At 45.7% G+C, this 144179-nt stretch overlaps 1 protein-coding gene, 1 long non-coding RNA gene and 3 pseudogenes across 8 annotated transcripts; 2 read left to right on the top strand and 3 right to left on the bottom strand.

The window, feature by feature from the left end:
- Positions 1-2442: 2442 nt before the first annotated feature.
- LOC144121966 (uncharacterized) lies at positions 2443-119962 on the top strand. 5 transcript variants are annotated; one of them, XR_013312762.1, is made up of 3 exons: positions 2443-2521; positions 2935-3066; positions 118235-119962. It is a non-coding gene; the product is annotated as an uncharacterized LOC144121966 (long non-coding RNA). The 5 variants fall into 5 exon arrangements; XR_013312764.1 differs by lacking the exon at positions 118235-119962 and adding an exon at positions 63576-64290; XR_013312763.1 differs by lacking the exon at positions 118235-119962 and adding an exon at positions 61193-63240.
- On the bottom strand, positions 22585-23800 carry LOC144119176 (uncharacterized; annotated as a pseudogene).
- On the bottom strand, positions 25988-37001 carry LOC144119184 (uncharacterized; annotated as a pseudogene). The gene has a single exon (XR_013312286.1). The product of XR_013312286.1 is annotated as an uncharacterized LOC144119184 (transcript).
- On the bottom strand, positions 72149-81656 carry LOC144119190 (uncharacterized). The gene is made up of 6 exons (XM_077651877.1): positions 81545-81656; positions 81359-81465; positions 80758-80962; positions 80216-80538; positions 72903-73113; positions 72149-72636 (listed from the first exon to the last, which is right to left on the bottom strand). Exons 1-6 carry the CDS (start codon positions 81654-81656, stop codon positions 72509-72511), a joined length of 1086 nt encoding a protein of 361 aa, XP_077508003.1. The 3' UTR covers positions 72149-72508.
- Positions 81539-85028, top strand: LOC144121965 (uncharacterized; annotated as a pseudogene). Its single transcript, XR_013312759.1, has 2 exons — positions 81539-83504; positions 84071-85028. The product of XR_013312759.1 is annotated as an uncharacterized LOC144121965 (transcript).
- Positions 119963-144179: the final 24217 nt, after the last annotated feature.

Here is a 144179-nt window from a genome sequence, read left to right on the forward strand (position 1 = left end):
TTTAGCCACCAATCAGATAACCTTCGCTTGGTTACTTCTAACCTCTTAAAATCCACTTTCCCTTCACTATCCCTAAACCCCAATGCCTTGGGTAAGTCAGCCCCGCTGCCTTCCACTGTAGGGTGAAGCCCTTTACAGAAAAGTATCAAGTGTTCAGCCGTTTGCTCCTCCTCTCCGCACGCAATGCACAAAGTGTCTATCTCCTGGTACCTGACTCTATACGTCTTAGTCCGCAAAACTCCAGTCCTGGCCGCAAACAACAAAGAACTTCCCCTACAATTATCATAGATATTTTCTTTGACAATTTCCTGTTTAAAGGTCCGGTATGTTTCCAGTGCCGATTTCGTCAACATCCCTGTTTTCCACAAAGCTCTCTCTGTTTCTTTAACCTTTTTCTTAACCGATAGTTGCTGATTTGCCCCCTTACTGCTGTCAAGATATTTGCTTGTCAATTTTCTAGTTCGCTTTCTCCATTTCGTGTCAACATTCTTTATATACAGGTATCTGAAAACTTTCCTAGCCCACCGCTTTTCCTCCATCTTTCTCAATCGTTCCTCAAATGTTATCTTACTGCTAGCCTCTCTGCTCTCGAAAGACGCCCATCCCATATCACCCTGTACCCCCTGATTTGGTGTATTGCCATGTGCTCCCAAAGCTAACCTCCCTACTCCCCGTTGCCTAATTTCTAACCTTGCTTGAACATCTGGTCTCATGCACGGGACCGCATTACCGAAAGTCAGGCTAGGGACTATCACCCCTTTCCAGATCCCTCTTCATTACCACTTCATACCTATTGTAATTCCACACTGCCCTATTTTTCATGACAGCTGCATTCCTACTAGCTTTATTAATTACATATTTTTCATGCTCTGTCAGATACTCAACACTTATTTATCCACACCCAAAGATACCTGTACTCATTCACTACTTTTAGCACGAACTCCTGTATTCTATGCTCGCCGCCCTCTTCATTAAATATCATGACTGCAGATTTTTCCTTATTATACTTGAAGCCTAATCTATCTCCCTCTGTACTGCATATGTCTAACAACTTCTGCAGGTCTTCCTTGTTGTCAGCCATTATCACTATATCGTCCGCGTATATTAGTCCGGCGGTAATGTCTGTTTAATCAATTCCCCTTGCTTGAAAAAAGATAGGCTGAAGCCTAGTCCGCTCCCCTCTAGCTTGGTGTCCAACCCTTGCAGGTACAACATGAACAACAAAGGGGACAGAGGACATCCTTGTCTAAGCCCCCGCTGTATCTCTACAGGCCCTGATACATTTTTTCCCCATTTTATGAGCACTCTGTTACCTCTATATATACAGTATTGTGCGTTTTTATCGCTGACACTTTCAAAAATTTCCCCGCCTCAACCGCTGGCTCGTTTGCGGTGAAACTGCACACAGAGCTTGCGTATTATGGTAACTTTTGTATCGTAGCAAGTTTGACAATGATATTTACTTAGTTCAGGGGCACATGATGCGAAAACGTACGCGTCTACGAGAGATCGGCGAGCCAAAACCCGCAAACGACGCTTTTTCGCCGAGAACCGGCAGTGGCGCCATCTGTTTTCGGCAGCGGAAAGCGTCAACTAGGCCGCCGAGGCGAGCATTGCAAACAATATTCTTTAAAAGGTAAAGCCTCGTTAAATCATTTGTTCTGATATTTTCCCGCTTAATTAGTCGAAAATGTTGTAAGTGCTTCAGTAGAAGCAGACGAAACGACAGGAACGGCATATTCAAACGGCCCGCGCTCCTTGCAACGCTTTCCTCGACGGCCTTGTCGGGACGCTTTGCGCTACCGCAAACAGATGACGCCACTGCCGCCCTTCAGCGAAAAAGCGTCGTTTGCGGGATTTAGTTGACGATCTCTACGTAGACGATTATGTTTTCGCATCATGCACGGCTCAACTAAGTAAGTACCGTTGTCAAACTTCTTACGATACAAAAGTTACCATAATACGCAAGCTCTGTGTGCAGTTTCACCGCAAACGAGCCAGCGGTTGAGGCGGGGAAATTTTTGAAAGTGTCAGCGATAAAAACGCACAATACTGTATATCTTTTAAAGGATTAATTACTCCATTTTCCACATCCAATGTGCCCAGTATGTCCCACAAATGCTCCTGAGTAACGTTGTCATAGGCTCCCCTAATACCCAGAAATGCTAGCCATAAGGGCCTATGTTCCTTTTCCGCAATTTCTATACACTGTGTCAATGAAAATAGATTGTCCTCCAAACTCCTTCGTTTCCGGAACCCATTCTGTAGTTCCCATTCTGACAGCGCCGCCATACGGCGGACGCGCGCTCTAGGGCGGGCAGAAAAACCCCTGACGCTTCAGGAATGTTCTTCATCAACATCACGTTATTTGCAGATGGCGCTGCAAAGCATTTTGTTTCTAAAAAATTTGTAGGTAGGGGAACGCTCTCTATGGCCTTAATACAGCGCCAGCCATAGCCATTGTGGAAAGAAAAATATGAAACAAACAACGCGCTTTGTTGATTTTAAAATGGTGAGTCCGGTAAGTAGTCGCACGTGCGCTTGCGGGAAACGTCGCGCCACAGTGAACAGAAATGACTTTGGTGGTGCTCCTTGTGTAAGTTCTTCTAGAAGTACGGAAATCTGAGCAAGTTGGTTACTACTACCCATGGTAAAACAGCGCGGATAAATACGAGTCTTAGTGAAAAACAGCGCACAAGCAAACACAGACAGAAAGAAGGACAGCGCTTGTCCTTCTTTCTGTCTGTGTTTGCTTGTGCGCTGTTTTTTTTTCACTAAGATGCAAAACCAACTAGCCCATTCAGCTGCTTTACTGATAAATACGAGGACGGAACAAACACGACGACACGAGCGCTGTGTAAGTTCATTTGTTCTCCCCCAATTACGACCCTATCGTACCAAGCTAACCAAGCCTCGTCGACTTCTGATATGCAGATTTTTATGACTGACGCAAGCAACGTGGATACCATGTGCGGGCAGTTCTCAATGGATGTGTAACTGCTTTCCCTGTGGAGACCTCGCCGGAGGAGAGCTCTGCTGGAGTGACCTTGCGCCTGACATACACAGGTTCGATCATCATCATTGTTTTTTTGCCTCCCCTTTGTTTTCCCACTGCTGGATGCAAGCTGTGTGTCGCAGCTGCAGCAACGGTGGTCGAAGTGGTGTCAGCTTTCTTAGCGTTTGTGTGCCATTGTTCGGTGCTGTAATCAAGTAATTGTAGCGCCGTATTGTGCATAGGCAGAACTGCAGTGCTGGTGCTGCATCTTTTGTGCGGCGTCGGCAGCTGTGAAGCGGTATCCTTGGCGATCCGCTCGAACGGAACTCCAGCTCAGCAGCGTGTGTTCGGTACCTATTTGTGCAACAGTTACGGTCTTTCTGTATATCGGCTGAGGCGGCCCTACTCTGTAGCCGTACGAAGAGACAAGACTCAACATAAACTAAGACCAAAGACGCAATTAATTGGACGCGCGCAAGTATTTATAAACAAGCACGTGACACCAGCTGCCGATGAAGTAAGCATAATTGGTTTTTTTGGGGCGAAAGGAAATAGCGCAGTATCTGTCTCATATATCGTTGGACACCTGAACCGCGCTGTAAGGGAAGGGATAAAGGAGGGAGTGAAAGAAGAAAGGAAGAAGAGGTGCCGTAGCGGAGGGCTCCGGAAGAATTTCGACCACCTGGGGATCTTTAACGTGCACTGACATCGCACTGCACACGGGTGCCTTAGCGTTTTTCCTCCATGAAGTAAGCATAAACACAAACAAGTAGATAGCCAAATCATCAATTCGAAACCAAAATCAACTGAAGCATTACTTCCTTCCATTGGGAAATTCAATTTTTGTGAACTATAAATGCAGATAAGTAAGTTCTGGAAAATGTTCAAGCAGTCGCAAAAATTTCACATTCCAAAATACAAGAAGTACACAAATTCATACATGCAGAATATGTACATTCTTTTTGAAGAAAAACATACGACACAAGACATTATATGTGCGCGCCAATAACACGATACAGTGACAAACTTTGCCGAAGGTGCGTTTTTTTGGGGGGGAAAACTACAGCATAGCTGCATATACATCTTCACATTCGGAGGAGCGACATTTAGGATACACATTTAGTGTACGATAGCATAGTTTATTTTTCGCTCATTAATAGTTATTTAATACATTCAGATATTAATATTAAGTACTTCATACAAAGAACTACAGTAAAACTGTAGCTAAAGTCTTCACAAATGAATAATGAAGAAACTACATATAAAGCGTCTCAACACAAAAAAACATTGCATATTATTCAGTTACTTTCCTTTCTGTTAGGAAATGTATGCAGCCGAGGTGCGATAAACATTGTATCTGCCTACGCCAGTAAATTCACAAAGTGCTTTTTAATGGTGCATACTTTCAAGAAAAAAAAAAATTCGTGGTGTTGCCTATCGTATGACAAATGAATACAATAATATGAGGCCAATATTTAGTGTAATGCTGCATTAAAAAAATATGTTAAAACGCCTTTAAGTGCTTAGAACAAGAGTAGTTAGTAATTGGCTGCTTATTAGAAAGCATTGCAGAACAAAAATAACTGTTAGCTAGTGTATCTTTCTATATGAGGAGGAGGAAAGGCAGGGAGGTTAACCAGAAGAATAGCCGGTTTGCTACCCTGCACAGGGGAAAGGGGTAAGGGGAGGAAAAGATGAAGGAGAAAAGACAGTTGCAGGAAATTGCAAAGTCACAGCGTTCAGCACTATGCAAAGTCACAGCGTTCAGTAAACTCACAGCGTATCTTTCAGTAAGGTTCTGTGCATGTGCATGGATCAGGGAATAAAAAAAAATCGCAACCCATTGGCTTCTAGTACTTGAAACAAAGCTGTTCGGACATTATTCATTCGTGAATAAAGCGATGTACAGGGTCAATCACACTCGGAGGGAACACGGCTCTGCATGGCCTCGTATCTGCTGCTTGCCATTGCATCTAACCTGTTAATGAATGAATGCAGAGTGGCACAAGAGAAGAGTGACCTTGACATGGTGCTTGTGTCATCTGCCCCCGTGCACGGGTTTGCTACCGGCTTGGTCGCAGTAGTGCTCCGCATATGCGTAGCTACGCGGAGCCATATTCTCTTGAAGTGGGATTGACCGTGTTCTTGACATTGATAGCACATAAATCATGTCTGAAACTGTCTTCATGATGCACCTCGAGTGAGAGGTGATTATTTTTCTAGATGCTATAGTTATGAGGACTAAAAAGGACGTTAAAGCTAAATTCACTGTTTAGAGTGAAATCCTCATTATTAAAGACATCTTGAGATAACACACGGATCCTCCTCTACATTATGTACGCAGGATATGAATGTTCTCAATCATCTCAGTCAACAAGCAAAAAAATATATATAGGAGGATTATTTAGGCACAGTCTTTCAACCAGATAGACATACGAATCTCCCTTTTAGGCCTAGGAGGTCGTTGGGTGGGGCTGACTGAGAGGATGATGGTGGTTGAGATCCTGGAACTGACTGGGGGCTCTGTAGGGGAGTGTGGATTCTTGAGGCAGATGCTGCTGACAGAGGACTGTAGTCCCTTGTAGTTAAACTTTGCACACCCCCACTCTGATGGGATGGCCGGATTGGGCTTCTATACCCCTGCCACACGGCAAATCTAATGTCATTCCCATCGAATGACATTTGTTCGACTTAATGTCATTTATTCTGCGTGCTGCTACACGGCCAAAAGTAATACCATTTGCAAATGATGGCGATTGCGATGGAGAAAAAGTGCAGCATAAAAACATTTCGATCTATGCTTCAATATGTTTCGAAAAGTATTGTTTTGCGAATGGAAACCGATTTCAAAATTTTAATCCTCGTTTCAATAACGCGTTGATCACTGCTATCCACCAGGAGTCCAAGCCAAGCCAAGCCAAAGTTCAGCCAGCGGCGACAGACAAATGGCGGACGTCACTACGTCGCTTTGTGCAATGGATTCGCTGCAGCGGAATGCTATCGCTGCGAGTCTATGCTTGCGAGCACAAAGACGCAGCAGGCTGGCCCTGTACAAAGGCAGATTAGCGGATCCAGCAAGAATAAATAACAAACAACTCCGAGTGCACAACTCCCGCAGCAATTGACACAGCCAGCACTCCGGACTCCGGCAACACAACGCACGCGCCTGCCGCTGGCTCATGGGCTGGCTACGGCTGGCTTTGGGCCACGCTACACAAAAAAGCCAAAAAACGTGCCTGCTCGTCCATTCCGGTTGGCTGGTAGCGAGAGTGACAGTTTTATTTTTTCTGGTGCTATTCGGTATTATTATATAAATAAATGAACGACCACAGATTTATACGGGCGTTGAAATATTATAATGCTTGTGTCGCATTTGAAATTTATGTTCGGTGCATATTCTCACCAAGTCTCTGGTGTCGAGGGAACACATTAGCTCGGAGTTTGCTGGCGAATGAGTTCCCCAAACTCATTCGATACCTAATGTCATTTTCATCGAATGTCATTATATTTTCTCGTGTGGCAGCAAACTAATGTCGTTTTGAACGAATGTCATTCGATGGAAATGACATTAAATTTGCCGTGTGGCAGGGGTACTAGTTGGATGCTCGTAGTTGGATGCTCGTCGCGAGCGATGAATGATGATGTCACGCTGGCCAGTAATCGTATGCACGGTGGTTAGCAGTGCGAAGAGGACTTCAGGTCTTCGTCCGCTTGTCTGGCAACACGTTGCTGGTTGGGGCAGCAACTTCACCTTCTTAGCAAACAAAACTGATTATTGAGGTCTGGATCGAAATACAAGGCAGGTGAGAATAAGGCAGTTTAAAAGAAGTTGTTTAAAAGCGGCCAGACTCGGCGCGCTCCTCCAAATTCTTTGTTTGCATCAGGTTTTAAACCCTTCAGTAATTGGGCAGAGCTTTGCTATTCCAGTTCTTGCCAATATTGGCCAATAGCAGTACAACGGCACAGCACATATAAATGGGCAGAGCCCAGGGCTCTGGAGAGCCCGACCCTGTGGAGCCTCAAACCTTCTCGAACGTGCAGGGCACACGGTTACGCATACACAGCTCAATACCTGTGTGCAACCTATTGCGGCGCCATCGAGGCGCCCACGCATCGGCTTTGCAGTCTCCGCCGACAGTAAAAGGAACCTCCTCAGTGGGAAAAGGTCGCCAGCCCCTTGTGACTCTGACAAGGTCGTTCGCAGTCTCACTCCCCATTTCCGGCGGCCTTGGTTGGCGTCCAAAGCGCGCGACACGCTGTCATTGTTCTAACACCTCGTGCACGACTGGTCAGCAGGAGATGAGACGGTGAGACGCGCCGCAGCGAGTGGGGGCAGTGATAAGCCATCTGAATGTGGTGACGGCAAGTGAACTGCAGGCCACTTGTCGTCCGGGGCACGCAGTAGTGCTCAACTGCGCAATCATGCAAATAGAATCACGCGCTATTTTATGGCGAAAGCCTTTAATGGCTCATACTCGCGGTGACCGGACGTCCAGTCATGTGACCTCGCGGTGCCCGTTCGTTACATCCTAGGTCACGTGACTGGTCCATCCGTTACATCCTAGGTCACGTGACCGGTCCATCCGTTACAGCCTAGGTCACATGACCTGGTCCGTTCGTTACATGACCTTTTCATGTGATCACAATCTGCCAACTGGACTGTGAGCAAACTGCCCGCTGTGGCAGGTGGTGTGATCCGCCGGCAAGCAACAACTGTGCGACGTCACCGCTAAAATTCAAATCAGTGCAATGAGTCGCAAACGGCTTTCGCCTTCCCACAAATAAGAGATATCTAAGTGCCTCCAACGAATTTTTTCTTTCGCAACAAATGCAATAATTTCTCTTTCAATGAGAAGTGAAAACATTTTCTGTCGTCGCTTTGAGAAAACCTTGATCACACTATCATATTTGCTGTTTGCTTCTGTTGCTACCATATGTGATGCATTTATGGTAGACGTCAATATTCTTCAAAGCCATGCACAAAAATCTCATTAAAACAGCTCCTGTCACTTGTCTTTAATTTCACCATCAAAATGTGATGGCATTAAAGTTGAGGAGATAAAACTCGCAACTTCATCATCCGCCGAGCACTCCACGACCAGCGACTTCCTCGGGAGCGGCCTGGGCACTATGAAACGACATAGAAAAGCTAAAATCGGCACTGCAGGAAAAATTTCACTAACTACTAGTGGCCAAACATGCCAGCTTATTTCAAACTATGGGATTAGCTGATTTCACTTTGGACAATTGATTTTGTCCGATTACATTCAAGGCTCAAAGTGTGCTTGATCGATCCCACTCTCGTCGCCAATGTAGTATTGGGTGAGGCGGCCGTACGAAGAGAGAAGACTCAATGTAAGCTGGGACCAACGATGCAATTTATTGGACACACACAAGTATTTTGGACAACAAGCACGTGATGCCAAACAGCCGGTCAACAAATACACATAAACACAAACAAGCAAATAGGCAATCCAAACCAAAACCAAATTAATGTATACAACAGGAACTATCATTGCTGCAGCCAAAATCAACTAGAAATACTGTAATGTGCACACTGACTCCACTTTTGTGATGAACGCCAAAGCCACTGAACCATCGCGGCAGAAACTAGGCAATTTAATCTCAAGAACGTATGTTATATATATAGAAAACAAGATGGTGGCGAGCACAATGGCGTTTGTAGGCTTGACAAATACCAGATACCTCTGCCCTGCCCTGCCAGGTGTTTGTCAGTCCGATGTGCATTTACTGAATGGAATACCGATCGGCTTACATTACGAGTGCTAATCACTTTAAAGAACCCCAGGTGGTCAAAATTTCCGGAGCCCTTTATTGCGAGGTACGGGCTGTGGACTCCGTGAAGGTTAGGAATTGGGTCTTTATTTAGAGATTTTGACCCAAAAGAAGAAAACAGGGCCCCAGGCCTTTGGAAGATACAGACTGGCTCCCCGAGCAGCTGCTCTCTTCCGCTGCCGGAGGAAGACTCTCTTTGTCCGTTGACGGTCGCGTTTTCGAACGGCGTGGTCACGTGACCAAACTGCGGGTTCCAGGAAGCAAGCGTCCTTGGCGGCCGAATCCAAACCAACCTGAGTTCCGACGCTAGAGGAGTGGGGAACAGCCGCGCTTCGCGACCCTCATAAACATGTAAAGTCCGAGAGGGGCGCGTCTTCGGCCGAACATGAGCTCCGCGTCTGCGACGAGGCCGGCACCCTGCAGCGCCGAGGGCAGGCCGGAGCGTTCGCGGCACAAACAGTTTCCGGAGCTCGCGGGTCCACAGGTCAGCAGTGTCTTGCAAAGCAACACCTTGTAAGGCCCACTCGTGGGCCGCCCACTCCCCCTGCGAGTACCCTTGACCACCGTTCCTCTCCCAAGTGGGGCAGGGGGAATTGGACTACGCGGAGGGGGACTATTTAAGGGAGGCCCAATCGTCGGCGCTCTTTCTTGCTTCCTGCCATGAACACCGCCGACCTCCTGCCTCGACGACACCTGGTCCCCCACCAAAACGACAATGTGAGAATAAACCTTTGTCCTTACTAGCTGGCCCGAGTCTCCGTGTCTGTGCGTCTTTGCGCAGAGGGATCACCCACAAATAATGGCACCTAACGTGTGGCTTTGATTAGCACCCTTGTGGGCGATTTCTCTGCCAATTTTGAAGCAGGCAGCCAGACTCGTGGCAGGCGCTCCTTGTTTTGGACCACGCCGTACCTGTAGGGTTAGCGTGTATAGGTCAGCCGTGATGTTCGCGGGGTAGATACTTGTACAACGTTTTAAATTTTGTTAGGCGTTTTGTGTAGTTTCTGTAGTTTTGGGGCGTTTTCTGACGTGTATTTCACGTGTTTGTAGACAGACTTTTTTTTATATGGGAATGCCTTTGTGTGTTTGGTTGTCGCCGTGGGTTAGCCTGTGCGACTGGGCAGCTGACGCGGGCTTTAAACAGTCTCTCGTAGGGCAGACTTTCACCTTTTCCCCTCAGTTTGATCGAGTTATGCCTCCTGAGAAGGATATCTCAGTTAATACCGCGACTTTGGATGCTAGTGCACCCGGGAGTGTGGTGAGGAACGCGGGAGAACCCATGCAAATTCCCCGACACGGCGGATGTAATGGGGCAGGTAATGGAGGTGTTTGCCGCATTGACTCGTCAGCTCGGTTTGGGTGGCTCCAACCAAGCCGCAGCATCGGCGACATCGCGTCTGCGGATAAATATTTAGGTCCCCTCCTTTTCCGGGTACACGGACGCAAAATCAGTCCACGAGTTTTTACAACTCGAGGACTACCAGACGGCTCTGGGCGCCCCAGATGACGTGATGCTAGCGCAGGTCCTGCCTGTAGCACTTGTCGAGATTGTGGTGCGATGGAGGTGTTGCCAGCCGACCGTGCAGTCGATGGCAGACTTTAAAGGCTGCTTCTGTGCCTAGTTCCTGCCGCCTGACTATGAACTCCGGATGCTGGAGGAGGCTTGTGTTGCGCACCCAACACCCAGACGAAAGCCTCCTCCAGTGCATACGCGCAATGCAGGAGCTCTACAAGAGGGCAGATTTGACGACATCCGGCCAAGACCAAGTCGCACGTGTGAGGCAGTGCCATCCACGCTTCAAGCCGTATTTGCGCGGCCGTAGTTGTGTTTGGCGGCAGGTATGCAAGCCGAATGGCTTTCAGGTTCTCAATGGGGCCGTGAGCCGTGCAGTTATCAACAAAAATATTAACCTGTCACCCCTGCAGCTCGAAACTTTGGTCCAGTCGACGCACAGATCTTCAAACAATGCCTGATTTATCCATGCCTTGGAGTTGGTGCAATACCACACGGGAATGTTCTTCGCGCCCTTAGCCCTTTATTGACGAGACAATAAAATACTTGAAAAAATCATTTATTTCTTTCATATCTGCACTTATTAGAGCATGACAAGGCATACTTTCTAAACACAAAAAATTGCTATACATATCAGCTGAAATATAGCTTTGTTGCCTGTGGGCAACAGTAGGCATGAGTCCTTAAGTAGGCGTCATTGCACAATTCTTACGGGGTAGTGTGGAACTTGTATATGCACTCTTTTTCTGGAGTGAAACAAAGGTGTACGTTACACTTTCTGCACATTACACGTGTAATGCCTGTGCAGTTGGGGTATTTGCATCGACCTTTTTTGGGAGAAAACATCGGGAGGTGATCAATAGTGTCCAGCCTAATCTCCTTGCAGGGTACAAGAGCTGCTGGCCCACGGCGCTTCTTCGCTTGTAGTTCATTTTCAATTTTTGAAGGGGCCAACGGTCGTCTTCTGGAAGGTGTTGCAACCTTTCCCTGCTGTTTCAAAACGCACGCTATCTCTGCTTTGAAAAGCAGTAGGGTCATTTGCTGGTTGCGTGGCACCTTAGCCGCGGTTGCATCTCGGCGGTACAGGAGCCAGCAGTTGACGATTACGACATCCAATAAATGGAAGAATAGCCGCCTGTACCACTTTTTGGATCTCAAGTTGATGCTGTACAGCGCCACAAGCATGTCCATTAGATCCACACCGCCCATGCACTCATTGTAGACACCTATAATAGAAGGACGAGTTATGCTCACCGACGTTCGGGTCTTCTTGTCAAAGCGCTTCACAGTATTCTCTGGTGATGCCGATGCAAATGTGGACAGCAGCGTGACGGGACGATTGTCAAACCACTTCACAGCCCTCAGACTCACCCCTTCAAATGTCGTCTCCATCTCCACGTGAGAGCCACGCCCTTTCTTTTTTAGCTCTTTGTCGGATGTAAGTTTGCATCCTTTCAGGCGAGCTTCGCGTACTGTGCCTACGGAACTGATACCAGCCTTTTTGAGGACCACCTGTAAGTCCACACTGCAAAACCAGTTGTCAAAATACAGGATGTAGTCTAGACCGCGAGGCACGACACTCGCCATTCTGAGAACGATGTTGCCGCTGGCACCGATGTCTGGAAAACCCGGCTGCGGAAAAATTTTGCCTGTGTACACTTCAAAGTTGTACATTATGCCGCACTCATCGCAGAGAAGGAATAGTTTATAACCCCATTTCTTCGGCTTGTTTGGCAAGTACTGCTTCAATGAGCTGCGGCCTTTGAAAGGCACCAGGTGCTCATCAACGCATAGTTTCTGAGATTTTGGTATTTCACGGCATTTGGAGACCACGTGGTCCAGTAGGGGCCGCACTTCGTACAACCTGTCGCGTTCGGCGTTATTGAGGTCCGGTGCCTCCTGGTTGTCATTGAAGTGCAGTGACTGTTTGATTTCTTCCCATCTGTCTCTCGTCATGGTGTCGGCAACTTGACTGATGCGGAACCTTTCCGACCAGTACATGCACGTTTGAGGCAGCTTCATAATTGACATAGTGAGCACTGCACCGATAAACTGCTCCAAATCGTTGACAGTCATTGTAGTAACTTTGTTGGGATTCCTCTGAGCGCTATACAGGGAAGACTGCTCACAGATTAGAGACAAAAAATCCATGTAAAAAAATTCTCTAAAATAACTGATTGGAGACTCAACCGGGGATGGACAGGGCGGTACGTCCTTCCACTTTGGCATGGTATTACCAGTGGAGCCTTGGACAACACTCCATGCAGGACCATTTTTCGAAGGCTTGGGAATTTCTTCAATATTGTCTGTGCTTGGAGTTCTAGAGATGCCTTCATCTTGACAGTCACCTGAAAGAGCTGTGCAAATTAAACAGAAAGCAGATGCGATATAAACATGCTGAAAAACAAAAGGCAAACGTAATAAAAAATTATTACAAGAAGTACCCGTGTGAATAAGGCAGTCCTAATAACACAAACTGAAGAATTACGGTTTTGATAGATGTGTAAGTAAAGATGGTGTTGCAAATGCACAAAGAAACTCCTACTGCGCAGCATAAACAGAGCGCCATGCGCTACCAGGCGTCTCATATATATAGGCAGGGAAATGGGGAACGCATGGTATTGTCTGTCGTGACAGGAGTCGGCGGCTACACGCGGGAGCACCGAGCCAAATGCGCCCTTATGGTCGAGTACCCCCCCCCCCCCCACTCTACATCGCACCTCTTCCTTCGGCAACGGATGCTACTTCATTTGTGCCTCGAATTGAATGTTTGCATAATTCCGGCTGTGGCAACAAAAATGAATGCTTACATGCCCGGGCTGAAGGAGCATTCTCTGGTTCTTCGTCGCTTGACAACTCCAGATCAGAGTTATCACTGTGTTCTGGGGGCGCCTTTGCGGCTATTTTTCCATAAAATATGTTGGGATCCATCCGTGTGTCCTGCATGAGGCCGTGCAGCACGTACGTTATCCGCCTAGGCAGTTTAGCAGACAAACACAAAAAAGGCACACTGTGAACTCAACGGGACGAAAAACACAGCATAGTTCCGGGTGTTACCTATGGGCAATAATCACGAGACTCGCCCTTACGGGCGCAAATTAGCAGAGCCATAGACGTAATTCGAAAAATAGCAAACTGAGGCATTCTTCTAAGCAAGTGCGAAAAGCCACGGAGAAAAAAACGAGCGCTTACCAGGAAATTGAGGGTCAGAGTCTGAAGTCGTGTAGGCGACTGCTGTGCAGAGATTTCTTCTTCTTCTTCTTCTTCTCCTCAAGTAATATGGCACATACCCACGTGGGGGGGATTGGCCAAGGTATAGGGTAGAATGCCAATGAAGCATTTGCGCGGGGAAGGAAACGTCAGAAGACTGAATCAAGATAAAAAAAAATTGGGAAAAATAAAATGAATTCAAGAGGTATGAGTCATCCGGAATAGAATCAATCTAGCCTTTTCTGGACATGCGAAAGAATTTTGTGTATAGCTAACAAGATAATCGATTAGTTGCACTTATGTAATCGTGAAGGTAGCCGCATACACTGCTTAACGGGAATCCCTTGGCACTCGCACTGAACGATAGAAGAACTGTAAGAGACAGAGGCAGTCCTAGTCTCGAAAGAGGAACCTCCAGATATTGCTTTCTCTGAACCGCGAACCGCCGGCAAGAGAGGAGAAAATGATCGATTGATTCAACTTGCCCACATGATACACAAAGGTTTGTCGCAGCGAACCCGCACCTGCATAAGTACAAGTTTAAGTAAGGGATTCTACATCGCAGGAGCGTCATGGACACTTCACAAAGCCTTGACTTATACCACCGGATATTCCATGGGTACTTTAGGTGTTGAAAGTCCACGGTATTCAGCAACGGATCACTCAAAGTGGCTGAAATATGTTGGAACCGCTGGAAACGTGAAGCTGCTAACAGAATGAGGTGAGGGACGGGATATGTTACAGGTGCGCTGAGAGCTGACCTTGCCAATAAATCAGCCACCTCGTTAAAATAGACGCCTGAATGCCCAGGTACCCAGACCAAACGGATCTCGCGCACTGTGCTCGGAACAAAAAACCTAAGTGAACGAGTCAAGAAAGATTTTTCCGAATTTTGGAGAGAGACAATAACTGAAAGGCAGTCTGTGAGAATAAGAACCCGTGCGACATGTCTGGGAATTTTGAGAAGAGCCAAACCAATGGCCAAAAACTCTGCGAAGAATATAGGAGTATAATCAGGGATACGAACGGAGTAGCTCCAATCTAGATCCTGCGAATATATGCCAATCGCCGCCTTCTCACAGCTGCCGGAGGCATCAGTGGAGAGAACAGTATGATGTGGAAAATTCTGTAGGTGTTCAGAAAGAAGATTATTTAGGGTATGTGCGGGCATATGCTTCGCATGGGACGGGAAAATAAAGTCGTAATAGAAGACGGGATCAGCCTGCGTGTCAGCAACTCGTTGCAAGGAGATCAGATCAACCTGAAGCGGAGCTAACAGATTCTGCGTGAACCTAACTTGCGGAAGCTGATAACGTGGCCAGTGATTAGTCAAAAAAAGGTGTGGTTGGGATACAAAAATTGGAATACTAACGCCTGGGGCCGGGTCAAAAGACTTGAGGAAAGTACGCACTGTTAGAAGTTGGAAGCGGGAATAGAGGTTGGGGATACGCGCTTCCAGATAAAGGACAGCGTTGGAAGCTGATTTTGGGAGCCCGAGGCATAGCCGTAGGGCACGTCTTTCCAGTAAGGCTAATGGCTGCAGCTTGTAGTTCGCGCTACCAGAGAACAAGGGGCAACCAAATTCCAGAATCGGTCTCATATAAGCCTTATAGAGCAACAGTAGCGTGTCACGACGCATGCCAAACTTTTTATTGCCAACTCGGGTCAAACGGCCCAGTGCACGTTCCCCTTTAATAACATTATTCTTAATATGGTGTCGCCAGTCCAAATTTTGGTCATAAGTAACACCTAGGTATTTAACCGACTTCACCTGCGGAATTGGAGTGGAGCGGTAGGCTAGCGAGATGTACATAGGAGCGTCGGGTGGAAATACCAGCACGCCGCATTTGCTGACATTAAGTGATAAATTGATTTGGTCCAACCAGACTTCAAGAGCATTCAGATATGCCTGCAAATACCCGTAGAGCACATGAATATCATTTGCTGATGCGAAAAAAGCTATATCATCTGCGTATACATAAACTGTAACGTTAGGATGAATGGGGATGTCCCGAACTAATATGTTGAAAAGCAGCGGAGAAAGAACAGAGCCTTGCGGCACACCTCTTGATTGACCATAGGTATTAGAACAAAAAGATCCGTCTGTACAGAAGAAAAATTTATCTTTTAGAAATTCACAAATCCAGGCGTAGAGGTAATGCGGTGGTTGTAGTTGAGCAAGCTTGTTAATGAGGACTGTGTGCTCCACGCTGTCATAGGCCTTCGCAACGTCAAGCGTCACCAAGGCCGAAACTTCTCTCTGGCGCATTGAGAGTCGTATTCGGCTCTCGAGATCCACATGCGCCGAATACGACTCTCAATGCCCATCTGCCTGGCTCCGCCCCTTGGCTCGTGCTCTCCCCCGCCCGGGCCTTTCACCGCTGCTGATGTCTCGGGGCTGAGGGCCTCCGCTTTTTTGCGCTTTTCCGCATTTTGCGGCGGAGGGCCCAAATTGGCTCACGGCCGGTGAGGAGGAGGACGAAGTTTCTCCTCCTGCCCCGCCCGTTCCTGCTGCGGCCCCGGGCTCCTTTTTGGGGCTTTCGGGGCGCCTTTTGCGGTCCCGGTTCGCGGACCTTGGCCTGACTGCGGGAATCGCCACCTGCCCGCGGTCCTGGGACGCGGCGGTCTTCGCCGTCTCGGCGGTTTTTTGGCCGCTTCTGCCTGCGGCCTCCTGCGGCTGCTCGAGGCTGCCTCATTGCCGTTTCTGGCGTCTCAGGCTCTTTCTGAGCCTCGGGGCCGCCACTTCCGGCTGCGGATCCTGGTCCCGCCCTTGCCTGCGGTCCCCGCCATTGCGGTCCGGACAATTTGTCGTCGCCCGACCCCCAGCGGTTGCGTCCCCTACGCTGGTAGGGGCGCTCTTCACCGGTCGCGGTCCTACCTACAACCATCTTCAGGTGGGCCGCATACTTCATTTTCTCCGCCCTTTCACGACCGCTGGCCGCTACTTCGGGCGGCTGGTTTTTTCTCCCACTTGAACGGGCTTGCGGACTTGGGCCCTCGCCCTGGGGTTTTTCCCTAGCGGGGCCTGAGCCCGGTTCCCGCCCTGTCCCGTTGGTGGTCGGCTATCTTTACGCCCTCCGGCCCTACCATGAGCGCTTCGCGCTCTCCCTCCCCTGCGTCGCCCACACGGGCGAATTTCCCAATCGTGACTTTACACCGCATTTCACCGACTGCGACTTCGGGCTCGAGCGCTTCGCGGGTGCCGTCGGACCCCTCCGATTCGCCCTTCTCGGAGGCTGGCGACGCCATCATCGCCCAGGTCCCGGACGCGGTTCCGACCGCGCAGCCCTCCGCTGCGCCTCGGCCCGTGCCGCCCGACGTGGCGGCGGACTTTGCGGGACCTTCGGGTCCTGCCACCGGGTCCTCTTCGTCGCTGGTCCCGGAGTCGACGGCGGCCGCTCCGAGCCCGTCCGTGGTTCCGGTTCCTGCGGGTGCGACCGCGGAGGCGGCCCGTGACTTATCAAACACCCCCGTCGCAGGTCCCGCGGACTCCGGCGCCAGGCTAGACCTGGCGTTTGCTGCCATGCCGGATTTCGCGGAAGTCACGCAGTTGCAGGAGCGCCTCACGGCGTTCCTCAACCACGACAAGAACAAGATCCCGGTCCAGGCCCGTACACAAATCTCGCACATGTTCGGCGGGATGGTGTACCGCTGCGCGGAATATCGCGCACTGGCCTCCGACGCCCGCGTTCGCGCCGAGGTCCTCCGAGCCATGTGGTCGACGGAGCGCCGGGAGGCTTCGGCTGCCCGGACCAGGGCCTCTACCGCGGAGGCGCGACTGGAGGCGGCGTCAACAACCTTCCAGCAGCGTCCTCTCCCGGCGGAGCCTGTGCGACCTCCCACTTTCGCGGAGGTCGTCCGCGGTTCGACCCCGCGGGAGGCCCCTTCCATTCCGACGCGGCCGCCTCAAACAGCAATGCGGCAAGTCAACAATCACGTCGCTTTTTTGACTTCTGCGCCCGCGGCGCACGTGTCGCCGCGGGAATTGATCACTACCTTAAAATCAAACATAACCCCCGAGGACGAAGGGATCGGTCCCGTAGTGCTGCGTGCCACGCCCGCTGGCGTAACGGTTCTTGCGCGTGATCGAAATACGATAGATAACCTCAGATCGGCGGTCCAGCGAGATTTCCGCGCCAAACTTCTTTTTCCTCTTCTTCAATTTTTTATTATACGTCAGATGGCGCCACATGCCCATGTGGTAGTAAGATGGACGGAGTTTGGAGTAAAACAAAAGCGTCCAAAACCAAAACTGAACCAGAAAAAGAATATTTTCTGGTGTGTTGCCTGTGGGCAACAGTCGTCAATAAAGGGTTAAAACATCTAGGATTTTTGGACTTTCCTATTGCAAGGAGTGGCAGCTTCTCTGCGCCAGTGGCATTTGCACCTACCATTGCTGTGATTCTTTTCTTACTATGGCGGCCCCCTAAATAGGAGTCGTCTGGAAAAGAGAGGGTGTGGTCAGGTAGCATCTTGAAAAGGAGGCCTGTCTAATCACAATTGAAGGTGTCCTGGGGGCTGTACTGGCTCAACAAAGGCTTCAACTTATTTTGACAGTAGCAGACTGGGTTGGCGGCTCTGTTCTCCCCACACATCTTCTTAAAAGATACACCTTGTCTCTTCTTGAACCCACGGAGCCATCCGTCCGTGAACTTGAATTTTTCAATGTTCAGGGTCTCTGCCTTTTCCTGCAACATATTGCCCGACAGTGGAAGATTCTTCGCTAAAGCAGCTTTAAGCCAGAGTAGCAAGGCCTTTTTCAATTCTGGGTGGTCGCCTTTCCTATTGTTTTTCTGGCTGGTGCTGTGGGACGCCTCGAAGGCGGAAAAAATCTCTCCTTGTGAAGACATAGTTTGAATCATTTGCTTAGGCACAGTGAACTCCTTGGCCACGTCAGCTTGTGTTCACCCACGCACCACTAGCTTAATGATGGCCGCCTTTTTCTCAAGGGTCATAGTGGAATACTTCCCACACTTTGTCACAACTACCGCTCGTCGACCGGCTGCCTAGCGCAAGCCGTCGAGGCACAGGGGCCGCTTTACGCTTGCCTGTGGCCTAAAGGCGGGTGTTGGACAACATTTATTTGTAAAGGTTGGTCAGCCCGTGCGTGGTGCACGTGTGTCGATGCGTCGGGGATCGAGAAGGAACTCAATGGGTTGAGAGGTTCTAAATCAAACCCTTTACTTGGCGGCAGGGAACAACACAAAAAGGTAAAAACGAACACGGGGAGTGACAGGAAGAACAATACAAAACACGGAACGCGACAAGCAGGAGGCACTCATTACAAAACTTAATTCGTCCAGTTAGGACACGAACAGAGGCATACAATGTATTAGATGTCGAAAATACAACATTACATAGAAAAGAAAAGGAGAAGTCCGGCGGACAGTTCACATACGGGGGCCAAGGTGACGACTCCAGTTCGGGTGGCTGTCGATGCGGCAATGGCTCGAAGGCGGCGGGCCTGGTGCGATGGAACGCGTGCCTCGGCGCGGAAATTCGGCCCTCAACGCCGCGGACACACCACCCAACCTCTTTCGTTGCCTGTCTTCCCTCCACTCTGTTCTCCTCAGCTCGCCGCAACCCGCACAGGGCCGGCGGCCAGCCAGCGCACAGTTTCCCTCCCATCATCGGGACGCTTAATCTTTGTTTTTCCACGTGGGGACGACGGGGAAGAGGGGACGCCGTAACCGGCAAAGCACCCCCGGAGCGCGCCGGAGAGCCACGCCCTTGGGAGGGCAGAAGAAAGCGCACAAGACTTATGCCTTCTGTGACAGCCGTCGCCGAGTCGGCCGGGCCTGCACGCTCGAGTTTCGGCAACCAGCGCATATGTGCCACCGTCCTTGAAAACGCCATGCTTCTTCAGAACTCCAATGTTCGTTTGGTTTGCCGATGGCCGAGCTCCGAGAGAGACCTCGACGGGTCCCCCGCAAGCAGCCGTGCTGCGACCCTGTCACTGCTCTATGTGAGCCCTCTCCTCTGCTCTCTCCTAATGGGCCACGTCCCGCTGGTCTGTGCCCAATTATTGTCACAACTACCGCTCGAAGTTACTGAGTCGAGTCACAAACTGGGAGCACGTTTCCCCATTCATGGGCGATGCCTCCTTAAACTTCTCTCTGAATCCTTCCTCCGTCAACCGAAATCACAGCATTAGAGCTTGCTTTAACTTGTCGTAGCTTGTACAATCAGGCGCGGACATTCGACTAAAAACGCTCAGCGCCTCGCCACTCAAACACAGACTCAAAAAAGTGGACCATTGGCCCCGTGGCCAGCCTTGGCTCTGTGCCACGCGCTCAAAACGCCTCAAATAAGCATCGAGGTCATCGCGCTGTTCACTGAAAACAGGCATGACTTTGTGCGGGCTCACTTTGTTTCCTTGGACCGCTCCCCTCTCTTCCGACCCGGACCTGGAGTCCATTTCAGAGGTACCTGCGGGTTCCCGCCTCAACAGCAACACCTCCTTTTCCCTTTCAAGCAAAGCCATTGTTATTTTGGATTCTTCTGTTTGCCTCTCTAACTCCTCATCCCTCATACGACTTTCGCGTTCGGATTCTTCCTTGCGCCAAGTGCTTTCTTCATTTCTCTCTTCTCGGTGCTTAGCCCGCTCCTGTTCAATCCACGAGAATAGTTCTTTACCTTCCAAGCCGAAGCTTCTTCCCTGCTCTACCAGTTTGTCAAACTCGGCCTCCGCCATCGTGCTCAGCAAACAGTGGGAATAAAACCACTAGCACGCACCTCTTTTGACCCTCTCGTTGAGTCCCTTCGGAGCCTCAGCCCTGACACGCGGCTGACCAGTCCTGTCGCGGACGCCAATTATTGTCACAACTACCGCTCGTCGACCGGCTGCCTAGCGCAAGCCGTCGAGACACAGGGGCCGCTTTACACTTCCCTGTGGCCTAAAGGTGCGTGTTGGACAACATTTATTTGTAAAGGTTGGTCAGCCCGTGCGTGGTGCACGTGTGTCGATGCGTCGGGGATCGAGAAGGAACTCAATGGGTTGAGAGGTTTCTAAAACAAACACTTTACTTGGCGGCAGGGAACAGCACAAAAAGGTAAAAACGAATACGGGGAGTGACAGGAAGAACAATACAAAACACGGAATGCGACAAGCAGGAGGCACACATTACAAAAGTTAATTCGTCCAGTTAGGACACGGACAACAGAGGCATACAATGCATTAGATGTCGAAAATACAACATTACATAGAAAAGAAAAGGAGAAGTCCGGCGGACGGTTCACATACGGAGGCCAAGGTGACAACTTCGGTTCGGGTGGCTGTCGATGCGGCGACGGCTCGAAGGCGGCGGGCCTGGTGCGATGGAACGCGTGCCTCGGCGCGGAAATTCGGCCCTCAACGCCGCGGACACACCACCCAACCTCTTTCGTTGCCTGTCTTCCCTCCACTCTGTTCTCCTCAGCTCGCCGCAACCTGTACGGGGCTGGCGGCCAGCGCACAATTTCCCTCCCATCATCGGGACGCTTAATCTTTGTTTTTCCACGTGGGGATGACGGGGAAGAGGGGACGCCGTAACCGGCAAAGCACCCCCGGAGCGCGCCGGAGAGCCACGCTCTCGGGAGGGCAGAAGAAAGCGCACAAGACTTATGCCTTCTGCGACAGCCATCGCCGAGTTGGCCGGGCCTGCACGCTCGAGTTTTGGCAACCAGCGCATATGCGCCACCGTCCTTGAAAACGCCACGCTCTCTCAGAACTCCAATGTTCGTTTGGTTTGCCGATGGCTGAGCTCCGAGAGAGACCTCGACGGGTCCCCCGCAAGCAGCCGTGCTGCGACCCTGTTACTGCTCTTCGTGAGCCCTCTCCTCTGCTCTCTCCTAATGGGCCACATCCCGCTGGTCGGTGACTCGCTTCTTTGATGGACCCGGCAGCACCGGCAGGGCCATGTTGTCCACAACCCGAGTGTGCACCACACTGCTCGTCAAACAGACGCTAAGACAAGGCACTTTTCGTTCAGAGTGGTTGTACCGCCAGACTTATTCACAAAAACGGCGAATGGATGTAACTTCGTGAAGACGAAGCGCCACTCTATCAACGCGGTCAGAGAAACCCTAGGGACGAAACGGCAAATGGCGAGCGTATGAGACAAGCGTACAGACAAGCAATAACTGCCCGCGACAACGTTGGCGATATAGTGAACTAGAAATATCTTCTAGTGGCACGAACGGCAACATGGAGGCATGCCGGTTCACATAGACAGCGCGAGGTGGCGCTACTGCAACCTTTTCTAGTGCTGCTGCAGCTTCGTTGGCTGGGTGCCAGCGGCATTGCGAAGCTAATTTTTCAAGATGTAGCGTTTAGGTTGTCACAGACGTTAATATGTGGCCGCTTAGTGATCTGTAATGTTTGTACTATGGTTTTACCGATCATCCGCTTAAACAAATGCTTGCACGCTTCAATGGCTCTGGTATTGCACCTGCTGCTCGCATATCGTTTACTCGTTTTGCATACTGGAATTTTCTGTACAAGTAGGACATGTTGGTGCATAGCTTGGATGTAAAAAGTGATAGCACAGCCCAAGCGTGCAATATTACATGAGCCCTCATCCAGTCTTCACTCACTGCGTATCTATATTAAAGATTGCCTTTTTGTTTTCTAATCAGAGTGTTGAAGTACACAATTTAAAAAAAAAATTTTGATTGTCGAAAAATGTACTAATAATGCATCCCACGCCAGCAGTCATAACTCATATATACCCCACCACAAGGAAAATTCCTCTTGCAGTTATGTACATAAAGCCATCAGCTGTGCAATGAGCTAAACCATTATATCGTCAATTCTAGTTTTTTTATTTACAATATTACCAGAAACAATGGTTTTCAGTGAGGAATGTTTTTAAAACAATTCCAGCAATAACAAATCTTATCACAGTTTTATTTTCTGTAGTTGGTTGCACAGCCTGATATACCAAGAATAAGTGTTCAAAATTTCGTTAAAAATCTTTTCGAGGAAAAAAGTTACGAATGTTCGCGCAAGATGAAACGGCAGAAAAGTAAGTTTCGAGAGAAACGACAAAAAGATTTGATATAGCCACACATACAGCAATATCCAGGAGGGTTAAAATCCACCGCATTTGTAGCTCAGGTCCTTAGTTTTGTCTTTACTTCCTTTCGCTCGTGCGTCTGCTCGCTTTTTTTTCCCTTGTTTTTCTTGCGGCATCGGTGGACTGACGGTAGGATTTCTTGATGCGTTGTTGTTCACCTGTCAAGCAAGCTTTCATTGTGTGGCGTTCAGGCTCGATCCCAATGTGTTTCAAGACATCCAGCGTCCCTCTGTTGCCATTGTTAAAATGGCACACAGCATAATACAAGCCAAACTTCAGTGTTGGCAGGCTAACAAAAACATTTTTAGGCACCCTTTGCTCCTCAGGGCATGCCATTGAAACATTCATTGGCATTCTATCTGGCTATGCAAACATTTCTTGAGGAGCTCGTCTGAACAAAGGTCTTTGTACGCAACCTTTACTTTGTTCAGAAAGTCATTTGAAAGTCCTCCCTTGTGCTTGTAGTTACATTGGCCAGCAGCTTTAGCTCAGTCGAAAGCACACAACAGCTTGCTCCTACACGGCACGCCCCATGTCTTGGATAGTCGTCCGTGGAACTGCAGTGGAACAAACTAGCTAGCGTTGCCTGTTTCATTCCTGCAAGATTTCCGACGCTGGCTCTGATTCAATGCCATAGTAATTTTGAAGGCAATCAATGAGCCCATCAGTCAATTTTCCTTTGCCACTTAATCCACGCACTGTCTTCAGCTTTCTTAGCTGGTAGCCAACCCGTTTTTGGACATGGCCAATGCATTCAAATTCTTTCACGCTCATCATCATCATCAGCCTTACTACACCCACTGCAGGGCAAAGGCCTCTCCCATGTCTCGCCAATTAACCCTATCCTTTGCCAGCTGCATCCACCCTTTGCCTGCAAACTTCTTAATCTCATCCGCCCACCTAACCTTCTGCTGCCTCCTGCTCCGCTTACTTTCTCTTGGAATCCACTCCGTTACCCTTAAGGACCAGCGGTTATCTTGCCTTCGCATTACATGCCCTGCCCAAGCCCATTTCTTTCTCTTGATTTCGACTAGGATGTCATTAACCCGTGTTTGTTCCCTCACCCACTCTGCCCGCTTCCGATCTCTTAACGTTACACCTATCATTTTTCTTTCCATGGCTCGCTGCGTTGTCCTTAACTTAAGCTGAACTCTTTTCGTTAGCCTCCACGTTTCTGCCCCGTAGGTGAGTACCGGCAAGATACAGCTGTTGTAGACTTTTCTCTTGAGGGATATTGGTAAACTGCCACTCATGATCTGCGAGAATTTGCCATATGCGCTCCACCCCATTCTTATCCTTCTAGTTATCTCCCTCTCATGATCCGGATCAGCTGTCACTACCTGCCCTAAGTAGACGTATTCCGTCACAATTTCTAGGCTCTCGCTGCCGATTGTGAACTGTTGTTCCCTTGCTAGGCTGTTGAACATTACCTTGGTTTTCTGCATGTTAATTTTTAGACCCATCAATCTGCTCTGCCTGTCTAACTCATTGATCATGATTTGCAGTTCACCTCCTGAGTGACTCAGCAAGGCAATGTCATCAGCAAATCGCAGATTATTTAGGTATTCTCCATTTATTCTTATTCCCAACTGTTCCCAATTCAGGCCTCGAAATACCTCCTGTAAACATGCGGTGAACAGCATTGGCGAGATCGTGTCTCCTTGCCTGATGCCCTTCCTTATTGGAATTTTATTGCTGACTTTATGGAGGACTATAGTAGCTGTGCAGTTGCTATATATATCTTCCAGTATTTTGACATAAGACTCTTCTACCCCCTGATTACGCAATGCCTGTATGACTGCTGAGGTTTCCACATAGTCGAATGCTTTCTCGTAATCAATGAAAGCTATATATAGAGGTTGATTATATTCTGCGCATTTCTCTATCACCTGATTGATAGTGTGAATATGATCTATTGTGGAATATCCTTTACGAAAGCCTGCCTGATCATTTGGTTGATTAAAGTCTAACGTGGCCCTCACTCTATTAGCGATTACCTTAGTAAATACTTTGTAGGCAACAGATAGTAAGCTGATCGGCCTGTAATTTTTCAAGTCCTTGGCGTCTCCCTTCTTATGAATTAAGATAATGTTTGCATTCTTCCAAGCTTCTGGTACAGTCGAGGTCATAAGGCATTGCGTATACAGGGTGGCTAGTTTTTCTAGCACGACGTCCCCTCCATCCTTCAACAGATCTGCTGTTACCTGATCCTCCCCAGCTGCTTTTCCCCTTTTCATTGCTTCTAAGGCTTTCTTTACTTCATCTTTCGTTACTGGCGGGATGACACATTGCTGTGCACTGCTGTCTTTCTCATTAACGCTCTGATTACATTGGCTACTGTGCAGGTCTGTGTAGAACTCTTCGGCTACGTTAACTATCTTATCCATATTGCTAATGACATTGCCCTGCTTGTCTCTTAATGCATACATCTGGTTTTTACCTATGCCTAGTTTCCTCATCACTGTTTTTAGGCTACCTCCGTTCTTTATAGCATGCTCGATTTTCTCCATATTAAACTTCCTTATGTCTGCTACCTTGCGCTTATTTATTAACTTTGATAGCTCCGTTAGTTCTATTCTATCGGTAGGGTTAGATGCCCTCATGTTTTGGCGCTTCTTAATCAGATCTTTCGTCACCTGAGATAGCTTCCCGGTATCCTTTCGAACTGTCCTACCGCCTACTTCTACTGCGCACTCCATAATTATTGATGTCAGATTATCGTGCATTGAATGAACATCAAGATCATCTTCCTCAGTTAAAGCCGAATATCTGTTTTGCAGCGCTATCCTAAACTCCTGTGCTTTCCCCCTTACGGCTAACTCGTTAATGGTCTTCTTCTTCACTAGCTTCTTCCGATCCCTCTTCAAGTCTAAGCTAATTCTAGACCTTACCATTCTGTGGTCGCTACAACGCACCTTTCCGGACAGGCCGCCATTGGAATCTGAACCTGGCAACGTTTAACGCTAGAACTTTAGCTAGTGAGGCTAGCCTAGCAGTGCTGTTTGAGGAACTAGCGGGAATTAAATGGGATGTGATAGGGCTTAGCGAAGTTAGGAGGACAGGTGAGGCGTATACAGTACTAAAGGACGGACACATACTGTGCTATCGCGGGTTAGAGGATAGACGAGAACTTGGTGTGGGATTCCTTATTAATAAGGATATAGCTGGCAACGTAGAGGAGTTCTACAGTATTACCGAGAGGGTAGCAGCTATAGTAATTAGGCTGAATAGGAGGTACAAGCTGAAAGTGGTGCAGGCCTACGCACCCACATCCAGCCATGATGACCAGACCGTTAAAAGTTTCTATGAGGACGTAGAATCGGCAATGAATAAAGTAAAATCGCAGTACACTGTACTGATGGGCGACTTAAATGCGAAGGTGGGCAAGAAGCAGGCTGACGACCACGCGGTAGGTGACTATGGGATAGGCTCTAGAAATAGCAGGGGAGAGTTATTAGTCGAATTCATGCTATTTGGTCCATAAATATCCTTCCCTGTCGACTAGCTCTTTGGGTCTCCATCTCCGTAATAGTGCACATATTTCAAACCGCACGTCGTTTCTGACCTCCCACACATGCGGTAAAGTCCAACTGGCTCCATACCATCGGCAGTGCCTGTGTGGTTGGCATGACAAGTTGTGTGGTTCGCCTTCCATTCCAGGAATTTGCTGCATGTGGGACTCAGTTTGCTCTTGATCTTGCATGACTTGCATGCGCTGGACAAAGCTTTCACATCAGTTATTTTTTCCTTATCCACAGATATCAAAGAAACACAGCCGTTCAATGAAGAGCGGCCACGTTTTTCCATGCGCCATCCCTTGACACTTCGCACTGATTACTGTTGACAGCCTTCTGCACTTCAGCTGCTGCATCAGTCATTGACTTAGATGCAACCTCCTTTGCCGCGTCCGACACCAGCAAAGACATTTTATCGTAAGCGGAATGCCACGGCGGTGGCGGCATATTCATAACTTTGCAAAATGTTTTCGCACCTGCATGCCCACTTCCTTGCGGTCGCATTGGATATACAAGTCGGACATTGTTCTCCACTGAATGCCCTGACTTTTTTGATGAGGAGAAATGGTTCTCATAGCCACATGAAATGCACAGAGTAGCCAACACACAAGACACACCTGCATAGGAGCGCTCTTCAAGTTTCAGGGATGTTGCCAAGCAGTGCGGGCACGCCAGTGATGAAAAAACATTTGACAGAATGTCAAGGTCAATTATCCTATTTCCTTCCAGCGTAGAATCCAATTTACAGTCATTGTAGTCCTCCACATCGCCGAGTTTTAAGGCACTTGCGAGTTTCAAGGCACTTGCTGAAGTACTCACGTTGGCGGGATTGGGTTCGTCGTCCACTTCACCTGTCGTGTGTCTATTTCCGGCAAACTGTCGCTTTCGTCTCCTCTGCACTCTAGACTTCCCCATGTGGGTAAAGCACGTAAACAACGAAGTGAAATCGTTGAAGCACACGAGGCACCGAGCAAGCAGTCTGCAGGTTCAATTTGTGCAGGAACGCTCCAGGGTGCACAACTCAGAAGTTTAAGCGCTCAGAGGTTTACACGTTGCAGACCTGGATGATTCAGCGGCAGCAATGTCTCTTGGCAAGACCTGGAAAGTATCCTGGCTTTTGGAGCACATCTATCGAACATTAGCAGATTTTTTCTAGCCAACACATGACCTCGCCGTTGATGAATGAATGGGGAAATTTAAGGGGAGATCAGGAATTAGGCAGTACATACGTGACAAAGTGACGAAGTGGGGATACAAACTCTGGGTATTAGCTGACTTCGAAACAGGGTATACGCTTCAAGTTTTTGTGTACACAGGTGAACACGAGATCCCAGGACCACATGGTCTAGCTTTTGATGTTGTCAACAAGCTCTGCTCGGAATACCAGGACCAGGGGTACATAATTTACATGAACAACTTCTGTACGTCCACCAAACTTTTTGAGCACCTCATCGAGCGCAAAACGCTTGCGCTTGGGACCACCCGGAAAGATCGCCGCGGCTTTCCACCTGAATTGAAGGATGTCACATGGGAGAAAAGACCAGAGTGCAGAGACGTCTGGTGGGTTCGGGATGGAAACATCTTGTACAGTGCAGTCCACTTATAACGACATCAAAAAATCCGGGAAAAATGATCGTTATAACCGATCAGCGCTATATATGGACTGCCATAAAAATGGCTGCCAAACACACCTTTTGTAGCTCCTCACTCAAGTTTTACACTTGCGCTGAAGAACAGTAATTGCAGAACGTACGATTTGAGAAACAACGCATTTATTTGTCACGTCTAACAAGCACCTCAAGCGTTAGGTGCGCTAAAGTAATTTGACATGGCCACTTACTTCTGTGGCAATTGCAATTTCACTACTGCAGTTTACATTGAATCTAGCTGCTGTGCGTACACTGGCGGCAACCCTTTTGCGTGCATAAAGTTCGATCTTACAAGGCGTACTTTGTGTAGTCATCGATGTCGAAGGTGGGCCAGTGTCAATTTCGTCGTCACTGTCGTTGCTGCTGTCGCACAACGCCGCACTCTGCCGTGACGACACATTCTCGGCGATCGCCTCGTCGGTGGCCTCCTCACAGAAAATAGCAGCACAATCTGCGCTTAAGAACTCGTCCATGGACGTGTCATTTGTTTCGTCCACATTTGCGGCGTGCTTCCAGAGCTCAGCAATATCCGCAGCTTCCACCGTATCTGTTCCCACGTCAGGGGGGTTTCGTCCTGGTGCACAAAGCCCGCCTTCTTGAAGCAGTTTCTTATGGTGGAGGCCTTAACCTCGTACCACGCGCCATAAATGAAGCGCACAGCCTTCAGCAGGTTGATCTTCAAGTCCGCGGCCTGCCCTGACATGCCGATTGCTAAAATTAGCCACTCCAGCATGCGCAGCCGATACAAAGCTTTGAAATTGGCGATCACGCCGGCATCCAACTGCTGCAGGCCTGCTATGTATTGGGCGTCAGGAACATCAGCTCAATTGATGTTAGCTTCGGGCTGGCAGTATGAGCACTGCAGTTGTCCAGCAGCACTACCACTTTCCGTCCTTGCCCCTGGTTGATTTCGTTAAACTCGTGCAACCATTCCGCAGAAAATGTCATGAGTCATCCAGGCCTTCATATTGCTGCGATAGCGAACCGGGATGTACTCGTTCTTGAAGCATGTTGGCTTCTTTGATCGTCCTATCATGAAGGGCTCGAGGCGATGACTCCCATCCATGTTTGCGCACACCAACACAGTAACCCTCAGTTTGGAACGCTTCCCACGGGGGCATGGATCACCTTTTAGTGCGTGGATCTTGGACAGAAGCATTTGAAAAAAAGTGCTGTTTCATTGCAGTTATAGATGTCTCTTTCCATGTAGCACTTCAACACTGTGGGCAGCTTCGTTTGCAGCCACTCTTCCTTTGCCTCCGCATCCGACGACGCCGCTTCCCTCGCCATGTTTTGTAGACGATGCCATGCCGGTCTTTAAATCGCTGAATCCAGCCTCCACCGGGTTCAAAGTTCTCTTTCCCCAGAAGACAAGCGAACTGCATTGCCTTTGCGGTTTCCCCAGAAGCCAAGCGAACTGCTTCGCCTTTGTGGCCAGTATTGGCCCACTGATGGGTGCATTCTGCGCATGGGTAGAAAGGAACCACTGGTTCAATGCCTCTTCAATTATAGCATACAAGGGGTCCCTAACTTTTTTCCGGTTGTCGGCATGGCTACTGGCTGCAGCCTTCGTGATCGCCCCGCTACCCATTTTCAAAATCGCCGATATCGTCGACTGCGCGAACCCATGCTTCTTGACGAGCGCACTCACTTTGAAGCCACTGCGAGAGTCCTCCAAAATTCGTTGCTTAGTCTCCAGCGTCACAGCTTTGCGCTTGGCTGGCGCCATCTTCGACAGGTGGACAGCACTGGTCTGACTGCCTCAGCCCCTCTGCTTCCACGCTTGTTCTCGTACAGGCGCGCGAGGGGCGCCACCGCTTCGTTTTTTCCCCCTCTCTCTTTCCCATCGTGCTCCTTCTGTAGCGTAGGCGAGGCGGCCGACACGCGGAGTAACTGGCGGCGTCTTAAGGTGCTTATGCCAACTCGCGATACTCGCTCTCCGTGGCTTTCATAATTGGCGCGCACGGGAAAAATGGTGGCAGGCACGGTGAACTCGCGTGTCCGAAGTTTTCTCCCTATCTCGACATTGTTCAAGGGAACTTTGCACCTCGAATGTCACGCTCAGCATGGAAAACGATGTCCAGAAGGCAAAATTCTGATCGTTATATTTGACATTTGGTCATGAGCATGTGTGCTTTTTTTTCCATTGCCTCAATGCATAAGTTGATACTCTTAAGTCAACTTCTCGTTATAACCGATGTATCATTATATGTTGTATCGTTATAAGTGGACCGCACTGTATATGCAGTGGAAAGATTGGCGTGCTGTGAACTTAATGAGTACAATCCACACAGCCAACCAGCACGTTCCGGCCAAACGAAGGCAGAAAACAGGAGGCACGTGGAGTGTGCCGACGATCACGAAGCCGCTCCTGGTGCACAAATATAACGCAGGCATGTTGGGCGTGGATAAGTCCGACCAGATAATTGGAACCTACAACGTCCTGCGAAAATGCGTGCATTGGTGGAAAGGAGGAGGAGGAGGAAAACCTTTATTGAGCTCTAAGATTGGTGAGATTCGCGGAATCAGATGGTGTCTTCCATCTTCTTAGCAGTGGCAGTCTGCCCCTAGTCCAGAGCTCCGCTGGATGCTGCTGCCAGCTGAGCCCGTCGGATCAGCCCAAGTTGGACGTCCTGACGGTCGCTGGAGAGCATTCCTTCCAACTGCTCCGCACTCGTGTTTGATATTATTGGTACCGCATCTATCTCCTGGCACGCCCACGTTATGTGGTATAGCGTGGGTGTTTCTTGGCACCATGGGCATTTGTCGGTATTGTGTGGGTTGTATCTTACTGAGTGTGTTCAAGTTCGGGTATACGCCCGTTTGTAGCAGCCTCCAAGCTACGGAATCTTCTCTGGTGAGAGATTTGTGCGGTGGGGGATACCGCTTCGTGCTGCCCCTGTAGTGGTTGAGTATAGCCGAGTACTTTCTAGGGACTGGCTCGGCATCCTCGAGACCGATATCGTAGGGGGCTCGGTATGTAGTGTATCCTCGAGCTACCTTGTCGACCTCTCGGTTGCCTTCCACGTCTTGGCGTCCACACTATCGTGTGTTTAACTGGGTTTTCTTGTATGCTTCTTGTGTGGTGACTTCCAGAGCGGAGTATGCGGAGCACTCTGTGTCCCATTCTGCCTAACGTGTAGTTTCGGCATGCCTCTTGAGAGTCGGTGAGAAGGGTTAGGGACCACTTAGTCCGGTAGCCCTCCGCTGCCGCTAGAGCGACGGCCGCTTCTTCAGCCTCGGTTGCCGTGCAGTCTCATAGCGATGCGCTAACAATTTCTCGTGTGTTCGAGTTTATCACCACCGCTACCACATTTTGGTTGGCTTGCCCTGTTTTCCTAGGGTATGTGGCTGCGTCCACGTATACCGTTGTGTCCTGAGGGGCTAGTGATTTTTTTTTGTAGTCGGCTCTCGCCTTTCCGCGTTCTTCATGTAGATGGGGGTCCATGTTTTTAGGAATCGGGGCCACCCTGATGTCGCGTCGTATTTCGTCCGGGATATTCGCAGTTCTTTGTATTTCGTTAATTTGTTCGCTGCATCCTAGCCTGTGCAGTAGCTCCCTGCCAGTCGGGGTCTGTTGTAGTCTTTGCAGTTGGGTGATATTTTGCGCTTCTCTGAGCTCTTCAAAAGTGTTATGAAGTCCTAGTGCTAGGAGCTTCTCTGTAGATGTGCATTGGGGTAGGTGCAGTGCGGTCTTGTATGCTCTTTGGATTATCGCGTCGATTTGCTGGACCTCACTCTAACACGTAATCTCGAATCTATACAGAACCGTGCTGCACGCTTCATCGCTCGTGATTATAACCGGCATTCCAGCGTCACTAAGATCAAGTTATCGCTATCACTTGAGTCTTTAGAATCACGTCGTACCGTAGCCCTTCTTTGCTTATTTCATAAAATGATTTTCAGTCTTCACAGTCACACATTACCTTTGTCACGGCCATGTCGCACATCTCATCGCCTCCATAATCATAGCAGCTTTACGCGTATTTTTGGTCATACAAAAGCATTCAACATGTCTGCTCTCCCACGTGCCATAAACTATTGGAACAGCCTTCCTGACGATGCTACTAATACCAGAAATCCTGCTACATTTCGTGATAAAATAACCGCAATCTTCGCCTAGTTGTCTCAGTTCTGTGTATTCTTGCGAAAAATGTTTTATTGCTGCTTAGTGTGAACTAACTTGTGCACTTTTTAGCCTCTCTGTCAAATCGTGTTCCATTTCCATGTTGCCACATTTTGAAACATGTAATTATTGTGTGTTGTATTACTTTATTTGTATTCTTCTGAGTGCCTCTTGCTAACTATTGTATAAAGTTTTTCTTCTGTCCTTTTGTCCTTCTGTCCTTCTGTCCTTTGTTATTTTGTGTTTTTTTTTTGCGCTGTTCTCTAACTTCTATGTACTGCCCCACTCACACAATGCTCCAATGTAAAGGAGCCTGTGAGTAACTTGAATAAATAAATAAATGAATAAAAACGGGAGGCTATATGCTACCCGGCTGATCACTAGGCTCCTGATCAGCTTTAGAGTGTCTTCTTCCCGCATGCCCGATCGTCTGTGCTCTGAAAACTGATTTGTGCATAAACAAGCCGCCATGCCCTTTGTAACCTTCGAGGTTTGTTGAGGTTTCTTTACTTGTGAAGGGGAGAGTTTTGTTTCTTTGGAAATGTTTATAGAGGTTTGGGCTTTTCATCTTCATCATTATGCAGTCAAGTATTGAACTCGTACTGTATCACAAGCTATTAGGCTTTTACTTCAGATGGTCACAAGCACTGCATGACAGTTTCATGCTCTCTTGGAAGAAGGTCTGGAATTTGTTTGAGAAATTCTGCTTTCATCACAGCATTCACCTTTTCAAGCTTCAAAATCTGCTCGCTGGCATGACCTAGACAAGTCAGGAGACTCAGTTTTTCTGTACTACGGCTATAAGTTTCAGTAAAGCTGTGTGGGTGGTACATATGCTATTGCACCGAACCTTTGATTTACGCATTGGCAATGCCCGTCTCAAAATTGACATGAGGCACACTGTGCAGCTGGAAAAAAAATGAAAAAACTTACTAGGTTGAATTGCACTGAGTCGCTTGAAATCCTGTTGCATGGTCGAGCTATGATGCATAATACACATCATATTTGTGAGAGGGATCTACATATGAAAGGACATGGATAACAAGTACCTTGTTTGGAAACTGCGTCATGCCAGGTGCTGCTAAAACTTTTTTGTTAATAGCATATTTTTGTTAGCGATTCTTGGTGGTCTGAGTGCTTCATTGGGCCTGTGCACAGATGCGGGGAGTTGGTTTTCTCAACCACTGCATCAACACTTGCCATTCCTTCAACAGAACACCTCGAGCAAACACCTTGGAGTCGGTGCCAGATGATAGGTGGAAAAAACATGTCCTTTTCTGATTTCACTTCTTTTGATGTCAACAGTGACATACAGTATACGACACCATTGCAATTCAATATTCTAATGCGGTTTGCAGACAGCTCGAAGACTTTATGCTGACTTTTGTCTTCCATACCGTCCTGTGCACATGAATTTTTTTGAAAATGTAGCTCTAGACTGCCATTGTCGATCAGTGGCTAGCTGTGTCATGTGCATGCATATGCACTTTTAGATCACATTGTGAATGATAAACGCAGTGGCAAAGGTTAGCACTGGTGACATTATATTTAAATGAGGCTATGTGATCGTGAAGTTTGCTGTTTTACTTATTTGTTGGTGGTGTTGCCCATGCCTGGCTGCCAGTAACAGCGCATGTTTGAATGCGCCAGCTGCAGCACTTTCGGGTCAAGGACAGGTCCTCAGAGTCCGGGTGCACCGTTACGTAGCTCAGACCCGGCTGCTTCTGCACAGCAGCCGGGTATTCCCGGCAGCAAATGCACTCCGTGGTGGTTGGCATGACGGTGCAGCCGCCGCGCTGGCCCTTCACAGAGAACGGATGTTAGCAATGAATGCTGGTGGCATAATAGGGCTCATATCTCTCATCAACCCACATTGCCCAGTCGTTGCTGGTCGTCTATCGGCATCATGGAGGACATTTCGTCATCGCTGCTCTTATTCTCGCAGCTGGACGGGTTGCCATAGAAACAACTGCTCTCATTACCTTTGGCCGCGTCACACAAAGTCGTGGTGTCGTGGAAAATTGATCGGAGGTTGGCTGTCCACCGAAGAATTTTCAGGTCTATAGCACTGATGTTTTCGAGGTCTATCTCAACAAGACAAAGAAGTAATGGCGGAGCGCATTGAGACGAACAACCTGCACATTTTCAAAGCTCACTCTGCGTATTACGACATATTACTCTGCCGACGGCAGAGTGGCAAGCCGCCATGCGACTGGCTGAAAGGCACTTCACGCGTTAGTGGACTCCTACTTTCTGTGGTAAAAAAAAAGCAGGAGCCGAGATATATAATCCAATTTATCAGGGAAATCAGCCGCACAGGACAATAATTCAGTTTCTGTGAATGCTGAGAGTGTGTAGATCGAGTTCCCTTGGTAGAAAGACGATTTCAGAATGCTGTTTAGTGCACCTTGAAGTCAGCTAAAACTAATGCATGTAATGTGTGCGTGCGCGCGCACGCACATGTGTGTGTGCAGCCCTGTTTGCATACAAGTTCATTGGGTTATTTGCAGTTGAAGTATTTGCTTTACGACAGATAGCACCAAGTCATTACAACAGTGCTATTCTTTTCCTACAAATAAGCATTAGGGTAATATCTTTGTAGTCGTAATTAAAGACTTAAACAACTAATGTGCAACTTTAGCTAAAATGGTAAAGTAACCATACAAGACCTGACGAAAACAAGCTGCTGGGGTCCTCAGTTTGGACACTCTCACAAGTGCTATCAGATGAAACACTGTGCACAGTTGCATTATCAGACTGCAAAATTCTCTGACTTCATGGGAGTGAAAACGATGCTCCATATGTCCATTATAGGACTGGATTTTCCAGAGCCTTGTTTCCAGCCCATGCGAGAACTTCACGCATTCTTGCTCGCATTTTAATTGGTGAAAGTAGAATTATTAGCTCCTTATTGACTGTTGAAGTTCTCCAGTTTTTCTATGTTTAGTTCTCGCAGAGAACTTGTTCAGGCATCTGTACCCAAGTAACTTGCGCTGGACTCGTTAGTCGGTTACAGAGCAAGTTTGCAGATTTGAGTTTACTTTTGGTGCATCTGTCCTCCTCTGCTTGTTTTCATGCTGACATGGTAGGAATAGACTGTCAGTGCCAGAACATAGGGTGGTGGAAAGGGTCAGGCAAAGCTGCCAATGCAGTTTTGGTCCCTCTCTCATAGCCTCCAAGAAGATGGTCCCTCTCTCATAGCCTCTAAGAAGACGAGCTCTGCTGGGCTAGTGTGGGTTGGGATAGTGTGGGCCCTCATTCCATCAACCACAATACACTAGGAGGATGCATACATAGTCAATGCATGTTAAAGAATCTGAGGTGCTTGAACAATGGCATCTCCCATAGCTATTTCCAGCTTTGGACAAATCCAAAATAACAACCAATGAATAACTGAGAATGAATAAATCAGGCGAAATAACTGCCAGAGGTCAAAAAGATGTACAGTGAAGCTTTCAAGAACAAATCAGCTTTTACCTGTACTTGTTCCCCATGTTCTGGATTCTTTTTCTTGACTTCTTTAATGAATGGCACGAAGCCGTTCCGATATAGTCTTGTAGACCTTAAAGTTTTTTTTGTTTCACAAAGGTCTGGCAAGAGGTCCTCCCAAATCTTGATCATTGACTGTGCGTCCTTATTAGCCCAAGTTGCTCATTCTTTGCTTTGGCAGCTTTCTTGTTCTCCACTGCCAGGTCTGTGATGCGCACGGCACTTGCATTCACTGCACAGGCCATCTTGACCTATCGATCACTTGAAGCTGGTGTAAACCACGATGTTTAAACAAAGAAATAAAAAATAAGCTCGGCAGAAACGGGTCTGTGGTTAGTGTGCCAATTCCGAAATGAAAGTGTTTGTTTATCCACGGCTTTCAGTTCTGACAGAAGTGCTACTGCACTGTCCTGGTCAACATAACTGCATTGCTCTTCTAGCAAGATCGCTTAGATATGGTTGGCAATATCTGATCTTGTGGAATGAACAGCTTGACATTTTGCTCTGCACACCTTCAACAAAATAGTAGAGGGATTTTTCAGTGTCTTTCATGGATATATTGTTTGGACAGGTTGGCAAATTTGATAAAAATCATATTTGATTTGATAAAAATCATATTTTATTACTGCTTGTGCAAAGCAGACCAAGTTGTTGAATGCATGCTCATAGTGTCCTGACAATTTCATAATGCGTAGACAGACTGGTACTTAAAATGAAGACTAGAGTCCTGATGACACCTCGCTGCTTAACTCTTTCCTTACCATCGGAAAATTAGTCGCATTTTGACTGTTTTAGTAACAATTTTTTCAAATTAACAGTATCATGGTTACAATATTATCCCATATGTCAATTGAAAGTTAAATGGCTATACTTTGCAACGATTGTAAATTTAAAAACAGATATTGAGGCTTAATATCTGAAATATTTTGTGAAAAACAACATTTATTGAAAATTGGATAGAACGTTTTCATTTTCATGCTAATAATACGCATAGGAAAAAGAAAACAAAATTTTGAAATGTACATAATGTGTTTACATCAATCGCCTATGAGATATGAAAGTTGGAATGTTCTAGCTTACAAAGAACATGAGTTACAGAAGGATGTTTTCTGCCTAGTGGAAACTGCCTTTTTCCTCCAGGTTTCAAAAGCATATTTTTTCTTCAACAAATATTCATTGCATAGCTCTACAGTAAATATCAGTAAAAAGATGAATAAATAAGCTATTGAACGATGTTTATTTATGTAAATAGCGGTAGAGTTGAAAAATCTCAATTGAAACAAAATGCTTAGTGCTGTTCAGCAAGCCTTCGCAACATATGCGTTTGCCAAAAAAAAAAGATTAAACTATATGCTGTAAGGCATAAGGAACAATTCACATTACAATGGCTAATGGTAGGAAAAAAAATAAAGCCTTATCTCAAAGCTGTTACTTCCAAAGAAAGATAATTCCTTATGCTTGCGTGCCACTGTGCAAAACAGTTTCTGGTTGAGGTGAAACACAGACATACATTGCAGGTTTTGCGGATGACGTTTGTCTTGATGCCGAGTTTCTTGTTCTCGTAGCATTTTTTGCGCCTTCTCCGCTTATTCAGTCTTTATGGCTTGTGGTCAGTGTACTTCGCCTGGGGAGGCGTGTAGAATTGTGCCCTCTCTCTCCTCTAGGTCCAGAGGCTGCTGGATGAGTTCCATTCGGAAAGTCAGCTGGTCGTAGCGCAAGACTTTGCAGTTCAGCTGTTCCTGCATGCCATTTGCGCTGCTCTTGGAAAAGGATGAAGCTGTTCATACAAGTAATATCAATGCAATGGAAAAAGAGCGTCTTCCACCAGCGGATGCACTTCTTGAGGACAATGTATGGCGCGATCATTTGGTCGCACTTATCAACTTCTAGCATGCCAGCATTGTAATCATTGACGAGCTTCGGCTTTTTCACAGACATTTCCCGCCGCCTCCCACACTGCTTCACTCGTTGCTTTGGAAGAACGTGGTTGTTCGCAGTGTGAATTGTACTCATCATGCTCACCACTCGCCGATCCTTCCATTGCAAGTAGAGAACTTTGCTTTCATGCAACTAACGAATGTTTTCTCTTTCGGCCCTCTTCTTCCATCTTGTATCTTTCATTTCTTTCGGAAAACCACGGCGGTCTTTCCTTGTGCCACATGCCACAGTACACCTCTCCAACAAGTGCAGAAACAACTGTAGATGTATAAAAATTGTCCATAAAAGTATTGTATCCCTGGTCCAGACATGACTCGCAAGGCTTGGTTACTACATCAGATGCTAAGCCATTGGCGCTGGGCCTCTCGCGTTTTCCTGCGTATACAAAAAATCACCTTGGACACCTTGTCCAACTTTTGTCCGGTTTCTTCATCAGGGTCTGCAACGTGTAGCATGCTTAAAGAGCACGAAAATGTTTTCTCGGCATTTTTCTAGAAGGAATGAAACCAGGAAACAAGGTACCTCTGCTCCAATAGAGGTGCAGCCGCTGCAGCTCGACGACGCCCATTTATATCAGCAGGCCGATGAACTTCGTCATCTCTGCGGCTGTGACCTCTTTCCACGATCCATCGGGCTCGGCATAGGACTGCTTCTTCAGGTTTTAAATCCATGCATACTTGTTTGTGTTCACACAAATCTTATTCATAACTTCCGCTGTGAAAAACATCACAAAATTGTCGCTCACTCTTGTGAGCCTCTTAGCTTCACTGCGCAGCGCTATACCAAAGTGAAGGCTGGGTTCTCGTTTGGGGCTAAACGCCACTCTCTGCTGTGCTGGCGGCAGCAAATCACCGCTATATGCTGTAGAGACACAGTAAATAAGAGAAGAATATTGCCAACATCCCTACTGCATCTCAACCAGCACAAAAAACCATCATGTGTCACTAAGTGGAAAACGGAACTTGCTGTCGAACAGCTGGTGACGGCCCGGGCAGGTTCTCAGTGTCTTCATTGTTGGAACTAAAATCTGGTGAACTCCAGTCATCCTCGCAGTCACTGCTACTAGGAGCATCCTGGATTTCAGTTGACGCAGCAGAATCTTGAGAATGACGCCAATCGTGCGAGGGTCCAGCGACAGGGGCATCAGCCACCTTCGCTATCAGACGATACGAACCACGCTGTTTGAACCGCCGCTAAAATTTGCCCCCACTTGGATAAAAAACGAACTACTCAGGAAACGAAACTTTATTACCCAGACAGTAAGCTAAATAGCGCAGCAAGTCCACAAATGCGCTGTGAACGAAGAAATAGTGTGCGGCATCCATGGGTCACCCGTGACCCATGGGTAATGGGCTTGGCAAGGAAAGAGTTAACTGTTCAAGCGCTGCAGACTCCACCATTCTCAGCCTGTTGTTGTGCAGCCATCTAGGACATCAGTCCGAAGTAATATCGGACTGTTGTTCTTGTATCTGTGGCACTAAGTGCCATTGAATATTCTAAGTAGAAATAGTGCGCGGCATCCATGGGTCGCCCGTGACCCATGGATAATGGGCGTGGCAAGGAAAGAGTTAACTGCTCAAGCGCTGCAGACTCCGTCATTCTCAGCCTGTTGTTGTGCAGCCATCTAGGACATCAGTCCGAAGTAATATCGGACTGTTGTTCTTGTATCTGTGGCACTAAGTGCCATTGAATATTCACAAAGTTCATAATTTCATTCGTATCAAAAAATACAAGGGCAAGAGGCCAGGGTATCCATAGATGACCATATAGATGAGGCAGTGACTAAAGGCTACAGGGTCATTCCACGCCAAACGTCCCAGACGTTGCGCTCGACCATCTCCAATTCGTTCAAGAAAATTCACGGACACTTATCCCAATGTACGTAATGAAAGCCTGGCACATTTTTGCCGAAAAAAATTTATTCGCATGGTGAGCGTAATTTGAACATTTAGAAAGCACGAGAAACTAGGCACTGCTCAATAATTAATAAAAAATCGAATATTTGAGAAAACACTCCACAATTTTTTCAATGATATCTACACAGATTCCGGCTTTCGATAAAGATCTGAGTATTCAGCTTTATTTTGCACAAATATTTTAAAAAAACTGAGTTTGTGAAAATGTTTCATTTTTGTCGTTGTTTTTCTTAAATATGAAAAATATGAACTTCCTCTCAGAAATTCTGAAATAGCCTTTTTGCTTCTCTAGATGTCTAGTAGCTATAAAAAAATGTTACAGGCAACGAAACTTTGAACATAGAAGTTAACAAAATACTAAAGTTGCAAAAAAGTGCACTTTGAGCCAAAAACGCTCACCAATTTCACCCTGAGGTGGTCCTAGTAAAAATACAAAAATAGCGGGTTACATAGAAGGGTTTATTGCCTTCCCTTTCTGAAAATTTAATCGAAGTAATTTTTGTTTTAAGTAAGAAAATAATTTTTGAATTTCAGCTCTTGCGCTGCAAGCTTCGTCGTGTCTTAGCGCCTCTTCTCCACAGAGCACGACACTGTGGCCAGACGAAATGCAGAGTTCTTGTTCTCAAGTGAGGTTTTCACTGCAGGCAAGCATGGGAACGTTAAGTAGTCTTAACAGGTATGCGAGAGATATTTTTTTAATGCTGCCGGGGCGGGACATACTCCAATCAGCTAGTTGTTAGGTGTGGTCCTCTCGCAGTCAGTCATTTTTGTCAGCACCATGACAGACGTAAGCACCTGCATAAGACCTTCTGAGACGCCGATCTGGATATGACCAGAACCATCCGCTGTTGAAGCAATCCGCGATGTAGCAGCACCACGTGGTACCTTACCCTTGCGGCCGTCAGGGGCTCATGCCGGATTGTTTTCGATGTGATGTCTGGGTTTTATTTGGTTTAATTGTTGCGATTTCTGCCTTACTCCAGCGCAGAAATGGGCTTTATAACTACAAATTCTCTTGTACATGAGTAGGATGTAAGGCCAGCTTGCAGCCTGAAAGGTGATGTTGGCTTGAAGTAATGAAAACTCCGTGTTCCTTTGACAGGGACTGCTGAACAGAATCTGTATTTATTTATTTATTCAAAATACCTTACAGGGCCCAGAAGGGCATTGAGTAAGGGGGGCAAAACAATAGATTAAGCAAATAGGAAGAATAAATTAAAAACAACGCGTGATACAAGGCAAAAATTAAACACAATTATAAATATACAGGGCAAAACGTAACTAAAGGACATACATCACCGCGAGCAACAAAAATTAAATTAGTAGCAAGAATGCATCGCAAGTGCCCAATAGGCATCAAAAGGAAAAAGCAGTAGTCATAAAAAACATACAGATGGCTGAAATTGCACAAGAAACCAAAACTTTGTAAAATACCAACGAGAAGAAAAGGGGGCCAAGGACACAGAACAACCTGAAACAAGACACAATGTCGTTAAAGAAAATGTTTGTGCAGTTGGTCTTGAAATGATTGGTGGTTGCCGATAGATGCGATACAGTTGGGAAGATCATTCCAAAGAATAATGGCACGTGGAAGTGCAGATGAATTGAATGCTAAGGTTCTTCCGTAAATGCGTGTAATGCTATACTGATTATGTAGGCGGCGTGAAATGCGTGAAGGCTCTTCGAGGGGCAAGGGAGATGGCCTGGTGCTATGACGATATTTATGAAGTAAGCATAAAAGAGCGATGGAGCGACGAATATGTAATGGTTCGAGGGAGATATCAAGTTTAATCTTAGTGATACTGGACTGGGGGTGGTACTTTTGTGTGATGAAACGAGCGGCTCTATTTTGTACGGATTCAAGCATGTTGATCAGGTAATTTTGATAAGGGGACCACATAGGTGAAGCAAATTCTAGCTGAGGACGCACGATTGTTAAGTAAGCGACTTTTCTCACGTTATTAGGTGCGTTTCGCAAGTTCCGGCGCAGGTACCCAAGTGATCTTGAAGCTTTGGCACAGATGGATTGAATGTGTGTGGCCCATGAAAGATTATCTGTGAGGTGAATACCTAAATACTTATAAGATGATGCCCGAGACACTGCGGTACCTTCAATGGAGTACGAGAAATTAGAATTAGTACGCTTGCGGGTGAAAGAGATGACCTTGCATTTAGATGAGTTGAGCATCATTTGCCATTTACTGCACCAATTTGAAATTAAGTTCAGGTCAGTTTGGAGGGCAAGGTGATCATGCATAGAATTAATGGGCCGGTAAATGATGCAGTCGTCAGCAAAGAGGCGTATAGAAGAAGATATGTCTGTTGGCAAGTTGTTAATGTATATTAGAAACAATAAGGGGCCAAGAACACTACCTTGGGGTACGCCAGACTCTACATCACTGAGTGGGGAGGTGAAATTGTTAACTGTAGTGAACTGCTGGCGAAATGAAAGAAAGTTACGTAGCCATGACAGTGTTAAAGAATCTAGGCACAGAGCAGACAATTTTGAGAACAAGCGGGAATGTGCAACACGGTCGAAGGCTTTAGCAAAGTCTAAAAAGATACAGTCAGTTTGAAGGTTAGCATCCATGTTGAAATGCAAGTCAGTCGTAAATTCTAGCAGTTGGGTGTCACAAGAAAAACCTTTTCGGAAGCCGTGCTGATTAGGAAAAAAGAAAGAGTTAAGTTCCAGATGGCAGTAAATGTGAGAAGCGATAACATGCTCGAGTAATTTACAGCAAATGCAGGTTAGCGAAATGGGGCGGTAGTTTTCCGGTGAATTTCTGTTTCCACTTTTGAACACTGGAACGATCTTAGCAATTTTCCAATCTGTAGGAAGTAAACCGGATGATAATGATTGCTGATAGATGAGGCATAGAATTTCACTGGAGATCGATACGGTGTTTTTCAGTATTTTAGAATTTATGTTGTCAACACCTGCTGATGAGGAAACCTTAAGATTAGAAATGAGACGAGCGATACCTTCAGCGGAAATGGTAATAGGGGCCATAAATTGGTAATCATGATCAGGAACAATGGGTATGTTGGAATGATCTTCCAGAGTGAACACTGACGCAAAGTATCTGTTAAATGCTTGGGGACATTCACTCTCCGAAAGCTGCACGTGATCGTCGTTGCATAATGGAAATTGGTTGTTAGTACTGTCAGGAGATATCACGTGCCAGAACTTTTTGGGATTAGATTTTAGGAGGGCGGGTAGGTCATGGGAAAAATATTTTTTCTTTGATGCCCGGAGGGCCGAGCAGTAAGATTTCAGACAATCGTTGTATTTTTGCCAAGCACCCGATGTAGATACCAACCGAGCCTTTCTGTACAAACGCTTTTTTTTGTTTCGATGACGACGGAGAGATCTAGTGAACCATGGATTAGATTTGTCGTTTGAAATTGAAACCAAGGGAACATATTTGTAAACTAGATTGGACATCATGATCTTATAAAGTACCCAGTTCTGATCGACGGACCTGTCCGCAAATGAGGGCAAGAACGTTTGAATAAAAAAATCGTTAAGTGCAATATTCATATCTCTATAATTAGCTCTATTGTAATCGCGAATTTTCGTAGATGTAAGACCTTGAAATGCTAATGGGACATTAAGTTGTAGATGAATGAGCTTATGGTCACTAAAACCGTCAAGGAGCAAGACTTCGTTAATCGTTTCGGGCGCATTGCAGAAAGCTAAATCTAAAATGTTTGAACCGCGAGTAGGTTGGTTAATCACCTGAAAGAAATTAAAATCTAACATAATGTTGATAAGTTCTGTTGAGGCGCGGCAAGATGACGACAAATGTGGCCAATCAATCTGTGGAAAATTGAAGTCACCAACCAGGTAAATGAGTTCAGTTGGGCATATTTGCATAGCTGAAGTAATACTGCTATGGAGTTTAGAAACGAATGAGTGATCTGAATCAGGCGGACAGTAGCAAACACCAACCAGTACCTTCACCGATGCCAAAATACAAGCAGCCCAGACTATTTAAAGTGAAGACCCGGTGTTAATGAGGAATGAATTTAATCCTTTTTTGATGGCGATAAGGACACCACCACCTTTTCTACCGGAGCGATCACAGCGATATATGTTGTAGTTATCTTTACTGGGAAAAATTTCGCTATCCGCTACGTCAGGGTGCAACCAAGTTTCTATTAGTGCCACAATATCATCGTCAGAATCATCCAGAAAAGAACACACCTCTTCACGCTTAGGCAGTAGGCTTCGGATGTTAGTAAATGATAAAGATAACTGTGGACTGGAGCCACAAGACCTAGGCAGAGCCTTAGTGGGATGGCTGTTGCTGAGCTATCTGGTTGATAGAATGACAGAATTGGTCGCGCTATCATATACGTAGGTATTTTTGCCAATGTGCAGCTTATCAACGACCAGTTTGCCCTTCTTATCCTGGAGCTTGGCGAACTCAAGTAGCTTTTGCCGTGCCTGCCTGGTTGGCAAAGAAAAATCCTCTCGAATTGAATGATTCGAGCCTTTTAGCTTATACGCTGACGAAAGAATCCGCTGTTTGTCCTTAAAAAAAGTTAGTTTCGTGATAATGGGCCTATGCTTGTCGACAGCGAACCTTCCCAACCGATGTACACGCTCAAACTGGGAGTTTGTGACAGTAATTCCCAGTTTTTCGTGGCAGAAGGAAATTATTTTCTGTTCCGAATCGTCCCAGCTTTCGTTCTCATCGTCTGTGAGCCCAAAGAACAACAAATTGCACCGCCGAAGCCTGTTTTCAGCATCAATACACCTCTCTGTAACTTGGGCCAGTTTTTCACTAATGTTATGCAGACCGGGATCGAGAGTGCTGGCGTCAGGTTGGCTAAGTGGTACAGCTTTGGCCTCCAGTGCTGTAACTCTGTCAGAAAGCTGTTTAATCATCACATCTGTAGCATCCTGTTTTTCTTTAACACCCTTAAGCTCGTTCAATATTTCCGTTTGACCAGACTCGAGCCTCTGCATAGTTTCCAAAATCGAGGAAAGCAGGTCCTCAGGAGAAGGACCTGGGTTTGATTCAACGTCACCGGCAAGTAAGATCAACAAGGACAGGGCAAATGACCAACATCGCGACACTGGCAGTAGAAAACGCTTCACTTTGGCGCGTAACTCTGTTGGGCACGACACCGCTAGCAGACAGTAATCATCACTCTTGGCACAAGTAGCACCGTTGAGGTAACTAACCTGCACAATCAGGACCGGTAAGTTGTGCATGGCTGACGCGGTGTCGAGCCCAATTCCGCGCGCAGCTCTGTCGCCGTTATATACCGGGCTGGCTGTGACGTGGTCCGTTGTCGACGATGGATGTTGCCAGATGAAAGTGTCGGTGGCATCCAAAAACAGCGAAGGCGGCAGTGAACCAAGAACGGGCGGCAGCGATGCTCTAAGACCAGCCTCGCGGTAGATGGCCGGCCAGCAAGCGACGCCACAGATGAAAGCACCCTGCACAATCAGGACCGGTAAGTTGTGCATGGCTGACGCGGTGTCGAGCTGAATTCGTTTTTCTTCAACCATTTCTTTTGGCATCCAAAGGATCACAATACCTTTGATGTTATTTTTGGCCCAGCTAAATAACTCATAGGGTGTCATGATTTGATTGTTGTAGGGGCTTTGAAGGCTCGCCCTTGCTGCCAAACGCTTCACGGTGCCCCCAACTCCATCACAAACACTCTTCCCGTGGGAAGTTGCAAAACAATTCCACTGAACGCAAATTCCGAAGTCATTTTCGTGCTGACAGAGGTTTGCGAAATTCTTCTTGTTCTTGTACTGCGATGATGCTCCGTCAGAGAAGTAATGGATATTTGAAATTTGTGGAAAGTCTTCCTTCAGTATCCTAATTACTTCATTCTGAAATAAAGAAACGGCCACCGTGTCGTGGTCTAGACAATCAAATAAAGCTGAAAGATTTTACAGAAATTTCTGCAGTGTCTTCGTGCTCATGAAGGTAGATTACAACAGGGTGTACAGAGGCTTGAGTATTCACCCAGTGATAGGATTGTGGAGCGTCCCGATCTTCCGTTTCAGCTCCCGCAAATAGCGCGCCTGCTGTTTGCTTACAAAGTGGTGGGCCTTAAGCTCCTTAAGCATATCTAAGAATTTATCACAGGACTGGTCTGGTGTGAGTAGAATTGTCTCCATTTGGCAACGCACCCCGCCAATCCACTGTTGCACTTGGACGCAGTCTGTTTGTTCCGAGTCGAGAACTGGAGCGCTACGGAGCAAAATATCTGCACAGTTGGTTCCCGGACATTTGGCACACGCTCCAAGCATGCACTCCTCTTTGCCCAGTTCACATACAGAAGTGGCTAGAAGTTCTTCAGCACTTTCCTTTAAACCCGCAGCCAGCCTGTATCATTAGCTTGAAGTTTTGGTGCTGCATGCACACACAAACTGTGTGAGTGCCGCTCCCTCCAGCTAAGACGCAATGTGAAGGTCGGAAACTTGCAAATGTCGAGAAGCCGCACCTTAAGTGAGAACTTATTTTCCACTCCTCATGCATTTCCTTGAGGTTTAGCAGCAAGAGGCGCTTCTGACGACCCTTTAGCACGTCCTTCTTTCCTGGAAGACAGTACGAAACAGCGTCATCTTCATAAAAATTGATGATGGATGCCTTGACTCCTTCACTCAACGGGCGGCCTCTACGCTTTGGTGGGGTGCCTAATACGCCGCCTTCTGTTCTCATGTTCAGAGCTTGACGCACTTGCCGTTCAGAGGCTCCGAAAAAGTCCATTATTTTTTGCCGAGACCAAGACGAGGGAGCCAACGTAAAAAGTTGTATTCGTGTTTCTCGACTTTCTTCTCGGCCAAACTTCTCTTTGACATCTTGCATAAGCTTCACGTAATCGCTCAGAACAAAACCTTCTCTCCGGTCACGCAGGAGGATTGATTTGTGGTGCAGTCCTAATGATTTAAAAATCCTTTTTTCCGCATTCGCTTTGAGCTTTCGAACCTTCTTTTGCGCGTAGGTTTCCCGGTCTTTTCTCCCGCGTTTTCGTTGAAGGGGGCTTTCTCCAATGGCTACAAGGGCCTCATTGCAAGCCTCGAATGCCACCACGACGTCATCTTGCTCGCACTGGGCATCGCGAGCCTGATGAGGTGCGCCGCCGATGCCACTCTTCTTCAAGTTGAAGCAATGCCGCCAGCATGCCTGGCACAGTCGGCTACCAGGAATAAGATTAAAATCGGGGTGTGCGTCTGCCAGAGCTAATGTTATGTTGTTTGTTCCACGGTAGTTCTTTCTGTGTTTAAAGAAAGGGTTAGAACACCACTTAGATGCAATCAGCGATGAATACTTCTTAAGGAAAACTTGATAGTGATGAGCACACACGGTACTGATGTCTTCTTGTGGGCGCCCTGAGCGCAGAGAAAGAAGTCGCTTGTGTGTGTCTGTCAGTTTTTCATAAATGATGATGGAACGCTTCTTGGTCTGTGTTAGCTTGTGGCACCCACTTGGACCAAGCGAGCACGGAGGAAGTTCGGTTTCTACAAACGAAACAGAAATTCATGCGCATCTATAAAAACGCCTTGACTCATTGACATCTGACTCATGCAAGTTTTACACATACACAATTCAAATAGGACTCCACAACTCAGGTGTATAATGTAACTGCACTTGTCTTTAAATAGTTGTTTGCGTTGGTTAATTTATGCCCATCTGTGTCTCATATACCACGAACTAACCTTCATTCTACAGCGAGCATCATTCTTTTTTTATGGTCTCACTGAAAAGGCAAAACAAAAAAAAAGATAATGCAGGAGCTAATACTGACAGAATACGTAGACCTAAATTTAAGCAACGGATACTATCACCTCAATTTAGCAAAACCAAACATTAAGACTTCTTTACTTACCCGCATCGACATCCGCAGGACCCGCAAAACTGCTAGATGGGCCTGGTTCCTCCATGAGACGAAAACAACTTCCGTCCTTAGCAGACAACCGACTGCAACTGTAGACTAGCCTCCTGGCTAGGGTGTCTAGAAGGGGAGGTGTGTAAACCGGCCAGGAAAAGCTGGCCCCTTCTGCGTGACTGCCGCGCTGACAACAGCCGCGCCGCTGTTCACACAAACATGGAGAAACACAACAGTATCTTTGGGAATCTGTATTGGAACAGTATCTTTGGGAATCGCACCGAAATACACAATGACGACTGACCAAACGACGCTGTAACAACCGCCACCCTGTCGTCTGCTCCGGAATTCTGACCGCGCCCCAGACCGCAGCGCTCGATTTGGCCCTGGCGGCCGTCACGCGCAGGGGACCACACCTCTCTGTGAGTAGATCGCCGCGTTTTTCACACCTCCCCTTCTAGACACCCTATCCTGGCTGAAGCTCCTTCATGCGTGCGATGAGCCTACACACTAGCGGGCTGCGCTCACCGCCAGCGAGTCTCGGGTCACTTGCTGCAGTGGTGCGCACTTCGCACCGTCATGTGCGCTCCGCGATCTTATTCGGATAAAAAAATATGGATGTGGTTTAGCTCTGGTTAAACATGGAGTGACGCGATAGTTACAGCTGGCCGAGTGGAACTCGCTCAGTCGAATTGCATAGTCATTTTCGCCGCGCCGTTTCGCTGGGCGTTCCTTCATCTATGTCCCACTTGACACGGCGCATGTGCACAGCTTTTCATTTAGCTCTATCCCTAAAAATGCACGACAGCAAGTGACGGCAAACTGAAGCAGTTATCTCGCCAAAAGGATCGTGCCATGCCAGGTGTCGTGTTCTGCGGTGAAGTGGCGTTAAGACACGACGAAGTTTGCGGCGCGAGAGCTCCAATTCAAAAATTTTTTCTCGCTTAAAACAAAAATTACTTCATTTAAAATTTCAGAAATTTAAGGCAATGAACAGTTCTACGTAACCCGCTATTGTTTGTATTTTTACTAGGACCACCTCAGGGTCAAATTAATGACCGTTTTTAGCTCAAAACGCACTTTTTTGCAACTTTAGTATTTTTTTTAACTTCTATGTTCAAAGTTTCGTCGCCTTTAACCTTTTTTATAGCTACTAGACATCTAGAGAAGCAAAAAGGCTATTTCTGAATTTGCGAGAGGAAGTTTATATTTAAGAGAAAAAACGACAAAAATGAAACATTTTCACAATTTCTTGCAATTTTTAAAAATTATTTGTGCAATATAAAACTGCACACTCAGATTTATATCGAAAGCCAGAATCTGAGTAGATACCACTGAAAAAATTGTGGAGTGTTTTCTCAAATATTCGATTTTTTATTAATTATTGAGCAGTGCCTGGTTTCTCGCCTTTTGTAAATGTTCAAATTGCGCTCACCATGTGAATAAATTTTTTTCGGCAAAAATATGCCAGGCTTTGATTAGGCACATTGGGATAATTGTCCGTGAATTTTCTTGAACAAATTGGAGATGGTCGAGCGCAATGTCTGGGACGTTTGGCGTGGAATGACCCTACACTGAAATGCTGCTGAACCAGTCAAATCAAAATTCATGAAAAATTATGGCCAAATATGAGTAGCTTGAGCCTTATAGATGCAACTTCCAAGACTACAGATTGTGCGCTGCCTTTATTTCTTACTGTTGTAAAGACTTCGGTAGACTACATGATTGGCGCCATCTTCATGGTGCAATTTGAGACATCTTGTTTTGTAGAGGCTCTGTCACTGCAGCACAAGTGGTGCGCCAACTTCGCCCCATAATATTGGATGATGGACTGCTGTCAGGCAGAAATGGCAGCTGTAACTGCAGTGCTTCCAGATTTCAAAGTTATGCTCTGCAACTTTCACAGGGTACAGGCATGGGATAGGCGGCTGTGAAGAAAAGTGAAGAAAAGAAAATACAGAAAGGAAAGGTGAATAGCATAGCACGTGCCACTGTCTTGTTGACACCTTCCCTGTGCTGCAGGAGTGGAGGTGAGGGGAAAGGGTTTGAGGTGAAGGATGAGGGGTAAGGAGTACGGAGAAGGGGGCAAGTTACTGTCAAGCGTAAGCCCACGAAATACAAAAGGTGCTAGTAGAAATCGGCATCTGCACCAGGAGTGTGGCCAAGATTTTATAAAGCCGTCCGAATTCTTGAAGAGCTCTTGTAGCCTAGGCTAATACAATGCTGTCAACTAAAAGAGGTTTACCGTGACGTCTTGTAGACTTCTAAGCAATGCCTTGGTTAACTCTAAAGCAGCTTTTTTAGCTGTGGTAATGTAATGCAAGCAGTTGGCAAAGTTAGGTGTTACTCAGGTGTGTAGATGTCTTTTTGCCATTTTGTGACTGGGGTAATGTAATGCTATTGAAAGGTACTTTTTGAAGAGCTGGAAAAGAATTGTGAAGAAAATACAGATGTCCTGCATGCCTGGAAGACAAAATGTGTATTGAGAGTGTGTGAGAAAATGTGTTATACTGTCTCTTGCCCCTTTTGTTTGACATATGACCTGTTCTTTGGAGATTAAAGGCATGTTTCCTCTGTGCAAAGGTCTTGGTTTTGGGTATTTGGGGTATGAGATGACACAGCAGTTCCTTTTGGGACAAAAATTTTGCAAGGTAAGAGTGCTAAAGAAACTGCTGTGTCAGCTCATACAACAGCTGCCTGGCACCCAGGCCTCTGCCCAGCTTCAACAGGCCTTTAATCTGCAGAGAACAGGCCAAATGTCAGGCAAGAGGGACAAGACAGCAGAGCAAGAAGCATCCTCACACACCCGAGTATGCATATTTTTTCTCCCAAGGTTCGATCCCAGTTGCGGCAGTCGCATTTCAGTGGAGGTGAAGTGCTAGAGGCATGTGCACTGTGGATGTCAATGCACGTTAACTCTTTAGAGTTCACAGCGAGGGAAGAAATGTTATCATGCTTTAAACATGTTTAGTGATCTATTGATCACTTCTTGATTCTAAAAAACCAATCCGAACACTGAGAAGTGTTTTATTGCAAACAAAAAAGTGGGACCTATATGTCCCACTGTCCAGTTAGGTTACTTTGATGAAGTCGGACCCGTATGTCCTGCTGTCCACTTCAGGCAGTTCACATTTTCTTGTGAAATGGTGCGAAGCAACTTGCACATGGAGGAATGTTGCACACATTGCACATGTATTTTGTGCGGACTTCTTTCTTGCTAGTTGAGCACCAGCGGCACCACCGTCGTGTGCCTGTCAAGTTTGGGTAGTGAGTGTTTTCGGAACACCAGTCATTGCGCGACCGTTGCTCTTGCCTTGCTTTTTCTTGAAGGCAGTTATGGTTGCCCGAAGCTTACGGAAGCTCCTTTGAGCGATGAGTTGTCTGCCAAGCTTCAGGCGGAAGTGAAGGTGTCCAACTTGCTCAATGGAGTTTGCTTGTATAAATGCATTGACGATCGCTGCGTCAAGAAGGAAGTAGAAAATTCTACTCCACCATCGCTTAAACCGCCGGTCTGCACGATAAGCATTCCTCTTTTGGTCGAACTTATCGACCGCACCCATCCAAGCATTATAATCTTTAACCACCTGAGGGCACTCCACTGATTTCTTTTTCCCATTCGGCAGCGTCCTTTGAACATCGATGCAACATTCTGGGTCGTGGTAATTGGACATCAGGTGGACATTCTTTGTGTCTTTCCACTGGTAGGCAATGACTTCCTGCTTTCTTCGCTACAAGTATGATCTCTTGTCCACCTTGTTGATTTTCACCTTGGGCGGAAGGTCTTTCTTGTTTGTATGGAAAGTGCCACAGGCAAAAATGCCTATGTCCCGCAATTCTTGCAAGAGTTGATGTGAAAAAGTTATCAAAAAACAACTGAGACCCTGTGGGCACGACACCATCTGCTAGTGTGAGAACAACATCACCTAATGTGCGGTCAAGTGGTTTTTGGGTGCTTCTCCCCTCGTGGAGTTCAAGCTTGAGCAGGTAGCCCGTTTCGGAGTCTGCCTGGGACCATACCTTGTAGCCTCTCTTGATCTTAGGCTTCATAGGCATGTATTGTTTCATGCATGAGCATCCCTTGAACAAAATCATACTTTCATCAGCTGCAAGATGTGTGGCTGGGCTGTACTCTGAAACCTTTTGTTCATGTTGATCAAAGGACGCACTTTATATGTGCAATCAAAATCTTTGTCGCCATAGTCGTGCATAGTGGCGTTGTTCAGATGAAGACAATTGCAATCATCTGAAACCGCTTGTGTGTCATCACTTGGGCAATTTAATTTACATAGCAAAAGCTGTCGGAACACCAGTACATCTGAAGGTGTTGCATACGGTTGATGCTCATAAGAGTTAGCATCCCAATGTAAGCGTCAAGCTCATCGCGTGTCAGTGGCACCCGTCCCTTTCTCTGCGTCTCTTCAGCATAGAGGTTTGTCTTCTCGACAGTATGGTCCAACACTTCCTTGTCAAAATATAGAGAGAATGCGTCAAGGTCAGTGCTTGTCTGACTGAGCCTTTGGGAGATTGTGAAGCTCCGATTCGATGGTGTAGGCATACAAAACAGTCGACGTATCCCACTGAGGTCCTTCTGAATCTTGTTCAGTGTCGGCTTTCATAACAGTGCTTCTCATTTTCTTTCTTTTACCTGTGTACGGTGAACGCCGTCTTTTTTTCAGCATGCTCAAGCAACCAGCGGCAGCTTGTACTTCAAGATCACTCTCGTTCTCGCTGGAATCATCGGGTGGTAGATCCCAAAGTTCATCTTCACTGCTTTCGAACTCTTCATCTTCGCTGTTGTTAGAGTTCTCTGGCAAGCTCCAGAATAATTCAAGCGCTTCTTTAGCAGTGAGACGTTTCTTCTTAGCTTTAGAAAAAAAAAGCAATCAGTACGGACCGAACAGCCCTATACTATCGCTACACTGCGCTAAGCCTAACCTGGAACAGGTGAATCCCACTACTTTTCGTAAAACGTTTTATTCATCTATGCACGGCTAAACATCACAAAGTATAGCTGATAGTTGTTTGTAAGTAGTTACTATAGTGCAAGAAAGACAAGGTTTACTTACCAGACATTTTTTCTTCCTTGAAGGTAGCTCACAAAAACACAAAAACTGAAAAACGACGCGAAAAAACAAGAACTGGTACTTATCTTGTTGCGTGCTTCCACCTTGCAGAAACGCCAAAAAAGTGGATACAGAATGTTGTTGTATACTCAATAGATGGCGCTAGTTGCTTGTATGGGGAAGAGCGAGCTCTTTTAAGGAGCTACAGCACCGAGAATGTAGAATGAAAATTGGGACGTATATGTTCCGCTGTCCAACAAAGGGTTAAAGAACCCCAGGTGATCGAAATTAAATGTAGTGCTCCACTATGGCGTTCCTTATGGCATAAGGCTCTTTCGGACATTAAACCCCATAAAACCGAAACTTAAAACTATTTTTTCTCCAAAGCGTACAAGACATTTGCATTTTCTCCAAACTGAGTTCTTACCGCTCGTGAGTCATCAAGCATGGGCTCTTTGTAAAGTGCCTTTCACTTTGCCTACTGCATGACTGTAGGTGAATTTTATAAACATCACATATTCCTGCAATCTCTCCTGTGAGATAAAACCTTTGGGCGGTCAAACTGTGCTAATTTAATGTGATCATAGTACTTAAACTAAAATTTATGTAAAGAAATAAACGGTGTGGTCAGTTCCCAAAGCAGGCACTGTTTTCAGTGCAAAAGATAAAAAAATGACTTCAATTAAAGGGTTAAACATTTTATTGCCTCGTTAAAGCATACCTGCTACTTAAGATTGGAGAAAGTGAACAGTTGAATCAAAACACTTGACTAGTGACCTTAAGATAACAAAGTGCCACTTTAATGACCAGTTGGCTGTCGTCTTGTACACTGCAGGCAGCAGGTCCATTTCTCCCATGAAGACTACAACACAAATGTTGCTTGCATTCGCACTCCATTGAGGGCATGAAGGAAGGCCATCATTACTGGGCGAACAGAAAAATGAATTCCAATTTTTAGCGTTCAGTATTTGGGTCTTACTATGTCCATGTCAACAGACACAAAATACACAGGACAGCCTGCTACTAATAACTGTGATGTTCCTGAAATCTTCATTAGGCCTTTTGGGGGTTCATAGTATCTTCAGCATTTGTCTTATGATCACATACTACACACAGGTGATGGCTGATATTTGATGCGATGCAGTTTTCTTGCAGTGTGCAATTCCTAGTGCATATTTAGTATCATTCATTGTGTTTGTTGGTCTGTCTGTAGTTCAGTGTATGCAGCCCCTTCATTGTGACAGTATTTCCCTCTGAAGGCTTTGTATTTGCAGTATAAGGTTTCTATCATTGTTGTAGAAAGCTAACTGATTTAATTTCTTTCTAATGACAGTGGACTGTTATTGTTATGTAACTTTGTTTATTGCAAGAAACAAGAAACAATCAAACTGTTCGTTAGGAGGGGAGCAAGAGCCTGAAAAACTACATGCTCATCGTTGGGGCTCCCTGCTCGTGCCCTTTTCCCTTGCCCCTCCGGACGGAGGAGCTCTCCGCTTCTTTCCACCTTTGGCCCTCCCCCTCGGATTCCCAGGGTCCCGTCGAAACCGGGAGCCGGCGGCGGGGCCATAAACAAGCGAGAGGTGTCTGGGTTTCGTCTCGTGAAGCGTATTTATGAAAATCACATACAAAGGACACACAGGTTAAACGAAAAGGAAACAAAGTTTCAACTCTGCCCCGCCGAATGAGCTTGCTCATTCTATGTTTCTGAAAACTAATGGGTACAGTAACTGAACAGGGTGTTGCAAAGTCCTCCCCTGCGGCATCCTGACCTCACAGGAACGAACCTTGCCGTCTCGCCCAGGAAACACGGCAGCGATAACTCCTGTTCTCCAGAGCAGTCGCGGTTGATTCTCTCGAACCAAAAAAACCTCTCCGACTCGGGGAGTCACGGCTTTGGGTCGTTTAGAGGCAAAGGCCAAGCGTAGCTGCCCCAAGTATTCTCGCTGCCATGTCTGCCAGAAAAGATTTAGCATTCGCCCTCGCTTGTTCCAGAGCGCCGGAGCGAAGCAGCGGACATTTCGATGGCTCGTGTTTCAGGCGAAGGCAGAGCCGTCAAGCGTCTTCCCGTCAGGAAACTGGATGGTGTGAATGGCGCACCGTCTTTAGGGTCCTCATATGTGTACGTGAGGAGCCTAGAATTTATGACTGCCTCAACCTCCGCCAGGATTGTTGACAGCTTAAAGGTGTCTAGGCAGTGACGTCCAATCGTTTTCCTCAGCGCGCTTTTCACGCTACGGACCAGCCTCTCGAATCCGCCCCACCATGGTGCGCGCTCCGCTATAAATTTCCATTCTATGCCGGAGTTGGCAAAATGGTTCTGAGTTTCAGGGTGCCGCAGGAGCTTCCACAAAATGCTCATATCTTTTGAGGCTCGTTTGAACGAAAGAGCGTTGCCAGATTAAATGGTTTGGCACAAGCCTCTGCGTCACACAAAACGACGGAATGCCTTTAAGAGTCGCTCTGCGCTCATGTCTGCAACAAGTTCAAGATGCACGGCCCGCATCACTGTTCTCCCTCACCAGGAGGGGGCCAGGAAAGAGCCCTGTTGCTGCGTCGAAGTGCGAGGCACTGTGCTGCTTACACGCCACACACGATCTCACAACACATTTCACAAGCTGACGCCCCCGCACAATCCAGTACTTGTCTCGGAGTTGCACAAGTGTGTCTCTTGCACCTGCGTGAAGCAGCTGTCGATGGGCTTGGTGCACCAGCAGCGTTGTGTAGCGGTGTTTCTTGGGGAGCACTATCGGGTGTCGTTCGTCGAGTGTCGTCTCTGTGGAGCAGATTCGTCCTTTAATCCCCAGTAAGCCGTTTTCATCTGTCCACAGGGCGAATTCTTTCAAGGCGGAGTCGTTTGGGATGCGGCTGCCTTTCTTAGTGCTTTCCAGTTCCGCAGAAAATGCTGACTTCTGAGCCCTTCTCACCCAAAATTTTTCCACATGTTTGATTTCTGCAGCAGTCAAAGGGCCCGAGATACTGTCAGCAGATCGCAGATTTCGCACTAACCTGCTACTCGGTTCACCCTGGATGCAGAGCTAAAATCTTTCAGATCCAGCAACTCATCTTCTTTGTCACAGGTGGAATTTAAGACACCGACCTCCCTTTTCTGTTCCAGTTCTTCAGCCGTGAAGTTGCCTGGATGTGATTCAACTGGCCATACTTCAGCTGCACCTGTTATCCACTGCGGCCCGTTCCACCATAGCTCACTGGTCTTCAGTTGAGTGCTTGTCAATCCCCTGGTCATGAGGTCAGCCGGATTCAACTTTCCGGGACAAAATCACCACATCGCGGTCTCAGTGTTTTGTTGGAATTCCGTGACACGGTTCCTCACAAATTCCTTCCACCGTGCTGCGTTTCCTGCGCCTTATTAACGGCGCTGAGCGGCGAAACGAGATACGCCCATGTGTACACATGCGCTTACTTTCGCTTCTTTCACCGCTCCACGCCGTGATGGTAAGGTGCTGACTAACACGCAGTCGATGGTCGTGCGATACTGTTGAAAAATTGGCAAGGTGTACAGTACACAGAAGGGCACAAAGTGTGCAAGCATTACTCCGAGGCATCAGAGTCGTTCGAACTCGAGTCGGATGGCAGGTGCTTCTCGCTGCCCCTGTCCAATGGAGCATCACCCTCTGTGCCATCTGGCATGTTGCTGATGCTGCATTTTCTAAAAGACTTGCGCACTATCTCTTCGGGGAGAAATTTCCACGCCGACACGCAGCCGCGAGCAGTCGCAGGCTGTACACGTCGCAGGTGGCTGGTGGGGGTGGTCGGGTTGTCGCCCAGCATCCATTCATTGTACAGTTTGCGCACTCTGTCTTTAAACGGCTTACTTGGTACGTCTAATGGCTGCAGCACAGATATCAGTCCACCAGGGATGACCACGAGGTCTGTCTTGCCATTGCACAGGGCCCGCTTTACGTTGGCTGTGGGGTAGCCTTGAAACGAGTCGAGAATGAGCATGTTTGCTTGCTCAAAGGGAGCACCAGGACGCCACTTTCAGACGAGCTGGATTCACTCCAGCATTAACGATTCATTCATAAAACCGTTTTCATTAACCTCGACGGTGACATCGCGTGGGAACTCCTCTTTTGGCATTTTTTTCTTTTTAAAAATGATGAAAGGGGGCAGCTTCTTCTCATCAGCTGTGCACGCAAGCATCACAGTGAATTGCGAGTGCTCGTTGCCCATTGTTAGAAGCTTGTTTTGCTTAGCTCCTTACCCAGAAACAATCCGACTTGAGGGCATGATGAACCACACTGGCGTTTTGTCGGCATTTCCGACCTGTACCATCATGTAGTCGCGTTGGTGCCGGAGCACAAATACATATAGCTGAAAATCGATGATCTTGTCTTCGAATTCTTCGGACAGTTTCTGGCACACAGAAGTACGGCGCCGCAGTGCAAAGCCCTTCCTCTTCTTGAATCACTGCACCCAGTATGGCGAGCCCTTGAATTGCGCCCTCGTGACTCCAGAGGCACGTGCGATCTCTACCGCTCTCACGCGGATGCATTCCGCAATCACAGGCAGCAGTCTTACACGCAGCTCCCGGACGAACTTTGCAACCTTGCCTTCCAGTTCTGGATATGCTGTGGTCCACCCACGAAATAACGTTTTCTTCAGGTTGCTGCAAGTTGTAATACATAGCTTCTGCCTCTGCCAGTATCGAGTGCTCTTTTTGGATACTGCAAATTCGCTCTGTGGGTTGCCTTGAGCTTCCGTGTACTCAGTCTGTGTTTTTTTTTTAAGGTGACAATGAATTGCCGTCGGCTTGCGCTCATTTCGAAACAAAATGGGAAAAAGCAGCCTTTAACCAAAATAACTTTGAGACAATGGAAACGCAAAGTGGCGGTGCCACAACGTCGCCATGCCACGCTGCTGATGATAGCGATGGTGATTGAGGTTGTTGACTTCAGACGGCCATTGCTGCAAGACTTCCATAGTTTTGCAGCCAATGACCAGTATATAAGACGGGGGTCTACTTTTTGTCATAGTTTTTTGAAAAAAAGTTCGACCTATTTTCCAGTTTTTACAGTATTTCAGCCATTGTTTGTGACCTGTTTTCTCAGGATTTGTTTGTGACCCGTTTACCAGTATCATTGAAATTAGCTGTCCAAGTTTTGTTCACTGTACCAGAATTATTTAATAAAAATAGGTTATTTTTAGTTCCTGTATATAACCTACTAAATTTGTCAGCCCAGAACGGTCAATAAACATCTTGTCAAACAAAATTCCCTGCACTAATTTTTATAATTCTGGTTCAGTAGATTTTTCATTATGTTGCATTAATGTTTGCAAAAAATAATGCTTCTAGCTGCTCTGCTTGCAGAGAAAAAGGGGCTAACGTTGCGAAAATCGACACTTCGAGATGATTAGCTTTACAGCAAAAAAAAAAAAACATTTTGCTTCAAAGTTGCACTGTATAAATGCATGTTGATATATCATGACAATAGCCACCAGCCTTGCAGTCACCTCCACAGTCAGCAGTTCTCTTCTTCGTTTGCTGCCTTGCTTTCCGGGTCTCTTTTGTACCCAGCTCTGTAGCTCTGTATACAATGTACAGTCGTACGCGCGCAGTATATCTGTAGTTGCGCCTTGTTTAATTCCGGAGACATATGTGTCCCGTGTACATTAAAGGGTTAAGGCTGAAGTCACGTACACAGTGTGTGGGTGTTCTCGCATCGATTGTGGTTGAAGGTGACAGAGGATATCTCGGAGTCTTTTAACGTATTCACTTGCTATGGGCAGAATACCTCAGATGCCATTCCTACATTAAAAAGCAATTGAAAACTGCTGCGGTATTGTGTTACTCCACCATATACAGTGCCATTGTTGTAACTGCTATCGCAACCTCCTGCAAAGGAATCACACTTTCCTTTCTGAAGGGTGCTGTGTTCTAAAGAATGCGTGCACAAATGGCAACTGCAAATAAATAAAAGACACAATAAAAGCTGTAACAAACATCTTGGCTTCACCTCTCTGCACTCTTTCATTTTTTGTTATGATGCTGCCTGCATAATTATTGCTCCACAGTTTGCCTGTGTGCGAAAGCACTGCCATCACTGGTGCTATCTTCAAATGCCCAGAAGCTTCCCAAGTTCATGCTACATATACAAGCTAAACACCAGCCTGCTATATTATAACAGGAAGGAGCACAGCCTGGACGGAAAATTTTGAAGACACAACAGATCAATTACTGTACAGTAAAATCTTTGCATACGAAACTAAAACATGCTCGAAAGAGCGACTGGGTTATGGCTTTGAGCATTGCAAACAGACAAGCTGCAGCTATTATCTGGGACAAGAGGTCCGCTCCTTATCTGATGATCATTGCATTATGCAAGCATATCTAGGCATGGTCACATTTCAAGGAACTGCATACAAACTAAAATTGTTTTAAAGCTGACACTTGAGAAACTGATGCAAGAATGCCTAAACCAGATGCAAACACAGGAACCAGCCATATGTGAGAATGGTGCTACAGGTACAGGTAAGGCTGCAGCGTTGTCAACACATGCCAAGTACCACACCAGTCAAGCTTACTCCCCACTGCATGGCACAGGAAAACAACACACCATTGACATGCACATATAGTGCCAAGGCAAACGTGTCCTCGATGTAGAGGCGTTGATTGGAGCAGCCTTCCCTTGCAATGCCCCCTGATGAGCCTTTCTATCGTTGAAGAGGCACTTGCAGCCCCACACGCAGCGCCTTTATACAGTGTTGTTTTAAATTGTGCTCAACCCTTTCTGTCCTGCACAGCATCCTAGGGTTACTCCAGTAGATTACTGATGCAAAACACCCTACCTGCGTAGTCAAATTCTGTGTCACCTCCACCGTCGATCATAGGCTGAAGCAGCCTCACGACGGGCAGTGTGTTGACGGTGGGCAGGTCAGTTGCCCCATCGCTGTCGAATTTATTTTGAATTCTAGTAGCCATGTGTCCTGCCACTGCTCCCACTTGCTCGGTGAAGGATCCATAGCAGCCAGTGCTGGTCCTCCCCCTGGAAAAGAATAGTGATTTAGCACACATTGAAGCCAGCTTTCAATAACAAAGTATTTCAGTCACGAAATGTCCTCCACCTCTTTTTCTTCCTGATGTTGATTGGAAACCAGCTTTCATAAACTGCTGCCATACAAAAAATTGTAGGGCACATCAGCCTGTGTTTTCTTGTATACTTAAAAGGCTTGTTGCTCCCTGCGCATGACTGCTAGAGCACTGTTAACACAAATAACACAGGATGCATCTACTCTCCTCGCCAAAAGCAACAAGGGCTATCCTTGCCACTTCTCATGTTATCGGGATACCCAGATGGGCATAGCTAAGGAGCTCGCTCGCGTCACGCAGGTTATCCTGGTAACTGGCGACCGCGGTGTCGGCGCTTTGCCGCCAGCCCGCTTTTTCTGCTGTCACGGCAGCCTGGTTACTTCTGGCATTGATGGGGCACATGCAGTCAAGACAGAAGAAGCAAAAAGCAAGCAGCACATTTCGTGGAAATTGCAATTTCAATTTTATCTGTGTGCCCTAGTATTCCATAACAACGCATTCCGGCACTTGGTGTTTACGACTGTATTCACGCTCAGCATGCTGAACGGTCACACGTTAATTAACGAATACAGATGATGCAGGCGAACAAAATGTAAACACGGCCCGAATGCGCCAATCGCATGCGAAATTTCACTTACTGGTCTTGTGGCGCTCACTCTTTTGCTTGGCCTTCACCTCTTTCCACTTCTGCTTCATGTTCGTCCAGCACTTGAGCTGGAAGTGGTCACACCACGTACCACCGTGGACTGAATTGTACATCTTTGCCACCTCTTTCCACACTTCATTTTTTTTTTCGTCAAGGAAGCAGCATCAGTTTTCTTACATTCAAGGAATCTTGAATGTTCATTCACGAGTGATGTCAGCAGTAACTTCTCGTCCACTGCGAATCGCGGTGCCGCCTTGCGTTGCGGTAGCATATTGTCCAGCGACGACAAATGCAGTTGGGATGTCTGGGACATCTTTCGCGACTGTGTGCGATAACAACACCAACAACACGACGAGAACGGTGTGGGCGGCCTGTTTGGCTACAGTTTGGCTTGGCTGATCATGTGATCCAAGTTGCCAGCCGAAAACATCATTTGCACCATAAATACGGAGAGCACAGATTTCCAGTTGAGAGAGAGAGTGGTGGTGTATTTGTTTTGGATTTGGTTTGTGTTACTTGACGCTGGGTTCGAGGCTAAGCCCAACCCACGGGGTAGTCCCCATCTCGCATGTTATTTTTGATTGGAGAATTGATGCTTAGGGCGGGCCACTGAAAATGACTGCACTTAATCCTTTGTTAATTAAGGGGTTAAAAGCGCAAGTGAACTGATGGAGGACAGTCCAGTCTGAGCTGGGGCTCCATGCTTAGCATGTAACGGGGTGCTGCTACTTAGGCTCTAACCTGTCAAGTCGATGAGTAAAGTAGCGCAAAGTTTGTTCTTTTGTAAATTCATTTCTGCTTCTTCCGGTTTTACTCTGTATATGTATGCTGTAAATATGCCCTGCTGTCGTCTACAAGCACGCCTCCTGTCCATCTTCCACGCCAAACGACACTAGAGGAAGGGTTCGTAAACCTTCCTCAAAGAAACGAACGACCTGAAATTCTACTCTGAGTATGCGATGCGCACATATAACAAGGGCACAAATAGAAAAAACTGCGCGAGTTAGTAGGAACAAAATAAGCCTTACTTACATGCTGAAGCATCCGCTGCAAGAACTGATGGACTGTGATTGCGTAAATACATCTTTAATGCCACCAAGATGGGGCCACTGCAATACAGCAACACAGGCCTTTCAGAGACAACCGATTGCCAGAATCACCTGAACAATGGCTGCACAGTTACATCACATTTGAGAAAAATTGTGCTCGTCTGTACTTGTTGCCCAAATTCTCTATTTTACTCTTCACCGCCTTCAGCGGTTTGTTGACTTTTGTGTTTGGTTCATGCGCCTTTGGTGGTCTTTCCAGACCTTTATAAGCGCATACGTCTCCTCCTCTGTCTACTCCGCATGGTTTTTGGGTTCGTTTTCAGATTTGGCTGTAGCCACATCGCTGTCCATCGTAGAACAACTCAAGAACGTGCCAACATCTCTACACATGCTACAACTAGCACAACAAACATGGCAGCATGCCCGCTAGGGCAGCCTGAAATGAGGGCAGTTCTCTGCATATATGTGTTGTTGTTCTTGCTATTTTATAAAAGATAAAATGAACTTTTTAAAAATAAAATAAATTACTTTTACATATTTATAATGCATTATATTTTATCTATTTGCACTGCCCTTCATTAGGTACTGGTGTTGAGGCTATGCATTCGACCGGGCGGCGAATGTGAATGAGTTCATGTTTGTTACAACAGCTGGTCCGTGCCATGCTATACACGGGAGCCCTCATGGAAGAGAATCTGCTGCACCTGTAGACATGGACAACAACGAGCGATCACCACTGCCGTCAAGATGTGGGAACATCTCTCATCTACCTGATGCAGGAGCACCACTGGGTGATGTTCCCAAATCGGGCCCATCACCAATGCCTAGCAGACCAGATTCTGCTTCAGGCAGAAGAATCCTGGCTGGATTTTCTTCCAGCCGGGACACTGCACTGTATTAGCTCATCAGTGAATAGAGGCCTATCTTACACTTACACCTATCCTATCCTATCTTGCACTTGCATGCTGCACCACACACACGCACACATAGGCAACATAAAAGCATTGTCTTCAGTGCTGCAGCCCAGCTGATGCCCACTGCCATGGCACAGCTCCTTGTGTGCTTGTAAAGTACTGCCTGAAAATGTCCCTTGTTGCAGCTGCATTGCGACTGTAGTTATGGCCCACTGGAGGCTCCAAATCATGCATGGCTCTTGTGTCTTCTTCTTGCCGCCACTGATCTTCAGTCGCGTTGCCGTATTAATCTTCCGTGTCTGCATAATTTGGAGGCATGTAAGCTGCATCTTCAGTTAGGAAATTATATAGGACACATGTAGCCATTACCATGTAAACTGCATTCTCAGGATTGATAACACGGTGAAAGATTTGAAATCTGGAGGTCATCACTCCGAATGTGTTTTCTATAAACTTCCTGAAAAGAATTTTGATAAAGCACATTCTATTTGTGACCTTGAGAGCCACATCAAAATATGTCGGCATTCTTTGCCACTTGGCTAGTGATGACACCCACATATACAGTAAATCAATTTATCGCTGCAACAAACCTTTTATCATCATCCAGGCTTCTGCCTGGGTAAGGCCAAAGAAAGTCTTGTCGCTGCTGGAAAGCTTCATCCCCAATGAAAACATGGGGTACCACCGTTGATGTTTCAGGCAACAACTTTGGTGGCAGAAAGCCAAGAAGGCCACACTCCAGGAATTTGCCAAATCTTGAAGCTCCCGAGTGTTCCACCATCGCTTTGCCTTCCATAGGCCCCAGCGTGTACTAAAATAAAGTTCAAGTTACTGTCAGCGACAGCCATCAGTACTATAGAGTACATGCCCTGTAATGATGAACAGTTCATATATACAAGATAATATTGTGATTTGCAAAAAAAAGGGGGGCCACTGTTGACATTACCTTATAGTTGAAGTATACAGGCTTCCTGAGTTTGGTGGGACCTGTATTTGGACGTGTTTCCCATCCACGGCACTCACACAGTGGGGGAAGTTCCACTTCTCTAAAAATCCCTCTGCTGCCTTCTGCCGATCAGCCGTGGTTGGCACCTGTGGTGGCAGTGAGACAAACGAAGGCATTTCTGGCATAAAAAGACCATCAGTGCAAACTAAAAACAGGCATGCGAGAGAAGCGCCCGTCTTGCACTTCAACATCTCTGAACCAGCAAGGTCAGCAACTTACACTGTTCATTACATTTTTAGCGTTTCAAGCAACTGATCACATACTGTTTTCTTTTGGTTTGTGTAATGATGATATGATGATTTGTGTAATAATCGCTGGTTGTTGGGCCATGTTATCGGCCACATTTTGCTCAATATCCATCACGTGGCTTTCCAGATTTGCAGTGAGAGCACTTGACAATGGAGCAACGCTCGAGCACGCAGGCGCCGATTCATCAGCGTCCTCCATTGTTTCCGAGAGGTAGCTCTGCCCTAGTGTTTTGTAGTGCATTCATTTTGGATTCTAGCTGTGCGTTCGGGTTTTTGAGAAACGCTAGCTCTTCTCTCAGCTCATGTTCGAGGGGGAAGGGGAGGGAGAGGAAATAGAGGTGACGCCCACCCAGTTGCTTACCTTTGTTGTTGAAGTTGGGCTGTTGCCAAGGGGGGGAAAATACTCAGCTTTGAAAGCTGGCGGCTTGGCACCAGTCCCGGATTTCGCCATTTTGGAAGCGGGAGGTGGCGGGAGGTGGTTGTTTCCTGCTCCCTTGTTGCCCAACAGCTTGGCCGGACTTGCCCGTCTTGTTCCCAGGGGACTTGCTCGACTTGCTTGGCTTGGTTGCCCCCCGGTGCTGCTGGGCTATCGGTCTCAATCGTAGACGCCGAAACTTGTCCGGGGAGCCAGTCAAGTGGCCTGCCCACAGACCATGCAGCATGGGGTACAGTCATGTTCGCTTAGACTGCTTGGAAGCGCCTACATGTTTCACGCAAAATCCACCTCTTCCGATGTCCGAGTGTGACGAGTTGTCGACCTGGTGGCCGATGGTCCCACAGCAGAAGCATGCAGGCAATCGTCTGTTTGTATTCTCGCACAAGTATGCATTCACAATTGTGTGTGCAGCGGGGCACCTTGCGGGCCACAAAGGTAAGCGCTGCTACATTTGTTATTCCCAGTTTGCGCACAAAGGCTATCTCACCTTCACGCCACTCCACCTTATTCTTGAGGGTAGCCGTCCTCTCATCAGCCTGCATCCCGATCGCACCTCGGCACACCTCACCATTAAGCTTCACATGGCCCCGAATTGGATGGGAGCCTACTCCGGTCTTGAGGTCAGAGTCTTTAGTGAACTTATTGGCTGCTTTGATGTGTTGGGTCCCACAAACCACGAGGGTCTGGGTCCAGACTGGCCATATGCTGAGCGCAGCGTCAGCGTCTCCTTCCACGTGCTGGGCAATAGCCACTCCCAACTCGCCATGCTGGAAAATTGCCTTGAGGTTCATGGTTTGCCTGGGCCTGGGAAGCACGATTATATCTTCTGAGCTCATTTTCGGCGTCTCTTTCAGGTGCCATAAAGCAGTCTTTTTATACAGCAGCAGAACAGCGCGATCGCTGCGGGATGATAAGAGGCGGCTGGGGAGCCCAGCTGCCTGCTTTGGCACTCGGCTACTGACCCGAAAGACGCGGGTTCGATCCCGGCCGCAGCGGTCGAATTTCAATCGAGGCGAAATTCCAGAGACCCATGTACTTACTGTACAATGTTAGTGCACATTAAAAAACCTCAGGTGGTCGAAATTTCCGGAGCCCTTCACTACGTCATCCCTCATAGCCCGAGTCGCATTTGGACGTTAACCCTCCTAAACCAAACCTGTTGTTTAATTTCATTATCAATGTAGTCTAATTGCACAATTTTATTGTAAAGTGCCTGATTTTCAGTGTTTTTTTTACAAGTGTCATAATGTCTGCTCTATTTTAACGATTTTTGTTTATTTTGTCATTCAGCAGTGGCACACCGTAAATTCCGATACTGTGTTAGCATTTTGGTGGCTCGCAAAGGGGATAGCCATCATCATCACCACCATTCCGTTCTTTCTTCTGCGTTTGCCCGTTCGAAATGGTGCGGTTGATGCGGTCATATCGCCGTCGTTGACATTGCATAGCCGGGCTTCTTAGGGCTGTTGTGTTGCCGGTGGCGTTGTGATTTCCGCGGCCTGCAGCGTTGTTGCTGTGGGTGCCGTTGTAAGATGCCTGGCAAGAGGTACTTTAATGTGTTCATACCAAGTTATTTGAAGGATTTTCCGTGCATTGAAAAATCTCACAAGGGTGAAAAATATGCTTTCTGCCGCTGTGATGTGAACATTGTGCACGCGGGCCGTCTGGACATCCTGCTGCATCTCGGAACAAGGAAGCACAAGGACTTGGCGTGGATCGTTGACACCAGCGAGAATCTCGGTGGATATTTTAGTGCTTAGGTGGACCAAGGCACTATTAAAATAGAATGCCTTTGCACAGCTTTTCTCATCGAGCACAACGTGCCATTCAGTGCAGCAGACCATGCGGGCGACCTCTTAAGGAAAATCTTTTTGGAAACTCCAAAGAGGCAATGGCCTACGCTTGCGCTCCCTCAAAAATGGCTGCGATTGTCAGAATGGCCAATCAACAGGTCAGTAGTGTTGTAAGCATTCTTCAACCTGGACTGTTTTCTGTCACTACCGATGGGAGCAGCGACGCTGGCAATGATGCAAAGCTCTACCTTATTGTCACATTCGTCGACAGCATTGCTCGTACTGCTTTGTTAGCAATGCCTACACTCGAAGGAGACTCAACTTGACGGAACATTGGTGCGCATGTTGTAGACATGCTGAAGGCCAACAACGTGCCTCTACGGAACTGTGTCAGCATGGCGTGCGATAACGTTTCAGTAATGATCGGATCTAAGAATGGTGTTACTGCCGTTCTCAAAGAAAACCATGAGAACATTGCGATCCTTGGATGTTGCCATTTAATCAATTTGGCAGCTCAGAAGGGTTCGGCGCGCCTTCCTGTAAGTGTGGATGACGTGATGATTAAAGTCTACTCCCTGGAGAAGAGTTCAAAAAGGAAAGACAAGCTGACAGCTTTTCAGTGCTTGCATTAATCCTGAAACATCCAAAAGAATCCTGAAACGTCAACACTCGATTATCCCTTGGCAAGAGCTTGAAACGGCTTGTTGACCAATGGCAGCCACTGCTCAGCTTCTTTTTCAGTGAAGTGAAGCCGTCGAAGAAACCCTTGGAATCACTCTCAGAAGTCGACACGGACAGCAAAGTTTGCACATCAAAACAAGCGACCAAGGCTGAACATCTCCGACTCTGCTCCTTCAAACAAGCTCTGAAGCAGCAAGTGGCCAAGGTCTTTAATAGGCAAGAAAGACTGTTTATGCTCCTTTCATCAGATGTCAACAAGGCACACTGTGCCTTCTTGCTGTCAGTCATACCAGAATTTGCAGTCTGGAGCTCCCCAGGTACATGTGCTTCAGGAAGTTCTGAACAACCTGTTCAGGGAGATTTTACTGCGTTTCGTCAAACCATCAGTTATTAAGAGTAGTTCTGAGCTAACAAATATTGATTACAAATCTGGCAACCAGAGGGATGATGATGACCTAGTAATTGGCAGCCAAACTACAAATCTTAAAAAGGCTGAAGATTGCAGACAAGCAAGAGTTTCTTGCACGAGTAATAAGATTTTTTGTGGTGGTGAGCGATTACATCATCCTGAAATTCCCTATGAAGTCTTAAGATTCTGAAGAAAGCAGAAGTGGCAAGGCTTTCCAGCATCAAAATGAAATTTCGCACCTTTCCTTGATGCTTAAACAGATGTTGATGACAGCGAAAGAGCAATATTTTTCAAAAAAGCTAACAGAATTTATGAAAACTTCCCCACAGCGTTTTTGGCGTCACCTTTCACCCTCATATGAACAAATGAGGCTTATTGAAGTGGATGGTCATGTTATTACTGATCAATCAGAGATTACCAACAGGTGCAATACTTATTTTCATTCTGTGTTCAGCCACCCTACATCTTCGCCTGAGAATTCTAGTAGCGAAAAGTGCATACCGCCGTCAGACATGGCAGATAGTACTTTGTCTGGGCGAGGCTTATTTTCCCTCCTGCTTAATTTAGGCACGAAAAATTCTGCTCCCGATTATATTCGAAATGAGTTTGATGATATGCCGAATGGGTAGCTAAATATTTACTTATCATATTTAAGGCATCTCTAGAGCAGCATTCTTTACCAAATGATTGGCAGCAGGCTAAGTAGTACCAATACACAAATCTGGAAACAAGCACATTCTTGATAATAACAGACCTATTTCTATCATTTGCGCCTGTTGCAAGATACTTGAGCATATCTTGGCAAACTGCTTATCCGACTATCTTGAAGGCAACAGCAAGCTAAATCCCAATCAGCATGGTTTTGGACAGAGGTTATCTACTGTTACCCAGCGTGTAGAAACGGTGCACGATTTTTCTAAAGCAATAAACAACAGGGATCAAGTGGATGCAGATTGCCTGGACATATCTAAAGCATTTGACCGTGTCCCACATGAACTTAATGATAGGCTGTTCAAGCTTGGCATAAACAGGAATATTGTGCGGTGGATACAGGCTTATCTAACAGAACTCAGTTCGTAAAATTAGATGGCGCTAAATCAGACGCCCTCGGGAGTCTCTCGGGTATGTGCTGGGTCCCTTGTTATTTTTATGCTGCGTCAATGATATCGCAGTTATTATTCCGCCCCATGTTACAGTCCGGCTTTTTGCGGATGATTGCTTATTTTACTTTGTCATTTCAAACCAAGAAGATCAGTTACTACTAAATTCGGCACTGAGCGCTATCAATCAATGGCGCACATTATCCAAAATGGAAATTATTTATGAAAAAACTTTATTTGTTACAGTTTCCAATAAAACCAAAAATATATTTTCTTTCGATTATGAAATAAATGGGCACTATATAACTCGAGTCCACCATTTCAGAAATCTAGGCCTCACTGTAACTTCAAATCTAAACTGGCACACACACATCAATAACATGCTCAAAGGCCGAAACAAAACTGTGGTTGATAAGAAGAAAACTAAAGGTTGCTTCCACAAAAGCAGAACTAACAGCCTATCTCGTGCTGGTACGACCGACACTAGAATATGCGAGCGTCATATGGGATCCGCATCAGAAAAACCAAATTGACACAATCGAAGAAGTGCAGAGAAGGGCGGCTAAGTTCATTTTGTCAAAATACAGGTTTACAGATTCAGTGACTTACATGCTTCGTGAACTAAACTTGCCTCAACTTTTAAAGCGAAGGAAGGTTGCCAGACTAAAAATGTTTTATCTGTTATATAATAACCACTTCAACTTGAACGCAAGCATCTACTTGAAACAGCGTTCCTCTATAGCGGTGAGATCTCACAAAGACCCCACAGGTGGTGTCTGCAACTTGCAGGCGTTGGTGAGTGGCTACACCACAGGTTCCCGAGCATCCGCAGGGACATCCCCGCAAGGTGATGATGGTGAACAGTGCATCACCATGGACCTGAGCACCAGTGTCTAGCCGTGCGTGGCATCGCCGTGTCCGGGGAAAAGGGGGATCCTGGTGGTTGAGCCGATGCCGAGCGTTTGGACCCTTAAGGCCCCTTGGCGGAGGCAACACACCACTTTGACCCCAGCTTCCTGTAGACGGCACCTCCAGCCTGACCCGCCCGCCTTTTCCTATCCCCCTCTCCATCTTTCACTTTCCTATCTCTTTCTCACAACTCACCTATATCCTACTTACTTGGTTTTTCCTTTTTTCCTGGCGGCGAGGGTTAACCTTGTGTGACCAACTACCCCAAGTTGCGTCATATTTGGTTATAGTTGAGGTGTACAGCTGGTGTGGACAGGACTTGCTTTCAAGTTCCTGGCCTGTCCCCTTGTTGGACTCCGTGGTGGGTGGCTGGCACCACTTTGAAGACCTGATCGCTCCCTGAAAAGAGGGTGGAATCAGGCAGGTCTGACTTCTTTCAAAAAAGAAAAGTAACTTTTCCAAAATATCACGTGATCAATAGTGAAGAACAAGATAAGCAGGCAAGAATAATATCCCCCTTTCTTGTGTCAAAGTGCTTGACAAAAACATTAAGCATTGGCTATAAGCTCTCAAAAATGGCCAGCGGTGATTTATTGCTCGAACTGTGCGACAATGTTCAACACTCTAAGCTCTCCAACCTTAAGTTCATAGGGGAAATCCCTGTCTCCGTGACTTCCCATCGATCAACTTAACATTGTCTGAGGCATAATATCCGAAAATGATTTTGTTCACATCACCGAAAAAGAAATGCTCGAAGGAATCACCGACCAAGACGTCGTAGATGTCCACCGAATCAAAATCCGGAAAGGCAATAAGGAAATAGGTACCAAACACTTGATCCTTGCATTCAACACCAGCACATTGCCCGGCACAATGGATATGGGATATTTGAAAGTAAATGTAGGAACATACATACCCAACCCTTGCAGATGTTTCAATTGTCAAAGGTTCGGCCGCGGCTCACAGAGTTGCTGCGGTCGCAAAACTTGCGCTAAATGTGCTTCGAATGATCACTAGTCTGACGGATGTGACGCAGCCCTGTGCTGTGCAAACTGTGAAGGAGACCATGCTGCATACTCCAGGGCGTGTCCGTCTTGGAAGAAAGAAAAAGAGATAAATTTTATTTAGAGAAGCGAGAAGGCGTTTTGCACTTACAAACACATTCGCCTTCACAGCAAAACAAAACTTTGCTGATGTGGTGCGCAAGGGCATAGCACCACACAGCAATCCGGCACCGGCCAAGGCCGCTTTCACAGAACCTATGGCAGGGCCATCCACGCCCCAGGCAGTGTCAGTGAAAGCTGCCCTGTCGTTGCCAAAGCAGGGAGCGCCGGTCCATGGGTCGGCACCCCGCAGGACCTCCCCCTGTCGGGAGAGGCCTGAAACTAACACAACCGCGGCTGCGCGGCCCTCCAGCACCTCTGGCGAGGTGATGGATATAACCCCCATTCCGCCCACATTACAGCGGCGGAACAGCTCTCATGAGCGGAAAAAAGACAGGCCCCTCATAACGGGCCCACCACATAAGTAAATCCCCCTTCATTTCCTCTCAAAAACATAAACATGGCTTTTTTAATTCAGTGGAATTGCAGAGGACTTATGCGGAATTAGTGACATAACACATATTTTAGGGTCAATGTTACCCATAGCTTTATGTCTTCAGGAGACCAATCTTGATCCACAACATGTGCATATCATGAAACATTATAAAACTTTTAGATGCGATCGAGAGCAGGCAAATTTACTGTCGGGAGCTGTTTCGATTGTCGTTCAAAGCGGCGTCCCTGCTCAAGAAATAAAGCTCAATACAAAACTTGAGGCAATTGCAGTCAGCATCGTCAGCTATAAAACACTAACAATCTGTTCCGTATACATTCCTCCACATTTTATATTAACAGTCCATGACCTACAAGAACCGATAGATGAAATTCCAGAGCAATATCTAGTTGTTGGGGATTTTACCGCTCACTCCCCTTTTTGGGGGACTCTAGGGGGCAAACAATCGAAGATTTTATTCTCACAAACAATGTATGTCTTTTAAACACGGAAAAGGCCATATACTGCTCGCCAACCTCTGGCAATATGAGCTGTTTAGATTTGTCTTTTAGTTCACCTTCTGTTTGTAACGATTTTAAATGGGACATTATCGACAGCCCATATGGCAGCGATCACCTTCCTGTATTAATAAGTTTGAGATCTGCACCAGAAATCATCACAAAATTTGTGTCTGTTTCAGATTGCATTCGACATGGAACAGTATTGGAATTTTCCAAATTGCATTAGGAGCCTTGACCTCAAACATGTAAACATTGAATGCCCAAATGACTCTGGGTCAAGCAATCTTAACTACAAAAAAACTTTCAGTGTCATTCTTTTGTCCTACTGTGATGCACATTACAGGTAAAGTTATTATCTGCATCTGGTTTCAACTTTATTCTAGCCATGTACACCTCAGTGCTTTGCTCTTTTGGTTGCACCAATGCTAAACATTAATGGCAAAGTGGACTGAATGCTGTAAGAAATGCAGCAAGACCATGAGCATCTCTAGAGAAAGTTTTTGCGACACAGCGCCATAGAGTAAAAATGAGAGGAAGACGGAAGACAGGATGGGCGCAGCGCCCGTTCTGCCTATCCCAAAAACAATGAACCAAGTAACCCAGACCAAGATCCTCATTGGAAGTTGAGGAAGTGTTTGCCAATGTGTTTGTTTGGAAGGGTATGGGAAAAAATGGAAGGGATAAAAGGACAAAATTGGTCACAGTTGAAATTATTACAGCTTCATTATTCCTTGCATTAAACATAGCATGCATGAACAGGCTGCCAGAAAATGATATTGGTTGTCAAAAACTCTTACTCTATATTGCTTCTGTTTTTTTTTTCTCAGTGCTGCACCGATGCCAGTTTGGTTAGTCATCAAATTACTGTAAATGTAAATATGCTTTAGATAGGTGCCCTCACTGTCGAAAAAAAAATCCGTGTTGCTTTTGGTTTTTGCATTGTTTTAGTGGTTGTCAAAAAAACATTTCTTGACTGCAGCTGCAAGTCGGTGGTTTTCCAGTTTGGATCTTTACGGTCTTCATAACTATCTGCTCATACTTATTGCTCATAATTATGCCAGGCTTCTGAGGTCTAAGATTGTCAGAACATATAGTTATAATTCACATGTGGCAATGGGCACTTGTCATTCTTCTGAGACTGTAAGGTAAGGAATAAGGTCAATTGTGTAAAATATATAAAGTGCTAAAAGTGCTTATTAACTGCATAAAGTACTGATAACATGCACTTATTATTTTTATCAATACCTGCATAAAATATTGTCCCATAGTGACGTCATTTATTTTGCAGAGGTTTAACGTGGTCTTTCTCATCGAGCTATTTATTATAGCACTCATTATTAGCTCACTGATTTCCTTCTGTTATGCCTCTTTGTTTCAGACTCACATATGTCGATCTTTACCACTATGGTGGTGAAGAAGATTCTGGTATATTTTGGCGGTCAGATTTGCTCAAAACCCTCAGCGAAGGCTTGTGTGGTATTCCATCCCCCACCACTGTCGGGTCGGCAGGTGTCATTGCCTATGTGATTGTAGGCGATGAAGCCTTCCCTTATGCATTTTACAGCCAGTAATTGCGTGATGCTCATTGAAGTAGCTGCCCTAGCAAAAATGTCCGATAGAAAAAACCAGTAGCCTACTGGGTTATTGACACCAGTAAGCATATTGGTCCAGTAACCATACTGGACCAGTAAGCTTAGTGGTCCAGTAAGCATTTTGGTCCAGTAACCATAATGGTCCAGTAAGCATACTGGCCCACAAGTTTTGGTCTCTGGCAGCAAAACAAACAGGTGCAAGGGATTCGAACAATGTATATACTTTATTTGCAAATTCCCCCATCTTCATGGCATATGTGATCAAAGGCTTTGTTGAGACGCTGCATCGTCTTGCCAATCCTAAGGCCTACTCCATGCAGCTCGAAATGGCAGCATCTGAAAAAAGCTGCACGAGAAAGACGTTATACTGACACCATGCCAACAAGGGCATTATTATAAGGTCCCAACTGGATCATTTGCCTGCACACACTTGAGCCAGGCAGAGCACATCTGGAATATAAGCAAGCAGAAACAATGTAAAGGCTGCACTTTATTTAAACATCTCGCCTCTGCATTTTCATGACGTCGGCAAGCTTGCCCGCCACAATCTTGTTCAGGCTACGATGCCGCCGCCTGGCTTCGTCGGCTTGATACCTTGCTTCCAGATAGTGCTGGAAGAATGCTGTAAGAGCAAAGAAACCCAAATCAATCACATCCACAGGAAAGAAGAAATTATTGCACTTAAAATCACCATGGACCAACTGTAGGAGCAGCTGTGCAGATAACTGGCCTGTTACAGACTAAGCTGCATTCACTACAAAATGTGTTGATTACTGCAGCGTAGCTCCTGCACAGAAGCATAGTGACAAAAAAACGAGCCATATTACTTAATAATTCACTTCAGTAAGGTCCGTCTGGAATATCTGCTGTCAAAAATTGGGCACATACCATTGAGTGCAGCATATTTCTGCTGGTCCAAGGGGGGTTTGGGGTCTGCCATTGTCCTGTTGCACATGTTCCCTGTGATGCTTTTGCCCACAAGGCCTGCAGTGGAGAATATTTGAACGCAGGCCTCGCGAACAAAAACCGAATCTTTTTGCCTCGACATCAAATGGTTGAAGCCTTCTCTGGTCAACGACACTCCATGCCCCAAGAACACCTGAAAAACAAAAGTAGTAGGTGACATGTACAGCTTAATTTTCTACCAAGCACTGTTTTTAAGGAAACGTTACAAACGAACGGTAAAAAAAAACGATGATGAACACCGCTTGTATGACCCACGGACTGATATGGAACTGGTTCAGTGCATCTGGCCCCAGACAGCTGCGAGAAAGTGCCTGCCCTTATAGTAGTAGTAAAGACTTTTATTCGACCATAATTTATAGGCCGAGCATGTCGACCACCTGGGCGACCAGAAGCCGCTGTTCTTCTTCCCATTCAGCGCCAAGCATTTGCCCTCCTTCCTTCTCTCCAAGAGTACACAGTCTATTCAGACTCACAAGCCGCTATACACCACATACAGAAACGCACCCTGACCCCTTCTCTCCAACAGGAGGTCGAGCGAGCGGTCTCCGCACTGCAGCCTTCCATCGTTTTCCTCCGCTGGGTCCCTGGGCATTCAGGGATTGACGGCAATGAGCTGGCCCATCAGCTCGCCCGCGACACACTTTTCCGGGCACCGTTGATCCCCTGGCCCAAGCCCTCGGAGGACGGTGGGAGGCTCACCCTTCGCCGCACCATAAAAGAGGTCTACCTTGAGCTCCGCCTCGACAAACGCCTTTACCCTCCCCCTCATCCATCACTCACGGTGCCGGAGTCTCGCCTTCTTCGGCACATTCAGATGAATGCAGTTATCACCCCGTCCCGCCTCTTCCTCTATCGCTATCGGTCGGACCCTTCCTGTCCCAACTGCCCCTGCATCTATGCGGACCTGGCCCATTGCCTCTTCTATTGCCCGGCTGCTGAGCAGTCGGGTTCCTTCCCCCCACCCTTTCTATCCATCACCACCTGCCCTTATAATGCTCTTTTCATGCACGCAGTGCGAATGCCCATTCGACATCAGTGTGAAGACTGAGGTTTTTACTTTCATCATAATCTCTAGCATCAGAATGTTCTTGTTGTGCAGAAAAAGAACACACCTGTGTTTATACCGATGGTCTGGTATAAACGCAGAACACTGAGATGAAAAGGATGTCAGGAAACTGGAAGATTACACTGTGCCAACAGGATATCCAGATTGAGGTCAATTCAGTAGTTCCCTTTCCAGAACACTACTAGACTAACAGTGTGGTGTTTAGTAGAAAGAAGGAAGACATAATCAACTTTGATTTCTACACTAAACACCTACTGACAACGAAAACAAAATAGAGATTTGCACATTCGCTATGGTGTCATACAAACTGTGCTGCAAAAATATGCCCGAATAGCACATGCAAACGGATTAGTTATTAAACAGCAGATGAACAATTTTGCTAACAAAGCTAAGTCTTCAACAAATCAAAGAAAACAATAATGTACTTCTGCCAAGCAAATTCTCCATAGAGACCATGCCTTGGCACAAGAGGACCTGTTCCCGTCATTAAATGGGCACTGCACAAGGTCTCACAGTACAGTGACCACAATAACCTGCCCTCGCAGGGGGGCGCCTGCAGTTTGCAGGCGTCGCGACGGTGAGTGGCGACACCGCGGGTTCCCGAGCATCCGCAGGGACATCTCCGCAAGGGGATGATGGTGAACTGTGCATCACCACGGACCCGAGCACCCGCGCCTCGCCGTGCGTGGCATCGCCGTGTCCGGGGAAAAGGGGATCCTGGTGGTTGAGCCGATGCCGAGCGTTTGGACCCTTAAGGCCCCTTGGCGGAAGCAACACACCACTTTGGCCCCAGCTTCCTGCAGACGGCACCTCCGGCCTGACCCGACCGGGGGGAATCGGCAGTCGCCTTTTCCTATCCTCCTCTTCATCTTTAACTTTCCTATCTCTGTCTCACAACTCTCCTATATCCTACTCACTTCTTGGTTTTTCCTTTTTTCCTGGCGGCGAGGGTTAACCTTGTGTGACCAACTACCCTGAGTTGCGTCATATTTGGTTATAGTTGAGGTGTACAGCTGGCGTGGGCAGGACTTGCTTTCAAGTTCCTGTCCCGTCCCCTTGTTGGACTCCGTGGTGGGTGGCTGGCACCATGACCGAAAAACAAAGTTTTTTTATGGCTCCCCAACTTTCAAAACCTGATCGCTCTCTCAAAAGAGGGCGGAACGAGGCAGACAACTTTTTTCAAAAAAGAAAAGTAACTTTCCCCAAATATCATGTGATCCACAGTGAACAACAAGATAAACAGGCAAGAATAATATCCCCCTTCCTTGTGTCAAAGTGCTTGACTGAAACCCTAGGCATTGGTTATAAGCTGTCAAAAATGGCCAGCGGCGACTTACTGCTCGAACTGTTTGACAATGTCCAACATTCTAAGCTCTCCAACCTAACGTCCATAGGGGAAATCCCGGTCTCCGTGACTCCTCATCGCTCACTAAACACTGTCCGAGGCGTAATATCGGAAGATGATTTCCTTCACATAACTGAAAAAGAAATGCTCGAAGGGCTCATCGACCAAGACGTCATAGATGTCCACCGAATCAAAATCCGGAAGGACAACAAGGAAATAGACACAAAACACATGATCCTGACGTTCAACACCAGCACCCTGCCCGACACAATCGACGTGGGATATTTGAAAATCAATGTACGACCATACATACCAAACCCTCGCAGGTGTTTCAACTGCCAAAGGTTCGGCCACGGCTCACAGAGCTGCCGCGGCCGTAAAACTTGCGCAAAATGTGCCTCTAAGGATCACCAGTCTGATGTATGTGACGCAGCCCTGTGCTGTCCAAACTGTGAAGGAGAACATGCTGCATACTCCAGGGCGTGTCCGTCCTGGAAGAAAGAAAAAGAAATTATCACCATAAAGACCAAAGAAAACATTTCTTTTAAAGAAGCGAGAAGGCGTTTTGCGCTTACAAATACATTCTCCTTCACAGCAAAACAAAACTTCGCTGATGTGGTGCGCAGGGGCGTAGCACCGCACAGCACTCCGGGACCTGCCAAGGCCGCTCCCACCGAGCCTATGGCAGGGCCATCCACGCCCCAGGCAGGGTCAGCGAAAGCTGCCCTGTCACTGCCAAAGCAGGGACCGCCGGTCCATGGGTCGGCATCCCGCAGGACCTCCCCCCGTCGGGAGAGGCCTGAAACTAACACAACCGCGGCTGCGCGGTCCTCCAGCACCTCTGTTGAGGTGATGGATACAACACCCACTCCGCCTCCATTACAGCGGCGGAACAGCTCTCTTGAGCGAAAAAAAGACAGGCCCCTCATAACGGGCCCACCTCATAAGTAAATCTCCTTTCATTTTCTTTTAAAAACACAAGCATGGCTTTTTTAATTCAATGGAATTGTAGAGGACTTATGCGGAATTATAGTGACATAACAAATATTTTAGGGTCAATGTTACCCATAGTTTTATGTCTTCAGGAGACCAATCTTGGTCCACAACATGTACATATCCTGAAACATTATCAAACTTTTAGACGCGATCGCGAGCAGGCAAATCGACTCTCAGGAGGCGTCGCAATTGTCGTCCAAAGCGGCGTCCCTGCTCGAGAAATCAAGCTCAATACAAAACTTGAGGCGGTTGCAGTCAGCATCGTCAACTATAAAACACTAACAATCTGTTCCGTATACATTCCTCCACATTTTACACTAACAGTCCATGATCTAGAAGAATTGATAGATGAACTTCCAGAGCCATATCTGGTAGTTGGGGATTTTAACGCTCACTCCCCTTTTTGGGGAAGCGAGCGCTGCGACTCTAGGGGGCAAACAATCGAAGATTTTATCCTCTCATATAACATCTGTCTTTTAAATACAGGAAAAGCAACTTATTGTTGCCCAAGCTCGGCAAAAATGAGCTTTCTCGATTTAGCTTTCGCATCACCATCGCTTTTTACAGATTTTAAATGGGATGTTTTAAATGACTCCCTGGGAAGTGATCACCTACCTATTATCATCAGCCTCTCATCGTCTACTGCAGATATCCCCACAAGACCACGGCGCTGGAAACTTCACCTCGCCGACTGGTCACTTTTTACAGCAAGTGCCACACTAGAAAAAGAATTTTGTGAAGATCTCAGCATAGACGAAATTAATGGAAAATTTACTACATGCATAATATCGGCCGCTACACTAGCCATACCACAAACAACAGGACTCGTACACAAAAAACATAAAGTATGGTGGACACAAGAATGCACATTGGCAAAAAAACAAAATAAAGCTTGGGGCTCTCTGCGTCGGTATCCCACAGCGGAGAACTTGATTGCCTTTAAGAGGGCCAAGGCCAGAGCGCGATTCGTTCGGAGAACTGCCGAGAAAACCTCGTGGCAGAAATATGTGTCCTCTATAAACAGCTCAGTAACCTCAAAAAAAATGTGGGAAAAAGTTCGAAGATTCAGTAGTGACCATACCCCTTTCACACTTCCTCTATTGACTACACGCGGGACACAAACATCATTAGAAGAACAGGCTAACATACTAGGTGAGCATTTTTCTGAAGTTTCCAGTTCGTCCAATTACACAAACACGTTCCAGAAGCACAAAGCAATAGCAGAAAAACAAAAAATTCCATTTGCAGCAGGTATGCACGAGGACTACAATCAACCCATCACACTCCAGGAATTGATTAGGGCATTATCTTCTGGTAAAAAGACAGCACCAGGCCCAGATAATGTGCATTACGCAATGCTTGCCCATCTCTCTGAGGCTGCCGTGCAGGCATTGTTGAAATTCTTTAACAAAATATGGACAACTGGAAAAATACCTGAGGAGTGGAAGAAAGCAATAATAGTACCTTTTCTGAAACCCGGAAAACAACCAACAAGTCCTAACAATTACAGACCGATAGCCCTCACCAGCTGCATCGCTAAATCTTTCGAAAGCATAATAAACACTAGACTGACCTTCACACTTGCATCTCGCCGACTCTTAGATTTACATCAATGTGGATTTAAGAAAGCATGCTCGACCACTGATCACCTTGTCCGCCTAGAAAACACCATCCGAGAGGCGTTCATCCACAAACAGCACTGTATCGGTGTCTTCTTCGATTTGGAGAAGGCATATGATACCGCGTGGAAGTTCGGCATCCTCCATGACCTAGCAGACCTAGGGATCCGCGGCAGGATGCTGAACTGCTTGAACGATTTCCTGACTAACCGCACATTCAGAGTCCGTCTGGGAGCAACTCTATCAACGACATTCACCAAGAGAACGGCGTACCCCAGGGATGCATTTTAAGTACGACACTCTTTATAGTAAAAATGAATTCTTTGGCCAAAGTAATACCTAAGTCCGTAATGTATTCAGTTTATGTAGACGACATACAGATAGCATACACTTCTTCCAACATACTGTCCTGCGAGAGACAAATACAAATCACACTCAATAAACTGGCTGCTTGGGCAGAGAAAAATGGATTCAAGTTCTCCCCTCAAAAAACAGTAGCTGTTTTATTCTCATTACGACGAGGCCTACAGGTCGATCCCAATCTGTGCTTGAATCAAACCACACTGCCAGTCAAACAGGAACATAAATTTTTAGGCGTCACTTTTGACAAGAAACTTACATTTCTGTCACCACATTAACAACCTGAAAAAGAAAGCATCCCAAGCCCTCAATGTATTAAAGGTACTCTCGCGAAAACGGTGGGGGTCCGATAGAGCATGCCTATTGCAAATATATCGCTCTTTAGTGCGCTCCAAGCTAGACTACGGGTGTGTGGTATATGGTTCGGCAAGAGCATCCTACTTAAAACGACTGGACCCTGTTCATAATCTTGGTTTGCGCCTATCAACTGGAGCTTATAGAACATCCCCGGTAAAGAGTCTTTACGTTGAAGCTAATGAGCCCACACTAGAGGATAGAAGAGTCGCACTAACATGCACGTACATCCTAAAAACCCGTTCTCTCCCTAAACATCTCTGCTATCCCATTGTTACCAAGTGCCCATCCAAAAGATTATTTAACAATAAACCACAATCCATCCGGCCACTAATAATGCGCTTCGAAGATAAATGTGAAGAGTTAGGAGTACTGGATGCCCTGCCGAATATTGCACAAAAATATGAAAATTTACCACCATGGTACAACCTGCCTTCAGTGTGCGACTTCACACTGACACACTTACATAAAAAGGAAATGCCACATCAGCTCATACTACAAGAATTCTTTGAACTGCAAGAAAAATATGACACCTTCACTGAATTCTACACTGATGGGTCAAAAACAGAAAGTCATGTTGGATGTGCAGTAATTCAAGACAAAAATGAAAAAATGATACGACTGCCACAGTATGCATCGGTTTTTACTGCTGAGAGTTATGCAGTCTTTGTAGCCGTAGACCAAATAGTAAAAGAAAACATTAAAAATAGCGTCATTTACACCGATTCACTGAGTATGCTCAAAGCGCTGCACTGTAGAAACGCCGCTGAACCCATTATAGGAAACATCATACATAACATAATTAAAATAAAAAAACAAAATCATAACATTATATTCTGCTGGGTGCCCAGCCATGTTGGAATTGTAGGTAATGAGAGAGCAGATGCATGCGCAGCACAAGCTCGAATTGATCAAATAAAACAAGATAACATACCACACAGGGATTTTTTGAAATTAGTGCACAGTAAACTCAGAATTAAGTGGCAGGCTGCATGGGAAGAACAGGCAAACAACAAACTGCATTCTATAAAACCCGTTTTAGGAGAATGGAAATCATGTAGACATCAAGAACGTTTCACTGAAGTTATTTTATGTCGGCTACGCATTGGGCACACACACCTTACACACAACTTTTTACTGACAAAACAAGACAAACCTCTTTGCGAAATGTGCGGCGATGTACTCACTGTAAACCACATTTTAATTTCATGTAGAAAACTGGAACAACTAAGAAAAAAATATTTTACAACACTCTACAATGAATACATCCCATTACACCCCAAGTTGCTTTTAGGTGATCAAGCACTGGTTGATCTTTCAAGCATTTTTAAGTTTCTTAATGAAGCCAATGTTTTAAACAAACTCTAGGTATAAAAAGTGTAACATTTAACAAGAACCTAACCTTGTGTTTGGCGCATCATAGCCATAGTTGCTTTTGCGCCATTAAAATCAATATAACTAACTAACAATAACCTGCAGCAGTTTTTTTCCATACCTTGCTGCCAGTCGCTTGAAATGGCAACCCTTCAAGCTGGTCAGCTGCACACTCCTCTGGTGTGGCTGGATTGTGGCCTAGTGATGGCTGAGGTGGGGCCAGCACTGCCACAGGCCTTTGTGACTCCCTTGCAGGCGGGTCAGCAGGTTTGGCCTCTGGTGCAGCTGGGGGCACTTTCTCTGGTCCAGCTGGTGCAGATAATGCGGGCATCCTTTTGACGGCACCCTTTGCGGGCACCCTTTCAGATGTACGAAATTCGTACATCTGAAAGGGCCTTTCTGGCTTTTTCTGCTTGCAGGAGCAATGCCTGCTCATCAGTTGTTCTAGGAAAAAAAATTGTAAGGGGACTACATACAATGTGCCAAACATAACAGGCCATAATATGCTTTATTCACTTCAATATACCAACGCTAAGAGGTGTTGCATGCATAAAAACGCACGACAGATAAATGCATATAGGCATTCTGTTGTTCCCTTAATTGCCTTTTCCTTCAATGCTCTATCAGTCTAACTAGTGCATAACACAAAAGCATGACACAAACCTGCATCAAAAATTTTAGAGCATAGCGCTTTCTCCATCGTCTTGAGCCTTTCACGCAGGTCTTTATTTTCGCGCCTGAGCTGCTCCAGCTCATGTGCCTGCTCGTCAGGCTCATCTTCCATGAGCTGCTGCAACTGCTTTTCTCGCAATATCCGCTGAGAATTATTCTTCTTTTTCTTCTTCTCAGCTGCAGCTTTCCTCATCACCTGGGAAAATGACAGTATTAGAAAAATGTCACAATCAGTACCCATCAAGCAAACATGCAGTGAGAATTTTACGCAGTGCGGGCATGCTACACAGTTGCACGACCACAAGGCCTAAATATGCTTTGTCGCGACGTGTAATACGGGCTTGTAAGCATATTATGCGCCTCCTAGTTCAAGGCAGTGGCAATCAGCCGCCCAGGAGATCAAAGCGGAGAGCTTAGTGGTGCTTTTCCGGCAATACATGCCGGTACCATGCCGACAGTCGCCGACAGCGGCATGGCATAGTTGGTCATGTGCCCGACAATACAGCGCAATGTATACACAAACTAGCGGCCTGATTTCGATAAAATATCAGGCAGTGAATGTTAAATGTGCGCGCGCTAAACACGCGCTTACCTCGCGCAAAGAATCCTCACTCGACGGCGTCGTTTCTTCCGTCTCTGTATCCGACGGCCTCGGCGGCACCGGAATCCGTTTCTGGCGCTCGGCCTCTTCTTTTGTGTCTGCGAGATAAGCAAATAAACAAGCTTTATCTAGGCTTGCAAATCACTGAACGCGGCACAATCTGGGCTTGGTAATAACCGCTTTGCTCGTTATCTTCCCAGAAGACCTCGTACCACTTGTTTGTAGCGAAGTCTTTCAGGCCTTTCGGCTGGAAGCTGCGGAACGGACTGATCGGAAGAACAGTCTTCATATCGTCATCACGAAATCTTACGTACGCGAACATCGCGATCGCTTCAGAGGTCGCAAACACGCACTACGCCAAATGAACTAGATCTAATGACTGCACCCACGTAGCGCTGACAACAGAAACGTGCACTGCGGCTTGGGCGGTCAGGCGGAAGGAAGGCAGGCCTCGGGTGGCTAACAAACGTGGTGGCGTACTGATGATGATGATAGCCACGTATGCAGTTCTATATTTATTTTATATTTTTGTCCTGGTGTAATTAAAAACTCAAAATATGCATAAATACAAATGATAATTTTTGCAATAAATTTTACTATAAGTGAAATGTTATTATCAGTATAGATATGTGCAAATATATGGTGCGTATACATTGGCCGCAACGTCATGGCCATTCCTTAGCTGACTGTTATCCAATCCAATCTAGTTGCTGTTATGTGATCGCTGCAAGGAAGGTTATGGATGAAATGCAAAGCACACCGCGAGCGAAGAAAAGAAATAGGTATTTAGAACCGGGCGAGGAATACGCTGTGCCAAGGACAACGTTGCTCTACCAAAAGAGGCGTGATGAAGAACGTCAACCTCCTGCAACGGTACCGAATACCTTTCCGAAAACGGGCATCCAAAACCACTCGCCTCCAACTGCTAATCCCGTCATTGATCAGCAGTCTTCAGAAATCGCAACTCCATATGCCTCTGTCAGTGATCTTCGAGAGCAACAAAACTGCCGCGAAGATCACGAAGTCCACATCAACGACGATTGCTACAGAAAACCAGATGAAGAGAGCATTTACGCGGACAGTTGTTCTGCGGGCGAAGACGACTTCAGCGATGATCGCTGCAGAAATGCGGACCAAGAAAACTCTGATAGTTGCCACTCTGCGGACGAAGACGATGTCGCCGACCATTGCAACAGAAACGTGGACGGAGACAACACGCACAGTTGCCGTTCTGCGGACGACGGCGACAGTGATAGAGAGTTCAGTGATGTTTTTTCCATTGAGCGTCTGCCGAACTCAGACGTAACAGTTAGAGACGCCATGTTCATTTTGATGGCGTACACATCATCATCTGGGTTAAACTGGGTCGACATGGAGAAGCTTGTGGGGGTGATAAACCTCTTTCTGGGGAAACCAATCCTACCCACTTCTCAGTATTTATTGAGGAAAGTGTGGAAGCGCTGGGAGGCGGACATAGTGAAACGGCACTACTTTTGCGAAGAATGTGGGGCAATTATTCCCAATCCCGAGAAGCGCGAATTTTTATGTCCCAGCTGCAACACATCAAACTCGGCGCAAAATTTCTTCGCCACTGTAAGCATTGAAAAGCAGCTCGAGGTGATGCTCACAAATGACACTGTGGCCCAGACCCTGCTGACATCATTAAAAAAGAAACGGGCCACTGCATCTGATCCTCGTCAATCAGAAAACAAGGTTATTAGAGACATAACGGATGGGAAGCTCTACCAGCGGCAGATGGGGAAGGCTGCATGGTCTGATGTATCGCTTACATTCAACACGGATGGAGCTAGAGCATTCAAATGCAGTAAATCATCACTGTGGCCCATCCAAGCCGTAGTAAATGAGCTACCATTACCACTTCGCTGGAAACATGTACTCTTGTGTGGCCTCTATTTTGGCAAAAGCCACCCAAACATGGCGTCCTTCCTGGAAGTTTTCACAGAAACTCTGCGTAGAGCAGTGAATTGGGAATGTGACGGGGAAAAGTATTCATCAAATATGAAGTTTACCTGCTGCTGTGTAGATGCTCCGGCACGAGCAGCTGTACTAAATATCAAGCAGTTCAACGACTACTACGGATGCAGCTACTGTCATCGTAAAGTTGTTCTTGTGAACCGTAAGTATTCTTCTAAAACTTAAATTTTTGTTTACCAGAATGTGGAACAGCATTTTTGGGCTTTCATTTAAACTTGTATTTGTATAGCCATCAACTCAGAGCGAAGCTGAAGTTACTGCCGTGTTTATATGAGAAAATATGTAAGCCTTGTATAGCCTTGCCACATTACATCAAATAGTTTTGCAACAAGCCCATGTAATACAGCATGCATCAGCTTGTTCTTGGCTTTAAAAGCCTGTTGCCATAGGTTTGTGCAGGTCTCTCCATAAGGATAGCCAAAGTTCATGTAGTGACTGTTTGTCTTCTGGATAGCAGGGCACAAAATATGGCACAAAATTTGTGTCCTCCTTCCCTATGTCGATTGGGGGGCCACTGCTCCCTTGCCCTCCCCACTGTGCATGCCTGTGCCTGTTACCTTCACTTTTCTGGGCCATGTTGGCCAGTTAGTCATGGGCCTGGAAATACAACCGAGGCTAGCCAAAAATAAACTCCGTTAAGGTTTATGCTGCTCATAATTGCACGAAACCTGCCAGCCAAATCAAATCTTTCTATTGTCCTAATTACAGGGTCTGTGAAGTACCCAGTGGCAGATGATGGGGGTCATCCTAAGCCAAGGACAAACAGAATTCTGAGGAGTCATATGAAATCATCACTGATATCTGGAGAGCCATCACGTGGTGTGAAGGGCTTTTCACCACTAGCCCGCCTACCTGACTTTGACCTTGTCTGGGGAGTCTGCCCGGATTATATGCATTGTGTGCTGGAAGGCGCGACAAGGCAGCTTGCAGACACGTGGTTTGCATGTGTCCAGCCTGCTTCATACATTGGATGGAGTTCCTGCCACACTCAGTCAACACAAGGCTATTGAGCATAAAGCCCCCTCAGTGGTTTTCAAGGCTGCCACGTAGCATTGGGGAAAGAGCGCTATGGAAAGCGAGTGGAAATGGTGGCTTCTGTTTTATTCTGTTCCCTGTCTAGAAGGCATCTTGCCAGAGGAGTATTTGCACCATTTCTGCTCGCTCGTGGCAGCGGTCTACATCCTGCTCAAGGACGAAATGATGAAGGAGGACATCCATGAAGCTATGGATAAACTATCATGCTTTGTGCTTAGTATGGAGGAGTTGTATGGTCGTGAGGCAATGACTTTCAACGTGCATCAACTCCTGCATCTGCCAAAGAGCGTGTTGGAGCTTGGGCCGCTGTGGTCGCACTCGGCCTTTGTTTTTGAGTCCGGAAATGGCATGCTTCTCAAGCTCATTAGCGATGCTAATGGTGTACCACTGCAAATCCTTGAGCGGTTTGCCATGAGACTCCAAATAACAAAGCTGGCAAATACTCTCAATCCAACATCTCAAGTGCAAGCTGTGTACGACACGTTAATGCCTTCCTCATGTGCAGGCAAAAAGCTCCACTGAAAAGCCACTGGGAAGAGGCACTCTGTTAAATGAAATGGATGAGCAGGTGCGGTGTGCTGTCCAGGAGAAGCTTGGACAGGTTCTTCCATTAATGAAATTTAAACGCATGGATGTTAATGGACAACGTCTTCGTGTAGAAGGTTACAGGCGCGCAAAAAAGACACGGAACTGTATATTCAGATGTGTACAGGGAAAGTACTACATTCTGGAGAGTGTATTTCAGTTGCCGGACAGCACTTGTTTGTTGTTGTGTACATGCCTGGCTTCTGAAAGTTATAGGGATCTGCCACATATCCACAAATGTGCCAAAACTTCCAAGAAGGTAGTGCTGGCTGCTGACAAGGTTAGCAGTGTTTCAGTCGCCATGGATGTTGGCCGTGTGTGTTATGTTGGAGACATGCCAAATTTATTTGAGAAGGACTGAATGAATGGCTTTCTTGTTATTTTCACTTCTATTATTTCTCTTTATTTTTATTCTTTTGGTTTGCATCACACTTTAGCTGGTACAGCCCTTACTAAGACTGCAAATGAACTGGGTTTTTGCAGTGTATTTACTGTCAGTGAAATGAAAATGAAAATTGGTTTTTGGGGAAAGGAAATGGTGCAGTATCTGTCTAGCATATCTGGGGACACCTGAACTGTGGGATAAGGGATATTGGTTGTGATATTTTTGTATATTTATCTTTTGTGTTTGTTCAGTGTCAATCATCTCTTCATTATAGTGTGTGGTATTTCCTGTTTGCATCTTGTTTTTCTTCAATCTCATTCACCTTTTGTCATTGTGTGATGTTTTTTCTACTATCTTCATCTTGTGTTTCTTCATTGTGAGTGGCCTGTTCTTGTTAGTGTGTTAATTTTTCTGCTGTTTTCACCTTGTGGTTTTTCACTGAGTCTCCTCTAATTGGTAGTGTGTGATATTTTTAGTGCAATTTGGATTTGTTTCTTCATTGCATATAGTTTGTTTTTAGTAGTCTTGATAGCTTGTTTGCTGTTTTCGCCTTTGTGTTTCGTGCCAGACTCATAAGTCGTAAACATTCACTGTTTATCTCTGGCCTCACATGTGCATTATTGTATTCCTATGTGTTTACAACTTCAACTGCGACAATTTGTCATGCTCTGCCAAATCATTACAGTGCATTCTGTAATTTCTTGAAAACATAGTGCAAAAAAGACACGGACGACACAGATGTGGACGGGGCAGGCGCTAACTTGCAACTTTATTTTAGAAAAGCCACCACGTCGAATATACAATGTGCCTTTTTTGCGCTATGTTTTCAAAAACTTATCGTCTAGCCCAAACTAAGCCACTGTTGCATTCTGTAAAATTTCAGTTTTGAGTGGGTGTCATGCAAATGCATACAAAATTGGTACCACTGCCTCTTAGGAGAAATAAAGCGATTGGATACCAGTTTAAACTATATTAAGTCTATGCCTGATAGGCATCTGAGTAGATCTAGTACAGCATGTCCAAACCAGTGTGCATGCAGATAGACCAATATCAGTCTCTACTGGGCCCATAAAGATTCAGATACAACCAATACAACCATGTCTACTTGACCAGTAAACGCCAATATGTACCAGCTGTGGGACCAGTTCAAGTTTCTACTGGTCATGTAGAAATCCAAGTACAACCAGTAGGTATACCAACAAAACCCATAAAATATTGTACTGGACCAGTACACATTTCTATGGGACATTTTTGCTAGGGTGTTGTTGCCCAGGAAGTATTTATTTGTTCTCCATTTTAGAGCAAATATCTCGGTGAAGTACCCTAGTCAAATATGACCAAACAGCTTTATGCACATTTAAAGAGACGGTTATGCTTGTGATCCTTGAAGTCCACATTAAAATCTCTATTTTTTGTTATAGTAACTGGCAACATATTTTTACTCAAAAGCAGTAGTACTTCATGCAACCATGCTCACTTTATTTTGAGATCAAGTATACAATACAAGCCATTCTGGGTGACACAATGCATTTTGTAATGCACCATCCTAACAGAAAGCCTTTTGTCAAACACTGCCATTATTCACTATATTTCATCGTTCCTTTACCCTATTGTTAAAATTTAAAATGATTTGGAGTGGCAAGATTCTTTCATATAATCTTCCTCATGTCCTTTCTACACCTGCAGAAGCACAGATTAAATTAAGCCCATCTGGACGCGAGGAGTAGAGCAACTTTCAACTACCGTTTAAGCCGGGCTCGCCAGGTCATTGAAAGTTCGTTTGGCATAATGGCTGCAAGATGGTGAATATTAAGGAGGCCTTTTAGAGCATCACAGGAAACAACAGAAAATATTTGCAAGGCATATGTTGTGCTACATAACTTTATGATGTTGGAGAGCGCATTGGCAAGATCTGCCTACAGCCCATCTGGCTATGCCGATAGTGAAGGCTGGCAAGGAAACAGAACTCCTGGCTTATGGAGGACAGGCGGCAATGACCTTTCAGCATTGAGAGGGATAAGTAGACAAGGATGCCACTCTGCAAGGTAAATATGGAAAGCCAGCGTCAACCAACATTTTTATGCAATGTATGTTGAGCTGCTCCGATGTTGTATTGTAGGTCTGCTATAGATGTGCACGACAGACTGGCACAATATTTTGTCACGGATGGCAAAGTTCCATGGAAAGAAACGATCATCAACCGTGCAGGACGGAAGGTATAACAAGCAGGATGATGCTGCATCTGCTCTAAAAGATGTACTTTGAAATGAATGCAGGCATCATACTCTTGAGTTCAAACAATTGTAAGCTTTTTTCCCCTCGAAATCAAGGGAAATTACTTTACTCTAGAGTTTCTTGCGATCGCTGCCTTGGTGGTAGAGCATGAAGCTTCACGGTGACTAAGCGGCCCGTGGCGTCACTTTCGTCGTCACATTGTACTTCATTCCTTTGTTTTCTTGTAATGCTAGCAAGACTGCCCGCACATTTATCAAGGGTCACCTTGACACAATCTTCAAAATTGTCCTCCGTCTTCTTCCTCCTGCAAAATAATGAAAACTGCATTGTTTCACACCATTTTTTTTATCTGTATGTTAGGAAGCATGAAACTTGCAAGTACATACTGTGAAGGTGGCCCTCCTGAAAGTGTGCCTTTGTACAGCCTTGAGAAGAAAAAGCACAAAAGTCAAGAAATGACTACATGACAAAGTTTGCTTGCATGTCTACCTCGCTGGTGCTGTGTATCGCCTAAGTACCTCCGTCTTAGCTGGTGCAGGGCTAAGAGGCGGTGGCCCCCGGTTTTCAGCTGGTGAAGGGCTACCAGGCCCTGCACACCTAGCTTGAGCAGGTGCTGGGCTGCGTGACAAACAGTGCATTTCCGAACTTTCTTATATAGATCACGCAAATGTCAGTAAAAAGGATGGTAGGTGCTTACCTGCTGACGTCATCATCTGTATTGACAACTGTCATTGTACCTGGATTGTATGAAATGTGAGTTCACTGAACTTGCAGCATGATATAGACTTACGCATGGATGTGTCTATTTACAATCCGAGAAGTTCTGTTTCTGCGGGGCTCAGGCTGTTTATATCAGCACTGCATCAAATAAATGTATTGAAACATGACATTCTTTGTACTCTCCTTGTACCAACACTGCTTGAAAACATACTGAGAAGCACAAATGTATTGCTTATCATTCTAAGTTACAAAAATTTCCAAATTTGTATTGTTTATTGTTTAACACAGTACACACCTGCTTATTGAGCGTGTACTTACATTTTGAGAAGCTCCATGTTTAGAGAGCTCTGGCTTGTGTAAGTGCTGGATGAAACAATGAAATTCCCTTTCACCTTGCCTCAACGCTGCTCAAAATACAATCAGAAGCTTGACATAATTGCATATATTTGCCAGCCAAACATACAGACAATAATGCCTACCTTTCTGGGGTAGCAAACCCGCTGCCACTTGGCTGACTCAGCCCTGGTGGTTGTCTGCATAACAGATGCCAGGCTAGAACATTTTGGTGCTCAAGCATGCATGGAAATCACAGCTGCAGTTCATAACCATACATACCCGGTTTTATTTGGTACGTTTGTCGTAATCCTGAGGTGCAAGAATGTAAGCATAAGTGTTTATAGCACTGTCACTGAGGCAACATGCTTAATTAAGGCTTCTAACTATCCCAGACGTAAACTTTCAGATTACGTGAACTGAGAACATGGAATTTGCAATATTCGGCCGGAGATATCGAAGAATGTTTCAAAATCTTCCCTTACATTATGTTCTGAACCATGGTATATGCACATATACCGCCGTACGCGGACGCGTATCGAAGCAAAGTGCCGCAAGCACAAAGGGAGCCGGAGGCGGTGCCCAATCGCGCCCAATTCTAGCTAGCTTTTCAATGATATTGGGGCTAAGCACGTGTTGCGAAAGTGCAGTTCTGCTTCCCACTGCGAAAAGCGTAGCGGAGGCACTTTTGGAGAACTGTGGCTGTGCACCAAGGCAGAAAAAGATTCACACTAAAAGTATAAAACATGCCGGCAAAGGTGTGAATATACTAACCTATTGGCGTAGTGCGGCGTGCTTCGCAGCATGCCGTCGATCAGGGGAAAGAGCGCCCAATTTTTCGTGCTGTTTCCGCCGTTGTCGGGTGCCCCACTCCGACATGTGGAAGCCAACACTCCCTGGCATTTCTAAATTTTGCTGATGCCTCGGAAGCTGCAAAAAATATTTTCCTCATGCTGACAGACACCTGGATCGACACCGGATACTAGACACTACACAACGAAATAAACTTACCAGTCAGGCCGAACTCCAGTCCGATTAATTCCCATCAGTTGTTCTTGCCATCCGTGTCCTTTTAATCACAATGCGTCTTGTCATAAAGAAAAGGGTAGGGCCGAATACATTCCAGGAACCGCTCAAAATCCTCAAGTTGCATGTTCATGGTGGCAAAAGAAACAGCAGAGTGCCCGGCAGGACGTGCGCAGCCTCCGCCTCAACCGCCAAGTGCCCGGCACGCGCGCAGTCTCCGCCTCCGCCGACAGGGTCACTGGACTGGGACCAACGTCACGGGGTGGTCGGCGCCCATTGGCTGTTCTCGTCAGCGGCACGGGAAAAATAGCTAGCGGACCCATCGCTCTGCGGGACTGCCCAGCAGGCTGTCTGCGGGAGAAAAACGGGCTTGTGCGGGAAGTGGCACGCAGAAAACGTTCTGCGTTGCGCGTTTTCCCGCCAATGTGAGCGCGCCTTTAGGCGTAGCGAAGAGAGAGCCTTGAAAACGTCTGCTCCCTTCGAACGCCCAAGCCGAACTCATGACACAACCTAGAAGTTTGCAATCCTCCGCGACCTGGGCGACCTAGGTATCCGCGGTAGGATGTTAAACTGCCTCACTGACTTCCTTTCCGACCGCTCATTGCAAGTACGCCTGGGGTCGACCCTGTCCAGGAGCTTCGTTAAAGAGGACGGGGTTCCTGAGGGGTGTATTTTAAGCACGACATTGTTTATTATAAAAATGAATTCATTAAGTAAAATAATCCCAAAGTCCATCCTGTATTCATTGTACTTTAATCATCTTCAAATAGCCTGCACATCCTCAAACATAGCAACATGCGAGAGACAAATACAGTTGACAATGATTAAGTAGTGAGATGGGCAGATAGAACGGTTTCCAGTTTTCCACACAGAAAACAGTAGCCATCCTTTTCTTTCTGAAATGAGGCATACAAGCAGACCCATTTATACACCTGAATGGAACACAGATACCCGTCAAAAATGAACACAAATTTCTAGGGATAACATTTGACAAACAATTTAATTTCCTTCCTCATATAAACGCACTGATAAAGAAAGCCTCCGGATCCCTAAATATACTCAGAGTACTGTCACGTAAACGTTGGTGTGCTGACAGGACATGTCTTTTACAAATTTATCGCTCTGTGGTACGCTCCACCTCAGACTACGGATGTATAGTTTACGGGTCAGGGAGACCTTCGTACTTCAAACGACTAGATCTAATGCATAATTTAGGTTTGCGTCTTCTGGTGCTTACAGAACGTCACCCATAAATAGTCTTTATGTAGAAATCAACGAACCGTCACTGACAGAAGAACCATGCTCACATGCTCACACATTTTAACTCTTTCGGGACTGCCCAAAAGAAGGCAATATTGATACATGCTTAAAAAATATTTTTTATTCAATAAAATTTCGCACTATCATGTTGAAACATGCATCAAAAGTAAGCTAAGTAATTGGTCTTTTATTCTAGAAAAAGTAAAATGACTAAACAGTATACATAATACAAAAAAAATCTCAAAATACAAATTTTTTCTTCGAGTAAACAAAAAATTGGAAATTTTTTCATATGAAAGTAAAATGCTGCACTAAAGAAATTCCAGAATATACAAAATGTGGTGCAATACCTCTATGACAACTTTGAGGCAAAAGAACTTTGCAAGCTTATGTGTACATTTTTTTTGTTTGCGTGATTTCTCACACCACTGTCACACGACTCACTTCTGTGCACGCTCTCTGTGCCACTCAAGGAAGCAGCTCCGCGAAGCATTGAAGCACAAATGCGCGTTGCAGTCACTGCAGAAAACAGTAGTTTTCACCTCATTTTTTGTTTGCTGATAGCACACCTTGCAATTTTTGCATGTCCACTTTTACAGGCTTGTAAAGTGGGGGCTTTGTGGGTGGTGGTGGAGGAGCACGAGTTTGCTTGGCTCCAAGTTGAAGAAGCTGTTGCAGCAGTTCCTCCCTGAAAGCTAAATGGTCGAAGGAAACATTTCTGGCCAGCTCAGGGACTTCAGGATGCAATTTGCGGTATTCTTGGAATAGTGTGAAAATATTCACGCATGCAATGTCGATACAGGGAAGAAGAGAGTGTTCCACCAGCGGATACTACGCATCAGTACATTGTAATAGCCAATCATCTGATCTGATTTATCCACTCCAAGCATTCCAGAATTGTAATCATGAATTAGCAAAGGTTTTGGGATCGAAATTTGGGTCCAGGTACTTCCACTTCCTTGTCTTTTTGCGACGACTGTCTCATTGGCTGTGTGCATCGTGCTCATCATGTTCACTACACGTCGGTCTTTCCATTGCAGATAGAGAATTTCTTGGTCGCGCAGCCATCTAATTTCACCTCGTTGAGCTTTCTTTTCCCAGCGTGCATCTTTCAGTTCAGCAGGGAATCCCCGGTGGTCTTTTCGCGTTGTCCCGCAAGCCAATGTTTTCCAGTCGAGGAGGTGACTGAACAGGTGTGTGGAAGTGTAAAAGTTATCCATAAATATTTTGTAGCCCTGATCAAAGTATTCTGCACACAGCTGGCAAACTACATCAAAAGCTAACCCGTGGGGCCCCGGCTGGTTGCGCTTGCCTGTCTATACAGCAAACTGCACTGTATACCCGGTTTCCGGGTCTGCAAAGACCCACAGCTTGTAGCCCCACTTCGTTACTTTATCTTTCATGTACTGCCGTATCCCTGATCTCCCTTTAGATTTCATCATGCGCTCATCCGCAGAGAGGTCTCGCTGAGGCTGAAAGAGCTTTGCCGACACTTTGTTTATATGTTGCAGAAGCCACCACACGAAGCGAAGCTTTCCTTTTGACATCTGGATGACATTGTCAAAGTCAGCGACATGTAGCATCGCAAGAAGTGCGATAAAGCGACGCCGCGGCATAATTCGTGCTGGCAGCAGACCACTGTAGATGCTTCCCACGTTCGAGTACAAAGTGTATGTGCAGTGAACCACGCACGCGTTTCGTGTGTCAGTACTGTGCTGCTGTGCCTGCGAACTGTTACTCATGGACAGACGCGCACGAACACCATGGGAAAGTCTCCGCCCGCCGGCCGTCACAATCGCAGCGGATGTGCCGCCATTTAATGTCACTCGGCGCACGTATACCTCTGTTGTGTTGAGTATTGTTCCTTGATTCCTAATACAAGCAAGAAGATTAATAGTGTATAAAAAAACGAAATAGACAAGAGAAGCAGCGATAATAAAAAATAATACTGAAAAGCAGAAAATGATGCATAAACTCATTCTTACTCAATATTAGTGAATAAAAACAAGTAGCGAACAACAGGATTCTAAGAGAGAAAAGGTTTGGTTACAGATTATGAGAAGTTTAGATGACAGTATATGCGATGAAAAGATGGCACAGTGGCCAGCACTTCGATGTAGCTGTGGCGAGTCGGTTCCAAACAACACAAATACATCCTCAGGACATCCCAAGGAGAAATGTTTGATGTCCTCTACTGATCCACAATAAGTCCTCGCATAGTCCTGTTGTCCGGTCTTAGTACGTCCACAGGACGTCCTCAAAATTCCTCTCAAGGTCATTGGTACCATTTTTAGGGACATAAGATGACTATTTAGCCCAAGGAATGTTGGTCATTGCATTGCTTCATTATTGCAGGGAGTTTGGAGGCTGTGAAACAGCTTTCTATTTGTTTTATTTGTCTTGGATTCTAGTAAAGAAATTATGCAAAAGTTTCGCCATGCTCAAGACTGGTTCATTTGCCGCATTTCTTGGTACATTCAGGTTCTTCGTGCAATATTTTCATGCAGCGACGACTACAACTCTTTCAGAAGTTGAACTCTGCCACCTTAGTGCAAAAGCTACTTGGATAATGGTCCTGAAATCTAAACAGTCCAACCCCATCATAATCATGCAGTACATAAAAATAGGTTCAAAAGCCAAAATATCTTAAAATATCTCCTCAAGGCTTAGTTTTTTTAGCCAGAATGGTTTCCTTCATTATATCGGTATTGTACACAAGTATCTTTTATTAAACCTGCTGTTTTAATTAATGAAAGCCGAGTGCTATGGATAAAGCTTGTTGTATCTCAGTTCAGTGCTACAATACTGTCCTGCGATAGGTCATTTCTAGACATTTGAGAAACTTTCATCCTCGAGTCGTCCAGTTACGTATAAACTGAGGACATCTTCATGAGGACGTTTGCTTGTAACGCACTCAAAAAGTACTCATAATGTCCTGTTAGGAATGAGGACGCTCTGACCATCTGAGGACATCCTCATGAGGTAAATTTGGTGTTGTCTGAGGAGTGTTTTCCTTGTCTCGCTGGGCCATATTGCCGTGGTCGATGATGGTGGGCTATAGGAGGGGCGTCCATATGAGTCAGTCACTGGCGCTTAGCTGTCCATGGTTGGTGTAATCTCAGAACGAGGGGCTTCCAGACATTTCGGCACTTCGGGCAGCCTTTGCGTTTGGCAGCGGCTTTGTCGAGACGAACGGGACCCTCGTGCGGCGGGCCCCGGGAGGCCAAAACCGTGGGTTGGCATCCGTTGCAAGCATAGAAGTGGTCGATGATGCTTCGTGAGCGGATGTTGTCCCGTAGGCATTGAGGGCATCTCTTTGGTTTATGGAGACAATGCTTCAAATAATGGTATCGGATGACCCGAAGCTCGCTACCGTGCGTGCAGCCGTAGAAGATGGGGCAGTATACGCGCTGAGTCTGTAGGTTCGTGGGGTCGAACTCCAGTCTAATGATGTCTTTCATGCTGAACATCTTATCTTCGGGGCAGATGCCCAACAACACTTCACCGCTCTGGGCGTTGTCGTCGCTCACAATGAAGATAGCCTGCAAGCAGCCTCTGCACGCGACGTGGCCGCACGGGATCAGCAATAGCTCCAGAGGCACATCCTGGCACTGGAAGCACACCCACGCCTCAGGCAGTGGATCCACAAACGTAACCGAGAGGCATTCCATGAAGGAGTCGTAGCCCCACACGGTGTGTTAACTGCAATAGGACAAGCTGTTGGACTAGTTGGTGTTGAAACGTTCTTCAGTGGTGCGTAGCAGGACGAGGAGAGTGCAAAAAAAAAACACGAATACAGACAAGCTGTTGTCGCCCTTCTAAAAACGACACCATCTGTTTAACCTGTGGGATTGTACAAACCTTAAAGCAACTACCGACGCTTTGGAAATACTTCCGGAACCTCTATTCATTTTCTCTTAACAGACCACTTAACAATTACAATGTAGCTGTAATAAACCACGTGTTTCATAACCGGCAGGTGAAGTCCTTGGTGCCGTACTCCCATTTTATGCAGGGGTAACAAGTTCTGACATTTCCCGCCTTTACTACCGTCTCACCACTGCGGCGGTCTTGTAGTTCTAAACTGTACCGTCCAGCAGTTTTTTCTGACCTGGGCCAGCCTTTCTCCTCGTCTTTCGATCAAGTACTACAACAGATGAGAGCTCACCGTGCCTGAAGACTTGGGGGACATGTGGCAGTCCTGTTGCTCCTGTGTTCTCCTAGTAACTTTTGGCTGTCCTAGCTTACGATGTGTGTCAATTGGTTGAAGTCCCCAGTTGTAACAGCTGTCGCTACAGATGGTCAAGGAAAGATAAGCAATTACAGCGGTGACCTGTTTTTTTAATTTCTCGTTTCACACCGAGCCTACTGAAGTGCCCAAAAAGGCTAATGTTGAAGATTTTAATTCAGTTTACAAGAAAATGGCCGAGCGCCGACATCAATGCTTGTGCTTGGAAAGGCATGTTAAAGCTACATTTTGCTCGAAGGACACTCTCTGAATGACATTCACAGTCGACCGTGTTCTGTGGTCCTCTGCTACAGTTTTTAAGCCAGCTGGAAACTTCACACGCAATGTTACAGTGGCTCTGCTAGCTGCCGACAAGTTTTTATATCCGTTCACTCATTTTGTATGTTTGTGGTACCCGCGGTTTCATGATTATAATTGATGATGAAGAATGCTCTGCTCACAGACAGCGGCTTTTGCTTTCTATGAGGACGGCTGCTGTTATGAACTTGGATTCCAAAACTGAGGAGCAAAAGACCAAAGGTGGTGGGTAGCGAAGGCGACCATCGGAACCGCCATATTATGCATCCACATGGGCAACAGCAGAAAAAAAAAAAACTATTCCTATCCCACAAACCTTACAATCAGCACGAATCAACATCTCAAATGAAACTTGCAATATCTCCGGAGCACTCCAGCACTGATGTATTTCTTTAGAGAGCTCTTGCACTTAGCCGGAGAAAAAAAATATTATGCAGTTGTTTTTTCCAGTGCTCCTCATTGCCTCTTTATCCACTCTTTCACCTTACTTCCCTGCCTACCTTTCTTTCTTAGGCTCTGGGCCACCTGCTACCATTGCTCAGAAACGCTTTGCTTTCACACTCCCTGCCCCCTTTCTTCAGCTTTTTGTCTTTTTTTCTTTCCTTTCCAGTATCTAGTTTGGCCTTACTGTCGTTTATATAAACGCCTGCATTGCAGGGCATGGCAGAAAAAAAAATTGGAGAGGACGCTTAAGCTCCACCTTAAGGGTGTGACACGATCGTGTAGTGGGTTAGCCTTTCCTTTCTGCCCAGTTTGACACATTTGAGAGGATTTTGATTTTTTTTTCAGTTGTTTAAATAATAATTGAACAATTACGCACTCTAAATTTTCTGAATTAGCATCAAGCATTGGGTTTTCATTCTGAGCATTTCAGCACCTTAGAACCCCCGTTTACCAATTTTTCATTTTTAATTAATCATTTAATTAGAATGACTTCTTTACCCCCTTATCGCCTATCACACGCCATTCAATCATCAATCACTAGAACCACAAATTCTTATGATACGATTTTTTGCGGAGCCCCGATCATTTCCGACACGCGGTGCCGACTGCTACGCCCACGCCTTTCGACGAGCTGTATGTATACGCTATCGCATAAAAGCGCATGAAGACGAGGACAGGACGAAGAACCACTAGGACGAGTGCTAACTCTCAACTTAAACTTTATTCCAGAAAGTACAAGTATTTATAGAAAACCGTGAAAAAATTAGCAACAGAGCAGTCGCGATCACAAAAGTTCGCTAACCAGCGGAAGTAAAAACAAAATCAACGTAAGCAAAACAGCGTCTGCATTGCGATATCAGTGAAATAACTGAGCTCTGTTGCTTACATTCCTTTTAGTGCGAAAGACCTACTTCGCTAGCAATACTGAAACAGGCGATGTCTGCCTCCTGCCTCTCAGACGTTTCTAGCTGGGTCAGTGGACACATCAACCGTTTATTGCGACAGACACCGAACGATGGGTGACGCCGGTTTTTTCAGCAGTGCGAGATCCAGCGTAAAACAAAACGTCTATTGTGTGCAACCATGGGTGATGCTATGCTTCAACCAAGCAAGTGCGAATAGCAGTCTGTCGTGAACACTGATGTGACAGCGTTCATATCGTGTGTTCACACTTCGGCAGTGGGAAAGTAAACTATATAGTTAAAATATATGGGATCTACAGTCAGATGCAACTAGTCTGCAGTGAAGCTCCACCCGCATTCACTACCGCTGCTCAGAATTTCTCCATGACAAAAAATTTTTGTAGTGAAAACTTTTCTTACTTAACCAAGAAGCTAATTACAATAGAAAATGATAAGGTCTGTAATTTTGATACTTGGCTGGTTTAACGATGTGCAACATTCTCGGACAAAAATTCTGAATACTGAAAAATTCTAAGATACCCACTGCAGGGCAAAGGCCTCTCCCATGTCTCTCCGATTAACCCGGTCCTTTGCCAGCTGCATCCACCCTTTGCCTGCAATCCATCTCACCCGCCCACCTAACCTTCTGCCATCCCCTGCTGCGCTTACTTTCTCTTGGAATCCGCTCAGTTACCCTTAGGTACCAGCGGTTTTCTTGCCTTCGCATTACAGGCCCTGCCCAAGCCCATTTTTTCCTCTTGATTTCGACTAGGATGTCATTAACCCGCGTTTGTTCCCTCATCCACTCTGCCGCTTCCGGTCTTAACATTACACCTATAATCTTTCCATGGCTCGCTGCGTTGTTCTTAACTTAAGCTGAACTCTTTTCGTTAGCCTACGCGTTCCTGCCACTGGGTGTTACAAAATCTTTCCTTTAATGCGTTTCTATCGATTCCATCGAACAGTTAAGACTGCCATATAAGATCAATGGGGAATGCTTTTGACGATAGCAAAAACATTATTCGCAAAAAAATGCAAGAGTGCCGACGGATTGTCTAAAGATGTATTGGTTGTTCTGTTTAAATCTTTCATATGAAAACTTGCATTCATAAACTGTTTTCTGCTCGAAAATGCTTTTGTCCAGAATTCTGTTCATGTATGACTGTCACAGACTACAAGACAATTAACTGTGCTTTGACGCGTGCGGGAGTGCTCGCGCCAGGCTTTCCGCCATTAAATGAGTCCATAACCATCTGTTATGTCGTTCTGATTTCATCGGCTTGCCGTCACCTAACAATGTAGTCAAACATTGAAAGTCTAATTTATGTACTGCTGCCATTCGCCACACTGTAAAAAAATATGCTCCGCTGTACAGAGGAACCCACCGGTAATGCGTTGCCAGAGGGTTTTTCGTAGCATGAGCTACGGCCTAAATGTCAGAGACAGAGGTTCCATATGACGATTGTCATATTCTTGGTGATGAAAAGTTCTGTCATGCTTGCACCGAAACGAAATAGTTTTTTGGCAACAGATTCTTCAGCTGTGTTCTTAAGAAAGGTTCCGTGATGTGCATGCATACTTCCTCCGTTCACTTTTAACAATTATTTCGTAATATGCATGTATACTTCCTCCATTCACTCTTAACGAAGGTTTCATAATGGGCATGCATACTTCCTCTGTTCCCTCTTAACGAAGGTTTCGTCATGTGCATGCATACTTCCTCCGTTCACACGGAAGTCATTTGAGCTTAAACGAAATAATCTATTATTTTAATGTAAATTAATTTTTCGTATGGCTTCTACTGCAGATACGCAGCTTGTTTACTTGTGTGACTTGTAGCTCTTTCATGTATGTTTGTCTGAGGAAAGTGTCATATAGCATTCTAGAGAACATGCATGTAATTGGCTTGCATGCATATAACAGAGAATAACATGGTGAAATAGCAAATGTATTTATTCCTGAAAAATGCTGTACAGTAATGAGCTGTACATTTTTATGTGAAAATTTGTTTCCACGTGGCTTGGCTGAAAAGGAGGAGAAAAAAGTGAGGTGCAGGGTTAGTAGGACTGTTTAATAAATGCATTGTAATAAAGAAGTGTAATTGTTTATGTGCAGCTGCAGTAAATAGCTAATGCATATTATGCACTATCCAGACATGAAAGTTTCCCAGCTTTAGGTCGTGTTTACATGCAACATTAATTAAAACCTAGTATTTGGCTGAGCATGGTTTGCAATGAAATGTCAACATTGCATAATATTTATGACAGGATAAGAAAATCTCAAGTTTCAAAACCTTGTGTTTTTGTTAAAGCAGCAGATTTGTTCTTAGCGTTTCATAGAAAAAGAGGAACTATGACAGTTTCAACCTGCTTGTGGCACATCAGGATTTCAAGAGCATTAGTCCAACTGTGAAATTTGCAAGAACGTAGCATTATTTCACAATCTGAAAGAATGAAACACCTTTCTGTTTTGTGTGTTGTATGTATCGATGGATGCATAGTGCATGGTCATCCTTTCTGCGGTTCAAACAAGATGCATGGTAATTCTGCTAGTCAAAAAAGAAAGTGAGGCGCAACATGGAGTCTGTGCTCCAAGAGAGAGCTCATAAACTGAAGCTTATAATCTAAATGTTTTAAGTTTTAAAAAAATGCATGACTTACCTACTTAGACCTTCATGTGTTGAGTTGGGGATTTTCCGCCAGTTTCATAACTTTGGCATGAACAATTGTCCGGCATTTTTGCTTTCCATTCCACCTCGTCTCTTCGGTGGCGTTGGTGTAAAATATTTCTTTAAGAACAGAAGCATTTTAAAGAAACAGCCATTTTCTTTGCAGAAGCTCATTCTGTAGTATGAGCAGTTGCAGAGGATACTCCACATGCTTTAACTGCTGAAACATGCAGACTGACACAGTCATACGCAGACAAGTTGCCATAATTACCTGTTATTTCTAGCAAGTAATAGTACTTCAAATTGCAGACATCACATCTTTAATCACTTCTTTAACTACATACCCATATGTACTAACTTGGCAGGTGCTCACAGACATTTAGTTACACCATCTCATTGCCTGCAAGCTGAAAACTCTTACTGTCTTTGAAATCTGCTATGGCATCTAGAATGACTTTTCTGGCACAATGACGAGTCTGGAAAGCAGAATACTCTATTTATTTGTTTATTTATATCCTGAATGGTCTCAGACTTAGACATTACTTGAGGGTTTGCTGGAACAAGCACTCCATTTTGCATCCCCAAAATGTGAAAGCACTGGTGACCATACTTCCTTCACACTTCCGCTTTTGACAACACCCGGTACACAAACATCGTTGGAAGAACAGGCCAATTTATTGGGCGAGCACTTTGCTGAAGTCTCGAGGTCATCCCACTACACAAACACATTCCAGAAACACGAAGCTATAGCTGAAAAACAAAAACTTCCATTTGGAGCAGGCATGCAGGAAGACTACAACCAGCCCATTACGCTCCAGGAATTAAATAGGGTTATTATCTTCCGGTAAAAAGACAACACCAGGCCCAGACAATGTGCATTACAATATGCTTGCCCATCTCTCTGATACAGCCGTACAGGCACTGTTAAAATTCTTCAATAAAATATGGATGACTGCAGAATACCTGAGGAGCGGAAGAAAGCAGTAATAGTACCTTTTCTGAAACCCAGAAAACCACCAACAAGTCCTGACAATTACAGACCAATAGCCCTCACCAGCTGCATTGCTAAATCTTTTCAAAGTGTAATAAATATTAGACTCACCTTTGTACTCGAATCTCGGCAACTATTAGATGTACATCAATCTGGATTCAGAAAAGCATGCTCAACCACCGATCACCTTGTCTGCCTAGAGAACACCATACGGGAGGCGTTCATCCACAAGCAGCAGTGTATCGGGGTCTTCTTCGACATGGAGAAGGCATATGATACCACGTGGAAGTTCGGCATCCTCCGCGACCTAGCAGAGCTAGGTATCCGAGGCAGGATGCTGAACTGCTTGAACGACTGCCTGGCTAACCGCACATTTAGGGTCCGCCTAGGAACAACTCTCTCCATGACTTTCACCCAAGAGAATGGCGTACCCCAAGGTTGCATTCTAAGCACGACACTCTTCGTAGTAAAAATGAATTCGTTAGCCAAAGTAATACCCAAGTCCATAATGTATTCGGTTTATGTAGATGACCTACAGATAGCATGCACTTCCTCCAGCATATCGTCCTGCGAGAGACAAATACAAATCACACTAAATAAACTAGCTGCTTGGGCAGAGATAAATATGTTCAAGTTCTCTCCTCAAAACACAGTAGCTGCTCTGTTCTCATTGCGACGAGGCCTACAATTCAATCCCAACCTATACTTGAATCAAGCCACACTACCAATTAAACCAGAGCATAAATTTTTAGGACTCACTTTTGACAAGAAACTCACATTTCTACCACACATTAACAACCTTAAAAAGAAAGCATCCCAAGCCCTCAATGTATTAAAGGTGCTGTCGCGAAAACGGTGGGGGTCCGATAGAACATGCCTATTACACATCTATCGCTCTCTGGTACGCTCCAAGCTGGACTATGGGTGCATAGTATACGGTTCAGCAAGAGCATCCTACTTGAAAAGACTGGACCCTGTTCATAATCTTGGTCTGCGACTATCAACTGGAGCATATAGAACATCCCTGGTAAACAGTCTTTACATTGAAGCTAATGAGCCTGCACTGGAGGATAGAAGAGTCACACTGACATGCGCATACGTCCTAAAAACCCGTTCTCTTCCTAAACATCTCTGCCATCCCATTGTTACCAAGTGCCCATCCAAAAGATTTTTTAACTATAAACCACAATCCATCCGGCCACTAATAATGTGCTTTGAAGATAAATGTGAAGAGTTAGGAGTACTGGATGCCCTGCTGAATATTGCACAAAAATATGAAAATTTACCACCATGGTACAGCCTGCCTTCAGTGTGCGACTTCACACTGACACACTTGCATAAAAAGGAAATGCCACATCAGCTCATACTACAAGAATTCTTTGAACTGCAAGAAAAATATGACACCTTCACTGAATTTTACACTGATGGGTCAAAAACAGAAAGTCATGTTGGAAGTGCAGTAATTCAAGAAAAAAGTGAAAAAATGATACGACTGCCACAGTATGCATCGGTTTTTACTGCCGAGAGTTACGCAGTCTTTGTAGCCGTAGACCAAATAGTAAAAGAAAACATTAAAAATAGCTTCATCTACACCGATTCACTGAGTATGCTCAAAGCGCTGCACTGTAGAAACGCTGCTGAACCCATTATAGGGAACATCATACATAACATAATTAAAATAAAAAAACAAAAACATAACGTTATATTCTGCTGGGTGCCCAGCCATTTTGGAATTGTCGGTAATGAGAGAGCAGATGCATGCGCAGCACAAGCTCGAATTGATCAAATAAAACAAGATAACATACCACACAGGGATTTTTTGAAATTCATCATCATCATCATCAGCCTTACTACACCCACTGCAGGGCAAAGGCCTCTCCCATGTCTCTCCAATTAACCCTATCCTTTGCCAGCTGCATCCATCCTTTGCCTGCAAACTTCTTAATCTCATCCGCCCACCTAACCTTCTGCCGCCCCCTGCTACGCTTACTTTCTCTTGGAACCCACTCCGTTACCCTTAAAGACCAGCGGTTATCCTGCCTTCGCATTACATGCCCTGCCCAAGCCCATTTCTTTCTCTTGATTTCGACTAGGATGTCATTAACCCGTGTTTGTTCCCTCACCCACTCTGCCCGCTTCCGATCTCTTAACGTTACACCTATCATTTTTCTTTCCATGGCTCGCTGCGTTGTCCTTAACTTAAGCTGAACTCTTTTCGTTAGCCTCCACGTTTCTGCCCCGTAGGTGAGTACCGGCAAGATACAGCTGTTGTAGACTTTTCTCTTGAGGGATATTGGTAAACTGCCACTCATGATCTGCGAGAATTTGCCATATGCGCTCTACCCCATTCTTATCCTTCTAGTTATCTCCCTCTCATGATCCGGATCAGCTGTCACTACTTGCCCTAAGTAGACGTATTCCGTCACAATTTCTAGGCTCTCGCTGCCAATTGTGAACTGTTGTTCCCTTGCTAGGCTGTTTAACATTACCTTGGTTTTCTGCATGTTAATTTTTAGACCCATCGATCTGCTCTGCCTGTCTAACTCATTGATCATGATTTGCAGTTCACCTCCTGAGTGACTCAGCAAGGCAATGTCATCAGCAAATCGCAGATTATTTAGGTATTCTCCATTTATTCTTATTCCCCACTGTTCCCAATTCAGGCCTCGAAATACCTCCTGCAAACATGCGGTGAACAGCATTGGCGAGATCGTGTCCCCTTGCCTGACGCCCTTTCTTATTGGAATTTTATTGCTGACTTTATGGAGGAGTATAGTACCTGTGCAGTTGCTATATATATCTTCCAGTATTTTGACATAAGGCTCTTCTACCCCCTGATTACGCAATGCCTGTATGACTGCTGAGGTTTACACTGAGTCGAATGCTTTCTCGTAATCAATGAAAGCTATATATAGAGGTTGGTTATATTCTGCGCATTTCTCTATCACCTGATTGATAGCGTGAATATGATCTATTGTGGAATATCCTTTACGAAAGCCTGCCTGATCATTTGGTTGATTAAAGTCTAACGTTGCCCTGACTCTATTAGCGATTACCTTAGTAAGTACTTTGTAGGCAACGGATAGTAAGCTGATCGGCCTGTAATTTTTCAAGTCCTTGGCGTCTCCCTTCTTATGAATTAAGATAATGTTTGCATTCTTCCAAGCTTCTGGTACAGTCGAGGTCATAAGGCATTGCGTATACAGGGTGGCTAGCTTTTCTAGCACGATGTCCCCTCCATCCTTCAACAGATCTGCTGTTACCTGATCCTCCCCAGCTGCTTTTCCCCTTTTCATTGCTTCTAAGGCTTTCTTTACTTCATCTTTCGTTACTGGCGGGATGACACATTGCTGTGCACTGCTGTCTTTCTCATTAACGCTCTGATTACATTGGCTACTGTGCAGGTCTGTGTAGAACTCTTCGGCTACGTTAACTATCTTATCCATATTGCTAATGACATTGCCCTGTTTGTCTCTTAATGCATACATCTGGTTTTTACCTATGCCTAGTTTCCTCTTCACTGTTTTTAGGCTACCTCCGTTCTTTATAGCATGCTCGATTCTCTCCATATTAAACTTCCTTATGTCGGCTACCTTGAGCTTATTTATTAACTTTGATAGCTCCGTTAGTTCTATTCTATCGGTAGTGTTAGATGCCTTCATGTTTTGGCGCTTCTTAATCAGATCTTTCGTCACCTGAGATAGCTTCCCGGTATATTTTCGAACTGTCCTGCCGCCTACTTCTACTGCGCACTCCGTAATTATTTATGTCAGATTATCGTGCATTGAATTAACATCAAGATCATCTTCCTCAGTTAAAGCCGAATATCTGTTTTGCAGCGCTATCCTAAACTCCTGTGCTTTCCCTCTTACGGCTAACTCGTTAATGGTCTTCTTCTTCGCTAGCTTCTTCCGTTCCCTCTTCAAGTCTAAGCTAATTCTAGACCTTACCATTCTATGGTCGCTGCAACGCACCCTTCCGAGGACGGCCACATCCTGAATGATGCCAGGTTTAGCGCATAGTATGAAGTCGATTTCATTTTTAATCTCACCATTGGGGCTCTTCCAGGTCCATTTCCTGTTTTCTTGTTTGCGGAAGAAGGTATTCATGATCCGTAAATTATTTCTATCCGCGAATTCGACTAATAACTCTCCCCTGCTATTTCTAGAGCCTATCCCATAGTCACCTACCGCGTGGTCGTCAGCCTGCTTCTTGCCCACCTTCGCATTGAAGTCGCCCATCAGTGCAGTGTACTGCGATTTTACTCTATTCATTGCTGATTCTACGTCCTCATAGAAGCTTTCAACGGTCTGGTCATCATGGCTGGATGTGGGTGCGTAGGCCTGCACCACTTTCAGCTTGTACCTCCTATTCAGCCTAATTACTATAGCTGCTACCCTCTCGTTAATACTGTAGAACTCCTCTACGTTGCCAGCTATATCCTTATTAATGAGGAAACCCACACCTAGTTCTCGTCTATCCTCTAACCCACGATAGCACAGTATGTGTCCGTCCTTTAGTACTGTATACGCCTCACCTGTCCTCCTAACTTCGCTAAGCCCTATCACATCCCATTTAATTCCCGCTAGTTCCTCAAACAGCACTGCTAGGCTAGCCTCACTAGCTAAAGTTCTAGCGTTAAACGTTGCCAGGTTCAGATTCCAATGGCGGCCTGTCCGGAGCCAGAGATTCTTAGCACCCTCCGCTGCGTCACAGGTCTGACCGCCGCCGTGGTCAGTTGCTCTGCAGCCGCTGGGGACTGAAGGCCGAGGGTTAATTGGTTTGATCATAGAAGGTTGTGGCCAAGTACTACACCAGGGTGGCCAAATCCTGCTCTGGTGAGGGAGTGCGTTGTCGGTTTTGGTCACCGAGATCAGGCCGCACTCCAGGCCTGGTTATGCAATTCCATCGACACGCGGATTTTTTTTTTTAAACCTGGTGGAGAATTGCGCGGCACCAGGATTTGAAACCCGGTCCTCTTGCACGCGAGGCGGATGTTCTACCTCTACGCCATCGCTGCATCGCTTTTAGGGCAGAGTAATTAGGGCAGAGTAAACTCAGAATTAAGTGGCAGGCTGCATGGGAAGAACAGGCAAACAACAAACTCCATTCTATAAAACCCGTTTTAGGAGAATGGAAATCATGTAGACATCAAGAACGTTTCACTGAAGTTATTTTATGTCAGCTACGCATTGGGCACACACACCTTACACACAACTTCTTACTGACAAAACAAGACAAACCGGTCTGCGAAATGTGCGGCGATGTACTCACTGCAAACCACATATTAATTTCATGTACAAAACTGGAACAACGGAGAAAAAAATATTTTACAACACTCTACAATGAATACATCCCATTGCACCCCAAGTTGCTTTTAGGTGATCAAGCACTGGTTGATCTTTCAAGTATTTTTAAGTTTCTTAATGAAGCCAATGTTTTAAACAAACTCTAGGTATAAAAAGTGTAACATTTAACAAAAACCTAACCTTGTGTTTGGCGCATCATAGCCATAGTTGCTTTTGCGCCATTAAAATCAATATAACTAACTTATGATTGGCCTAATTCATTGCGGATTGAGAAAAAGGAAATGTACACAGCATTAAAGGAAAGAGTAGCAGTGTGCTCATATCTTGTTTGTCCTATTGTTTAGGTAATTATAGCAAGTTATGATAAACTTATTAAAACACATGATCATCCACATACCCTTCCTTCTAGAGTGATGAATCCAGTCTTCAGTAGGCCATTCCTCGGGCATTTTATGAGGTGAGGAAAATCGGATATGAAGTGCAGCTTTCTCTCGACATCAACTGGGTGGTCCACTTTGCAGGTAATATTCTTTGATGATGCAGACACCCCAGCCAGCTTCCACATCCTTCTATTCCACGTGGCGCCATCACACGTGACATGGTCTATGAACAGGCCAGCTTTCTCCACAATAATGACGGCCTCAATCATCATCTTTAACAAAACGTCTCCTTTGACATTCTCTTTAGTCGCAAAGACGCCGACAATCTGACTCCACTTACCCACAAAAGGCACAAACATAATTATCATTCCGTGGTCACAATGCTGATACCTCTCTTCTGGTTTTGTGAAGTCACCTAGGTCGACGAAGCCTTGAATCTGACCGGATGACGAAACGCTGAAGTGCTCAGAGAGCTTGACCTCATCTACGAGGAGTCCATGTTTTTGATACTCGGACATAGTTGACGTCTTCATTTTCAGAATATTCATTGCTGTCATGTTAAATCCAAACGCCAACCAGGTATGACTTTATATATTTCTTTAGTGTCATCTTGCCTGGCAAGACCAAGATCTCATGTTTGCGAATGTGGTCATACAAGTGAGGGCTCTTCAGCTTCATTAAAATACATTCAAGAAGCCAGTCCTGTGCATACTTCATACCCTTCCTGCTCGCCCTCTTTGATGCTTTGAAAGACTGTCGCACACTTGCCTGCTGTTTTGGAGGGAGGCGCATTATGCTTTTTTCTAGCACCTCATCTTCAATGGTGGCATTTTTTGCTCTCATTTCTTCAAGCTGCTCCTCCATTCTAAGTAACTTGGTTTTCATGTGGCGATTTTTCTCCCGGAGAATCCGCAGCCTAGCAACTGGCGTCCTCTGCTGCTTCCTACGATTTACATCGCTTCTTCGAGTGAGCAAGGCCTTCCTCAAGTACTTGCATGATATACAGGCTAATCCTGCAATGGGTTGAAAAAAATAATGATCCATCAGTGCACATATCAGCTTTAAATGACATTCACTGGGCTGTTTTGCTGTTAAGAACACTGATGTGTAAATCAGTCAACAAAAAATTCAGAATACACAAGAAAGGCAACCATAGTGCTGACAACTGAGCGAACGAAATAAATGAACGAGACAAAAAAGTGTCCAAATATTATGCATTATAAATTTAAGGTTTTTTAGAGCATAACCCAAGCGTCTAGTTTGCTACTGGAAATTTAGGAATAAAACATAGCTGCACACTGACACACGACTAAGTAAATTTTCGCGTACTCACCTGCTTCATTTACAATTCCTTTGCACTTGCATCTCTGGACGAGTCCATCTGCAACAATCATTTGTTGCTTCAGTCCGTCGGTGATGGGCACAGCTCCAAAATCTTCTCACTTGCCTGCTCCCTTGCAGACTTGCAAAGAATGTGCGCCATCCAGCACCTGCCTGGCCTCATCCATCGTCCGCGACACACTTTCTGATACTAGTTTCTTTCGTAAGTACGTGCGACAAATCACTTCACTAGGGCTCTCGCCGTAGTTCATAAGCAGAGTCTTCTCAACGCTAACTGTGTTTTTCTCGCTATCCAACGAAGAAAAGAAAAATACCCAATGCCTTCGTAGTTCTGAAATGTGTGCAGTGCCCAGTGGTCAGTGGGTTTGGGAACTTCACTCAGCTCAAAGGCGCGATTTTCAGCATCGTCACGTATATCCACAGTTTCACTGCACTGGAGGTCCTCTTCCAGGCACCGCTTTTCTGTCGGGTCGAAGCGGAAATGTGAGGCATCTCTCTTCCTCGTGGGATGTTCTCGCAATGGATTTTTTAAAGATACGCGGGGTGATTAGGCAAAATCGTGGGCACTGCGCCTGTTGAGAGCGAGGGCTTCCCGCGTGGTGTATGTGCCTCCTTGCCTCTCAGTATATATCTTTCTTCGAAATGTAGCTCGCACACTGCGTCAGTGATTTCCAGCAGCTTGTCCTTGCGATGTAGATTCCGCTCCCACGTGCGTCGCATTTCTTCATCGTCGGGGACACTGAATAGAGACAACTTCGGGGCACCTTTATTCCTGCTGTACCCAGCCTTACAACCAGGCGCATAACAATAGCTCTTTCGCCGAGGTCTCCCCATCACAAGATTCGATAAATCAGCGCTGCGTTCAGTACACGCCACCAACAAAGCAAACACTCGGGAGTCTGAGCCTATGCGAACGCGGGCGGCCAGGACGCAGCTTCAGGTGCAAGGAGCAGTGGCACCACCACACGGCGGCAGAAAATTTCCGTGCGTTTCACCTCGCCGGCGCTGCCTCCAACCGCTCTCCCTCGCCCCACTACCCTAATCTAGTGCACTCTACTTGTATCTTTTTAGCTGACGATTTCTCAACATCCAATAGGGATACGTGACACAAAAGCGCCAATGCGGTACGAGTTTTTTTTATTTTTTACTGGCTTGTTGTGCCGCTGTTGCCAGATGCACAGACTGTTTTCTACCGAAAACGGATAGCTGAGAGCTTCGAGTTTCAAACGAAACCCAAATGGTTGCGCTCCGCGGCACGGTTTTTGCGCGGTACGCGTTTAAGTTGTTCTCGCGAGAAAAACTTTTACATGGATGACTTTGAAGAGCAATAAATCGATAAATACTGCATAGAGAGTTGTAATATTTCATCTATGGGTTCTTGAGAACGTCTAGATTCGGGAAAAATATACTTTGAGAAGTCGATTTTTTTGTCATTTTTCGGCCGCAAACCCCCGTGTCTCCCCTTAACAAAACACTACGCTAAAGCTGAGTCAACCGCTCAAAGCCATACAGAGTCATAGAAAAGTCAAAAATTTCTAAAGAGCAAGACTTATTCCAATTGACATGCAAAACAGACATAATTACAGTGGACCTGACCAACAAGCCCAAACAGCCACTTTAGTTAACAAGGAGTAGCCCTAAGCAAATAAACAGCAGTCATTGCATGCCCAGAACAATGTCATCATTTTGTGCATAACTGAGTTTTCACAGGACCCTCATGAACTGAAACTTAAGAGGTGTGAAGCAGTATTACTAAACGTATATCATATTAACAGCCGCATGTACTGTGTACTTGAAGGCTGCACACTTCACTGGTACAGAGCTCTTTGAACACAGCGATAAAGGACTCATTACCCTTCTGATGGAAAAGTCTAACATTTTTACCATTAAATCCGTTAGTTATATAGCAATCACAGAAAAAAAAATATCATTGCCTCTATGCTGTGCTACTTAATGGTGATTTCCATTGGTCGATTTGGAGTGGCGTCCCGAGTCCACGCCAGAATGACTGAATGTGCCATGAGGCTACCCAGTCCTGATCGACCAGCGAAACATGAACATGTTCTGGCAAGGAGCCCAGAGAAGCTCTCATGCGCAACCGTTTCCGGAAGTTGGGTGTGGCACCCGTCTGCGCATTTTCACTTGACGATAACGAGCGATGATGGCACAATTCAGTGGTGTCTTGCTCTTAGCTTGTGCGGTGCATCACATTTTGTCATGCCCAACGGTCAGTGAAAACGGCTGAATACCAGGAATGAGTGCATACCCTGCGTATGTCTTTACTGCGCATCTCAATAATTTCAAACTGCGTTGGTGATGTAGCCAATGACTTTTCAACAGTTTGCGAGGCGATACAAGAAACATATTTTAATAAATGGCTCTATATGAGCATACAAATTGATATCACTGGTACTGGTCTCTGGGCTCCTTCAACCACTTCTTGAATTAATCGAGGTGAGAAGCATCACTCTTCGTTTCAACCATAGTTTTTTCATAATAATTAGAAACTGGTTTCAACAATGCCATTAGAATATAAACAAATACCCAGGGTTAACAACGATATTTAAGACCATGCTTAAAACTGCAAACGCGGCACGGCTATTCTGGAAGTGACAGCACCGCACCCTCGGAGTTCAGGCTAAATCCGGCTCTTTGTGGCGGATCAACAAAGAGTGCTCAGCTGTGGCAACCAGCGGAAGTCACAAATCTGATCCAGATCGACCAGTGGCATTTGCATTCACTGCCGAGCAAGAAAAGCTGATCTGGATCTACAAGTGGAATTCGCCATAACATACCTAGATTTGAAAGCCAAAGTTAAAACTTTTGCACTGCCTCTAAAGGTAGAGAAATAAGCATGCCACCAAACAGTAAGAATTAGAATTTGCTCCATTTTGTGCATCTGGACCGAGTAGTGTGAAAGATCAAACCAAAGACCTCGAGCCAACTCTTCAGGCCCACGCACAGTAAAAATATGATTTTATCTGACAAATAGATTCCTACTTTTCCCCTGCAATTTTTGTTCAATCAGAGATGAGGAATTGTTGGATGCTGGCTGGAGTCTGCACATGCATGTCTTCCTTGTCATGTAGCTTGCTCACAGTAATGCCAGACATATTGATCAGATAGCGCTGGTTGCTGAGAGCAGAGCATTTTGACACCATACTTTGAACGCACGCTCCATGTAGTAATGAGCACATAGCATACAGACAGCATCTCGTGACTTCGAAATGTACATTAACGGCTTAATGTAAGCGCCAAATGGCAAGATGTGAATTAGACACTTTTATTCACTAGCTCAAGCAGTGGCATGTTGGTAGTTTGAAGCTGTCTAGCAGTGCTAAGACATGAGCATTATGCACTCCTTAATGTTGTGCCATAATGATTATTGTACCAGTACAATGTATCACCTTCAAGTGCTGAGTAAATCTGGCATGTTTCGAAAGTGTAAACGGGAAACTCACCTCTGAAAAAATGCGAGTTGTTGCACCTTTCTCAGGTTAGGACATGTTGAAGACGTAGTAGGCAAGCCGTGTCGCCTTGCCAAAGCTTGTTGGCTCAGAAAAGAGCATTTGTTGCTCTCATGCAATATAGCATTCGTTCTGAAAAATGCTGTCTGCAAGAATGTAGTACGATAATTAGGAGTACTACGATTAAATTACTACCCAGGTAAATGTATTTAATGGCACAAGTCACTTGTGCAAATTATGATTTCAGTGATCGAATGAGTGGTGGTTGTAAGTTTTTTATGCAAGAAATTTTTCTGTTTCAGATACTTTCCTGTATAAGCTAAAAAAATATACTCGATGTCGGCACAGCTGGCTTACAGTAGGCTTTTTACTTTGCACGCAACATACAAAGTGTTTCCCCTAAGATTTCACACAATTTTTTAAAATTGGATGACTCAGTTAGAGGAGTGCTTTTTTCGGCATAACATTGTCAGTACTGTAGTACATCAGAATACAACTACGCCATGCTAACTAGCGAGCTGATCAATCAATATTGAATAATTAGCTTTTTAACTATTAATGTTAGGCTCTTAATTGAGAGGCGTGTAGCTCGCCGTAATAAATATCCATATCAGTCTTCAGAATTTCGAAAATGCGGTTACCCTCAGCACTCTGGCCCAACAATTTTTGGCTGTTTTGTGCTAAAATACATGCGCTTTTGAGGAGCTTGCAGGAAAAACAACCTCTCCAGTGCACATAAACCATCGAAATAGCAAAAATTTGGGCACAGAGCCGAGGGTAAGTTGAAGGTGACCGCATTTTTGAAGTTCTAAAAACTGATGTGATAAAACCACTTGCACACACACATTACTTACGGTGCGCTACACACCTCTCAATAATTAGGGAGCCTAACAGGAATAGTTACAGTTAACCATTCAATATCAGTTAACCAGCCTGCTAGTTAGCACGTATTAGCTGTATTGTGAGGCGCTATACCGCTGGCAATGCTATGCCAAGAATGTGCTCTTCTAGCTGAATAATCCTATTTTTAAAACTGTGTAAAGTCTTAGGTGAAACACCCTCTATAATGCTTTTAGGACCACTTTTCAAGGTTCCCATAGGAAAGCAATCCAACTTTTTATGCATAAAGCATGTAGTCTGACTTTAGGTAAGGCAGTTTATTGCGACACGTTTGAAATAAAGAAATTGTTTCATTACGACATCTCCAGAAGTGAATACAACAATGACATCACTTCGATTCAGTGTAGCATTGAAGAAATAAATACGATGTATAGAGAAGCTTACCAAGTGCCACAGCAGTTGGAGTAAATGGCAAGTCATGCAGCCTCTCCGTGATGCTTGTTCCTTCCAGATAACCAACAAAGACAACACAATGCATTCTAACTTAAACACGAGATAACCTTCCTGATAACCAACAAAGACAACACAATGCATTCTAACTTAAACACGAGATAATAGACATTAGCACTGCTCCATGTCCTATCCACGGGATGACAGCAGCTCGTAACACACTAGCGTGTCCTATCAACATAATTAAATTGCATAATGCTGCCTTCTAGACTTTTCACCAATACAAAATCACATTTTATGACGCTGAGTAAAGGAAATTTTAAGATATGCATGTGGCATCATTTTGAAAATCATATGACGTCAACTTGTTTTACTATACTGACTGGTTGGCAGAATAACATAGCAGTATGCTAGGCCTGGGTGGCTGCAGCCAGCTGCTCTTATTTTAATTTGCATCCTACTACAGTTCTGAGGTCAGAAAGAGCAAAGAACTCACTTCAAAAACTCAAAAGAGTTGGCCAACATTGTCCTTGAAATGGGCTGTGAGAAGTGGAACAAAAACGGCTTCTTTTGCTCCTTGGTTGCCTCTACTTTCCTCGTGCTCCATTTGTGCATAGTGGTATAGCACCTCCTTTTTCATACTCTTTTGAGAAAGTTGGCCAGTGCAGAAGCACAGAGTGTTTTTTTTCTTCAGATATGGCCTGAAAAAACTCGGTAGATGAGTAAAACTACATTCGCATTCATTATGAAAGGTCCGAGCAACAGACTGCATCTGTCTCAAGTGGTGCAAAATTGTACAAAAAGAGAACTCTTCAATTCTCTTGATGGTGATGGGCACTAGCATTGCAAATGACTCAAAAGCTTCATAAATGGCTGGCATGATTGTCAGATAGCTTTACCACAGTGCTCTGATTTATATGTATAGAAGTACAGCATAAATGCAGCCTATCTGAAGAGTTCTCAAGAGTTCAGCACAAGTTTTCTTGTATTCCATGAAAATTTAAACCTGTTTTTATACAGGCTGCTGCCACCCTAGCAGGAGACAGCTGAATCAATTGTGTACCACTGATTCCTGCAAGGGACTAAGTCACGGCTATTCTTGTTTTCGGCAACATGGGCCTGCCCAGAATGAAGAGGTCGCAGAATTTCGTGTCAAATGAAAATACTGTTCTCTAAACCATTGCTGCCCAGGTGATTTAGAGCAATGAAAGTACCATGATGTAAAAAAGCACTCTCCTCTTACTAAATATAATGTTTCAATAGTCCTGTCACGTTATAAGCATCAGAATAATAAAAACGCCTCGAATGCGGGAGGTGCGGAGTTCGATCTCCAGTGCCGCCGGGTACCCACCGGTGATACAATGCGTACAAGCTTTCCCCTGCCTGGTGCTCGGCTTCTTTAGGGTGAAATGCTTGGGAAATGGGTCTCTGACCCCACCTTGTGCCATGGCGCTCTTTGGCTAAAGCTGCACTTGAGCCATAAAAATTCATCATCAGAATAACGAAAAACATTTCTGATAAATACAGCATTAGCAACATTCACCTTTACATCTTTTCCGAGCAGCTGGTCTGCATGTCCGTAGAAAAAGCGGGCAAGGAAAAGCAGAGACCACTGTGCTTTGATTTCAGTGGTCTGTTGCACCGAATCATCCAAACTAATGCAGTCTATCTGGTCACAATATGTTTCTTGCATGTATTGCAGTGCCGAAGGTAAGTTGATTTCTCTGGCACTGTTGAGGCCCTCCTGTCTCAAAAATCTTATTTTCTCTTCAGTGGCATCGCCATTTGAATCCAGGATTGGTTGCCAATTTAGGCACCCATAGGAAACATTGGCACGCTCTTTGAATGTCAATCCGGTACTTGGGATGGTTGCTTTTTGCCACGGGTCATATTCTCCACTCCGTTTTTCATTTGCTGGAAAAGCGAATCGTATCCACGGTCTAGCAGGTGCTCATCCATACCTCTGTCCTTTAGTGTGGGGAATTCTTCTACAAGCTTCTTAGCCAAGCTTCGGATGAATTCTCTCCTGCGCCGTGAGCATTTTGCAATCATTTGCCCAAAAATACATTGTACAAGGTCCTGCCTGTCTTTTGGGCGAAGAAGGGGACCAGCTGGCCTCAGGCAGGCTAGAACAGTTTCTTGAAAGCTGCCGCTGTCAAGCTTAAAGGTGAAATAATCCTGAAGTGCAGCAGTCTCCCCTCCAGGATTTGAACTCATAATGTGTGCCTGAGGGACCTGCGAGTGAAACAAGTATTTGGCAGCACATTAAATTTGGAGGACAACTCAATCATGGCATAGTACACTGGCTATAAGTAACTAAACAATCCAGCAAAATGAAGACGCTAGGATTTTCGGCTAAGAGTAGACACAAATACACAAACTTGTATTCTGATTTGAAGCCATCCATTCAGATTGAAGTAGTATAACACATTTATCGTAAAATTCAGGCACTATATTTTCCCCACAGGGGGGCATCTGCAGCTTGCAGGCGTTGGTGAGTGGTGACACCACGGCTTCCCGAGCATCCGCAGGGACATCCCCGCAAGGGGATGATGGTGAACAGTGCATCACCACGGACCCGAGCACCCGTGCCTAGTCGTGCGTGGCATCGCCGTGTCCGGGTAAAAGGGGATCCTGGTGGTTGAGCTGATGCTGAGCGTTTGGACCCTTAAGGTCTTTGGCGGAGGCAACACACCACTTTGGCCCCAGTTTCCTGTAGACGGCACCTCCGGCCTGACCCGACCGGGGGAAATCGGCAGTCGCCTTTTCCCGTCCTCCTCTCCATCTTTTACTTTCCTATCTTCTTTCTGACTACTGTCTTGTCTCCTCCTCGTTTCCTGTTTTTTTTTTCTGTCTTCATGGGCGGCTAGGGTTAATTAACCTTGTGTGGCAAACTACCATGGGTTTTCGTCATATAGTTGAGGTGTACAGCTGGCGTGTGTAGGACTTGCGTGCAAGTTCCTGTCCCGTCCCCTTGTTAGGCTTTGTGGTGGATGGCTGGCACCGCGACTGAAAAACTAAATTTTTTTATGGCTCCTCTCCATTCCAAACCTGATCACTCTCTAAAAAGAGGGCAGAACGATGATTTTTTTCAAAAAAGAAAAGTGTCATTCCCAAAATTTCATGTTATTCATAGCAAAGCTGAAGAAAAACAAGCAAGACTGATTTCCCCGTTCCTGGTAGCAAAGTGCCTGACAGATACCTTGTGCTTTGGGTACAAGGTATCAAAAATGGCTAGTGGCGACTTACTGCTCGAACTACGTGGCACCGTCCAGCACTCGAAACTTGCAAACATTGTATCGATAGGGGAGATTCCTGTCTCCATCACGTCACACCGATCTTTCAACACAGTCCGAGGCGTCATATCAGAAATTGATTTTTTTCACCTCTCTGAAAAAGGAATGCTTGAAGGCCTTGCCGACCAAGATGTCATAAATGTTCAGCGGATAAAGATCCGGAAGGATAACAAGGAAATGGATATGAAACACCTGATCCTCACTTTGAGCACCAACACACTACCTGAAAGCCTTGAAGTCGGGTACCTAAAAATAAATGAAAGGTCATATATACCCAACCCACGCAGATGTTTTAAATGCCAGAGGTTCGGCCATGGCTCACAGATTTGTCGCGGCCGCATAACTTGTGCGAAATGCTTGTCGAAGGCCCACCAGTCAGATGAATGTGTTGCTGCCCCGCGGTGCACAGATTGTGAAGGAGACCATGCTGCATATTCCAGGGCTTGTCCGTCCTGGAAGAAAGAAAAAGAAATAATTACTCTGAAAACCAGTGAAAACGTTTCTTTCAAGGAAGCAAGAAGGCGATACGCCGAAACAGATTCTGCTTCACTGCAAAAACAAACTTCGCCGATGTGTTGTGTGGGCGCTGCGCATCACACCAGGCTTCGGCACCTGTCCAGGCCGCACGCAGTGGGCCTATGGCAGGGCCATCTGTGCCCTCTGGTGGAGTAGCTGACACTACTCTGCCAACCCCAAAGCAGGCTGTTCAGACCCCCGGGTCAGCGGGCTTCAAGACCTCTTCCTACAGGTCGAAGTCTAACTCAAAAGTCAGCGTGCGTCCTGCATGGTCGTCCAGCGCCTCTGCAGAGGCGATGGACACGATCCAGGGCAGCCCCGTGCCGTCCATGTCGGATGGACGGCGGAGGTCCTTGGATCGATCAAAAAATGTGAGGCTCTGAGTCACGGGGCCAAATCAAAGTTAATCTAATTTTATCTGCACACGTGCATACAACATTAAGATGGCTTTCATAATACACTGGAACTGCAGAGGTCTCATAAATAACTATAACAACATTAAAGACATTTTCAACACAATTTCCCCTTTTCCTTTATGTGTGCAGCAAACCTATCTAGGCCCTCGGCGCACAAAGGTGCTAAAGAAGTATACCGTTTTCCGCCGTGACCGAGAGGGGGCGAGCAGACTCGGGAGGTGTAGGCATCATTGTGCAACCTCGAGTAGCAGGAGGCGAGATCAAACTGAAAACTACGTTTGAAGTCGTAGCAGCCACTGTGGTTGGTTACAAAACCATTACACTTTGTAGCATATATTTTCAACCACATCTCGAAGGAACACAACATGAATTAGAGAATCTTTTAGAACAGTTACCGGAGCCATGCTTGATAGTTATCGATTTTAATGCACACTTTTGTTTCTGGGGCAGTGAGAAAACCAATAGCAGAGGTTGGGTATTGAGGATTTTATACTATCCAACAATATTTGTTTATTCAACACCGGTAAACCTACTTATTGTCCTAGTTCAGGAAAAATGAGTGTTTTAGATTTGTCTTCTAGCTCCATCAGTTTTTACCGATTTTAAATTCGATGTTTTAGACAACCCAAATCGAAGCGATCATCTCCCTGTTGAAATTTGCCTGTCATTCCCAACATCAGTCACCCCGACAAAACCACGGCGTTCGAAGCTCAATTTAGCAGACTGGCAGCTTTTTAGAACAGCAGCAATGTTAGAAAATATTGCTTTAGAAAATGTTAATGTAAATGAAATAAATGAAAAGTTCAAAAATTGTATACTTGCTGACACACACTTGGCTATCCCCGAATCTTTAGGAATAGTACTACGCAACCATAAAGTGTGGTGGACACGAGATTGCAAAGAAGCAAAAAAACAACAAAATAAAGCTTGAGGTATATTTCGCCAATACCCCACACAGGAGAACCTTATAAACTTTAAAAAAGCAAGAGCAAACGCGTTGCACATACGTCGAAATGCCGAAAAATCATCTTGGCAGCGTTTCATTTTCTCGATAAACAGCCAAGTCTCATCGAAAAAAATGTTGGACGAAGAACACAAACTGGATGTTCGCTACTCTCCGTTCACAGTTCTTCTTCTGGCAGCCCCTGGAGTACAAATATCAAAGAACAAGCTGACATATTAGGTGAACATTTTTCCACTGTATCTAGTTCCTCTCACTATACAGAATCATTTTTAAAATATTAAAATGCAGCTGAAAAAGAAAGACTGCCGACAAAGGGCAGTGCTCACAAAGCATATAATAGCCCATTTACTCTACAATAAATTAACAGCGTACTTTTTTCCGGGAAACAGACTGCACCAGAATCAGATGAAGTTCATTACGAAATGCTCGCCCACCTGTCCGAACCCGCTGTAGACTTGCTTCTGAAATTTTTTTAACAAAATATGGTTATCAGGAGAGATACCGGAGGCTTGGAAAAAAGCTATTATTGTACCGTTGTTGAAGCCAGAAAAGGTACCTACCTCCCCTGGCAATTACAGGCCTATAGCCCTAACAAGCATACTTGCCAAATCCATTGAAAGCGTCCTAAACATTAGATTAATGTTTCTATTACAATCCTGTGATCTTCTTGACATCCATCAGTGTGGATTTAAAAAGACATGCTCTTGGTGGGCTCGGCGGCTGTGTAACCGCACAGTCTAACCCTTTCGCCTTCATCATGCAGATTCTTCTGGTCGTCGTTCGCGTGGCCATTTCCGCCCTGCTGTCTGCGCGCCCTGGAACCGCAGTGCTTCCCACGCATGCTGATGCCGGAAACAGCAACAGGCCCTGCTGCAACCCTACAGTCATCATCTCGCCATTTTCCGGAATGCCCCTCGGGCAACACTGGACACTACCGTATCTCTGGCAAGCGCGAAACTGCGAGCGACATCACCATTGGAAGCTATAAAGGAGCAGCGTCCATTCGTGCCTCTCTATGGGCCCGGCGACTGTGCAACCACACAGCCTAACCCTTTCGCCTTCATCATGCGAGTTGGTAATTTCTACAGCCTATTTGCTAAGAAAACTAGCAATTATCTTTTACTACAGGTACCAAGCACACAGAGCTGTGTCTGTATTGGTATTGAATGTGTTCATGTTGTTCGATTCTTGTTACTTTTGGCTGGGGATATTGAATTTAACCCGGGACCTGATTTTGAAACCGTGCTTGTTGAGCTAAAGAAACTGTCTACCGGGAAATCTACACTTCTCTCAGAGATAAAAGACATGAAAAATCAACTTATGGCTACAGACGCAACAATCGCTGACTTATTAGCGCGCATATGTGTCCTTGAGGAACAAAAACAACTTATCACTGAGATGCTATCGCGCCTTGACTTGATGGAGACAGCGACAACGCAAATGTGCGCTCAGATAAAGAACCTTGAAGCTCGTGTTGATGACGCTGAGAACCCGTCACGTCTGAACAATGTAATAATTTATGGCATCCCTGACACTGATCCTGCAGAAACTTATGCACAATCTAAGGAAGCTGTAATCAGTCGGTACCCTACGTATAACAGTTGATCTAATCGATATTGAGCGCGCGCATCGCCTTGGCCGTCACACACCTGGCAAGATAAGACCAATAATCGTTAAATTTCACTCCCACAAAACGAAGCTGAATATTCTGTCCAATGGAAAAAATTCAAAGATACTGGATACAGCGCCAGTGAGGACTTCTCGCCTGCTGTTAGGAAGGCTCGAAAGCAACTTATCACCTTTGCAAAAAGCAAATCTACGGCTTATATGCTGAGTTACAAAACCTTGTTTATCAGCCACGCACGATACGTTTATGACTACTCCTCGGAAGCTATCAAAGAAATATTATAGCACCCACCTAGAAAAAGCGCCCCACAGCATTACTTTAGGCCCGCGTCTCGACTAACACCTCAGTCCACACTTTTATTCCTAAGAGGGAAGAAATCTCCAGTCCTGTTCACTCATCCAATAGCAACGTCCTCGTATTAACCGAAACCTGGCTGACTCGCGAAATAAACGACAGAGAAATCCTGGCAGACTTATCGAACTTTAAGGGGGGATGCGGGGCTAAAATACCGATTTTCGGAAAAAAAATGTGTTTTAAAGCTTGAGTTGTTTTGGATTGCTGGTTTAATGAAGAATATTCTCACCAAGTTTGGTTGTTATCGGAGAAGTAGAAAAGAAGAAAATGAATTTTTTTCACGACACGGTGGGGCGCATTTGCCGTCGAAGGCGTCTGTGAACGCTCTTTTCAAGACGCGGCCGCGGTGCGGGCAAAAAACCGAACGTGAAGTGAATGCCTGTGATAGAAAGTTTGTTTTTCGCGCTGTTTAGTGACGGAATACTTTCCATCGAGACTATGCAAGGCAACTATCGAAGAACTAAAAAAGAAAGGCATATTACTGGCCGCAGAAACCGAAACAGGAGCTCGAACCGAAGCAGTGGGTAGCAAACCGAAACAGGAACTCGGATTGGCGGAAATGTACCACGTGGCCACCCAACGCTGTTTTCGCGCCATTTGGAGTCGTTCCTGCTTTGGTTGCGCTCGACGCTTGCTATGTGTTGCTATATCTTCCTTCTGTGAGCTTATTGCGATCATCGGGTGGCCGGTGGTGTGACCCGAAGATGCCCGCAACGAAGGCTTCGACACGGAAAAGCTTCGGGAAGCGAAAACGCACGACGAAAGCGAGAGGCCTAAACAGCACTGGGCGACCGCCAGCAAGTGAGTGTCTGCCTGTGCGTTCGCCAAGCCCAAGCCTGCTGCCGGCGGCTGATGCGAACCCTACAAGCTCCGATGGTGGTTCGTCACCTATGGAAATGTCTACTGGTTCTGCTGATGGTGGTGAGTGCCAATTGACAACATTTGAAAGGAAGGTCGCACTACTTTGCCAGGGTCCTGCCGACGAAAGCGAGAAAACGCCGGAGCCCAGCGGCTACCGTTTTGTAAAAGTTACAGCCATCAAGGCGGTGGTAACATCGCTTCTGTGCCCGCATTGTCACGGACAGTCGTTGGACTTGGAAGAAATCGGTGCGGGTGGGAATCTGGAGTTTGTCGTGATGTGTAGATGGTGTGGTGAAGTCAAGAAGGCCGCGCATGCTCCACCTGTGAAGTCCAGTCGGCAGCCTGAGCTTTCATTGCGCCTCGTGGTTGCAAGCCGTAAGCGCATGAACTACAAAACCATGGCAAACTTTTTTGCGGGTATGGACGCGCCAATGCCCATGCACCACAAAACATACCAGACAGTAGCGGAGAAGGTGCACAGAGCCGCTATGGAAGCTGCGTCTGATGTCATGCGCGAAGCCGGAGCCGCTGTGAGGGCAATCAACTCCGTTGCTGGCTCCACTCAACTTTTGGACGTGTGTGTAAGTTATGACGGAACTTGGCATAAACGCGGCCACACCTCACACTTTGGGCTCGGCATTGCTATCGAGCTGGAAACTGGGTTGGTGCTGGAATTTGCTGTGCAATGCAACTATTGCCATGGCTGCAACTATGGTCCCAAAGAAGGTGAGGATGGACATCAAGATTGGAAAAAAGCACACAGTGAGGTCTCCCAGAAGAACTTCAGTGGATCGTCGAATGCCATGGAAGTTGAAGCTGCAGGCATAATATTCAGTCGCTCTAAGGAGCTTCACAACATGCAATACACCACAGTGCTCTGTGATGGCGACAGCAAATTATTCCTGCATGTCTCCAGCCTGCAGCTGTATGATAAAGAGATTGTGAAGGAAGACTGCATAAATCATGTCGCAAAACGTGTTTATCCTCGAATTGAAAAACTAAAGAAAACGACGAAAGGTCTAGGAGGCAAGGGGAAGCTGATGCAAAGCGTGGTAAAAAAACTCACTGCTTACTATGCATCTGCCCTGAAAGAAAATGCTCCAGATGTGACAAAAATGCAACGAGGAGTATTTGCGACACTTTTTCATTCCTACTCGACGGACGAAGTCCCACGACATGACGCTTGTCCACATGGTGAGGACTCATGGTGCCACTACAATCGGCACAAAGCCCTATTTGAAGCTGGTAAGCCATCAGTGCCAAGACCCCATCGTCCAGCTTTCAGCAGAGACGTTGCCAAAGAGCTTGTGCCTCTCTACAACCGGCTTAGTAAGCCAGAGCTCCTTGCACGATGCTCAAGAATGCAGACACAGAATGCAAACGAGTCTTTCAATGCGCTAGTGTGGAAGAAGTGCCCGAAGACCCAATTCGCATCCCTGAGAACCGTGGAGACTGCAGCAGCCTTGGCTGTACTAGAATTTAATGAGGGTGCACGTGGCATCAAGAGAGTATTTGACAAGCTGGAACTAGAACATGGAGTCCAGACGATGAAGCACGTCCAACAAGCAACCCATCAAAGCATTGCCCGAGCGAAGGCAAGGGCGATGGACAGCTCTAAAGTTGAGAAAAAGAAAAGAAGGCTTGAAGCAATTGCCACAGAACAGCGTCGCGTTGAAGATGAGGGCCCGACCTATGGAGCAGGGCACTTTGATTAATTTTTTTTTACCACAAAATAAAATAGCATGTTCTCAAATCTTTGAACTCATTTTTCTGAGTTTGCACTTTTTGGGGAAACAAAACCGTTAGGAAAACAATCATTTCTAAACTACATTGCCAAAAGATGCTTTCAAGGTGGTTTCTAGACTGAAATTTTCTCAGGAACAAGATAAGATACTTTTTAGGGTGCTAAATAGTTTCTAACAGAAAATATTTTGAGATGTCTGACAGTAATGACAACAAAAAAATTGAACTTTGTTTTTAGATTGATGACATTTTTACAGAAATTGCATAAAAAGCATGCGAGCGGTCTTATCTTGCACTATGAACCATCTAGAAGATATCTAATTACAAACAGTTGATATATCTCCATTATTTTTGAAATGATAGTTTTCCTAAGCTGAGACACATGATTGCTGAATATGAGAGCTATAACTTTTTGTCTGTTTGAGCTAGCGCATTGAAACTTTGAATATATTCTAATGAGCAGATTATAAACAGTCGCTGAAAATTTGATAAAAATTGATGCAGTAGTTCAAAAGTTGACTCTTGAGTCTAGCATCCCCCCTTAAGCTTTTCCGTAAGGATCGTCAGGGGTCTCGTGGCGGAGGAGTGCTCACTGGGTTTTCTAATAATTTATCATTTTCAATTGTTGCCATTTCTTCTGATCTCGAAATAATGTAGCTTTTCTGCCGTTGTCCTCCTCAGTCAATACTTCTTGGTGTTTGTTACAGGCCCCCGCACAGTACCCCGGACTTCTCAGAGAAACTTAATAACTTGCTGTGTGAAATTACTGCTAAATATCAAAAGTCACATTTACTTTTCTTTGGCGATTTTAATTTCCCGGATATTGACTGGAATACTAACACTATTACAGCATCAGGCACGGTGGAAGCCAAGAATTTCATAGAAGTCTGCCTGAACTTTGGCCTTACACAAGTTATCCCGGCTCCAACAAGAATAACACAAACGAGCGCAAAGGTTTAGGCTTACTACTCATCAGACAGCCTGAAAGTGTTAAGTTGGTTACAATTCTTCCTGGAATAAGCGATCACGAAGTAATTCATGCCAATATAGCATTAACTCTGCTTCGGAGCCATATTTTCAAAAAGACGATCCGTTTGTACGACAAGGGTGACTATACAGAGATCAATCGTGAACTGGATGCCTTCTTTGAATCTTTCTACACTTATTTTCATAGTTGGTCTATCGAAGAAAATTGAGATAAATTTAAGAACAAAATTATTGAACTAACTGATCAGTTCATTCCTAAGTTTACCTTCCGAGAAAATTCTCACTAAAACCCTTAAATGTCTGGAGAATCGAAAGAAGCGTGTTTTTCGTGCACCCAAAGCACAAACTAACCAGATGGCCTGGGATAAGTATCACGCTGCTGAAAAGGCATATAATTCATCTGCCATGAATTCTAAATGTTCCTTTTTTCACAAGGACTTGCCTACAATTCTACACACTAATCCTCGGAAATTCTGGGACATTATCAACCCAAAACACAAACGTGATGTCAGTATCACAAATGAAGCGGGTGACTTACTTAGTCATGCCGAATGTGCTCACATGTTCAATGTTGCATTTCAATCAGCGTTCACTAATGAATCTGATGTGCCATTTCCCATGCCAAACACTTTTCTTGATGATTCCATGTCGCCTGTTGAATTTAACACTTCTGGAATCCTGTCACTAATGGATAAAATGAAACTTTCATCTTCTGCCGGTTTAGATAATATCAATGCCAAATTTCTTAAGAATACTAAACCCACCAGTGCCAGATATTTATGCTTGTTATTTCAGCAGTCACACTCTTCTGGCCAACTTCCTCGAGACTGGAAAAATGGGAAGGTCATTCCAATTTTCAAATCCGGTAACACATTCTCCATTAAATTATCGCCCCATTTCTTTAACAAGTGTACCTTGCAAGCTTATGGAACACGTCATATTCTCCCTTATCATTGCCTACTTGGTTGCGAACAATTTCTTTCATCCTGTGCAGCACGGGTTCCAGAAAGGCTTTTCTTGTGATACTCAACTAGCCCTCTTTATCTATGACTTTCATGCCAACCTAGATCTTCACCTACAAACTGACGCTATATTTCTAGATTTTAAAAAAGCTTCCGACAAAGTTGCTCACAAACGCCTGTTACACAAGTTATCTCACCTTAATTTTGATCCTAATGTTGTTGAATGGATTAAAGAATTCCTAACTAACCGCACTCAGTCCATCTTTGTAAATGAACACGCTTTCAGCTTCCTTCCTGTAACATCTGGCGTCCTTCAAAGTTTTGTACTAGGTACCCTTCTGTTTTTATTATACATAAATGATTTGACCTCGCATGTTTCCTGTAAAATTCGCATGTTTGCGTACGATTGTGTTCTTTATCAAACAGTTAATAACATCTCTGATCAATTATCCCTCCAAAACAACCCTAAGAAGATTCAGGATTCGTGTAAAATCTGGCTAATGGAACTTAACCCTCAGAAATGCAATGTACTCTCTTCTCATCGTCGCCGTAACCCCCTCGTGTCCTTCTATCATATCTCCGTTCCCGTGCTGCCAGTAGAGTCATACAAATATTTAGGCGTAACCTTGTGTGCTGTCCTCTCCTGGAAAAAGCATATAGATAACATCATTTCGTCAGCTAACAAATGCCTTGGTTTTCTAAAACGTCATCTTCGTGATGCGCCCGCGGATGTTAAGTTATTAGCTTGCAAATCACTTGTGAAATCAAAATTCGAATATGCTTCACCCATTTGGCACCTACATCAAGCTTATCTGACCAACGCATTAGAACTTTTGCAAAACCGCACCGTTAGATTTATTCATTCTTCATACCATTATAGCACGAGTATTACATATCTGAAATCGCTTTCAGGCATTCAGCCACTCGAGCTGCACCGCCGCACAGTCAGCCTTTTATTATTCCACAAGTTTTTTTGCAGCCATCTACGAACTGCGCCCTGCATTGTCCCTCCGGCATGCATATCTCTCCATCGACTGCAGATCAGCCGTCGACGTGCACGCATCGTCACCTTTGCAGCTTCATTTTTTCTCGCACCGCCGCGGACTGGAATGGCCTTCTCGCTGACATTGCAGCGATAACCTGTCCTTCGAACTTCGGATGTAGAGCCTACAGCTTTTTGTCATCATCGTAACGCATTACTTGCTATCACATAAAACGTACCCACCCCTTATGTAATGCCCCTAAAAACGGTCTTTAAGGAAATAAAATTGATTGATTGATTGACAACCGACTATCTAGTCTGCCTAGGGAACACAGTCTGAAAGCATTTATACACAAGCAGCACTGTCTTGCGGTCTTTTTCGATTTAGAGAAAGCCTATGACACCAGACATAACTTCACCAGCGAAAGCACGAGACACCAGAAGAAGAACATAGGACAACGCTCACCAGCGAAAGCACGAGACACCAGAAAAAGAACACAGGACAACGTTGTCCTATGTTTTTCTTCTGGTGTCTCGTGCTTTCGCTGGTGAAGTTATGTCTGAAATACACCAACTAGCCCACATGGTTACCTTGTTACAGCCTATGACACCACAATGAGGTTTGGCCTACTGAGGAATCTTGGAGACCTTGGCATCCGCGGTAGAATGCTGCAATGCTTGAGTGACTTTTTGATCAACCGTTCATTTCAAGTACGCCTGGGTGCCACTCTTTCTAAGAATTTCATTCAAGAGGACGGTGTGCCTCAGGGGTGCATTTTAAGCACCACGCTTTTTATAGTAAAAATTAATTCCCTAGCAAAAATAATTCCAAAGTCTTATCGTTTATTCAGTCTATGTCGACGATCTCCAGATTGCTTGCACATCCTCTATTGTTGCATCGCGTGAGAGGCAAATACAGCTGACAATAAATAAAGTAACAACATGGGCAGACAAAAATGGTTTCAAGTTAGTAGCTGTTCTGTTCTCGCTTAGAAGAGGACTGCACAATGATTTTTCCCTGTATCTAAGTGAAGTCGCACTACCAATTAAAGATGAGCACAAATTTCTAGGAATAACTTATGACAAAAAGCTCACATTCCTACCACACATAAACACCCTCAAAAAGAAAGCTTCTAAATCTCGAAATATACTAAAAGTACTTTCATGAAAACACTGGGGTTCCGACAGAACTTGTCTTTTACAGATTCATCACCCTGTGGTACGCTCTACATTAGATTATGAATCCATAGTTTATGGATCAGCGAGGCAATTGTATCTTAAGCAGCTCGATCCAGTACATAATTTAGGTTTGCGTCTTTCCACCGGTGCTTACAGGATGTCACCCATAAACAGTCTCTGTGGAAACCAACGAACCATCACTCACAGACAGAACCATGCTCACATGCTCGTACGTTTTAAAAATCCGTTCACTACCTAAACATATCTGTCACCAAATAGTCACAAAGTGCCCATCTAGAACACTATTTAACAACAAACCATTAGCTATAAGGCCACTTCTCCTGCGCTTCGAAGATATGTGCCAAAACCTCGGCATAAGGTCCACCGCCTCCGTGGTACAATTTTCCTTCAATCTGTGACCCCACTCTTGCACGTTTCCATAAAAAACAAACTCCAGAGTAACATATAATACAAGAATTCCATGCCCTTGAAGAAGTAAGCGCAGTGGTGCGAGGGAATTTGGAGGAAATAGTAAGACTACCACAGTGTTCCTTCATCTTCACCACGAAGTGCTACGCAGTATGTGTCGCCATAGAAAAAATACTAAGTGAGAACCTCAAAAATGCTATTATTTACACAGACTCCTTATGTGTACTTACAGCTCTCCATTCTAAAAATGCAAGCTCCCCTCTGCTTGGTTATATCATACTCAACATAATAACTGCCACAGCTCAAGGACAAAATATAAAACTGTGCTGGGCCCCGAGTCATGTGGGAATAAAAGGCAATGAGAGAGCAGATGTGTGTGCTGCTAAAGCTTGTTGCAAGGAAATAAAGTAAATATACCGTTTAATGATTGTATGAAATTAGTAGCAAGGAAACTAAGGAAAAAATGGCAGTTGGCTTGGAAAAATGAAGGAAATAATAAACTACACTTTGTAAAAACAGTTTTAGGTGAATTTAAGTTGTGTTTGCACCAAGAACGTTTCAAGGAAGTGATCTTATGCTGTCTCCGAATAGGCCACACGCACCTTACGCACAAATTCCTACTAACAAAACAACACAAACCGGTTTGCCAAGAATGCGGAGATGAACTCACGGTTAACTAACCACATTTTATTCTCTTGTGTGAAACTGGAAAACTAAGAAAAAGGTATTTTACTCAATTTTATAATGAATGCATTCCTTTTCATCCTGCACTGCTTTTAGGAGATGTAATTGTTTACATATCGTGCTTTTAGCTTTCTTAACAAAATGGGATTTCTCAAGACTAAATATTTTACCCACTGGTTTGAATTTTACTACACCTCAGCCACTTTCTCATGCCTGAGAAGAAGGCTGAGGCTTTTATTTTGATTGGTTGGGAGTCTCGATATCCTTGAGCAGCCAAGGAAAGCTACTGAGGTGACCCGGCACTCTTTAAGGGTTTTACTAGTAGCCATTTCTAAAATTTGTGTATGTGTTCACTGGGTAGTATTAGCGCTTGAGGGCCTCTACACCAGGGATGATTCTTATATTTCTATAATATTCAACAAAATACTTTTCCTATGCCTTGTTCTTGGTGCATGATGGCCTCAGTTGCCTATGTTCCATAAAACACAACACTTTTAATCCCGTCACGGACTGTAACAGGGAGGGCATTGAAAAGGGCAATGAGATACAAATATAGAAATTAATTGCTTGATGAGTTTGGCTGCGCCCTGTTTAAGGTTGGCAGTTATGTTACTTTTACCGGTTCAATGCATGTGGCAAAGGCATCTGAACCAGGCAATATCATCTAGAGAGCTCGGTGCAGGAAGTGAAAATTCATCACGAGTACAGACGATGAAGCGACAATGCATAAACCAGGAACCATTACAGACGATGACATCAGGACTTTCACATGATGGATCTCAGTGATGCACCCCTGAAAAAGAACGGCACTATTTGCAACCTCCAATAATAAGCAGTAGGCCTGCTTTGCTTGATGTAATTCATGAATTACACTCGCAAGAGTTCATGTTAGCACTCAAGTGACTTCACAACTCTTAATTGTATGCATCCTAGGCAATAAAAGGACTTGCTAATCACAGCCTTAAGGACTCTTGTTTTACTTTTGTTGTGAAAGGTTCTGTGGTAGTCACCATGTGTTTCGCATAGCAGATCTATGCTTTTAACTTTTTATTCTCCCATAGATGGGAGCAAAATAGTGAAAGCAGTGGCTGCAAGCCAGTACATGGCACCGAAATGATATCACAGAAATATGGTTTATTGAACATCACTTCATATCACCTCATCGTAGGTGTAATGTTAAGAGATACGAAGCTTGCAGTGGGTCACAGGACTAATTTCAGTTAATGACATTCTAGTCGAAATCAAGAACAGGGACATGTAATGCGAAGAAAGGATAACTGGTGGTCACTGAGGGTAACAGCTTGAATTCCAAGGTAAGTAGAGCGTAGCGGGGGGCAGCAGATACACTCGCCGCCCGAATAATCAAGCAGCAAATAATGAAAATGGTCTGAATAATCAAGCAGCCCAAAAAATCCGTGAAGTACAAAAAAATCACTTTAGTGAGATGAAATTCGCTTTAAAAAGTCACTGATTCTATCTTGCGGAAAATTTCTCTTGCTGGAGATGATTTGCGCCTGTATTTGCACCAAAGTTGTGCTTTCACTGTACACGCTAGACAGCAAAGGTCACAGTGTTCTGTTAAATACTTCCCACGCTTCTACGGCGGACCCAGCGGCACCAGCGGGGCCATGTTTTCCACAACCCGATGTGCACCACACCGCTTGTCAAACACACGCAAAGACGAGGCACTTTTTGTTCAAAGCGGTGGAACCGCTGGACGCAATCGCAAAAAAGCGAACAGATGTAACTTCGTGAAGACGGAGCGCCACTCGGTCAACGTGGTCGGAGAAACCCGAGTGACGAATGCACCCGGGTTTGAACCTGACCACGGGTGCCGCATTTCTATGGAAGCGAAACGCAAAGGTGCTGCGCTATTTCAGTGCAGGTTGAAGATCCCCCAGGTGGTCGAAATTATTCCGGAGCTCTCCACTTTTTTCCTGTCTTCTTTCACTTCCTCCTTTATTGCTTCCCTTGTGGAGCAGTTCAGGTGTCAGCCACTGTGTGGGACAGATACTGTGCCATTTTTCCCCCAAAAAAGCAATTTTCATTTTCAAACCGCGAATGGCGTTGACGGCGATGACAATCTGACTGCCACCTCGAAGTGGCAGAGTTCGCGGGAATCTCTACAGACAAAAATGAGGTACCGAAAGTATGTCAAGCCAATCCAACTGCAGAGTAAATTCACCTCAATCCAAGATGGCGCCTTTTGCGCCAGCGAAAAGCCGATAAGGTGGCCGATTTTGACCTGCAGGCGACTGAAAGTAGTCCGAAAAATCAAACTTTTGGACTTCTATAAGTCCGAAATATCTGTCGTGAATATGTATGTGCTTCTATGGGGGGAGTGATGGGGCCTCATTTAAGTCCGAATTATCCGTCGCCTACTATAATTGGATGAGATTAAGAAGTTTGCCGGGGTCACGTGGATGCAGCTAGCACAGGACCTGGTTAATTGGAGGAATATGGGAGAGGTGTTTGCCCTGCAATGGGTATAGCCAGGCTGATGATGATGATGACTTCATATCACAGAACTCTGATTTATTGAACATGAGCTACGCCCGAATACACTTAAATGAGATCACTTAGACATCTGACTAGCATGAACAGTGCTACACACGTGGGCTGTCAGCCTGATGTACAATAAAAATGCACTACAATGCACTGAAATTTAATGTAGTTAAAGCTTGTGACTGTTGTCCTCTGGACATAAAACTCTTGCAAATCAACGCTTGACACTTCCCCTAATTGGTCATGTGGTCTTTGCATGCTACTTTCAGTGCTATATTATTGACAACTTACATTTCAGTTTCACCAGTGCTTTGCTAAAAATTTATTTAATGCATTGCTGCTTTTTTTATTGAATTGCAATTTTATTATGGATGAAATATGTTAGAGCTTTATCTGGTGAATTTTCCAATGTCATGACTAGGGGACACTAGGACTAACATATGAAAAAGCTACCATTACAACAAACGTTCATGCTTAAGCACTCCGGATGTTCTAAATTAACACGGCACGTTCTTTCAAAAAGCACCTGTTATAGCCAGAGCTGCTTCATGGCAACAAATATAACGTAACATAACACATTTTTAATTCATAACTCCCGAGTACAAAATTCTTAAATATGTTTAAGTACTGGATATCCCTGGAATGAAAAATTCATAGGGGTTCAAATTAATGCGGTAATACGGAATCCGGTATCTACATCATGATAAAAAAAGTGGTTATACAATGTAAAGTAACTTGAAGAAAGCATCTGAAGAAAGCATCTTGAATCAGCTAAGACCTAGAACGACAACTGAATTAGAAACTTAAAATAAAAATACTCCATCTATGGAATCAGATTACACACTCATCCTGGTTTACATTTACCATCACTGTGTGTTTAGGACATTAAACATACAGAATGGCTCTGTGAAGGTTCATTATATACATTTGGACTTGGATTTTAGTGTAGTAGCTATGTGTAGTTTTCAATACAATCTCATCCCCACTGAAAACTAAGGCAGTAGGCTATGTCTTTCTTTATACATGATGAAAGGTTCATCTCTGAACTTATATGTGCACTTAATTTCAATGAGCACAATTTCATCATCAATTTTGACGATACCGTCTGGGCTGCAGCAAACCCATGGTTCCTCTGGAAGCACGATGAGTCCTTTCTAAAAATGACGATTGGGATTGGTGCTTTATTTGAAAGAGCCAAGGGATAGAAGACCTGCAAGGAGAGACTCATGTAAGGTAAAACAGCAAGCAAACTTACTTGTACAATGCAAATGCCAAGCTTTTGTTGGAGCTCATCTAGTGCAATTGGTTCTGTCTTGATACCTGAAAAAACGATTTTATGTCCTAGACTTTATTAATATGAACATTGGACAGAATTCAATCTTGCTATGGCACAGGGAGCACAGCGATGTGATTTGATGACAAAGCACAGCATGTTTTTCTTTTAAATGAAGTTATGTGCTACTGGAAAGCATACCATAATGCACTGCAGCACTTGTGTAGGATGATGCCTTGCATAATTGTTCAGCTGCTTTCTGCAATCCGTTATCATTCTTTTTCACCCTGATGACATGTGCTTTTGTTCTGCTTATACGGACGCAACGCTCTTCGAGCCATCTGCAAATGATAAGTATTAGGGACATGATTTCATTCATTATGTGTGTTGTGCTTGCTATCATTTGCTGAATTTCCATTACATACCGTGAGCAGTTTGCCTGGCCCCTTGCGTGAAGGCATAGGTCACATGGGTTCTCGTTAAGCACTAATTTTTCAGCGTAGATCGCAGCCCTTTTCTCATCCATTTCGCTGGCAAAATTTCTGTTTTGGGTTCTTTCATTTTCAAGAACTTCAAGGTATCTGTAGACTGGTCGGTGCTTCATTGGCTGAAGTAATTCCTCTAGAGTTTCTCCAATTTCGCCGTCACTTGTTCAACAATATCATTGACTACTTCCTCACAAATCATATCCTCAGCACTTGTCTTCTCTATTTCCAATATTTGTGTTAGTGAGCACACTATGCCCGGATAGCTAAATATGATATCTGGGTCATGAGGCTTTCCTTCTGGAGTGCTAGTGTCCTGGCCTGTTTTGAAGGATAAAAAAAAATGAAGAAGTTAATGGTATACTTAACAAATGGAAACAGCAGCCATGAAGGGCGGCACGTCGAATGCACAGAAATAAAAAGGATCAGCTAAACTACTTGGCCAGAAAGCATATTTTCAGGCTGCAGTTTTGAAGCATATAATAAAGCAGCGGATTCTACTCATAGGGGAAGAGGTCCGAAATGTCTTGTTCTAAGCACCTCTTTGGTTTGTCACTCGGCTTTCCACATTTATGGGGCTGGCTGGTGCATGATTTCTCCTCATAGTTGTTTACATAGAGGCACATAGCAGCTGCATGCTTGCAATGAGCTGTAATGCCAGCTTTGCATGTGTATCTCCCTCCTTGAATGAGGATGTTCCGCCTCTCCTGGCTTGACCACGCCAACTATGAGAGAAAAATATTGCCTGGGTATTCCTCAAACCAGGCAAGCATGCTAGACTATCAAACTAATTTTAAATGTAAGGCACCGTCAGATTTTGGGTGCCCTGGCTTATAGTTGGATGCGCCAAGACTGCTCAATTTTGCTAGGGCCACGTCTACATCTCGTCATGCATGTTTCGTTGCCATTACTGTTTGCAATTGCTCTGTTACTGCCTTCACTGCCTCATTATCTTGTATCACTATCACCATCTGGTCAGCCGTCCTATCACATGCATTCGTGAAAAATCTGGGTTAGAATCGGGCCCGATTCTTCACACGCGCACGTGCACTCACGCACACAGATTGAGTTTTTCTTAGCGGTTTCCTCGTGAATAAAACTAAGGCCACTGTACATTCTCTACCGGGGAAAATCGGCAATCGCCTTTTCCTATCGTCCCCTCTTTCACTTTCCTACACCTTTCTAACAACTATCCTGTCTCCCACTCCTTCGGTTTTCCTTCTTTCCTGGCGGCGAGGGTAACTTTGTGTAGCCAACCACCCTGAGTTGCTGATCGATGATAAAGTGCGTCTGAACAATGGGAACACCATTTTGCCAATGCAACTCAAACAACACAGTTCATGGTTCATGCATTGATTTAACCTTACCAAACAATATCTGTACGTTTGGAACTGAAAATCTCAGTGTATATCATACTGATCATAAAGCAGTCGTGAATGTCGTGGTGAAGTCAGGAAGGGCAATATAAGTACATTTCACTTGTCTCTGCTTTCAGTCTGTACAGCCACGTGTGTTAATTTTCTAGTGGTGTTGCAATTGGTAATTGGGTGTTGTTTTGCAGCTGCTGTCCAACAACCTTCACAGTGTGGATTGGAGCCACAATTTTTTCCCCACGGTGATGCCGTCGGCTTAGTCGTAGTATATCGTAACCAAAAAATGCTACATTGAACCCATTGAAAGTGTTATTCACGTGGGCCTGAGAATTAACACTCTCGACTGAGTGCTTTTTTTGCCCAGATGATCCACATGTGCCCACCAGTGGGAGCTTTTAAAGGGTGGGAAGATATCGGGATGCAGGGAAGTCGAAATGTCGACTACCGTATTTTCAGGTGTATAAGACGCACCCTTGTATAAGACGGACTCGCCATATATGAAGGCTCTCATTGAAAAAGTTGGTATATAAGACGCACCCGTGTATAAGACGCACCCCAATTTACCCACTTAGGCTAGTCAGGATTAATTAAACACGCTTGATCGACCATCGCGAAATGAACCATGGGTGGACTCATCTGATCGCATAAAAGCTCCGTAGAGCTAAATAAAGTTACCCTACCCACCTACCTACCTATCTGTGAGAAGTTCTTGGTTTATGGGGTTTAACGTCCCAAAGTGACTCACGCTATGAGAGACGCCGTAGTGAAAAGCCCCGGAAATTTCGACCACCTGAGGTTCTTTAACGGGCACTGACGTCGCACAGTACACGGGCCTCAAGAATTTCTCCTTCAAAGAAATTCTAGCCGCCGCGGCAGTATTGAACCCGCGTCGTTTGGGTCAGCAGTCGAGCACCATAACCACTGAGCCACCGCGGCGGCCTGTGAGAAGTTCTTAAGCAACGCTAAGTGATCGCAAAAGGCAACACTCGCGCCATACCCGCCCACGTTTTAGCAAAAAAGAAAGAAAAATACGACGAAGGAACTCTCCCATGTGTCCATAACAACATTTTATTTTTACTTAAAACCATCGAAGTCTTCATCTTCGGATGCGCTCTCAAAAAGCTCGCCCATTTCTGGAGGCAACGCGGCTGAAGCATTCTCTTCATACTCAGAACCGCTGGTCTGATTGTCGTCGTGCTCGGTTGGCGATGAAGCTAGCAGGCCAGCCTTCCGGAACCCTGCAGTTATGGTTGCCACTCTAACAGCACTCCAGGCCTCATGGACCCACTTCGCAACTTCGCTGTAAGAAGCGCGCCTCATGCGTCCAGTTGCGGTGTAGCTGTGCTCGCCTTCCGTCATCCACGCCTCCCAAATACGTCGCAAAACAGCTTTAAAGCTGCGGTTGACGGAAATATCCAAAGGCTGTAGAACCTTCGTCAAACCACCGGGTATTATTGTAGGGGTACAGTTCTTCGCCTTGATTTGCCTCAGTGTCAAGTCAGTAATGTGCGCCCGCATGCTATCCATAACCAGAAGGCCTTTCCGGGAGTGAAAAAATCCATCCGGGCGCTCCGAAAAGCACTTTTCGAGCCAAACTCCCATCATTTGCTCATCCATCCAGCCCTTCTGGTTAGTTGTGACAATAACACCAGGCGGAAAGCTTTCTTTTGGCATCGTTTTCCTTTTAAAAATTATCATCGGCGGCAGCTTTGTTCCGTCAGCACAGCACGCAAGTACGACAGTGAAGTGAGACTTTTCGTGCCCAGTTGTTCGTACTGTGACAGTCTTATCACCTTTATGAGCGACACTTTTTGACATAGGGATGTCAAATGTTAGAGGCACTTCGTCCATGTTTACGATGTGGCTGTCGATGATGTTATTCTTTTCGACTTCCTTCTTCACAAATTCATGGAACTTCTCCACTTTCTCTCCGAAATCGTCTGGTAGTTGTTGAGACATTGTCGTTCGCGCTCTTATTGACAAGGCTTTGCGCTGCATAAATCTATAGCACCATGACGGCCCACCAACAAAATCAGCGGCACCGATTTCACTCGCCAAAGTGCGTGCTTTCAAGCGCAACTGCACGGTTGACAGAGCCCTACTTTGAGCCCGTTGTTCAAGAGCCCACTTGAGGAGCCGGTCTTCAAGTTCAGGCCACCGCGCCTTCTTCCCGCGGTCAGCCTTCTTTCCGCTCTTCATCGCCTGCAGTTTGGCGGACGACTGTCGCCACGTGCGAATCATCTTCTCGGTGACGTCGAAATGGCGGCCCGCAGCCCGATTTCCGTTTTCGGTAGCATACTCGACCGCAGATAATTTGAACTTTGCGGTGTAGCTCTTGCGCAACTTCGGTGGCACACTGTAGTAAGACCGAGCACGACAGGTGTAGGTAGTGGAAAACACACGCCGAAGTCACCAACACAGACGTAATACGTACACAGTTGCGAAGTTGCAAAGAATGACTAAAAAAGAACGCCGGCTTGGCTTGTCTTGACAATGTCGAGAAGCGCGACTGTCGCCATCTTTGGGAATTTCACATTACTTTTGCTTGCGCCTCCGAAACGACCGCGTGTTTGCGATTCTGGAAGTTGTCATCCCCGCCGTTTCATGATAAAGTTCACCTAAAAAAAGTTGCGCACGGCGGTCCCCGTATTGAAGTATTAACCGTGCTACTACCGCATCATTGGTAGTGATATTTTTTCGGTGAAAAAAGCTTGAGCATGAACCTGAGTAATTTCTGAACCCGCAAAAAAAAAACGAAAAATTCGCATATAAGACGCACCCTTGTATAGGACGCACCAGCAAGATTTTTGGAAAAAAAACCGTGTCTTATACACCGGAAAATACGGTAGTTGGTGCATTCCTTTAAACCAACATCAATCAAAAAGAATGAAGGACAAGAGGAAAGCCACACAATGAAGAGGGGCTAACAAATGAGCTTTATTGAAGAGCAAGCCTCCCCAGCAAGACAAGCAGCACATACGTTGTGTGGCTTTCTCTCTTTTTCTTCGTCCTTTTTGACTGGTGTTCATTCTAAAAACAAGGGGGTGGCAGCAGTACAGGTATTGTAGTCTCATTGTCTTAGAGTAGAGAAAATTGGTTTGGTTTATGGTTTATGGGGGTTTAACGTCCCAAAGCGACTCAGGCTATGAGAGACGCCGTAGTGAAGGGCTCCGGAAATTTCGACCACCTGGGGTTCTTTAACGTGCACTGACATCGCACAGTACACGGGCCTCTAGAATTTCGCCTCCATCGAAATTCGACCGCCGCGGCCGGGATCGAACCCGCGTCTTTCGGGCCGGCAGCCGAGCGCCGTAACCACTCAGCCACCGCGGCGGCTAGAGTAGAGAAAATTAATGGTCTGGACATTTTGTATGTCTTTTGCATTTTTATTGTTTTATAGCCCCATGATGGTCTCCATTTATTTTTCTTTCATTTCTCTACGGAGAGCCATTGTTCTCTGGAGCAAAGCTTACCAGAGCTGAAAGTTACTTTCTTGTGATGGCACACAGCCTGCGTCACGGGAAGCAACTGAGAGCTTGGTGCAGCTTATTGAAGCCCACCTGCCTACTGGAACACTGTACCCAACATCAAAGTATTCTTTTTTTCCGGCAGTTTTAGGGTGCAGAAACACAGCATGTTAGACAGTTCTTTCGTGATGCGTGTATGGCATATATAAGAGAAATAACTGAGGAAAAGGTCTCCTGCCAGGAATGCAAGAGTGAACACACCTTAGAGGGCCTTATGAAGTCATCATTTTTCTCCTTCCTTGATGTTGAAGCCCAGCTGCGTGACATATTGCAGTCTGGCATTCTGCAAAATCAATGTGGAGCCATGTCCTATGAAGTGGAGGACATCACTCAGAGCGTGGAGTACAATAAGTTGCCTTTAGCTCCAGGTGATTTCACCACACTGAATACAGATGGTGTGCCCCTTTTCCAGAGCTCGAAAGCATCTATGTGGCCAATTTTTTTAATGATAAATGAATTGCCATATAAACAGCGCATTCAAAGTTTACTTCTTGCAGGCTTGTGGCTAGGACCAAAAAAGCCTGTCATGAACTCTTGTTTGCTTCCCCTTGTCAAGATGTTGAACAGCCTTTCAACTAACGGACTGACATGGCATGATGACACCGGGAACATGCACGTGACAAAAGCATATCCTAGCCCTTTTGCTGTTGACCCCGTTGCAAGATGTGAGATAACAAACACCATGCAATTCAATGGGGCTAATGGATGTGCATGGTGCGAGGATACAGGCATATTCGTTTCAAAGGGCAATGGGTTTTGCCGTGTTTATCCACAATCTGCCTCAGAAGGAAAGTTGAGAATAATTCACTGTGCATGCCAACAAAGCCAGGACAAAGAAAACTCCTAGTTGTGCTACAAAGGTCCGTCTGTGCTTTCCCTGCTTGCCTTCTTCACTTTTGCGTCAAGCTTTCTAGTGGACTACATGCACGCAGTTTGCTTAGGCTTAGCGCGAATTACCATGTTCATGTGACTCAACTCTAGACTGTGCCAAAAGTTTCCATTCCGTCGTCACCTGGCTAGTGCTGACGGCTGTTTTCAGGCCTCACCCCAGTTTGGGAAATGTCGAGACTGCCAAGGTCTTTATATGACATTACGGACTGGAAGGCTGCAGACTGGCGCAGTTGAGTACTTTTCTATTCACCGATTGTTCTAAAAGATTGCATTCCTGAAAGACGGTGCTGCCATTGGCTGAAGTTCATAGGTATGACGCACTACCTCCTTGGACCTTCTGTCTGTATACAACAAGTTTTGAAGCTAAAGAAAGAGATGGCCAAATTCCTTTTAGAGTATGAGGAACTCTATGGCATGGAATACATGTGCTAGAACTCTCACCTTCTCATACACCTTGTGGAAAGTGTTGTGAACTGGGGACTCTGTGGGGGTATTCGCTTTTTCCATTTGAGTCCATGAATGGAAAGCTGGGAAGACTGGTAAATGGCACTCGATATGCACACCTTCAGGTGATTCAGAAGTTTAGCATGCTTCAAATGCTGTCGAAGTTGTGGTCGTTAAATACTATAACAGAAAATAAGGACCGGAAACATTCCCTCTTTAAATCTTTAGTCAAAGGCTATGGTCTTCGAAAGAATACTGTGAAAAAAGGAGTTGTTTTGCCTTTGGGTAAAGGCCAACCTAGTGAAAAAGGTACAGAGTTTCAGAAAATGTTGATTGGGCCCTTCATGTTTTGTACAGCAAAGCTAGACAAATCTCGCCGAAAAAATTCATATGTGTATGCCAATGGACTTTTTGGCCGCATTGTCAAAATTATTTGTGAAGGCAGCTCATGCAGAACAGGCAGTGAGAAAGTGAGTGTTTGCATCGATATTTTTGACACAAAGCAGCAGTTGCTTGTGGGTCTTCCTCTGGACAACGTTTTGAATTTTGTAGAAGTGGAATCCACTACTCACAGTTGTGTTGTGAATGCCGCAAAAATTATCAAGTGTATCTGCTTGGATGGCACAAACTATATGTTCCTGTGTCCACTGCATGAGAGATTTCTTCTTGAGGCTGTGTAATGTCAGTAGGCCTTATGTGGCAACAATCGTAGAGCCACAACCACGACAAACTAATGTTGGCTGCACAAATAGTGAATTGCACACTCATGCGTTTTTGCTCCTTTTGAATATTGACATTGTTAAATTGATTTGTTCTCTTGACATTTGTGTACTACTTGTATGTGTGTAACTGCATAATTGTGCACCTTTTTTCTGAAAGCTATATATGATTTCTATATTATACGTGTTTCTTTTTTTTGCAATATAGGCATGTGTAATTAGTTGAGAAAAGAAATGTTCTTGAATTTTGCATTTATTTTCTGTTTTTTTATAATGTGATTGTGTTTTTTATTTTTGCTATCTACATTTTACCTGTAGCAATCTGTTAATTTTTAACTCTGTACCATTCTGATCATATGGCAGCAACACTTATTTGCTTCTATGTGATGCATAGATCATTCCATTTGAACAGCACTGACCAGAGGCCAGAGGTGACCCTTACCGTGATCTTCTGCCACAGAATTAATGGTGGCAACCCTTATATTCCCAATATTTCAAATAAACAGTGTTGGTGGACTTCCCCAAAATTTTAATCTGTCATTACCTCTTACTTGGCTAGAAGACAGTTCTACATAATGCAGCAACTAACACAAAGCTGTTGGCACAAAAGATATATATATAGCTTTTAACTATATCACCTGTAAGTTACATCTTGCATTTTTAAATCTTCTTCTTTGGGGTTTTGCGATTTTACTGAATTTTTATCTACTTTGCACCTATGAACACAATAACATTGAATTATACTTTAAAGCTAACAGAATTACATGCTCAAGGACAGATTTTTGGAAATCGCCTAACTAAATGTCGCACTTCCATGGTGCTTTTTTACACATGATGCATGATCCCACCTCATGCTTTTCAAGAATCAGCAAGATATTGATAGTCTTTCCTAAGGGAAAAGAGCAGGCCTGTATCAGCCTATTTGAGTGCTAATAAAAGGTTTTTATATATTAAGGCATTGCTCCTTGAATACCTAAGTTAAATATATATTCGGCCTAGTTTACCCGTACTATGCTTCTGTAATTCAACGTGTGTTTAAGAACAGCTTTTGACAAGGTAAATATAAATCTTGACACTCACTGATTTTTGTTAGCAGCATTGACAGTGTTGATAAAGTTGAGTATAAATTTTGTTGACACCTCTCGAATGCAGTCAACAGCATCGACAGTGTTGACAAGGTTAAGCATAAATTTTGTTGGTACCCGTTGAATGCAGTCAACAGCATCAACTTTGTTGACGAGATAAATATAAATTTTGTTGACAACCGTTGACTGCAGTCAATGGCTTTAACAGTGTTGGCAAAATTTGATATAAATTTTATTGACTCCTGTTGACTGCAGTCAATGGCACTGACAATGTTGGCAAAGTTAAGCATAAATTTTGTTGATACCCGTTGAATGCAGTCAACAGCATCAACTTTGTTGACAAGGTAAGTGCAAATTTTGTTGATAACCGTTGATTGCAGTCAATGGCACTGACAGTGTTGGCAAAGTTTAATATAAATTTTGTTGACTCCTGTTGACTGCAGTCAATGGCACTGACTGTGTTGGCAAAGTGTAATATAAATGTTATTGATTTCTGTTGACTGCAGTCAACAAACATTTTGTTTTTGTTGACTAGTTGTTGATTCTATAAGATGTCAACATTTGGTCAACGAAATGGCAATGCTGATTTTTGTAAGGGTTAGGACCGAGCGGCGCGGCATGACCAGGCACCTCATCCGCTGGCCGCCTTTGCGGTAACGTTGGATGACACACAGAAGGCTCGTTGACAGCACTGTTGCGTCAGTACGTTGAGCTCTTCACGGATCAACCTGGCTGTACTAATTTAGTGAGCCACAAGATCCACACCGGAGATGCGCTTCCTTTGAAGTGCAACTCCAGACCCGTCAGCCTTGCGAAAAGGCAGGTGATCGATGGGTTGCTGGATTAGATGCTGTCGGCGGACATTGTCCGTCGCTCGTTCAGCGCTTGGGCGTCTCCGGTTGTGTTGGTGCCTAAGAAAGATGGCAGCCACCGGTTGTGTGTGGATTATCGCCGTCTGAATGCGCTGACTCGAAAGGATGCCTATCCGCTCCCGACGATCAGCTCAATCGTAGGAAACCTGGTCAGTGCGCGGTACTTTTCCACGCTAGATGCCTCCAAAGGTTACCTACAGGTCCAGATGGCGGACGCTGACCGGTCTAAGACCGCGTTCACATGCCACAGAGGGCTGTTTGAGTTCACTCGCATGCCCTTCGGTCTCTGCAATGGTCCTGCGACTTTTCAGAGGCTCATGGACCGCGTCCTAGGGGAAGCGAAATGGTCTCACGCCATGTGCTACCTGGACGATATCGTGATTTATTCACGAACCTTCGATGAGCACTTAGGCCACATTGCCGACGTGCTCGCGAGGGTACGGGCTGCTGGGATGACTTTGAATCCTGCGAAAGCCCAAATAGCGCGGACCCGAGTTCAGTTGCTAGGGTTCACGCTGGGCGAGGGCTCCATTGAGCCCGATGCGGACAAACTCCGAGCCATACTCGAGTTTCCCGTGCCCAAGGACGTACGCGGCCTCCGCCGTTTTCTGGGAATGGCCAATTTCTATCGGTCGTTCTTCCCGTCCTGTGCCCGCGTGCAGGCACCCTTGACCAAGCTCTTGGGAAAGACTGCCGCGTGGTGATGGGGGCCCGAGCAAGAGCGATCCTTTCGCCTCCTGTCTAGTGCCATTGCCGAGACAGCGCAGCTCAGGCTACCCGACCTGACCAGACAGTTCGTAGTCCAGACTGACGCGAGCGATCTGGGTTTAGGAACAGTTCTCGTACAGGATTTCGATGGCGTGCTGCAGCCGCTGGCCTTTGCCAGCCGCTCCTTGCTGCCCTCGGAGAGAAATTATTCCGTGACCGAGAAGGAGTGCCTCGCCATCGTGTTTGCACTGCGGAAATTCGACGTCTACCTTGACGGAACGCAATTCGTGGTGCAGACAGACCACAGTGCGCTCAGTTGGCTGATGCGGCTCCGCAAGCCTGCGGGTCGGCTGGCGCGCTGGGCTCTCCTGATACAGCATTACGACTTTTCGGTACAGTATCGAAAGGGGAGCACGAACGTGGTAGCTGACGCGCTATCCCGTGCCCCACTCGCCAGCGGCGCCTTGACGCCAGCAGGCGGAGCGGGCGAAAAAGCGGACGAGCCGCCGGGCGGCAAGGAGGGGGAGCCCGCAAACGGGCTAACCCATTCCGCTAACCAGGCAAGCAGCGCTTCGCAAAGCGGGCGAGAGGCAGAGCTCCGCGTGAGCGCCTCGGAGGCGCCGTCGCGAGCGGAAATTATGGCTGCAAATCTGAAGGGGAACGAGACCAGGCCCCCCTCTGGGGTAACTGGAATCGTTTTCAGCCGGAAAGAGTGTGCTGAAAGCCCAGAAAAATGACTCCATGTGTCGCGAGATGAGCGACGGTCTCAGGGAGACCGAGCGTCGGGACGCTACTTGTATTGTAGCGGGCGCAGGGGGTAAAAGCCAGCGTGTGTCGCGGCGAGCCCCGGGGGATTCATATTTGCTGAACCATGACGGGCTCGTGCTGAAATACATAGCCACCGATGATGAGTCCATTGACCTGTTCAAGGTGGTTATCCCCAAAAGTCTGAGAGGCGCACTGTTGCGATTTTCTCATGACGAACTACTGGCCGGTCACCTGAGTGGCTCCAAAGTTTTTGCAAAACTGAGTCAATCGGTGACGTGGCCCGGCATGAAGCGTGACATTTTCCGCTATTGCCGTTCCTGCCATGTCTGCCAAGCGGTGAAGTCAAGGGGCGGCAAGCCGCCCGGAATGATGAAACCAATTGACAGTGTGCGTCCGTGGCAGATGGCCACCTGCGATCTGATGGGGCCTTTCCCCAGGAGTAAGCAGGGGTTCATTCACCTGATGGTAGTAGCTGACCATTTTTCCAAATGGGTCGAGTTGTACCCGCTTCGGAAAGTGTCAGCACGAGCGGTGCTGGGTAAACTCCAGGAAGTGTTCTGTCGGTTCGGCTTTCCGGAAAGACTGATCACGGACAATGCGTCCTATTTCACCGCTCGGGTGTTCGGTAACACGTGCCGTTCCCTCGGAATTGAGCACTACACCACTTCACCCTACCATCCCCAGTCCAACTTGACCGAGCGAATCAACCGAACGCTCAAGCCAATGCTGGCGGCCTTTGCCGGGTGTCAAAAAGACTGGGCAGACCATTTGAGCGAATTTGCGTTCGCCATTCGAACAGCTGAGAATCGCTCAACTGGTTTCTCTCCCGCCTTCCTCAATTTCGGGAGGGAGCTGGCGAATCCGATGTCAAACGTCGTGCAGAGCCAGCTCGGGGATGAGCAGACGCGGGCAGACTGCTCTGCTTATGCGTCGACGCTTCGGGACCGGCTTGGTCGGGCTCTCAACAGAGCAAGGCAGAGTTTGGCGGCAGCCAGAGTCCAACAGAAGGCTCAGTATGACCGCAAGCACCGCAGCCCGACTTTTCAGGCGGGCGATATTGTCTTGAAGCGCAACCACGTTCTTAGTGATGCGAACAAGGGGTTCTCAGCCTCGCTCGCTCCTAAGTGGCTTGGTCCGTACCGAGTGGTCAGAGTCTGGTCGCCGCTCGCGTACCTGTTGGAGGATCCCCTTACGGGGAAAACCAGCCGTGCCGACATCGCAGACCTGAAGGCCTATGCGTCACGGTCTGACGAGTTTGCGTCGGTACCCATTGGTATCACAAGGAAGCGCAAAGGCACAACTGGTGCTGCGGAACGCAACCGTACCGAGCACCGGTACAATCTGAGGCGACGGTCACCGATGTGATTGATGCCGGATGGCGGACTCTTCCGCAACCGAAGGCACGCAGCCTCAGCTAGCTGGCGAGCTTTCTCGTCGGGCCCTACCCCAGGTGAAGCACGGCGGTTTCTTTTTTTTGTTTGTTTGCCGCATGCTCAGTTCCAGCCTTGTGCACTTATTTAGTCGTTTGTTTGTTTTAGTCAGTTTGTAACATGTTTTTGTTTCCAGTTTATTCGTTGTTTCTTCTAACGTTCCGAGATCTGTACATATGTAATATACGTTTGCGTTGGCGTTCAGTTTTTTTAAACCAGACTTGTACATATGTAAAGTTCACCCTACTCGCGATTGCACTTTTCTTGTAGCGCCGAGATGGCCTTCTTTTGTACTGCGCGCCTTCTTTTCATTTATGTTCTGACCCCACGGGTGCGGCCTTCCTCGCGAACACGGGACCGGCTGGTTCGCGGAGGGATCGGCGAAAGTCTCCCCTTCCGGCTGGGGAGTGGTTTGCTCGTTAAGGAGCGAGTGTCTCGCGGCATGGTTTTTGTGTGAAGAGTGCGTCTGTGTGTCCTTTGACCCCTGCCACGGCGCCTCGGGACGATTCCGACAAGCGGGTCGTTGTCACTGATGAATGTCCGCTTCTCTGCCGGTGCGTGCTTGGGATTATGTGCGTGTTCCCAAGATCAAAGGCAACGCCGAGAGGGGGGCAGGAAGGACAGCACCCTTTCCAGTTGGGGTTCCCGCCGAAGGTCGCTGCAGTCTGACGGCCGCGCTGTGGGCCCCCGGAATGCCGGCGCCTAGCCGCGGCCAGGCAAGTGGTCCACCGGGATCGGAAACTCCAGGCGAGGAGGTGTCAGGCTGCGGGTCCTCTTCGGGATCGTCGAGCGTCGTCGACGTCCTCATGCTCAACTTTGA

This window comes from Amblyomma americanum, chromosome 2 (assembly GCF_052857255.1).
Source record: "Amblyomma americanum isolate KBUSLIRL-KWMA chromosome 2, ASM5285725v1, whole genome shotgun sequence".
Lineage (NCBI taxonomy): Eukaryota > Metazoa > Arthropoda > Arachnida > Ixodida > Ixodidae > Amblyomma > Amblyomma americanum.

Bases quoted from the DNA above. Each gene is read 5' to 3' on its own strand.
- LOC144119190 (XM_077651877.1), bottom strand. From the start codon at position 81,656: ATGAAGACTGTTCTTCCGATCAGTCCGTTCCGCAGCTTCCAGCCGAAA. The intron at 80,963-81,358 runs GTAAGCGCGTGT...TCATTTTCCCAG, and splicing joins GTGAGGATTCTTTGCGCGAG to GTGATGAGGAAAGCTGCAGC. The intron at 73,114-80,215 runs GTATGGAAAAAA...TTTGTTTTTCAG, and splicing joins TTCAAGCGACTGGCAGCAAG to GTGTTCTTGGGGCATGGAGT.